Below are 142,381 nucleotides of genomic sequence, written 5' to 3'. Positions count from 1 at the left end.
ATTTCAGATACTTCTGTGCTCGAAAAAGATCCCCTTGATTACAATATTCGGTTTAAATAAGACAATCAGGCCTCACTAAACCACACTCAAGACAAATCACGCTCTGGGCTCCCTCTCTGTGACCAATAGGAAGACACACAGCAACGGATACTCATGTGAACAAGGACCGTTTTCATCCCTTTCTTCACGTTCCTCAGGATTGTCTCTCTCATCTGTAAAGATCAAACTTGCATGCTGAATGCTAGGTACTGTGATCCAAACTTAAGCCAAGTCAAGTAAAAAGCAGACAAATACACTTGAAACATCTGCAGGAAGAGGTAGTACAATTCATACCCAGCAAATCACCCAGTTCCCTATAGCTCATCCCTTACTAGAGGAAAGTAAGGCTCAGGAGCACATAACTAAAGATAATGGTTCTGACTTAAGTGCACCTCACCTCTCTGAACCATGAAGAATATTCCATCCACTGATCATCTTGTATTTTTCAGTCTCTTCATGCACCCCCCCCCCCCCCAAGAATGCACCCTCCTCCCAGCTCTCTTTTCTCTCTGACCTTTCCTGCCACCAGTCCTCTCCTCTGTTTAGCTCAAAGCCTTTCAAATCACCACCCACTCCTTCCTACCAAGCTACCATTTTGTCTGCATTAGCTACATGCTGGACCAACTTTGCATTTGAGCTGCAAAGCACCTCCAGGCGATAACAGCTTCCTGTTAGAGAAGGCTACCATCTCCCATCCTCTGGGCCACACAGACGCACTCTCTCCTTACCTTATGCGTTGCTGCAGGGACCCGTGATTCTCATCCCCATCTCGCCCCCATTTGGGTGTGAGCTACTTATAACTGACAAACCAAAAGATCTTCAATTTGTATTAAACTCTCATGCAGGCCTTGAAGCTAACAGGGAGCTCCTGAGCAGCAGCACAGCTTCAGGCATACTGCGCAACGCTGCCATGGTTGAGCCCAGTTAACAAATGCTCACCGGCACAGCTCCAACAGCAACACGTTGTCTGGGCTTAGGGAGGTCACACCACATTCACGCTAGTCACTGACTCAGGAGTAAACATGGGTGTCCCACCACTGCCAACGCTGTGCTCCCAAAAGCAACCAAATGCAGAGGAGCCCCATCAGGCAGAAATACGAGGCCCCATTTTACCAGCCAATGTCCCACCTCCAAACAACAAAACCACCTCTCAGCAAACCACGAAAACAACAGCAAATCGGCAGCTGCTGGGACCTCCTAAGGCCTCGCCACAAGTCCACCCTGCTGACACACCGGACCAGCTCGGACACCCCCAGCACAGGACCTTGGCGGCAGGCAGGGCTTAAAGTCCTTCCACCAATGTGGAAAAGCCTCAGGCAGTCAGTCCCTGCAGAGCCATGTGCCATCACCAGCACTGACAGCAGTGTAAAGCTGCAGCCTGCTAATCTTAACCTAACTCATTAGCAGAAACTGCACTGTCAGACGTTCCCTGAAATGCAGGGAACCAAATCTACACATGAATGGCTATTTAAATAGGGTTTCTGTATTCTGAAAGTGTTGAATAGGATATCTTACCTGACTTGTCTTTGTGCTTCTGAAAATGCCACATCAGCGCAACCAAGACAGTAATAATTACAACTCCTAGTGATAATATGAGAATATAGAACAGTACATGAACAGGATTTCTTCTGAATGTCTCCTTTTGCTCTACAAGGAAAATTCAGTTGTAGAAAACACTTATTGTACCTTCATCCTGCTGTACTACGTTAGCTTTATTGATCTTATTTTTTGTAACATCCTGTCAGTACCTTATTGTCAGAAAGCTGGCTTCTAACATTAAAGGTTACCTTCTTTATTTCCTCTAAGGATTTTACAACCAAAGGGCCTCTTTTCACAAAGCATATACGGGAGCCTGTAACCCATGACATTGGGACAGACCTCAGCCAACAGCCTGCCTCACTGGCTGTTCTTTCTGCCTCACACCACCAACTGAGAAATCTGTAAGATGTGATAAGAATAGCTAGTGAGATATATTCACACACTAGGCATTTTAGTATCACTGCGTGATACTCAGGTGTACTTGTAAGTCTCTCTGTATCACTCTGGTTGGGTTTCTGTATCACAGAAAAATCCAAACAGTACATGAGCCTTGTGTTCCAGGGAAGCACATGCAGCACTGAAGCAGCACTCATGCCGTTTCATTGGGAAGCCAAGATGTCACTGCCCAGAGCTGTGCTGGCCCATGAACACATGAGTCTGTTGGCATTAAATTAAATTTTTTACAATAATCGTTTTTCTCTCTCAAATGTGTCCCCTGCCCAGTAAAAAAGCTCATTTTCACCCAAACAAAAAAGTTCTATCAATGTAACTACACTAATTATACCTCTTACACTGTGAAATGTACAAAGTTAGAATTAGGCAGCATTTAATTAAAAGTTTCCCAGTTTCCCCACCATGGTAACCCTTGCAGATGTGTGTATTGGGTTTGCGTGGCAAGGTTTCCATAGCAGGGGGGGCTTCTGTGAGAAGCTGCTAGAAGCTTCTCCCATGTCCAATAGAGCCAATGCCAGCTGGCTCCAAGACGGACCTGCTGCTGGCCAAGGCCAAGCCAATCAGCGATAGTGGGAGTGCCTCTGGGATAACATATTTAAGAAGGGGAAACAACAAAAAAAAAAGACAATGGGACACAAACTGCAGCTGGAGTGAGGAGTGAGAATATGTGAGAGGAACAACTCTGCAGACACCAAGGTCAGTGAAGGAGGAGGGCAGGGGGTGCTCCAGGCACCGGAGCAGAGATTCCCCTGCAGCCCCTGGTGCAGCCCATGCTGGGGCAGCTGTGCCCCTGCACCCATGGAGGCCCACGGGGGAGCAGATACCCACCTGCAGCCTGGGGAGGGCCCCACGCCAGAGCAGGGGGATGTGCCTGAAGGGGGCTGTGACCCTGTGGGAAGCCCACACTGGAGCAGGCTCCTGGCAGGACCTGTGGCTCCATGGGGAGAGAGGAGCCCACGCTGGAGCAGGTTTGCTGGCAGCACCTGTGACCCTGTGGGGGACCCATGCTGGAGCAGTCTGCTCCTGAAGGGCTGCACCCCGTGGGAGGGACCCACGCTGGAGCAGTTCGTGAAGAACTGCAGCCTGTGGGAGGGACCCACGCTGGAGCAGTTCATGAAGAACTGTCTCCCGTGGGAGGGACCCCACGCTGGAGCAGGGGAAGAGTGTGAGGAGTCCTCCCCTGAGGAGGAAGGAGCAGCAGAGACAACAAGTGATGAACTGACTGCAACCCCCATTCCCTGTCCCCCTGCACCGCTCAGGAGGAGGAGGTAGAGAAAAAGTGAGAGTGAAGTTGAGCCCAGGAAGAAGGGAGGGGTGGGGGGAAGGTGTTTTAAGATTTGGTTTTAGTTCTCATTACCCTACACATGTTCTCACTCCTCTCTCCTACTCAGTTTTGATTGGTAATAAATTAAACTGATTTTCCCCAAGTCGAGTCTGTTTTGCCCATGACGGTAATTGCTGAGTGATCTCCCTGTCCTTATCTCAACCCACAAGCTTTTTCATTATATTTTCTTTCCCCTGCCCAGCTGAGAAGGGGAGTGATAGGGCAGCTTTGGTGAGCACTTGGCATCCAGCCAGGGTCAAACCACCGTAACATGAAAGTGGATCTTATCCCAATTTGGCGGATAGTCATAAACTCAAATTCACCAGAAAGTTCTTCTGATACATCTAAACCAGCAATCATCTGAACAAAGCATATGGCATTTACTGGCCAAAAAACCCTCACTTTTCTATCACAAGTCATATGATTTTCAAAATATATTGCAGTAACAAACTAGAAACAAAATCACACTTTCTTCCAGCCTAGGTCTTTGGCTAGAGCAGTCATACTGGGAAAATGACCAGCTTTACCCAACAAGGCTTACCCTAGCTAGTCTTTGTTTCCTCCATCTGTTAATTAACTAGTTGCTATTGCATTTGGGGCAGTCTCTCACACAATCCATCTGGGTTTGTGTATTGAATCTGCATTAAAAACAAACAAACAAACAAAAAATCTTTGCTTAACTGAGAGCCAGCATTTTTAAGTGATACTCACCAACTTTCACATTAGCGATGCCTTCATAATACAGTTCTCCCATCTCTGTCATGCACTTCTACAGAGTTATCTGCCACGGTCACGTTCCCGAATCCTGTCTAGTCTGAGACTGTCATTAGACACAATCTCAGACCTGTTATTCCTCATGGTACCAAAACCAAGAACCATTTGCCCAAGCAATTTCTGTGTTTTCTTTTTTCCAGACTACCTGGAAGAAGTGTTTCAGCTTTGTCTGTTAGATTCAAGAACACGGATCTACCAGTAAGTTCTGTGATTTCTTTAAATGTTTTCACCCTTGAGGGGAGAAAAACATATCTGCTCATTACTGGGATAGTTTACATTCCACAGAGAGTGACCACAAGCTTGTATCTCTTGTTAATTGGAAGTTAAAGGAAGATCCTTTGCTCTAGTTATTTGAAATAGTGGCCCGAAATCAATACAGAGACATTCACTATAAAAGTACTTTAATATCTTAACGTGTAATAAGATAGCTTTTTTCTATTTTAATAATGTTTCTTCCATTCCATGTGCTTACACAGATTTTCCTCACTACAAGGTGGGCCCGGGGGGGGGGGTAAGCTATAGGTTAATGGGACTCTACCCAGCCTGAAAACATTCATTGGTGCCATCTGCACAAGTCTTGTGTAAATTGAGGGCAGCCCCTTTCACACTTTGTATCTCCATTACATCTCTGCTCTTACCACGGCTCACGTACATACCTCAGGTATTGGTAAAATACCGCCCCCAGAATGTTGCAGCAGGAGCACAGAGCTTCAGGTGAGCTGCAAAACCTCTTGGGTAGGTGGGCACCACTTAGCTCACACGTCAGACCTCTGGGTCTGCATGGGTAAAGGGTCACTGGTACCACAGGAGCTATTACATGACACAGGAGTGACAAAGGTGGATTGAAGCCTGGGTTCTTGTTACAAAGGGCAATTTGAGTTGGATTTAAACATTAGGCAAACCATAGGAGTCTGAACCCTGGTAGGACCCTCTCCCAATTCTGAGTTTTAATGGGTTTTCCTATACTTCTGTTTTTCTCCATGCTGGCAAGTAAACCATAAGCATGGCCTGGCCCAAGGAGAAAATGAACCACTCCTGGCTCACCATCTTGTTGGAACTCAGAAGCTAGAAACTTTCTGAACACGGGCCCTGGAAAATGAAACCTGCCAGAGCAGCACAGACCATTTAAGTGTTGTTTTCAGGATTTGCCATACAAATGAGCGCATCTCCTTGCTCTGCCACCCCCAGCCAAACTACACTTCTAGACTTACGTCCTACAACACAACTACACTCAGAAAACGGAAGGGAAGAAATGTGGGAATGTTTCTCTGGGTATTTCATTCCTCTACAAAATACATCATGTGGGGAGAGACCCCAATGCAAACAGTGCAAGTGCACCTACAGAAAATACGTCATCACACATGCATAGCACATTCAGGCTTACTGTTCAGTTCCAGGTTTAAAGTTTCCTGATGCAAATGAACACCATCCTGATTAATACTTCTGCCACATACTCTTCCTCATCCCCCCACTGCACAGGGCAACGGCTCAAGCTGGCGTTGGGGAACACATGGGCTCTTTTGCAGTAGATCACAGGGCCATTTGCTGCCTGTCTTATCTTGGCCACTCACTGGTTGTCTTTCTTCCAGATGGCATGGATGTATCCAGCTGACTGCAGGCAGTTCAGGTCAAAAGTAACGCAGTCACCTACAAGCCTGCTGACAAGGCGCCGTGTTGAAAGAGAGCACATGTATATTTACTTAAGGGAAATACAGGACATCATATATATATATGTATATATTTGCTTTTTGAACTCTCTTACTACCTTGGAATCATTTCCCCACAGGCTTACAAGTTATCTACCAGGAACCTGCGTGCAGCCAGAGTTTGCATTTAAGAGGAAGGCAGGTAATAAATTAAGTGTCCCTGAACAATTCCCTGAGAACCATGAGAAGCTCCATTTCCTTGTCATGCTGAGGAAGCATTTTACTTGGATTTGATTTCAGAATGGAGAATCCTACTGGGACGTCACAAGACATATCAAGAATGTATTATGAATCGGCATCCATCATATATATTAATGCCTAGAGACACCTAAAATATTGTCTTTGACACTGTCCAAAACCCAAATAGTAACTTTTAACAGTTCCCCTACAAAACTGGATCCTGACACTTGCAATAGCTGCTCTGTCAGAAGTGGAAACAAACCCTATGCCTTCTGTCATAAGCTGAATTTGGCATGTCTGAGTTATAAAATTACTGTAGTCTCAAGGTCTGAATGAAAACAACTCCCATGCAAACGATAATTGCTTGCTACTAAAAAGCTAACCGCTTCTAGGCAAAGATTGTTTTGCCCTGACAAGCAAAGATTCTGCCTACATTGAAACCACCTACCGTAACACAGTTAGGTTGCCTAGCTATTTCAAAATGAGATAGGACACCTCTCAAACAGCCTAAACCACCTCCTGTTTGTCTGTGTACCCTTCCAATGGACAAGAAAAAAAATTCTCTCGTTCCTACCTCCAGGAAACAGAGAAGGGCATTAACTAAAAGGCACAAAAATCGAGTCACCTCAAACAGCAGTGTTATCAGAACACATTTTCTATTCCATGCTCTTGTATTGCTCCGGCTCGAGTCAGAGATGGCACGTTCAAGTCACTGAAGCACAAAAGCTGAAATTGCCTTCAACATTCAGGGCTATCGGGAGGGCAAGGCAGCCAGAGCGCTTTGCTGGGTACCGACAATATCAAGGGAGCAGTGTGAGGAGGAAACTCATTCTCAACCTCTACTCCTGGCTGGGAAATGCAGGAACTAGATTGAAAGGCATCAGGGAAGACAGGGGGCTACTGGAAAGAAAGAGCAAGTATTTATCTTTGTGGGCCCTCTGGCACCCCTGCAACCACAAGCAGAGGGTGGCGTTGACAGTGAGGAAAGCAAGAAGGCGAACAATGCATAACTGACTAATCTTCTGTGCCATGGTACCCCTGAAGAACTGCAATATCTCAAGGGCCAGGATGCTCAGAATAGGGAGGAGAGTCCTAATCAGCACTTTGCAGGTCCCTAAATCTTCACATTATTCCACTGTGGGTCAGACTTCATGAAGGCTAAGGCAGCTTTCAGTAACCCTTGCTGGACTGGGTGAACCTCAATAGCTATGTTAACACATTTCAAAATGAAGACCTAATTTTTCAAGCTGGTAAATTCAAGCACTGAATAAAGAGACAGAAAAAATAAGATTTGAAACAGCCTAAAATTAGCACCCGATAACTAAACAAGGAAGCTCAATATGAGCTCAGCACATTTAGGAGCTTAAATGATTGGGTTTAAAAGTCTAACTGTGACATGTTGTTTTTAGACTTGTAGCACAAGCATAGATGCTAATTGCAAGTGTAACAAACATTTAATCAAAAATATAACATGCAAGTGTTCTCATCTAGATTATCACATGAACTCAAAAACAAAGGCAGAAGCTGTCAACGGTGAATAAATACATCGTAACATAGCAAGTGCCTGATCCAGGCAGCCCAACACAGGAAGACAAAGACTTTAAAGGGAGAATTTACACCCCCCATGCACACGTAGCTGAAATTTTCTTTGCTAGAGACAATGCCGAGAGCTGCTGCACACCGTGGTCGTGTACCGTCCTGCATCCTCCTTCCTGACCACGTGGAGCCCCAACATGCCATTAGGAAAGACACAAATGCGCTGGCTGTGCCTGGCGTTGCCATGCGTCCAGCATTGCGAGGATGTATTCCCCTTGTGCCAGCTGATCCGAAAAGGCTGCTCCAATTGGGGATAGTCAAGGTGAAAAATAACATAGTCACACACTCTCCCATCTAGTGTCATCACATCCCTGTGAGCTGAAAACACAGCACACAGAAAAAAGTCATTACCAAACAGCTCAACATAATTACAGCCATCAGGCTGAAACTCTGGCAATGACACGGTTTTGAGAACATCACCTGGGAGCTGGCATTTAAGAGTGAAAATTGGGATTCACTTCCAAATCCAGCTACTGAAATGTATGATCTCAGACTAATCACTGAACCCTGTCTTGTCCAAGTGCCATAGCTTATGCGCTGATGGTTTTGTACTGGTCTTCCTCCTTAGCAGTTTCATAAAGCTTAAGTAAGAAATTTCTTTAAACTCCTGTAAGAGACTTTTGAGGAAATAAAGCCACAAATGGCATAACCTGATGCATGTTGAAAAGTACTCCTGACAGCTAACGAATCAGCCATTTTTATTCTAAATACGAAGACACAACTCTCACTCAATTATTAATATCTAATAAGCCAACTCTGTCAAATTATATTTGCTTTATTAGGATTACCTTGCTCGAGTTTATTACAGCACTCCTTCAAACACTAAATCTTTAAGAGGAAGCTGTAAGCTTAATTAATATTCTATTTTTAATTGCTTGGCTTTTTCATATTCTAAATATATTGACGTAATTCCATTAGCTGAGGTCTTTTATTTCCCAGCAGAATTAATTTCAAGCAGAAGCTACTTACAACAGCAAGTGCAGCTGTTAGCTTACAGCAGCAAGCTAAAACACTTTGGGAACATAATTTTGTTTCAGCCCAACACTCAAATGTTGTCCTGATCCTGCAGCTAATAAACCCACCAGCATAAACCTCTAAGAATACATCCAAACCAAACCAGATTTTCCATCCCAGTTTAGCATAAAAGCATGCTGCTACTAAGAAATTATTAAGAATGAAATAAATTTTCTTACCTTCAAGAATAACAAGGGCACACAATGCAGCCTGGAAGGTGAAAATAGGTAACATCTGAGAAGTGACCTTTTCTGTGCTATTACATATACACTTCTCTATGGGCTTGTTCAGCAGGAAACCTGTAAATCCTGCTACCTTAGATCCCTAGTGAATGACTTGGCTTGAAGCAAGAAGGTGTGGAGAATTTAAAGTATTCTTGCATGCTAATCATTTCCTTACCGAAGCTGAACAGAGAATTCTCAGATAGAATAGCTATTTTCTTAAAGGATAAAAAAAAAAAAAAAAAAAAAAAAGTCCTGTGGTTTCAATCACTGTCAGAACAGTACCAGTTATGACCTTGTGGGTAAGCATCCCTTTTCTCCATGCCACAAGTGTGACAGTGGAGGTTAGCACTATCAGATGACTTTTCACAGCAAAAAGAAGTCCAGGGAAAAGGTGTAGCTGTAGGTCAACAAAGGAAGACTTGTTGCTGGAGATGGACTTGTGTGTCTGCACAACTGCTCCTCTGGCCCTCTGCAAAAATACTCCAACACTGCAAAAGCTCTTATTTGTGTTTGGTAAGGTGCATAGCTTTGTCATCAAAAGTGTGAGGATGTCTGCAGCCAAGAACTGTATTAGTTACCTGCAGTATCAGAGCTTTCCCCAAGGAAACAAAATTTATGTAAAATAGCATAACACCATACAGCAACCCAAAGCAGTGTCACACATCCCACTCAGCTTCCAGTTTTGCCCGAGTGTGTACGTGACCAACCAAATGAAGCCACAGAAGACAGTGCAAAGCACTTCTTGATATGCCAAAGGAGCACATGTGAAGAAGCCAAACTCCTGCAAGTCTCTAGAGAAGTCTGTGGTTCCAACACATCTCTGCCAGCTAAGTGGTCACCTCAGAAAGTAAATTTATTTCTGGAGTTCACAGAATCTAATTTCCCAGCCTGACAGACAGCCCATAAACTAGGGTGAAGTTTCCCTTCGCAGTACATGCACCACACCAGGGCTGCAACTTGAACAGCAAACTATTGATTGAACCTGTCTTTGCTGTCTCATGGCTTTCCCCAAATCGCTGCCTCTACTTTAACAAGGAAAAGTTGCATGTAGGGCAGAGCACACACAGGATGAGCAACAAAATGGTCAGAACTTCTGGGGAGGAGAGCACGTTGCCTCTCTTTCTGCTTGTCAAGCAACACCCTGGACCCAAGCTCAGCAAGTACAGTGTCATAGAAGAGCCTAAAAATGAAAAAAATGTCAGCTGACTCACACTGACTATCCAAAATAACTGCTTGCTGTGGTTTACACTCATATAGAAATGAGAGTGACATCTCAAAGGCAACCATCTGAAAGACTTTAGCCTGACTAAAAATATATGCTGCCATACAATCAACAAGCCAAGTGCTTCTCATGTGCAAACTTTACCAGAGAGCCTCCATAACCTTCGTTGCTACCTTCACTGAATATGTGTTTGACCATGAAACACAACTTTGTGGGTCACCTTCACTGCCTTGTTTCAGCAAACACAGAGACTGGAAAACCACAGCACTCTGAAAACAACCTATGATCACATATTCAAAAGAAAAGGGAGGAAAAACTGCAAACTAGCCTCTTTCAATACAAAAGCATTCAAATTAACAGCAAGAAACAAGCACAAAAAGCCAGCAAATACAGTAAGCCTGAACCATGCACAGTCCTGCAGCAACTCAGAGATCTAAATGAATAGGGCAATTTAATAAAGCCAGATAAACAGCCAGATGTCTGTCTGTGCCATCAGCAGCAAACATCATTCAGCTTCAGAAGATCTCTGAAGGAGAGCAGCTACACCAATAATTAATATCTTTTGCCGTAACAAAGATGGACGGAGTGCTGCCTCAGATGCGCCCTCCCCAGTATCAATCCTTGCATGGTAGTCTACATCTAGACTAATTAGATGAGCTCCACAAGCACTGCAGGTCCCCAAAGGCATCCATGTGACCTACTGCAGATTTACTGGTGATGGCACAGGTCCTCTTCCTTCCTGCCACACTAAACTGGTGATGATCCTTGTTACATGGAAAAATGGCAGCACGTTTATTAGGTAGTCAGTAAGTGGCTGGGTCTTTACACAGCTCAAAACAGCAGCAAGACTTGCTGAATAGTGGTAGTCGGCGTTTTAGCTATAGCTTTATCCTGGGTTCAAAGTGGAAAGATGTTGACTTGCACCATTAGTCACACTGATCTTGTTAACATCAGTGTGCCCTTCATAATTCTCACGCTATGACGAAGACGTGTGTGTGTGCAGGTGTACACGTGCCTGTGTACATATTTATGTGCAACTCTATTTGAGCTTTTTGTTTTAAGCTTTGCCTTGCTTGTTTGACCCTCAGGCAGCCGTTGTAATCAGAGAAGGCTCACAAGAAAACCAGCTGAGTGACTCCAGCCTCCCTTTGATAGGCTTGCAATGCAAAACCTTCATGGAGTACTAGCCTCCAGTATTCTGATAATTACCTGAACTGTTTAAAAAGTCTCCTTTGTTAATCATTTCTTGTCAGCACCCACAGACCACTGAAGCCCAAATAATTTGCATATACCATTACCTTTGGGCAGATAAGGCACGTGCATGCAATTTCAGGTACGCAGTTTCACTTAGAACTTGTCAACTGATCGGTTCCAATTGAAATGAAGCTGCAGTGGGACCTGAGGCTGCTATCTTTTACTTTCACAATTACCTTGATGAGGCCGACAAAATACATATTTAAACAAATAACCACGTTAATATAGCTCAATTCCTGGATCAACCATCACCTAAAATGAAGTAATTCAACACCGGACTGCCTGAGGGAAGAAGTAGGGAAAGACTGCCCCCTTCAGTCCACAAACATCTTATTCCCCAGATACCCGAGAGCAAAATCCAGCTTTCTTAGCACACCTTGGGACATTTATCTAATTGAAAAAAAAAATTAACAAAGCAGAGTTAGTTAAAGCTGTACAAACAATGAGTTGCAGGTTTTCTCTGGTGAAAAACAAGCTTTCTGATCTAGATAATAAGCACTCCATTCGTGGTTCTCCTTCCAATTCTCCCACAATTGCACAAGACATTTCACTTCACCCGTTCTGGTTGGCTTCCCAATGCTGTTAACTGCCTGATGTCCCTCTGTACACAGGACTATCTTGCTACTTCCCAAAAAACTGCTAGAAAAATTAATGCATACCTGTCACTGCCTCTTGCCTAACTTCTGCTGCTCTGTATGCTCTTTTTGCATGTGTTTTCTAAATACCTAATCAACGCCCTGACACAGAACCTACATCCCCAGTGAAACCAATCTCCCAGTTCACTCTGCTTGACACAAACATAAAAGAATGAGAGTACTGACTCACAAGTCACCAAGTATAATGCTGAAATATATCTGGGTATCAAAAACACACTAGTAGACAACTGCAAGCTTCAGCAATGCCAGACTCAAAACACTATTGCAGGGCATGATCTAGGACTTTTGAGAGTGTTTCATCCATGACACTTAAGCAAGCCTTTTTCCTTCCCACAGACAGAAGTGTTGATTAAGTAAGCAAGACTGCATTATATTCTAAGCAGTCTGAAGCACCTCACCGTAAAACATGAGGAATAAACTACAGTGCTTTACTGCAGAACTTCCACATTTTAGAAGCACTTCCCCTATATATATTGAGTTCTTCCTCTAGACCACTAAGATTACATTTTCAGCTTAATTAAAACTGAGAAATCAGTAGGTAGTATTGTTTGCAGATAGTGAAAACTGAAGAGAGAGTAAGATGTTTACCAGAATATCACGTTCAGACATTTGCAAAAACACTATAAAAACAAGATCTGTAAAACTGTGATGTAAATAAGTTACATTCCTGAGCTAAGTGGATCAGAGAGCACCGCAGCTGCAACCACATGAATGCAAAGTTGCAGACACAACCTTTAGATGAAGTAGTCAGGCCACAGATAAGCTTGACTTGGAAGGGTCTTGCAGAGGAAGCATCGCTCCATACTCGCCTCCCTTACAGGCAGGCCTTTAGGTGGATCTTTAAGTGTGACTCGGTACAGCAGTCCTTCTTCAGCGACCATGGAAACAAGCCTCATTTCATAAAATCGTAGAATCGTTTAGGTTGGAAAAGGCCTTTAAGATCATCCAGTCCAACCATTAACCTACACTACCAAGTTGTTAATGGAAATGGGCAATGCAGGCCAGAAGGAAAGCTAGAGTTTGCAGCTTACATTTTGCCTTTCCCATCAGTGCCACACAGACACAAGAGATACTTTGCCATCTCCCTTGTCGCTCCTTGAAGCCTCACACACGCAGGAACCCAGACGCTCCCTACAGCCGCACTCCCTACAGCCACACTCCCTCGGCCAGCGGTCTCTTCCCAGGCCCTTTCCGAACCGCTTCTCCCCTGCTTCGCCCCCTTCCCTTCCAGACCTTTTCCGCCCTCCTCCACGCCGGCCCCTCCCGGGACACGGCCTCAACCCCGAGAGCCGCCCCCTGCCCCACCGCGCCTGAGGCGAGGGGTCCGCCATAGGGCCGACTCCCTTGCTCCCGGCAAGGCGCCCCGCGGCGGGTGCCATCGAGCCCCACCACCTCCCCACGCCGTCGCGGCGAGGCCGGAGAAGCCCCCAGGGGCGAGAGAGGGGCGGGGAGGGACGGGGCGGCCCCGGCCCGGGGGTGCCGAGCGAGGAGCCGCCCGACCGGCGCGGCGGAACGACCCCGAACTGCCGCGCCCCCACCGCGCATGCGCGCCCTCCTCCCCGCGCCTGCCGCCTGTTCGCGGCCTCGGCTTGGCGGCGCGGCTTTCCCGCGCGCTGGTGGATTCTGGGTAGTGTAGTCCAGCAATGGGTGGGTGGGGCGAGGAGCGGCGGCGGGCGCGGCGGCGGCAGGACTCCACTTCCCGTGGTGCGCAGCGGCCAGGCGCCGCCAGTCGTGCGAGCGGCGGGCGGCGAGTCGCGGCGGTTGGCAGTTGGCGGCACGCGGCGTGCCCGGGCCCCCGGCTGTTAATGGGGAAAAAAAACCCCAAACCCCAAAAGGCGGGCTCGGGCCCTTCCTTCTAAAGGGGAGCCAGGTAACCTCGCCCGAAATGCAGGGGCTGGCTCTGGGAGTGCCACCGGGGCTGCCTGAGAGCCAAGGGCTACGATTCGTCGTAGGAAATGGACACCTTGGGGTTCCTGTTTGTCAGAAATGTTCTTTCACGTGGCTAACCGCTTTTGAGAAGCCCTTTATAACAGCTCCGGGAACATTGTCGGTTGTTCCTAGATACTGGGTCATCAGCTACTGCTAACCCTTCAGTTACAGGTGCATTAAGGGAAGACCGAACACCAGAGCACAGCCGTTCAAGGGAGCCACAGCCGAAACAGGGACTCAGAATCACAGAAGTGTTTAGGTTGGAAAAGACCTTTAAGATCATCCAGTCCAACCATTCACCTAACATTACCAAGTCCACCACTAAACCAGTTAAGGGTAGAGTAGCAATTTCATGTTTCCTGGCTCAGTGCCTGGATTATTTATAATGAAAGTAAAAACTAGGAGTCATTAAGGTTGGAAAGGATCTCTAAGATCATCAGTCCAACCATCAACCCAACACCACCATGCCCACTAAACCATGTCCCAAAGTGCCCGCATCTACCCATTTTTTGAACACTTCCAGGGATGGTGACTCCACCACCTCTCTGGGCAGCCTGTTCCAATGCTTGACCACCCTTTCTGTGAAGAAATTTTTCCTAGTATCCAATCTAAACCTCCCCTGACACAGCTTGAGCCCATTTCCTCTTGCCCTATCACTAACTACTTGGGAGAAGAGACCAACACCCACCTCACTCCAACATCCTTTCAGGTAGTTGTAGAGAGCGATAAGGTCTCCCCTCAGCCTCCTCTTCTCCAGACTAAACAGGTCAAATGAGTCCTTGGGCACCATTCTGCTAGCACAGAGAAGCATCTACCTGCCACCATCTCATGAAAGGCAGTCTCCCATGGCATGAGGAAACAGGCTGCATAGGGAAATAAAAATATTTAGACTATTTAACTGGCAAACTATTTAAATCGTGTCTGTCTTCTAAAGACGTGATAAAATTCAGCATCAGTTGAAAGACTCCTCAATGCAGTTTCCCAGCTGCTCTTCAGTCTTTGGGGTTTCTCCAGTTCTTAGCACTCGCTTGGCTTTGTAAGAGCATAGCCAAAGCAATAAATCTAGGTAACGGGAAATAAAGCAATCAGCAACTGAGATAAAGGCAGTCACTCCTTTAACTGACAAGCTTTATTGGATATGTGCGTAAGTGCATAAAACATAACCTCCGTTAAGACGCTTGCACCAGTCCATTGGCCAGCTGTGTCGGGAGCCTTAGGAGCCCAGGAGTTGTCTCCAATGAATTCACACAGAGATTCACACAGGTGTGTTTGCTTGTTCTTCTAGTCCGCTCTTACATTTTTTTCCAGTTACTTGATGCTGGGAATGCCTCTGCTTACTCACTGGTTGATTTTCCTTCCCAGCTGTTACGCTCCTTTAATCTCTACAAGGGCTTTTTTCCTTATCTCTTTCTGTTTTACTTAGGGAGTCTTAAAAATCACACAGTGACAGCTACTCCCCATTTTGGGTGAGGGAAGAGTTCGTCACAGGTTCCTTACACTAACCTTCGTGTGTGTCCGTTACAGACTGCTGCTCTGCAAGAGCGTACCCAGGCAAACCATCAATGATTACTTTATGTTACAGGGGAGGTTAAACATCAAATGGAGTGAATCTCCTCAGCTACGTGTTACTTGCCAAAGTGGTGAATCAGGTGCACAGACTTAACTTTGATTTTGCATCTCATATGTAATTGGCCTAACACATTGAAGTTGATTTCTTCAAAAAGGGAGTGTGTATCATTTGTAAACAAAATAACACATTAAAAATAGCTGAACCATGGATGTGCACCCCTTTTTCTTTTTTTTTTTTTTTAATTTCTATTTGGAAAAATCTGTATTTTATCCAGTCTGGGTAAGCTTGGCTCAAACCTAGCAAGAAGTTTGGGGCAACAAAAGGGTTGCTATTCCTGGGCTGCCCTGATCATGTGTTTGTAATAGCTTTGATGGCCATTTTAGTCCCAGTCGGTCCTGGGTGTCCTTGAGTCTCCTAGCAGAAAGCTCTTCTTTCTGCATCCATTTTTAAGGCTGCTAGCAGATTTTATTCAATGCAAGATGATCAAAGCAGCAGTTACTACCAAGACACAATATGAATACCTTAAGCTGAATCCTCCTAGAGTACTGGCACATAGTCTGAAGAATGTATATCCCTGAAACACAGTGAAGTTGCCCTGAACAACTTAAAAATGGAACATGACGTGGTGATGCTGCTAAGCTGCTTGGCAGTTTGCTTGTTCGCTTGTTTTTTCCATAAGCACATGCCTAGATTGAGGCAGTTGCATTTTAGCATTGATACAGCAACTGCTTGCTTTCCAATTTTTCAACCAATCTGGTGTTAGTTTGCTTTCTGTCATTTTTTTCCCTGAAATGTAATGGAGACACGGAGATACTCAGAACCCAACCGGACATGGTCCTGGGCAGCCTGCTTGGCTGACCCTGCTTGAGCAGGGGGTTGGACTAGGCAATCTCCAGGGGTGCCTTCCGACCTCAACCACTCTGTGATTCTGTAATTCCCGTGGGGGGAGGAAGCTTTAATACTTCAAAGCGAAACCAAGGGATGTCATTATCTTCTTGGAAAGCGCTGCCCTTAACTTTCTGCAGTGTTAACAAGCAATCTTACTAGGCTATGGAAAACTGCCTGTGTTGATGGATCTGAAATACTTGGAATAATGTTTCCTGTCAAATGGGCTTGAAGAAGACTAAGACAGCAAACAGCTCTCATTGATTTCTCTTTTAGCAGCTCTGCAGAGTGTCAGTGCTCTGCATATGAGTGATTAATGTATCACTCCACACCAAAAGCTCTTTCGGTGCAGGTGAAAATGGTTGATCGATACGTAAGTGTAAGAAACAATCTTCAGTGGGCAGCCACAATCCTTCAAATGTCTTTAGTCCACTTCCCTCCTTCTATTCAGGTGGCAGTTCGCTGAGTGTAAATGAATTATTGTAAGGCTGTTGGGTAGGTATGGCATTCCTTTCGGCACTACAATACTGAGAGAAGGGTAAAGCTGAAGGTTAGCTAGAGCTTACTGGAAAATGGAAAAAACAGTTACAAGGCTTTTTCATTGCTTTTCTCCAATGAACTCTTCATTAGACATGGGGCTTTGGTCATTTCAACTATTTAAGCATTGTGGGCTTTTTAAAGACAAAATACTTTTAATACGTAAGCACAGGACCTTTTAAAACTGATATATCAGCTTTGTCAAAACAGAAGAAGGAAAGGGGACTTCCAAATCATTAGCCAGCTGAAGTTCAAAATCATCCAACAGTGAAATTGCTCTGAAGTAGTAAAAAATGGAGCCAAGGCTTGACATGGTGGCATTTCTGAACTAATACAGCTATTTTGAAATGCAAGAACTTTTCTGAGGGTATCTGTCTAGATTCAGGCAGTTGTATTTTAATAGTGATCTAGTAAATGCTGGATTACTATTTTTATCAACCTGGAGACACTTTGCTTCTTTCCCTTTTCCTTGAAATATGGTCACATTACCCAATTTGTGCACTTTATTGCTTTATGCATTTTTAAGACAGCCAAAATCCTTTTGGAAGGTTTCTCCCAACTTTTAACTATTGAATTGTCTGCAGGATACTACATGTATGTTAACCCGTAATTGCCCACATCGTGGCCACGGGATCACAGAAACGTTGATTGAAAGAGACCTCTGGAGTCCAACCTCCTGCTCAAAGCGGAACTATCACCAGCACGAGATCAGGTCAGCCATGGCTTTGTCTAGCCAAGTTTCAAAAACCTCCGAGGATGGATATCCAGCAACCAGGATTAGTTTCCGCTTTCATTCTTCTGCATACATTTGTACTTTGATTGTGAACATACTGATCTTCAACCCTCCATGCTTCTAAGCAAATGTGCTATATGCTATAAGCACAACAAGGATACAGCAGTGGGCCTGCCAGTTGCACTGTTTTGTAAATTGATGGGGCTATGTTTTCCCTTTCATTCTATTTCAGTATTCCCATCTTACTTTGTTGACGACCATTTCTCCATTTGTCCACAGCGAGTGAAATTACAGACTGCCAGTCTAATGAGCCCATATCAGTCATCACTTCTCCAACAGAAAAAGTCTTTAATGCAAATTGATGCTTAAACCTTAACAAACAAAGGCTCAGCATGACAAAACTGAACCCCGTTCATTTCTCTCTTATTGCAGTTCCCATGCAGTTTAGGGCACACGGTCACAAGGTCACTAATTTGAACCACTTGTGCCCTGCTAACGATAGCTTGAAGTGGAAGGGCATCGGGAGGTTTTTGGGAGTGTTGTTCACTCTGTTAGTAGGGAAGATTTCCAGATTCCTGGAAAACCACTGCTTTCTGTGCCCTTATCTGAGTCCTCATCTCATGGCCAGCCCATTTTGTACCACTGCTAAGCATGTACTATGTATTTGGGCGTTTTAGCTCCTAGAAAGGCTGGGTAATCTTCTATATTATCACCTTGGAGCAAACGGTGGCTTAAAAAAACCACCGCCCAAAAAGGCAGTGTATTTATCAGTTGGGATACAGGGGCCAAGGTGAAAAGCTGCTTGTTTTTTATGACCTCGTGGAGTGAAGCGCATCTGCTGTCTCCTGCCTGTGTCTGTGGCCACAGGCTGGCTTCCCCCCGTGTTCCAACCCACTCCTGGTCCCCCAGTAAGGTGGCAGGGAAACCCAAATGTCACCATGTCAAGAAAACAGCAAACATCCAGGTCACCATGTCAAGAAAAGCTGTGGCCTCACAGGTGGCTGGTCCCTGTCAGGCTTGAGGTGCAGCCCCCTGGAATCAGACTTCCGACCGCGCAAGGCCAAGGGAACGAACGCCCCCATGCATGAAAGCCAACAGCTGGGGTAGTGCTGGAGCCCTGTGCTACGGTGGGTGTACCAAAGCGGAACAGCCTGGTTTATACTGGTAAGCAGCGACATTGTGGGGACGGCTCTAAGCACAGAGCCCCGCTGGGAACTGCCCAGGGACAGGGCTGGCTGGCGTACCCCAAAGCACCCCAAAGCACCAGGCGGTTGTGCCCCAGTGCCTTGAGGGGGCTCTCCAGCCAGGGGGGTAAGTTCAGAACTGCAGAGGCCTAAGTTAACCCTCTCCTATGTCACCTACTGTGTAGGAAGAACTTTCATCAGTGAGGGAAGAACTCATTTATTCACCTGAGCTCTCAGGTTTCCTACCGCATTTCATACAAACATGTGGGGTCATCTACCTTCTTCCCTCCAGGTACGAGCTACATGGAGAAATTAAGGACAGCAGCCACCGCGCTGTAAAACCACGCGTACGTTTCTTTCCCCTGGGGAAACTCCAGGTGAGACGGTAATTTCGGAACAAAGTGACTTCCCACCTCCTCTCCCCCCCGGCACGGCACAGTGTCCTCACAAGGAGCTGCTGCGTGCCCCGTTTCCCCCCACAGACAAGTACTAGCACCCCACTTCAGCTCTTCCCCTCTGCCCTGAAGTTAAAGCTCGACAGCTGGGTGTCGAAGCACCTGGCCGCGCCGAGGGAAAGCGCTCCAGCGAGCACCCACCTCCGCGCAGGGGCCGGGAACCAGCAGTGCTGGGCTGCAGCCCGCCGAGAGGCACGGCGCTTACGGCTCCGGAGCCGCGATAAACGCCAACGACGCGGCCCCCCCGCCCGCCAGGCCCCGCCGAGCAGCCTCCCTGGCGCCCCCAGGGTCTCCGGCCGAGAGGCCCGGGGCGGCGCAGCCCCCCCGGCAAGGAGCGCAGGGAGCGGGGGCGGCTGTGGCTCCGGCCCCGGCTCCCGTCCCGGCGCGGCTGCGGGCCCGGCGCCGCCCGCTCCGCCCAGGAAGCGCCCTTTGCCCGCGGAGCAGGAAGCTGCTGCCGGCGCGCAGCGGAGCGGGAGCCCTGCAGGTAGGCACGGCAGGGCAGGGCAGGGCACGGCACGGCACGGCGGGGCAGGGCACGGCGGGGTCGGGCCGGGCCTCCGCTCCCGCACCCTCTGGGCCGGGGCCGCAGTGAGGGGCCGGCGGCGCCCGCGCCGGGTCTGTGCCGCCTCTCGGGGGAGGCCGGCGGCAGCGGGAGCCGGGCTTTAAACCCGTGTCCGAGCCTTTTGTCTGTCGGCAGCGTGGAGGAAGGAGAAGAAAAGATGCAGCTCGGAGGAGGGGAGGGCCAACCTGCCCCTTTTATAGACCCCGCTCTGCTGGAGTTGCCGCCTTGGTCTGCTTGCATGCCGCACCTGTAGCGCAGTCCCCTCCCCGTTCCGTTCCCTTCTCACCTGCCGCACGGCAAATGCCTGTCTTTCCCCAGTTCCCACCCAGCGCTTCTGATCGCTGTTGCAGACGGGCAGCTTTGCGCCCCTGCCCCTGCTCTGTGGGAAATCCTTGCTCCCAAAAGCTGCACGGTGCTTGCTCGCCCTGCAGACCTCCTCGCCTTTGGGTGCTCTGGCCATGCCCTCCCGTTCCGCCTCCCGTGTCTGTCTCACAGTGTCCCCCTCGGCATCCCGAGCTGGGCGGGAAGGCAGTCACTGACAAGTCGCTGTAGTTTATGAACACATCTGACGGTACAGGGAAGGAGGTTCTCATCACACCCAAGACAAGACCAGCATGTGCTGGGCAAGTTTGTGCAGCTGCATAATTAACTCTTTTTTGTGAGAAAAATGTCTTCACCTCTTGACTTTACTGCAAGCATTATCTATCCTGGATAATAACTGGGGAGAGGAAGATTTGAACACCTTCTATTGAATTGCAGGTTTGTGCTGTCGTGCCTGGCATGACCGTGCAGACAGCGCTTAGCCACTGACAGCACTTCAGGAGCAGACTGCAAGATCCTGAGCCGCACAAGAAACTGCAAGTATGGCGCTCTGCACTAGGATGAGTCCCATAACCTCCACAGCTTGGTACAGCCACAGGAGGAATACAGAGCTGAGTGGTCGGAAGAGAAAATAAGTAGCTGTTTGCAAATAGCTAAGGTAAAGAACATAAACTGTAGGACCCGGCTACAAAATCTATATATGCTATCACAATACTAAAGCCAAGGCCCCAGGAACAGTATGGTGTGTTTGCAAAGCCCCTCCTGCTGGAGATCTAAATTAGACAGCCTTTATATCTTGCTTTAGTAAAGCTGTGGATGTTGCCTAAAGTAACCCCACACACCCACAGACACAGACGTTTTTCCTTGTTTGGTTTCTACATTCAAGCAATAACCCAATACGCCCAAGGATATGCTTCTGCCAGTCACAGATGAAATCCCTGAAGGAATGTCCCCTCTGTTGATGAGGTCTGTCCCCTCCTTTCACAGAGACATGACTGTGATCGTGGGAAAGGAGGCAACTCTTTCCTTCCTCCAGACTAGCCTGTTAATTAAAAGCTATCTGCTTTCTGCTGAGCTGCCATAGCAAATCTGAGCATAGCAGCAGTGTGCCAGTGGCAACCCAAGCTAGGAAATTTTTGCAGAAGGGAACTCTTCCTTCTACCTTGTCTGCTTTCTTAGATGTTTCCCCGGGTTGTTATTGGACATTTGTCAGATGCTGATACCACCTCTGAAATGCTGAGGGATTTGCTCCTCCAAAGTTCCTGTTTGTTGACAGCTTTCAGAGAGAAACCCTGCTGTTTGTGGTTAGCTGCCTGGGGGAAAGGTCTATGTGCAGACAGGGTTTGGACTTCTCCTGTTCTAGAGTCAGGGTGGCCCATCTGGTACATATTGCAGCATGTAAATAGCTTGGTTGGCTTGTACTGCCAATCTTGCAGCAGAAATTCTCGGTAGTGGCAAAGTCCTGAGAGCTGTAGGGCTGCAGAAAGCAACCTCACCTTGTATATCGACTTGGAACTGCCAGAAATGATCCATCTGTAGGGATGGTCCACTTCAGCATTCAGCAAATATTTAAAGTAGGGACTCAGATTATTAACTTTTAAGGCTTTTTTTTTTTTTTTTTTTTTTGCTAAGGCTTCTTTTGTGCTCATCTGATTTTTTTTTCTTCATGGTTCTGCAGTTTAAGATTGCAGTCTTTCTCTTTTGCTTGCTTTCTGTCTGTCCAGCTTTGCTTTTCTTTCTGTCCTTTCTTTCTGTCCAGTTTTGCCACCTAGGATCAAAGACTTCAAGACTGGTAGTTTTATAATCACTGGAAACCAAGGTCTAAAACTGTTCCCTTCATCTTGAGTTGTCTCCTTGATTCTGACACTATCTAATCCCTGCTGTTACCCATTACCTGCCGTTAAATAGCTGTTGGTGGTGGATGAAGTGGTGCAGGACCAGACACTCATCAGTTTACAGTGTTTGCTTGCACCAGAGGCCGTCTGTCCAGTTAGTGAATTCCATCTGGAGCTTGAGTAGTTGTCCAGAGGTATTGGTTGTCCAGAGGGATCGGTAGCTTGAAGTAGAGTTCAGGGAGTATATTTTTGAAGTGATGCAAACTAGTATTAAGTAACTATAAAGATTAAAATGGGGGAAAAAAGTAATGTCTTAAATGCTTTAAAAATATTCCCATAAGTGATCTCAGCTTTAGCTGATATGCATGTCAGTCTCTGGTCCTAGATTCATCCACGTGGTATCCTTTCCCTGCCATCTTTGATTCTTACTTTTTAAAATAAAATGGGGTTTTTCTTACCATTGTATTTTCTCTGTTCTTCTGCAGCAACTGCTAATGCCTGCCCTCTTGATGCTAACTGCTGTTGCTTACTGTTTGGCTGCTTTTGGCCTTAACATAGTAAACACTGAAGGAAAAATTCTTGTCTTTGGTGCTGATGGCGTTTGTAAGAGCACCCTGCCTGACAGCTGCATTCATGGCAGTTGTTGGAGCTCAGTAGGGGTGCCAGGCAGGGAACTAACAGAATCCAGCTGGAGTTGACAAGACATTAAATTGCCTGTTTTGTTGGGTTTTGCTGCCTCAGCCTGGGAGTCTTGGAGGAGAAAGAAGAGATGAGGTAGCAAATAAGAAAATCGGGTTCTGGTGACCAAAGAGTCATTTTCCATTTGAAATAATCTTAGGAGAGTAATTAGTCTTGTGGCTGTCATTATTATTAAAGAAATGTAAATATGGCTGGGTTTTGTTATTTGCTTACACCTGTATCTATGATTGCTGTCAACCAGTTCTGAGTCAGGCACATCTGGTGTATGTCCTAAAGTATATCGCTTAGCAGAAGAGGGGCAACCTTGAATCTCTTTTAAGGAAAGAGAAAGTATCTGACACCAGATACCTCAGTAGTGCTCAGGATGTCCATAAATGTTTGCTCAGTTGATTCCATTCTTTTATGCAACCACTCCGCTTGTTCCCCATATTCAGCAGGGACAGCAGATTTTAAGACATATGACAAGCTTTCGCTGAATATTCAACTAGGATTACTTTTGTTTGCTTTTGGAAGAAGGATTCCTGATTGCTGAACCTGACGTAACTGCCCAGATGGACCAAGGAGAAGAACAAGATCACGAGGTCTTGGAGGAGACATACATGGGTGAGGAATCAGTTAGATAAGTTTATAAACACAGAGCAAACGAAATGCTCTTTGAGCTGCCTCAGTGTTGTTTAAGCCACTTCATTCCATGCAGCTCATACTGAGACCTGCTCTTTCCCCCTCGGGGCAGGCAGACAGCCTGGCTTTGTCAGCCTGCTGTTAAGACTGCGTATAAGACAGAATATTAAGATGATAAAATGTGAAGATTTCTTGGGGGCAAGGAGACACCTGTAACATTGCTCTTGGCTCTGCTGTTCGTGGCACGTCTGCTCTGGGTCACATGGTGACGCCATACAGCCTCTCCTGCAGCTCAGTTTCTATTTGCTCCCAGTCTTCCCTTCAGTGCTTCTCCTACATGGTGCAGACCAGGCTCCCTAGGAGAACAGCTTGCCCGTTCTCTGCTGTGCCACTTCCCAGCGAGAATCACAGTTAAGAGTCGTACTTGTTTTCCAGGTGGTGAGGTAGGTCCCCTCCCAGATCACCTTGCAAGCACAGATCAGCAGGACATGTTGGCAGCAGGGTCCAGAGGAGGAGAGGAACAGTTCGGGGACAGCCTTGGAAGTCAGCACGGTTCCCCAGAGGCACAGCAAGGGGACTGTGAGGAGGAAGAGGAGGCTAAGCTGCCTTGCTCTGCTATCAGCCTGGTGAAAGGACAGGAGAGAAGGGTGGCAGCAGCCTCACGGCGAGCCCCTCGCGCAGAGCGGCCCACCATCTGCTCCGAGTGCGGCAAGGGCTTCAGTCGGAGCATCCACCTCATCCAGCACCAGCGAATGCACACTGGGGAGCGCCCGTTCCTGTGCGGGGAGTGTGGCAAGGGCTTCAGCCAGAGCTCCCATCTCATCCAGCACCGGCGGGTCCACACGGGCCAGAAACCCTACACCTGTGCCGAGTGCGGGAAGAGCTTCAGCCAGAGCTCCAACCTCCTCAAGCACCAGCGCATCCACACCGGGCTCAAACCCTACGTGTGCAGCGAGTGCGGGAAGATCTTCAGCGACAGCTCCACCTGCATCAAGCACCAGCGTATGCACACGGGCGAGCGGCCCTACAAGTGCCCAGCTTGCGGGAAAAGCTTCAGCCAACACTCCCACCTCCTTCAGCACCAGCGAGCCCACGACGGCATCCGGCCTTACGCCTGCGGGCAGTGTGGCAAACGTTTTGGGCAGAGCTCTGACCTCATTAACCACGCTCGCACCCACACTGGTGAGAAGCCTTACAAATGCAGCCAGTGCGGCCGGGGCTTCAGTGGCAACTCCAACCTGATCAAGCACACCCGCATCCACACTGGGGAGCAGCCGTACCACTGCACCCAGTGTGGGGAAAGCTTTCGGTTCCAGCCCCAGCTGGTGCGCCACCAGAAGCACCATACGGAGTAGCTGGAGAGGAGAAGGCCGTCTGGACCGTAGGCGACTACCTGGTGTTGGGAAGACACAGCTGCTCCCTGGACACCTCATAACGGGGCGTGCGTTTTGGGGGAGGGAGCCCTCAGAGCCTGTCCCCTTTTCTGCTGGGTAAGTCTGTGAGCACCGCCCAGACACTCGAGCGAAGAGGGAGGCCGCTGCCAAACAAACTAGTGCGTGTTCACCACGGTGCAGTGGTTCTGAGCCCCTCTTTTGGGGATGGGGAAAAGAAAGGTGCTTACAGTATGGTACGTTCAAGGCCAGAGAGGAGAACATAGAGACGTTCCAAGGATCAGTGCCTTTTTCTGTTATTTCTAGTGGGGAGTGATTTTTATCCCGGTAAAGACCAGCTAAAATCTGTACCTGTTTTCTGTACAAGCTGCCTGGGTTTTGCCCTCGCGGTAAGGCTACAGCCTGGGATGATTGCTCCCCTTAGAATCCACATCTCCCACTCGCCGCTATTCTTGGGTTTAGGTGGTGTTGGCATCTATTTATTTTAAAACCCCACAACACTGTGCTGGGTGCCTCTGCGTACATGTTGGGGGCCCAGCTGATGCTCTGTTGGGGCCACATCTATGGAACGGTGTTTTTACTGGGTTGTATGGTTGTTAAATCGGCAGTTCCACAAATTACGCTGCTGTCTGACAGCTTAGTCCTCAGCAGCAATTAAGTAAATTAACATCCTAATAGGTGTTTCTCTCAGATTCTTGTTTAGGTGCTTTTGTGGGTGGCACTTTATGAATGTTTTTATAAGGCTTTTAAAAGTATTTAGCATTACTTTTTTAATTGTGATCTTCTAATTGTCAGTTGATGAACAGAAAAAAGATGACGTTTGAAAAATAAGATATGTCAAACCTTGATTTTATATTAAATGTTAAACGTTTTTTCTTGCATAAAACTTTTTAACTCAAACAATATGGTTTTGAGTTGTTAATGATTACGAAGAGGTAATTATGACACTGATTTCTAGAATTTCTGTGGTATTTTTTTGAGTGGTTTTGACATCTTTGATAATGACTTTCTAAGGAATATGGGGGAGGCAGGATTCTGAGAAAGCAGAAGGAACTGACCTCCGAAGAGTTCTTCTTCGCTTTGAGGAGGAGAATACTACTACTGGGAGTCTGTCCTTAAAAGGAATTCTTGCTCAGGCAACCACTTGGTATGGGGGAGGAGAGAACTGGCAGTAATAACAAAGATGTTAATATCTCTAGCGCGGAAGAACTCCCTGTAATGAACGTGGCAGCGTATACTGAAATGCCTGTTCCACCCACGGAGCCAAACAGGGGAAGAAATCACAGTGTGCTTTAGGCAAGAAAATGAAGTGATCAAATCTGTTGTGCTGTAGAATTTTTATTTTCAGCACTGCATATGGGCCTAATGCTAAGGTTGAGCTTTCACACGGAGATGAGCTCCCAAATGGGCGACATCACTAAGGGCAAAGAGAATGCCCAGCTTGAAGAGCACAGGGTCCCGAGGAAACAAGCAAGCTGTGAACAGAAGGAATGTGACTGGAATTACTGGCTGAGTAATGCAGATACATCCATACCTCCCTTAGCACCAATTGCTATCACAGAGGGCACAGCTTCATGCTCCATTGGCATAGAGCTGCTTTAAGTCATTTGGTCTCACTCTACTCCCACCTTTCCCCCTAGAGCCTGCATTAATACAGCTGTACTGATTAACTGTTCACAGGGCTGTGCCCTAAGTCAGATCTGTAAGATGGTCCACATTTTTTAAATGACAGACTTTGGAGAGTTCATTTTAAACTGCATTAGTCCAGTCTAGAGCACAGCCTCACAAGCAGTAGGGTACATAAGACTGAGAGCCTTGATGTCAGAGGAGAACAGACAGGCCAAAAAGAAAATAAATAACGTGGCCAGTATTGCTATTAGTTCTCGAGAAACACATCAGTTGTTTGTTACTTTTCTTCCTTTTTTTTTTTTTTTTAATGTTTCTAGAGAGGACTAGACCTGGAAAAGCCTGACACATTGCCTTTATTGTTTCTGCATCTCCCCAGTCCCACCAGGAAGACACATACCCCCATTGCCACAGTACGATGGAAACTACAGTTCATTTCTGCAGTGCCCTCGCCGCACATACTGTTACCCAAATATGTACTTATTCTGAATGGCAGTTCTTCCCCATAAACTGGCTGAAAACACGTCTCTTGCCTTGGAGCTGAAATATCAGCCCTATCGTGTTCGTCTGTGGAAGGAGCAAAGCAATGCAATGAACAGAATGGTTACATCTGCACAGTGAAAGGTGCCACGGCACAGAAGCCAAGTGGTATTAGCCCAGGTGAGCTCCTTCCAAAAATGCCAGGTTGCCAGCTAGCTAGACATGGCCAGGACCATGCGTTGGTTTTGGTGGGCCTGTGCCCTTGTGTCCTAGCCGTGTAGCTCCTGCAGGGTGCCCTAGGGGACAGCCTTGTTCAACTGGTGGTCCTTCAGGAGCACCGTGGGCCTTCCCAAACACTTAGTTACTGAATGTGGACTACTGCAAACAACTTGACTCCAGAATATAGTATAGAATATAGTACGCTAATACATGATGTAGAGCAGATGATCAGGGACTGGGTACCCAGGTTCACTCCCTGGGGCTATATTACACACTGGTATGGACATAACCTAAGGGTACTAATCAGCTGAGTAAGGTGATCAATATTCATGCAGCATTTCTGCATTGCCACTCGATGTGTTGAAGCACACCAGCGTGTTCCCCTCCATTTTGCTCCTGTGCCTGAATTTAGTGCTTATCTGAAGGCAGCTGTTTTCCTTTCCTCCTCCAAGCTGTCACTACCAGCTGCTTCACAAACACCAGCATCCTCCCTCATTAGCTTAAACAGTTTGTCCAATATTTTGACCATTTCTGGTTTTCCCATTAATCGGAACAAGTTTAATCATGAAATCAGTGTAATTGAGGTGCTCAAACAGGAACTCAGTTAAGCTTAGCTGCAAGGGCTGCTTCTTAATTGATCTGCCTGGAAGTAGAGTTGAGCTTTTCACAGAAGTGCGTGGATCTCCAGTCTCCCCAGCAATACTTGGGATGCTACCCGCACTCTTCCTTTCAAAGGTCTTTGAAGTACTACAAAACAGTGTTAATGCCCTTCAAACACATTTTGAAATGTGTTCTTTGCATGCTGTGCATGCTCGAGCGTTGAACTTTTAGACCTGTAGTTCGTTTGAAATCCTCTAAAAGCCCTTGTTGGGAGCTCTGTAACTCCAGGCTCATTGCTATGATGAGGGAAGTTGGGACACTTGGGAATTGTTGCAGCTACAATGCAGCATCTTTGCTTAATTAAGAAATGTGTCTCATCAGGATGACAGGCTGTCTGTGGAGACCTCTTGATTACAGAGCTCTGCCGCAGTAAGTGTCCTTTTACAACTATTTACAAGAACCAGCCTAAGTTGCATCTTACTGAAACTGGGAAGTGAAATTTTCCACTCAGGCACCATACTGGCCTGAACAGAAGGCAGCCTCAGATCTCTCTTCTCAGAAGTGAAAACAAAAATTACTACTAAATATATATTTCTATTAAAAAAAAAACCCAAACCCAACCAGAAACCAAACAAACCACAAACCACATTTCGCTCCCCCAGTGCTATTTAAAGCATACTTTAGGCTCCGAGTCTGCTACCCACGCATGTTCTGTCACTGTGGTCGTTAGGTGAAGGCCTGTTTGTGCACGGGACCGAGTGCTCTCCTCTTGATCTTGGCAGCTCAGTTCAGCAAAGACGCGGGTTCCGAGTTGCATCAGTCAGTTCTGGCTGCCGGGGCTGCACAGTGCAGTCTCTGTAAATCAGCTGCACTGGGATGCATGTGGACTCTGGTTTTGCTAATTTGAGTAGTTTTACTTTCTCAGAAATCCTGAGCACTTGACTGTGCTGATGGTTTCTGCTCAAGGTGCCAGGGCTCTGAGTTTTAAAGAAAAACGTTCCAGGTACCAGGCCCACACATCCCTTCTGCATGCACTTAGTAATAGTAGCCGAGTCCACGCATAAAGATTTGTAGGACCTGCATTTCAGGCAGGCATTCCTCAAACTTTGACTGTGCGGGCCTACTCTTCAAAGCCTAAGATTGCCAAAAACTTGAAAGAGAAATCCAGGAAGAGTTTGTATTTATTTAATGTGCGATGGACAAACTGGTCCATATAGGATTTCAGAGTGATAGGAAATAATAGTGACAGGTCCAGTCCTGACTGTTTGGAGATGCTTACTTATAGGATCGTAGAATCATAGAATCGTTTAGGTTGGGAAAGACCTTTAAGATCATCCAGTCCAACCATTAACCTACACTACAAAGTCCACCACTAAACCAATTAAGGGAAGAGTAATAATTAATTTCATGTTTCCTGGCTTGGTGGCTGGATTATTTTTTAATGAACGTAAAAGCTAGGAATCATTAAGGTTGGAAAGGATCTCTAAGATCATCAGTCCAACCGTCAACCCAACACCACCATGCCCACTAAACCATGTCCCAAATGCCACATCTACCCGTTTTTTGAACACCGCCAGGGATGCAGACTCCACCACCTCTCTGGGCAGACCGAAGGTAGCCTTCATTTCAGTAACATCACCCTTCTTGCAGAATCTTACTGATCTGGAGAGAGGGGTTCCAGTTCCCCTTGTTGGGGACGCTGACAGGGGCTGCTGTCAGCAGCAGGGCTGCTCCCCAAGGGGGCCTGTGGCCAGCAGCAGCAAGCCAGGCTGGGCTATGCCCTCCCAGTGGGGCACAGCCCCAGAGTGCCACTGCCCACTGCCTGGGCAGTCCCCTCTCTCGGCTGACTTGCTTCAACCGTACTCACCCCTACAGCCTCCAGTTGGGGAGGGATGCGGCTTGCACAGACCACAGGTGTCTTTTTGGTGACTGTGTGTAGATTTAGTGATGACAAAGAGACGCCGTGGTCCTTAGGCAGGACACGGCAATATATCTGTAAGAGGTAAAGCCTTTAGCTTTTCATGATAAAGTTTTGCCTGATCTCTACCTTACTGGAGGCTAAAGTCCCCGCCAAAACTTCCAGTTCCAAGGTGAGCAGGAGTGAGACCCGTAGAAAGGCACATTCTAGCTTTGCCAGGAAGCGGGGAACTTTTAAGAGACTAAATAAATTAATCATTTGGCAGGCTCTTGAGTGTAAAATGCATCCAGTTGGGGCTCAAACTCTCACTACCCTGGAGTACCTATTCAGAGACAAAGCCGCTGACTAAGCTGTTGCTCAAAGAGAAGATGTGATAACTGGGACATGAAAATCACCAGCACCTGCTCTAGAGGGGCTGATGGAAACAAGCTTGAAATATAACCAGAAAGGATTATATTTCTCCTCCCACCCCAGCGAGGACGAACTGAAAAGCCCTACACCTCCTGGAGTAAGCGGTCCTGTGCCACTTCAGGCAATTTTTTTCAGGCTCATTTCTCTATTTCAGAAATGGCCCTGAAGCACAAACCTGCACCTACAGCCAAGAGCTCCGGACCAACTGGGTCCGGACACAGAAGCACCTTACCTGTATGAGGGGTAACCAGAAGTTACGGTGGGAGCTGTAGGGGCACCTCTGGCCTCTACCTCGCTGGCATAAACATTTCCCAAGCCCAAGTGACTTTCCACCCAGCTGGGTGACCGCTCAGTATTCCTCTCGCCATGTCTTCCTCACCCCCATTTGTCCTCAAGGTATGGGCACCTTTCCTTCTTCCTGCACGTTTGGAGATTTCTCCGTTTGGGGGGTGTGGGGCGTCTTTGAGGGAAGGAGGAGGAACGAAGAGGCTCAAAGAAACACCGAGCACCTTCACAAATGCAAAAAAAAAAAAAAAAGAAAAAAAAAGGATTAATGACGATTTTCAGAGGCGAGTGTTAAAGATATTTAAGGCCGCACGCGGCCGTTGCCGCGCGGCCCAGGGCAGGCCGCCAGGGGGCGCCCCTCCAGAGGCGGCGCGGGCGGGAGGCGCTGCCCGCACCCCCCCACCCCCCCACCCCACCCCGAGGGGGGCGAAGGCCGAGCGGGGCGGCCCGGGAGGGCCCCTGGGCCTCTTTGGGCCAGGCAGGAGCCGAATCGACTCCCCCAGCTCCTCTCCCCAGCACAGAACGGGGTGTGGGGGGTGTGGGGGGGGTCGTTTCGGGCCACTCGGGGGGGGTGGGGGGCTTCCCCTCAGTGCGGCGCTCCAAGCTGAGGGGCCCGGCGGGTCCCCGAGGAGGGAGGTTGCTTATGTGGTGTTTTTGGCCCAGGGGCCACGGCTGTCGGCCTAGTAGGGTACGAATGCGAGGGTCGAGCCTGCGCTGCAGCGCTCGGCGTCTGGACCCGTATTTGCCAAGGGCACGAAGCTGGGGCGTTAAGCACAGGGGCGGAAAATTCGAGGGGAGCCGTGATGCAGCCCGCCATTTGGGAGAGGCATCCGGAGCGGGGCTGAGCTCGCTGGGGCTTGACCGGCATTGCCCTAGGAAACAGGTGGCCCTGGATTGCTTCCCCTTCCACAGGGAGCAAACTGAAGAGCCAAGGGATGACGCTCCGTGCAGAGGGAAACGCGGAGCTGGGAGCTGCGTGCGCCTCTCCCGCGCCTGACCGCTGCTAGCGCCTTGCGGGTGTGGATCTGAACGTGTAAATGCTGTGCAGAGCACATCTGCAAACGGCCTGAGAGCCTGCATCCATTACTGATAACGTGGAGACGGGATCTGAATGAAGCTCCTTGTTTCTGAGGGAGGAAAAGCGTCAATCCAGCGTACCGCAGACACAAGCACAAAGGGGTCAAACTGCCAAAAGGAAAGAATGTGTCTGTAGAAAAAAGATAAAGTTTCCCAACAACATCCACAGGGGAAAAGTTTCTTAGGTCTGCAAAACCAGGGGAGAGTTTCTCCTTTCTGTGAAGTAGTGTGGCTCCATGGGGTACTTCTGGGGATTTCTTGCACGCAAGGAGGCTGGGCAGAATGTGCCCGTGTATGTTATCCTGTGAGCTACGTATGAAACTGGAAAATGTTTGGTTTATCATCCATTAATGAAAAAAGAGTTGAAAACCGCTCGTGTAAACTGCTCATTTCTTAGCAGAAAATGGGCAAATTGTTTGCCTGCAGGATAATAAAAAGGCAGATTGGCGGTAGCTTTTCCTGCTTTTATTCTCCATGGTGACAACCGAAAAGCAACAACTTTGAAACTGCAAGCACGGCAAATGTATAATGCTTGGTAACTGGGGGCGAGGATGTGTCCCAAAAAGCTGTAGAAGTGTTGTACTTCATTATACAGAGAATTGTTATGTCCTTCTCCCTCCCCCACCCCTTTTGAAAATAAGCTCATTACAGGAGAGAAGGGCAATTTAAGTAAAATAACAATAGCCAAGTACAGCAAAGCCAGACACTCACTCACTGCATATTGGGGAGAAAATGGCTGTTGCAGGCAAGCAACAGCAGCAGGAAAAAAAAAAAAAAGCAGCTCATTGATAAACAGCAAGAGGACTATATGCCTGGGCTGGGCCGAAAAGCCAGCAGCAGCAGGCACCTAGCTCCCACCCCAGAGCCTCCAGCCTGTAGCTTGTACACACAGAACTAAAGGTGAGTCTGTTGGGATGCACGATGGGGATGGTGTTGGTGCTCTGCAGACTGGCTGGGACAGGGATGCTCAAGGGGCTCCTTTCACCTCTGAGTTTATTTTGGTGCTTGGGGCAGAGAGGGCATGTTGTTCTTGGAGCACTAGTACAGGTTTTGCAGAAAAAAATATATTTTTCTATATTAAGTGAGCAGGTGTGGTGGAGAGCCACCACCAGGCATTAGAGACTAAAACCTTGCCACTTCCTTGAACTGAATTTTGCTTTTAAAATGAGCCTGTCAACTATTAATTCATACTTTTAAACTCTAATGTAACTAATAGCATCTTGGAATGCCATTTGCTTTCTATGACTCATGAAATGCTGCTTCTCTCTGCCACTGCTCTCACCGAGGACAATGAAAACTGAATGCATTTGCTTTTGTTTGCACTTCAGGGTTCTGACTGCAGCTGCCCTGGGGTTGAAAACAATACTTACTCGTTTTGAAATTATGTTCAGCTTTAATTTTTAAAATGTTTCCAGTAACATCTCTGCTTGGGCTTCAGAGAATATCTGGAGGGCTCGGGGTTTTGTTTTGTGTATTCTGTAATTTTTGCTTTTATAGGGGGTAAAAATGTCTTTTTACAAAATGCCACTCACTCTACATCTAAATTGACTGGAACCCCTTGGCGCAATGCTGAAGGTTAACTGGAAACAGCCAAGGAAAGCAGAGAGGTCAGAGAGGGATTACAAGCATGACAAAAATGACAGGCAGAAAGGGAGAGAAGGTGAAGGTCTCTCCTGGCAAAGGCCACCATGCAGGCAGGGGTTAATGTCAAAAAGAAATTATAGAGGTCACAAGAGAATTCATATGGGAATCATGGCAGATTCTTTCCTTCAGTATTAGCTAACTTTATCCTTAAGATTTTGCTGTTTCTAATGCTGGTAATCCAGCTAGCATTTTTAAGATCATATCAAAATGATAGCCATCCTGTCACATTACGTAGTGGATCTCTGTTCTGATCTCCCAGGCAATGGAAAAGGGGCTTTAGGGGCCCCAAGTGATGAGGGTGGTTTCAACACCACAGCTGTTGTAGAAAGCGCGTATGGCCAGTATAGCCCAATGGAGATGCTGTACCACAGAGATTTCTGGGGTCACAGGCTCAGATCTGCAGCATCTGGCTCATGCCAAAGGTCTCTTTGCTCCTGGACCCAGTCAAGAAATGAGCTAAAGCCCCTTTAGCTTCTGTTTCCACATGTCCCCAACCCTGTACTTGGTGACACAGAACAGATCCTCACCCTGTGTGAAAGCTGCCTGGAGAAAACGGAAGATAGCTCCAAGCAGTTTCTCAGCAAAACAATCTCCACAACATTAAATTTATTTTCAGAATAGCCTGGGCATGATAAACACTGTGTTGTTGCGTTTATGTACCTGTAACAGTCTGTGGTTAGTTTTGACTTCTGAAATGTTTTGTGATTGCTCCTTCTCAGGGATCTGTATTTGTACAGCCCAGGGGCTGTCCTGCATCTCTTCGGAGCAGCTTTGGGAGGGACCTTGGGTCAAAAGAGACATAGTCCTCTTCGAGTATGTGGAGAGTGAGCAGTTGCTTTGCTCCAGAGAACCTGGAACTGTAGGAGTGAGCTGGCAACTCGACCAGAGAAAGCTCTTCTGCGCAATGTCAGGTCACCATTATCGGGGGAAGCTGGTCACACCCCAGTGGTTGCAGCTGTATGTGGTTAACTCTCCTGAAACCCCCTCAAAAAAATGCTCTCAGAATGCCCCATCTCTCCTCCCTGCAAGAGGCCAGTTCCCTCTTACAACGCCCGATACTTTCTTTGCTACTCCCTCCCGCAAATTCCTCTGGCCAGGTAACCTCTGTTTTAGGTCACTCTCTGGAGAGGATCGGCACGTAAAAGCGTCTTTGGTGACTGCAAAACCACTTTGTCTTATTTCTGTTCCAGGTGAACTGGTACTGCCCACCCAGAGGGGGCTTGTTGGAAAAGGTCAGGAAGGCAGTGCGACTGCCGATCCAGGGGCAGCAGGTACCCAGAGTCACAAGCCAGAATGAAACCCGCAGTTCAGCGAGCTGCAGAGGGACCCAGGCAGCACCGCAGGAGCTGGGACCTCTCGGGGAAACTCAGCACACGCAGCTGCCAACGCTGGCTGCAGGCAAGGCGAGGTGGGCCTGGGGCACGCTGCTGATGGCCATCGCTGGCCCGGCAACAGCAACAATGGCTAGGATGCTGACGATTCCAGTCCCCTATATTAAATGCCAGCACAAAGACCTGAATAATTCTGGCTGCCTGTCTCAGGTGATATATGTTGGAGTTTCTCAAAATTTCTAAGTATTCAAAGTGCTAGTTTTGTTAATTTTCCATTTCAGTGGAAATGGAGTGATCTGAGGATATTCACAGTGAAGCCATACCCTGGAATTTTTACAGTGTACTTTAAGGAACAATGGGATTGTTGAGAAGTCATTACCATTGGTATTTATTTTCTTGCTCCATTATGTCAGAACTTTTTTCAGTAGCCCAGATCACACTTTTGTCAGCACAGCCAAATTTACCACTGATGCTTGATCCTGCTGTTGCTCTAAGGGCTCTTTATTTTTTTTTTTTTCAGGATTCACTCATCATCTCAGTTGTCTTCTTAGCAAGTCACTGTTGTGATGCTTCATTTTAAGGCCATGAAACCATCCTTGTCCTTGACATGACCCAGACATCCATACCCTGCATGAAAAGGGTTTTAATTTCATGCCAGCAATAAAAACTGGTCACTGGAAAATTTATCATTTGAGACCCCATAATAATCAGGCTCATTATTTTCCAGGGCCAGCATTCTGCAGGTGCTCTGAGAGATGGCGCGTACACAAACCATTACTTCTTTTCTGAAAGAAGAGGCTCCTCTCGGCCTCCCCTCTGACCCCCTGCTCCTCCCTGTTGCAAGAGTCACGGGTCATTAGGGATATGTAGCTGTCAAGATGGAAGCCCTACTCAACGTCACCCCTCGCTTATTGATTTGGTCCATTTGGTGCTGCTGCAGACACATTTCTAATGGGAAAAATAAAGACAGCCAGTGGACAGACACAGTCAGCAATGGAAAATTCCTTCAGGTTTGTATAGGCAGATAAGAAATCTAAAATTTTAGAGCAAAGGCAGAGCCAACTGATGGGTGCTGTCCAGATCTGACTTCAGGGAATTAAGACCTTGCAACTACTTATTTATAAGCTAGATACGTAAATGGCAACTTCCTACGCATAGTTTACAAATGCTTTAAAGTACCTGCATCAAGCAAACACAACTGATTCAAATAAATGAGGGGAAGGCTTGTATTTTTAATACACACAACTCAATCCTGAGGGCTTGACCAAATAAACTATAGTCACTGAGATAAAGGACAGACATAACTGAAATGAGGACATTGTGATGCTCTGGCTTTCAGTATGATTTAAGAGAGATAGGTATTCAGAGACTGTTAAATCATTGTGTTGGCCCCTTTCTGACGTAGTCATTGTTGCAGATGCACTTTCAAATTTCTATGTAAAATGTTTCCCGGGTCTGCTGGATGTCTCATGGAAAAGACAGCAGTCAAAACTCCCTTGAAATTCATGGCATAGGGGTTCCTAAGTTTTTCAGACTAACAAAACATCAACATTTCTTGCTGCTAGTATCATTGTATGTCAGGGATGAAATGTTTAATTTAAAATAACATGTAGTGTAGCTCTGTAGACTTCTCAAGACCGTGGAGACCTCAGATGGCAACCACCTGCCTACCTCTTGTGGACTGTGCTGTGATTTTCCTAGGAACATACATTAAATATGAGACAAGATGAAAATATTTAAAATTTAGTCTCTCCAGCCATAATACAAAGTAGATGTAGTTGGTATGTAGCTGGCAAATGTAGTTGCTAAGCCACTCTCCCTATCTGAAAAGTCATGGCAGTCAGGCGAAGTCCCCAGTGATGGGAAAAAGGGAAACATCACACCCATTTTTAAAAAAAGGTAAAAAGGAGGACCCTGGAACTACTAACCAGTCAGCCTCACCTCTGTGCCCAGAAAGATCATGGAACAGATCCTCCTGGAAGCCATGATGTCAAGGCATATGGATAGGTGATTAGAGACAGCCAGCATAGCTTCACAAAGGGCCCGACTGTCTGGAGGCCTTCCACGATGGAGTGACTGCGTTGGTGGATAAGGGGAAGAGCAACTGATGCCATCTACCTTGACTTCTGTAAGGTCTCTGACATGGTACCACACAACATCCTTGTCTCTCAATTGGAGAGAGATGGATTTGATGGATGGACTATTTGACGGCTAAGAAAATGGCTGGATGGCCACATCCAGAGAGTTGCAGTCAATGGCTCAATGTCCAAATGGAGATGAGTAACAAGTGGTGTCCCTCAGGGGTCCATACTGGGACTGATCCTGTTCAATCTTTAATGACAGACAGTGGGATCGAGTGCACCCTCAGCAAGTTTGCAGATGACACCAAGCTGAGTGGTACAGCTGATTCACTAGCGGGAAGGAATGCCATCCAGAGGGACCCTGACAGGCTTGAGGAGTGGGCCCATGTGAACCTCATGAGGTTCAACAAGGCCAAGTGCAAGGTCCTGCACGTGGGTTGGGGCAATCCCTGATATCAGTACAGGCTGGGGGATGAAGGGATGGAGAGCAGCCCTGCGGAGAAGGAGTAGGGGTACTGGTGGATGAAAAGCTGGACGTGAGCTGGCAACGTGCACTCGCAGCCCAGAAAGCCAACCGAATCCTGGGCTGCATCAAAAGCAGCGTGGCCAGCAGGTCGAGGGAGGTGATTCTGCCCCCCTACTCTGCTCTGGTGAGACCCCATCTGGAGTACCACGTCCAGCTCTGGGGCCCTCAGCACAAGACATGTACCCACTGTTGAAGCGGGTCCCGAGGGCCACCAAAATGGTCAGAGGGCTGGAACACCTCTCCTATGAAGAACGGCTGAGAGAGTTGGGGTTGTTCAGCCTAGAGAACAGGCAGCTCCGGGGAGACCTTATTGCAGCCTTTCAACACTTAAAGGGGGCTTACAAGAAAGATGGAGACTTTTTACCAGGAGAACAGGAACAGGTTGCCCAGAGAAGTTGCGGATGTCCCATCGTTGGAAGTGTTCAAGGTCAGGCTGGATGGGGCTTTGAGCAACCTGATCTAGTGGAAGATGTCCCTGCCCACGGCAGGGGGTTGGAACTAGGTGGTCTTTAAAGGTGTCTTCCCACCCAAACCATTCTGTGCCTCCATAGTTGTATGCCCCTGCAGGCTAATCCTTCTCTGGCCAAGAAGACCAGGACTGGGATTTCCAAACCTACATTAATTGCTAGAGGAGCACGGGAGGAGAAGCAAGCCATCCTTTCATCAATTCACCTTCTAGCATGAAAACTGCACTGTCATCAAATCTATGGAGATTATCCTTCCTCTCCCCTGACCATTCCTGGTAAACAAATATGGCAAAGGAATAATACAGAAATGAGTCTGTCATTTTTACGGAGAACTGCAGTGCTGTTAATAAATCTCATGTTCAAAACAGTATTGCCAGAGTGAGCACCTGAGGCCAGACAGCTCCCCAGATTTCCAGAGCAACAACAGAGATCGCATTTCAGGGGCTGACAATGTCCGTAACATGACAGGGTGCTAAGTTGCTTCTAGGCATAATAGGGATCAAGATGCTGGGCCTTAAAATGTTCCCATCATCTTCCTTCACAATATGATTTTAGCAGCTAAAAATTAAAGAAATGACTGCATTATACCCCATAAAAACCAGAATGTCAGGCTTCCAGATGGTGTGAAGCACTTCTAAATTCAGCTGTTCCTCAGACAACAGCCACTAAAACCGTATCACAACTGAAGTGAATGAAATGGTTGTAAGTGAAAAAGGAGACTTTCAAAGCTTGTGTTCATCCACAGTGTTAATTCATTGCTGTTACTGCTCTCTTCAATCTCTGGGAAGAATGACCAGAAAGGAGTAACACCAGTAGCACAGAATGAATGCCCTCTCACTGAGACTTTCCTCTTTTTGCTTCTTTAAAACAAAAAGGCCACTCACTAGGCAGAGATGTCTGGTGGTGCTGGAAGCAGAGCGCCAGCAAGGCTAGAGCACTGCTTATGATATGGTGGAGCTGGTATCTTAGCTTGAAGCTCTACAGGGTCACAGGTCAGCTGCAAGAAAATGCAACTGTATCAAAACAAATCACAGTTGGGGATGGGGGGGAAAAAAACACATCATGCTTTCATCACAATAAAAGCTACTTTGATCCACTTTCAAAACAATACATCAATCTCACCTGCAACTCTCATCACACAATGAACAGAACTAAATATATTGAACAAACCAGCCCATAATTGTCTCTCTCTCTCCCTCTGTTCAGCCCTTGCCAAAGTAACACCTCATCAGTCCTTTTCTATAGAGTCTGAAAGGATGTAGTTTTTCTTTCACGATTTGTGACCCGCTCAGCTGGAGGCAGTCTGCAGCTGTAAGAACAAGGTCTCCTCCCAGCACGGGGATGATACAGAAAAGGCGCTAAGTGTAAGTATGGAGACAATATTTAATCCAAACAGAGAACTGAAGAGACAGAGAGAGCAAGAGGTAGGCACACAGGCCTCTCTCTGCACATCAGACAGGGCAAGAAGCACAAAGGCAGTCTTGCTTGCAGTTCAGGGCTGCAGGGACGGTAGAGATGTGGCTGCCTTCCAGCGTAGAATGGAGGGCACTGGAAAGCAGGGTGCCAAAGAGAGCCCTGGCCTCATTTTCCTGGCAGACTCCCAGAGCCTCTGAGACCGAGTGCTGTTCATGTCTCTTATGAAAGCCTCTGGTCCCCTGATGAAACAAACAATGGAAACAAAGAGTCCATGGCTTGTGGCTGCGAAGGTTCACAGAGGCCTGTCTTGCTTGTTGCTCTGTATGTTTTCCACTGCAGCGACCTCACGCTATCCAGCCCGTCAACACGACATGTCCACAACAACTTCAAACCACGAGGGACATCCTCGTCGGGAAATCATTCTGAGAGGAAAGAGAGAAGAGAAATGTCAACAGGAAAGCACTCATGGAATGGACAAAGAGGCAGATGTAGCTTTGACAGAGACACAACCAACAGCCAACAGCCTTGTCTGCTCACACCCCTGTCCTCTCTCACACGTGCCACTTAAGCTCAGGCCTAACAGCCAAGCTGCTCTAGTGACAAGGTCTCCCCCATGGAACAGGCTTCAGCCAGCTCCCCTTCCCCGACAGCCATGAACTCATCAGTCCTCACTAGACTGTGGCAGGATGTTTTGCACTTGCTGGTATCCTGCATGAGGAATGCCTTTGGCATGCATTGGCCATACACGTGCTCATGGGCACGCACCCACACGGGTCTGTCATCTCACCCCTTTCAGAAAGACCTGAGGTCTCTTTACACCATGCCTTGCTACTAGCCCTGTCCCAGTCCAGAAGAACAGAACCTCTCAACCCTTCCTTAACAAGGGTCGAGGGCAAAGCAATGCCCTGTAATTTCTATAAGCCCTGGGTAAGTTCCCTTCCCTACAATGATCCTCCTAAACCCTAGATAAATTCCCACTTCCTTGGATCACCAGGCACCACAGATGCCAAAAACATCCCTTACCTCCCCAGTCCCAGGCACATCTGTCTCTCCCCTCCGTCGTGGAGTCCTGTGTAGGAGCTATTTCCCCTTCTGGCCTCCGGCACCCCCAGTGACTGCCCTCTTCCCACAGTGACTACCCTTACCTGGGCTTCCCCACACTCAGACTCCAGGCTCTACCCTCCTGGAGAGCCCCACTGCCCCTAAACTCTGGTTAGTAACCCCTGCCTGGTGGCTCCCCGCTCAGCCTATTTGGATCAGGAACACCAGACGTGGCCTCACTGTTTTCTTGGGGTCCTTTTTCCTCTTCTTGTCAGAGGCGTTGAGGTAGGCCTGCTCCCTGGCCCTGTACGACGGGCCTCGGCTCAGCTCCCTCTCGCTGTACGGGGGCAGGGTGTCCTCCCCTTCCTCCTGCTGAGGTGGTGGTGGTGGCTGCTGCGGCTGCTGCTGCGACTTCTCGGCTTTGTAGGTAGAGGGTGGTGACCAGGCATAGTATGTTCCCCCTCCTCTCTGGCTGGCCTGCGAGCTCAGCTTCGAGGGGGTTTCACTGTGGTCACTGCTCTCATCGTAGCTCCGGGATTTCCTCTCCAAGACACTGCTGAGGTAGGAGTGATCGTATTTCTGGCTCCCTCCGGGCGTCCGGCTCACCAGCCTGGGCAGGTGCTTCTCCTCATGGGCCCGTCTCCGGGGTGGGCTGTACGACCAGCCCCGATCCGAGTCCGTCAGCGGCTCTCGGTTCCCTCTGCTACGCTTGGTGTAGTACTCCTCCATGGAGCTATCCTGGTGGGGCAGCCCTCCACCTCGGCCGCCGTGCGACTCTGACCGCTCGAAACGCCGAGTTTCCTGGCTGTCTGCCCGCCGGGTCCGCTGGCTGTAGGACTCCGCAAAGGCTGCCAGCTCATCCATAGAGACGGCTGGCACTCCCACAGAGAAACTCTTACGGGACAACATCTCGGACTTGGATCTCTGCTGGCTGGAGGAGGGAAGAGGTAGTGTTAGAAAGCAGGATTCAGCTGCGCTCATCCCCTCAGCTGCCTTCACAGACAACGGAGAGAAACAGGCACTCCTGGGGCATGAATCATCTGACCTCTTTTCATCGTCTTCTGTAGGAAGAGATGCATTACATCCTCGAAATCCCTGCTTCTCTCTGCTGACTGTAAAGGCAGCTTAGTGCAGATAGCCCAGACTCTACATGTCTAACATTACCCAAGATTAATCCCAGAGTGCACCTTCTTTGTCCCCCAGTAGGCAGGGCTGGACTTGCTTCTCCTTGGCCCTAAAGCTTGTAGGTGTATATCCTGCTGGGAAAACCCAAGAACCTGGCTACAGAAGCTCACAGCAGGGCAACTGTGAAGCAGGTTTAAAGAGAGTGAGCTGGCACAATAGCCCAGTACTGAGGGAAGGAAATCCCTGCCATTGCTTTCGAGAGACTGGGCTGCTGGTACGCGAGGGAAGGATGCGATCTCTCTCTTCTAGGCACCAGAGTGCCAGTCCTTTAGGCCTGGAGTACAGGTCTTGCTGCACCAAAGCACCAGGGTGTGACTTCTAATAAAGCATACCAGCACTGGGAAGTGCTGGAGGGATCAGGTACAAACCTCAAGAGAGCACTTTGGGAAGGGTGGCTTGGTTTCCTATTGATCTCACTTTTACATCCCACCTGGAATGGGGCTGGTACCTAGCTTTGCCCAGCAGGGTAGTCTTCAGCAGGCTTGTGGGAATCAGATTCGTTCTGACCTCGTCGAATGACATAGCCAGTTTTCATGTTTCTCTCGAACCCCTCTGTCCTGCTAAGCAGAACCAGAACAGCAGGAAAGGGAGAAGAGCTACCAGTCTGTCTGTCCCTTCTGCTTTCTTTACTGCTTTGCCAGATATAGCTGCCTCCCAACATGGCACTCCTCACCTGTGCCGGAAACTGTCCCGCTCATCTCTGTAATCAGAGACAGCCTGTGATCTTGATGTGCTGCCCCCGCCCATCACTCCTGCCCAGTATTCAGCATCGCCATCCAGGTCCCCTGCAGGAGGCAGAGGTTTCCTTCGCACCTGGCGGTAGGGCTGCCGGAAGTTCAAGTCGTCTTCATGCAACGAGCTGAGTTCAGAGATGGTGTTGTTATCTGCAGGGGAGGTTGCAGAAAAGAAATGAGGCAGGCAGCACCTGATAGCATGTGTGAGAGGGGAGGAGAGGACAGGAAGGCTGTGGTGAGCCCAGGTGCAGCTTTTTCAGAAAAAAATCAAAATGGAATTCAAGGCCCTTCTCCAAACCCTTGACTGATCCTGCCCAAGACTCTTGGGGCTCAGTTTGGACATAGAGCTGCTGTTATACCTACAGGTCTTCTGAACACCGGCACCCAGGCAGGATATTCTAAGGATATCGCAAACAGCATCAGATGCCTGTGTTCCAGATAACTGAGTTCAGCCTTCATGCAGAAATACCCCCCTCAGCCCTGGTTCAGTAACAGGTGAGCCCTCCGCCCTCGCAAGGTGGGCACTGAGCTTGGTGGAACATCATCACAGCAGTTGTGCCACCTCCCCCTTTCATGGTGTGAGACAGGCTGGCTCTGGATTTGGCCTGACTTGCCCAGCTAAAACAAAAACAACCCCCTCAAAAAAGGATTAAGAAAAAAGTAAGAGACTGTCTGAATCACTGTCAGTCTCTACCCTGTCAAGCACATTGACATCTGGAGGCCTGACATACCAATCTGGAGAGGTCTTTTTATAGTAAATCCTGTGGGTGGAGAAGACAGTGTGCTCAGCAATGACTGTTTTAGAAGTATATATAATTTGTTAGTTATGCCTAATCTGTACAGCGCTTTGATGTAGTGTCATTCCCTAAAGCCCTTATCTTCATTGATTTGCAGGATCTCATGCATCTGTTTTAAATGATCCTCTACCAGTGCCCAATGTGGGTTAGCTCTGTGCGAGCCAGATGCTGCCTGGATGAACTGAGCCCCCAGCCTGCTGCTGTCCTCTACACAGAACAGCTAGAGGCCAAAGAGCAGCACTGCAAGCCCTCCTCATGCACACACCTTGTCCTGCTACTGCACCTGTGCCTCCTAATGTGGAAAGATCCTCACTTGGGTTTGTATTCTGATACCCTGTAAGTGCAGCCTCAGCCTTTACTTAGGGAAATAAAGCTTGCAAGAGGCTATCGAAAACAGTGAGGAGTTCCACACAGAAGCTCAGTTCCGAGTTTGCATCATGTCCCTATTCACCACCCTCCTCCCCTTTACCTGCAGTTGTCTGACTGCCAAGCTGTCAGTACTGATGCATGCACCACCTTTGACCTTATGTTGACCAAAATCTGATAATCTCCTGGTTTCCTGAATCTTTCTTGTAGTCCCTGCTCCTTCTGCAGGGCAACAGCCACTCCAAACTACCTTTCTGCATCCTTCAAACCACACTGTGGTCATTGCAGCCCACAAAACACACTTTCAGTAAAATCACCCCTCTCCTATTCTGCCATGCTGGCAATTTGCAGGCACCACACTGTAAGACATATAGAAATTGTGAAGACAATATCCCAGCTATTATCACACCACAGGCTGTGGGGACTTGGCTTTTCAGATGTTGATGATCCAAAAGTTCAATTATCCAAGTGGACAATTTTCATGAACATCTGAGTATCCCTCACCTTGTTTGCTCTAATAAAGGATGATTAGGTAAGCAGCAGATCTTTCAAATCAGAACATACCTGTAGATGCCTAAAATCTACACTTATCTACCCCAAGTACCATATCCTGGACATCATATCCTAGAGGCTGGCTCTAAGGCAAAGCCAGTGAACTTTTAACTATGAATTTGCCATTTTTTCAGGTCGGTGGAAAAAAAAATCAAACCATGCTTGTTCCTCACATCGTTCTCGCATCCTCCTAGCTGGGTCAAACTGAGCCAGTTCTTTCTCAACATAGTACAGCACCTTCATGGAGTCCCTTTCCTTGTCAGTCTGGATCCTGTACCCTTTGCGCACTGCTAGGGAGAAAAGAAAAGCATTAGAGGAAAACACATTTAAGTTCAAGGAGATTTTCTGACAATATTGCTTCTATAGCTGAGTTCACATCTGCAGGCAGGTAGGCTGCATCTTCCAAAACAGATTCAGTCCCTGCTTCAGAAGAAATTTGTCTGTAATGTGGGATGCAAAGTTGTGAGCAGCTGCATCATTTATAAACTTTGCAGTAACAGCAAAAATGGTTTGGAAATGCCCCATCTGTACAACCAAATGCATCAAGTGCTGTCATTGCCACTGAGTGATTCCACCTCCCACAGAGGATGGCAGAGAGAAAAGTACCACTCATTTCCCCTTCCTCAGCACTACAGAAAGGATTCATCATGATATGGGAGAAGCAGTCCCAGAAGATCAGGCTTCCTCTATGCCGCAGGGCCTGTAAGCTCCCAGTCTACAGGGGAAGCAGGTGGCTGAGCATTTGGGAGCTGTCACTCTGCAGGACCACTCCACCCTCCCATCCCTATGAATTCTGCTCACACAGGTTGAAGAGCATGTGGTAGGAGAAGCTCCAGAGAATACAGAAAGAAACACAGAAAGTCCCACAAAGCACATTGCACTGCTTTGAGATTTATACTGAATCCAATGATGGGGCCAATCAGTTCACTGGGTAACTGTGAAACTGCTTGCTCTGGCATTCTTTACGCGCTTTATTTTACAGAAAAGGTGTGTCTCACATGTACACTAAGTGCTTGACTCCATTTGCAGGGAAAGTCTGGACAGCTTTTTTTGTTTTTCCACATTCCTGTGTGTAGAAAAGAAGCCCCTACATGCCTGTAGCCACAGCAGCTCTAACGCTGGCAGGCTGGCTCCATGCACGCTTTACCTGCTAACCCTATGAACAGCCCAACTACTTCAAGGCAGGTCTATAGTCAGCAAGCAGAGAACTCTACCTATCGGGACTTTGAAGAAAATAAGGCTTTTATAGCAGATTATTTAACAAAGGTCTCAGCCTGGGGCTATTTCAAGATTGACAGAAACACAGGTCTCAGTACAAAAGAGGACTACAACCCTCAAATTCAGCCTCATTAGAGAACTGTCATGAAGACAATTCACCTAGCACTGCAAAATGGAACCTGCCTGCCTTGCATGGGGCTAAATATGTTCCCTCATGTGAATATTGCAGTTTTGCATGAGTGCTCCTCTTGTGGCACGATTTAAATACCTGGACAGTGGTTTTGAGCCAACCTGTTCTTTCTGTTTTATTCCACACCCCGATACATCAAGCTACTAACATATGGGTTTGGTAGTACATTGCATAGTATGCACTGTGTGGGCTGAACAAGGACTTGGCAGAGGTATTCTCAGGCACCTTCTGTCCTAAACTGCTGTGCATGTGTTTGTGCACTATTAAATAACCATGCTCTGCTTCAGAAATGGCTGTTCCATAGAAATGGGTAGAACGATTCCTGTAATAATCCCACAAATTGCTTGAGGAGGAAAGTGCTTTACTGTGGGTTTTGACTGTGCACATGTAAGGTAAGTAACTACATCTTGAAATATTACCTGTGTATCTGTACTTGGGAAAGGTATTAGAAGTTAAAATATAATATGGATGTATCAGGGTCCTGCTTTCAATGTGTCTCCAGATAGCGTAGCTGACAGCAGTCTGGAGTTTCGCTGTGTTTTATTATCCCCACGAATGTGTGCACAATGACTGCAAATGCACACAATGATTTACAGAACACAAGGAACGCTGTCTCTGCCTGCCAAAATGGAAGACCATCACGTCTCCTGAAGTGAGGCTGCTGCTATGAAGAGGAGCTGGATTGACTGGCCTCAGAAGCAAAGACTCCTGCTGCACTGCCCGAGCAACAGCAAGGCAAGCTCTCCACTTCACCTCACCATCGTGGCTTACCTCTGTCTGGTAGCTTGCCAGGAAAGAGGCCTCTCGCTATTCTTTCTTCTGATGTGCCTACCAGGAGCTCAGCTAAGCTGCCACCTCATTTACACTGGCCAGCAAATGACCATCAGCTGGAAATGACTTTGACCTACTAACAACCTTTGGGGAACTTGAACAGGCAGCTTCCAGAATCTGTCTCCCCAGAGCCACTACTTGCGCTGAGGCTGTGCCAAGTATCTATTTAGGCAACATCTATAGCTCCTGGAACTGATGGGGAATTAACTAGGCTTCATGCTAGCTTCATGCTTGACTTGCTATTGGAGCCGTGTATCAAAAGGCAAATGAATTTCTTGGGTTAATTCTGTAAGCATCTAGAAATTAACTTTGGATTTAAATCTGCAAAAATGACCGTGAACGGCTCATAAAAAGTATTTTCCATTATAGATGAAGCATATTTTGTCTCTACGTTTATTTATTAAATACTTCTCGCAATGATATTGAATGTTCAACTTATTAAATCTCTTTATTATTCCTTCGTGTGAGAACCAAAGATATTATTGTTTCCTCCTCACACCCTTCTTCATCTGTAAATTGCCATAACCCTTTAATAAGGTCTGGCTATTTTTAGGCCCATCTTAATTATAAGGGAAAAAAAGACGCAGAGGTGTTAAGCACTTGTCCAGAACCATCCACTGAAGTCAAAGGGAATGGAACATTCTTCCCTGTTAGACTATATTTTCTTCTCCTGAACAGTTCATAAATTTCTAATGTTTGTGTTTAACTAGACACTTTTTTTATTCTTCTGTGGGTGGAACCAAGTCAGCCAAAACTGTAAGCCGTTTCCCTCCCCAGAAAGGACAGCACTAATATTTTTTTCAGACAAGTGTAGTTAGGAAGTAAATGATGTCTCATCCTTATACACTTTCCATATTAAAGGTCTGGAGTCCAGCTCTCAGACCAAAAGCTTCCCTGTGTGCATGGTTTAAGGAATCTGTGCAAAAGTCTTCAGGAAACCACTGCCTTTAAAATAGAGCATACATTCTAACTTATGTGCTGCCGACAGTCTTCTAAGTAAGAGAGCTGAAAGGTTTGGTCTTTTTTTTTCCCCTGTTCAGCCCTAAGTTTAGGATGGAGTTCCTAGGCTTCACTGGAGCTTTGTCACACAGATTTTATGTAACCCTTGACGAATTTTCTAAATATCCTCATGCCTGAGTTTGCTCACTAGATCACCTCACAGGGGTCGTTTATAAGCACAGAAACTATCTAGGGCAAAGGCTGTCCTTTTTAGCCTGGCAGCCAGGATTACAGAATTCTCCAGTCTCTGTACCCCAGCACTTCTGATCCCATTTTTTTAAATAAACTTGACAGAAAGGTTGAAGTCTCAAAGATACCAAGTTTCAGATTAGACCTACGCGGGCTGCATGGAGGACTCGGAGACCATAATTAGTGCGCCTTCTGAGAAAAGGCCTTTATTATAAACTCAACCATTATTTGTTTTGTTTAGCTTGTTGTCTGGCCAACCAGCAAATAAGTAGCTTGGAACAGCCACATAATGTTGTCTCTTCTACAGCCTGTAATTAGGGGATATTCTGGCATTATGGAGGACCTTAAGAGAAAAGGAACAGGATGCAGGGTATCACCCTTCCTTAGCTCCAGAGTTCAAGGAACACCTTGAACAACAGGTGCATGATCCAGGCTAAGGGTTTGTCCATATTACTGCAAAAAATATTAATTAAAAATAAAAAAAAGCTTAAGAACCTCTGTTGTCTTGCCACAATTGTTAAAACTCTGTAATAATGGTTTTGTTTGCAATACGTAGTACTTCCTGTCAAGTCCTGAGTTGAGGGATTAAGTCCAGGCAGCTGATTTGGATTACGTAATAAATGCATCTTTCTGCGTAATGAACATGGGATGCTAAAAGCCGTTCCATTTGGTTACCAAACACATCTACAGTTTTTCATTCTGCATTTGTGCTCTGCTAGTAATGTACAGCAGAGACAAGACTGGGGCTGTGATCTGACTCTTAAAAAATCCCTGGAGTTCCCACGGCCAACACCATGCTCTACATGGAGTGACATTTTTCACAGGAGAAAAAAATTAAGCACTGTGCTGTCATTCATCATTTTCTGACAAAGGTTTCTGAATTGGATACATTCTGCTTTGGATCACTGATTGATTTATTTCCTATTTCAAAATGCTCCATTCCAGAGCTCTGTTTTGATTTCAGTGGGAAAAAAAAGCATGATTGTTGAAGGAAAATACTTTTTGTAGCTCCAGAAAGGTTAATACACTGACCGGGGCAGTGAAAGGATGTGTAGGGTTGTTCCAAAAGCTTAATTATTTGATTACGCTACTTGGTCTTGTCTTTTCCAAAGTGTCCTATCAACACATTGTCACGAGCAAATTTAACAATTGATAATTAGGCTGGTGCTTTGAAATCCAACATGTGGCTGGATCAATGGCAAACATACTCTGTCAGTATGGTGACTCTACATGGTGAGAGTCACTTCTGCTGCAGCATCTTTGAATTTAGACAGCCACTCTGATCCTGAAATGCTAGCATGTGGCTAAATAGCTACCCTCTTTTTCCTTCCTTTGCAGTGGGAGAAGTGACCCTCACCAAGATAGAGTCATCATACTGATACTCTGTGTCTGACATTGATCCACAACTCCTTTCTAGTTAGAAACCTTTTATCACTCACATTTCACAAATTCAAAAGCTGAACAAAAAAGTGACCTACTGACTTCTGTAAGGTAGGGGAGCGGGTCCAGCCCCAAATGCTCTTGGGCAGAAATGCTGAGGGAGCATGTCCCCATGCCCAAAATGATGCTATGGGGACAGTAAAACACGCTGCAGCAAAAACTGCTGCCAGAGGGCAAGCAGTGCCCTACAGAGGGTAGGAAGAACAGTTTAGCAAGAGAGAGCAGCTTCCAAGGCATCAGCTCTAAGGGGAAAACAGCCACTGCTCCTCTGCTCCTCTAAAATCATCTTCATCCTTTTGTCCTCCGCAAGTAAATGTTTGCAGCAGTAATGAGAGGGGTCCCAGGCATGAACTTGGCCTCCCATTCCCTACTGACCTAGTTAGACATCCACAAATTGACCCTGTGCTGATGGCATTAGAAAAGTTGGACCATGTGGCCCTAAGGGATGCAAATTCCATTGTCAGAGCCAGGATTAAAATGCAGTTTTTCTGTGTTTCCTCTGTTCATACCACTCTATCAGTGACAATCATTCTTCCCTTTCCCAGCCCAGCTCCCAGTAAGAGGACTGAATGTTGTGCCTGGCACTGCAAATTACCATTTTGGCTTCCTCCGCTGGAGTCACTTGCGGCTAAGGGAGGGGGGTGCGACTTATCCATCAGCACAGCAGGAGATGGGACACCAGCTACAGGAACACTGGGTATGTAGTATGGACCTGGCATGGAAGAGACTGCAGGAGGGTACCCAGCTTTTGCTGCTTTGCCTGCTACATACACTGAAAAAGAAAAAGAATAGCAGTCACCATCACAGCAGCCTCCCACGGACCCACACGGCACGTGGCCGAAACCTGCATATCACCAACATTGGTGACAACCCAGCAGGAGACAACTGGACAAATGAAATGACGAGGACCAATCTGAATTTCTCTAAGCCTCAAAGGGCACTGAGGGGAGTTTTAAAAATGCACACAGCAGGTCAGACAAGCACTGCAAGATGCCCAGCAATTGAAAGACATTCAGGGTGTAACAGCCGGCATTACCGCTGCCATGACTTAGTGGCAGTTCAGCTTTGAAAACAACTGATGACTCAAGCAGCAGGGATGAGGCTCATGAAACTTGACAGATCTGCCTGTGCCTGACCAGGAACCTCGCTGGGTTGCAAGGATTTTGCACTCTTGTAGAGGGCAGCTGCTTTGTATTGCCAGGAAGAAACCTCCCAGGATGCTCTTAGCTCTGACCTGCAACATTCACTGACACGACAATAACTTCGGAAGGGGAGCATGACACTTTGGAGAAGCAGGCGCAGCTGCCAAGGCAGGGAGGGCTCAGGGAATTACATTTGTAATTAACTTTGAGCGTTCAACCATTGAGCAATAGGTCAGATGCTTCACTCCCTAAGAACTAGTTCTTTAGCCAAGCAAAATGCTCAGGGCAAAGGAAGCAATATTAGCAGATCCTCCTCCTGTTCTGCCAGGGAGCAGAAGTAGTGCAGGAGAAGATTTGCACCAGGCTTGGACAGGGTCACTCACACGCCCGGGGACAGCAGCAGGACTCAGGACAGCAGGGGCAGCGGACGTAACAGCAGCAGCTGTGTGGGCAGCACTGGCACCAGCAGATCCCCACCAGGAGGAAGAACAGGAATGCCCCCAGGATCACCAGGCCCACAAAGACCCACTCTGGAAAACAAGGGGAGAAAGAGAGATACTTACAGGATTGCACGTTGCTGTGGAAGGGAACGTCAGCAACATCCTCCCGGGGAGAGCACAGGGGCAAAACAGATAGGTGAATAACAGAAGTGGACTTCCTGCTGGTCTAGGACAACGTCCCCCTCTGTGCCCAAGCACAAATAGCACATGACAGTGAGAAATGGAGCTACAGAAATGTGGTCCCTTCCTGAGACGTCTCTGGCTGGCTGAGAGGTGAGCAGCACGGAGGCAGGAGCTCTGGTTCCCCAGCACAGAAACCCTTCACCCCATGGCAGACCTGTACGAATGCCGCAGGACGTACTCCATTAGCATTTGGATCTCATCAAAGACTCATTCATCCCGGCCATGTTCATGCCCTGCTTGTGTGTTTGTTCCCTACCCACATTCTAGTTTTAATGGGACAAACGATGGTGAAAAGCATGCTATAAATAGCCCAGTAAATGAGCCAGGCCTGCCCCTTCGCAACTAGGCCCACGCATGCAATTATTCTTTTGAATGTGCCGAACGAACATCCTATTCAGGCGCTGCAGCCAGCCAGGAAACCTAACAATCACTTTCCCTCTCCCCCCACCGCCCCTCCACTGAAGCCTCAGATGATGTCTGCCAGGCCCCAAAAGGGAACGGCTGAAAAACACCCTACAAGTGAAAGCACAGAAGAGCTGGTCCACAAAAAACGGGATGGGGTTTGAATGGGAAGGGGAGCAAGAAATGGTTTTTCAAACTTTGCTGCTGGGAAATCTGCAGCGGCAGCAGCCGTGGTGGGAGCAGGTGCCCAGCCGGTGCCGGGGCAGCTCCCAGCTCTGCATCTGGCCACCCCACACTTTGCAGGGGATTGCGTGCACAGGGCTGCGCCTACCACCACATGGCAATTCCCCGGATTAAGGGAATGGCCAGTGAACACATCTGGACCGAGAAATTTCAAGACTTTGAATGTATAGGAGGCCTGGACTTGGGTTTATGTCAGAAAGATGCACCGATCTACCTAGAAGTCAGACCACTGGTCAGGGAAAATCTATGGAGAAAGACTCCAGGTGTACCTAACTTGGAAAGATGGTAAGAAAGCAAAGAAAGAAGTGGTGGGGCTGCTTTGCAGAGAAAAAAAAAAAAGCAGCAGACCACTGTTTCCAAACAGAAAGGGGTCTCCTGGTACGTTATTACTAAAGATGATTTTAAGATGATTAAGACGGTATTATTTAAGATGTATTGATACAAGGATATCACACTGGAAAAATAGTGCACCTCTCACCTGTGTCGCTAAGCTGAAAATTCAAGGAAAAATGTTCAGCTTGGAACAATCAAAATAGAAGTTTTTCCTAATTTTTAATAAAATGCAAAACCAAGAAGTGTCATTTTTGATTCATCCACAGCATTCTGTTTGAACAGAAGTAAAATTCTTTGCTTTGTTGGAGTTTTCCTTAACTTTTCTACAAACAATTCCCTTTTTTAATGCCATTTTTAATCTAGAAGCTACAATTTCCTTTAAAAAACGTCAGTGAAAGATCTGGCATTTACAAATCAAAACACTTCATTTCAGAAGTGCAAGTGAAATGTTTTATATTTTTTGAATACTTTATTTCTTTTTTGGCTGAAACAGATGAATTTAATTTAAATTTGCAGACAATTTTGGTCCTTGTGGAGTAATTTTTTTTGGTGAAGTTACTATATGCTGAGAAAAATTCAGTTAATGAATAAGGAAATGGCTGGAGGGAAGCATTCATGAATGGAAAAGTAAGAGCTGAGAGGAGATTACTGATACAGTTCCTCAAGTGCTGGTTCTAGGAATCATCTTATTTAATAATTTCAGGAATGACCTTTACACAGAAAATAATGTGTTAATGTATCTTGAGGGTAAGAGGTAGGGAAGCATTGTCACTAAAGATGAAGACTGGCATATGTTATAGTAAGGGCCAGTTGTCCTTGGGCCTACAATCAGAAACATGAAATGTAGCAATATACTGAATTTCAAGGTATGCAGCCATACTTTCAGGGTCACACGTTCAAGGATTAAGAACAATTGCTGTTCTGAACAGGACTTCATTAGCTGAAAACAACTGAAAAACAAGAGAAATGATCCAGTATACTATTCCATCACAGGACAACTGTAACCGCTTATGCAATACCGCCACAAAAATGGCAAATGTAACCCCATACCCAGTAGAGGAGGAATTTCCAGTAGTGTCAAGGAAATATTAATGCCATCATACAAGGCCTCCATGTAACTTCATATGAAGTTACTGATGTTATACAGCTCTGGTCATTTTTGTACAAGAAAAGATGAATTCAGGTTGGAGCAGATGCAAAGAGGGATTTGAAGGGATGAAGGGACTCGATGGCCTGCCTTGCAGCAGGGGAGCTGAAGTTCGCTGTCTTAGTCTATTAAAAAGAAGACCGAGAGCAAACATTGCTGCTGCCTGTAAATATGCTAGGATGATGAATGCTAGGAGGAAAAGCAGGTATTATAGTTAAAGGTCTTCTATAAATGGGCATAAACAGGCTATGAGTAATGTAGATGGAAGCTATACAACATATATCAAAGAAAGCGATCCAATGGGAGAGACAAAGGCCAAACCCAGACCACTCTTAAGCTTGCTAAGCTTATGGAAAGGATGAAATTACACGGCACTCACGATAGCAAGCAAGATAGCGAGCCAGACTATTCTTTCCAGTCCTGTACTTCCTACTCTATGCCAACCCGAGCAGGGCAACAGGTCAGTGGCTTTTTCTTTTGCCATGTTCTCATCTTGTTCTCTACGACCATCATTGATACAGAGAAGGAGGTGAAATAGTATCGCATGACAGAAGTGGCCAGCCACAGCTATGCAATGAAGCTCAGGTGTCAGATCTCCAGAGCTATTAGTGAACAGTTCACAACCACTCCATAAAGGATAAAAGCCTGGTAGAAGAAAAAAACAAACAGCAAGTTCATTGTAAGTGCATCTGTGGTCTCTCTGAGAAGGTTCTAGGAGTATAAAGGGAGGTCAGGTTAATATGTACATTGCACATTGCTAGATACTCACTCAGCACCAGGAGTGGATGTTTGAAACCAGTGTCCCAGCCACAGGGACCTATGAATCCCAAAGGATTTTACTTTACAGGAAGTTAGACCATTTGCTTCTCTGATGAGGTTAAGAAAACAGCAACAGAGCCTGCTGGCGCCTCCTTTATGCACAAAACTGGGATTCAACCACTTTTACCCGCAATTCCCTAATCCTTGCTTCAGTACAACTGTTGCCTTCTGTCACAGCCCTTCCAGAGACAACTGTGTAACCCTGAGATTCAAATGACTATCAAGCTGAAATGCTATGTGTCCTTGCTGTCTGGAAACTACTGTTTTGTGCTTGCAGGAGCACCTGCTTTTGTTTATTCGGGTAACAGGCAATGCTAACAGCTGAAATGTGGTTTGCTGCTGCCTTTTACACTTTCTTATACCCATGCAGTGAGGGTACCAGAAAGCTACCTGACCAACACACAAGAATTTTATACCCATCCAATAAAATTGTAAATAGTGTGGGGGAAAAAAAGTATTAGGCAACAGAGAATCAACTTTTGTCTATGCTGAAAAGACCAAACCCTCTCCTGCCATGCTGAACTTCCAGGGAGCTTTGGGTTACACTGGAGGTGGAGGAGTGTCTGGGATTTTGGGGTTTTTTGGTTGTTGTTGGTTTTGGTTTCTAAGAATGCATTTTTAGTGGCATACAGGGAATGAATCACATTCTGTTCTTGTCTTTGTCTGCCTTCGCTCCGTTTGCATCTCTGGGACAAACTTGAAAATAGCTTCACACGTTTATGCAGAGTTGCATTTTTGCACAAATGTGTGAAAGAAACACTCCTTGGGCACTGTCAGGGGATGATCAGATGACTTAAGGGCTAAATGTTCTCACAGCTTTTCCTTTCAAGGACAATCTGTTGCACAGTCTCTGCTTCCTCTGCAAGGAGTGCCAGAACTGGTGGCTCTCATTAGTTTGGCTAGCAAGGGGTTTAGGATGGGCAAAGAGCTTTCATGTCTGGTCCAACCACCTGGTGTTACCTAGATAATGCCCTGGCCATGCAGCACAAGAGGGGCTGTGCCACTGATGGGTTGCTAACCAGTGCTCTATTTCTAGCACCTCCTGTGCTACCATCTGCGGTGATGGCTATAACGGTACCCGCAGGATAAGGTCTGGGGAGCGGAAGTTAATACTGCAGAAGAGCAGCTGACGTACAAACCCATATGGGCACACAAGGCTGCCGAGGTCTCGCAGGCTGGAGCGGCGTTACCTTTGTGCTAGCAGGGGGAGAGCAGAGAGCTTGATATAGAACCTCCCCTGAGCAGCGCTGGCATTTCTGCTCTCACACTGATCCTGGCATGACATCAACTATCTTTGTATGTTGGCTACCAGCATGGCCATTCCTTTCCCAAGTCCCAGCACCAGCTCTCTCAGATCTCAACCCAACCCACTTTCCCAGTAAGCGATAGGTTTTTCCCTTTTTATCCCCAGATAAAACACACGCAAGAGTGAAACGTACACCACATAAAGATGCTGTAGGATAAACAGACAAGATGACAGAGGACTGGGTGAGCGAAGGGTGAAATGACTGAATACCTGGCATAATCTCCACAGCAAAACTGGGCAAGAGATCAGCAAGCAGCCCTGTCCTGCCTAGAAAAGACAGAAGGAGGAGAACAAGGAAAGAGGTTACTGCAAGAAAAACACATTCCCCAGCCCTGTCTTAGTCTCCAGTCCCCTTCCTCATCAGCCCACTTGCACTCTGTTAAGTGAATTCCTATCAACCACAGATGTCATCCTGCTCGATGCCTGGTGTCTGCCTCTGCACTTCTGCCATTTCTGTGTCCTTGCATTTTATCTTTATCAGCAGAGCTGGGGAGAGAGAATCTGGAACAGAGCTTCTCCTATCTAGGCACAAAATGACAAGAAGAGGGAGGTCCCCTTACCGTGGTTACATGGTAACATCTTTCTGGCGTTATGCCCTACACATGCAAAAAGCTCCTGGAAATGCACAACAGCCCTCCAACAGGATTTAGTTTACTTTAAAAATGTACTGATGTAGTTTGGACGGATGTGAAACATCTTTAACCCAAGGCCCTTGACAAGTCAGCCACATGCATCCAACACCTGTGGGTGGTGCTCTCCATGTGGGGCTCTGCAACTGCGGAGACAGCTCCAGGAAAGGAGTCTTGAAGTGAGTATGTGCTACATTTCAAGATGCACGAGCAGCTTGGTGAGATATAAGGCCAACTTTCAAGTGAGGCAAACCAACCAGGGAAGGATTCATGCAGAAATTTGTGGAATCACTTTGCAAAATGAAAAGGGAAGAAAAAAACCAAGTCAACTTCTCATTTATAACTGAATACAAACAAAATCCAAGCCTAAAGGCAGCTTGGTGCCTACTTGTTTTGGTACTGAATGTCTTGAATATTTCTAATACACAACAAACATCCTGCACGGTGTTCAGCTATAATTTACACACACATGTGCATTGGCAGAACAGCCCTATGTGCAGCTGTGCTGCGTACTCTTTTATGTAGCACCAGGATCACACTAGTTTTTTTAAAGACATGCATAACGTAGGAGAGAGCTGCACTCTGAAGAGAGGCATACATTGTGGATGTAACATAACAGAAGCAGCTAAGGGTAAGCCAGTGCAAAAGTGGTAGAAAGCTACCTTTAACCTCCCCACATGCCCTTCATATCCTGAACTAAGCAGCACTCAGACACAATGACGAACTGGATCCCAAGTTCCTTGGCCTCCAGTCTGTCCTTGAAGCATGTTATAATCAAATTCCCACTGTCCGTTTTTTCTCAGTGCTTCAGCAGAGGTTCTGTAGAGATCAAAAATCCACAAGGATGCCTGCTGGAGCCATAATAAACATACTCTGAATGCAGGCAGTGCTTTGCAACCAATCGCAACTCATCAAAGCTGTCTAGTACTCACAGTAATGCCTAACAACGAGGTGCTCCTGAAGCCTTAGCAAAAGACACAATGCTGATCCTTCAGACAATTTACTGCTTTGAAGGAGGACTCTTGCCATCAGTCTACTGCAACATTTTCATCTACATATACAAACAGTTTAATTAAATTCTTTGCAGTCCATTTTCTGGAAGGATCGAGTGTCCAAACTGCTCACAGCTAGCTTGTTACGGGAAAGTGCTCACATATGCTTTCTGCTCACGAGATACAGGCACGTATACAACATACACGTGGCTTAAGTCTTGGGTGCCACAAGTGGGCTCCAAACACATGCAACAAATGTGTGCCTTGTGTCACAGTATGCTAGATTTACATTACATTCCACGTGCATATTAAATATATTCCTTATTTTCCCAGCATGCACAAAACCATATGCAATTCTCGCATAGGCCTCTGTGTGTGTGTGTGTGTGTGTGTCTGCGAACAACGTACATGTGAACTACATGCATGCAGAGCATATGGGCAGACATGGGCATGCAGCTTGCCTCCCATGTGTTGTTATCTCCACATAGGCTCACATGCAGCCCTAGTCTGAGAGCAGATGCCAACGGACAAATAGCTGGAGGTATACAGGTAATTTAGGGCTGGAATTTGTGGTCCCAGAGCTAAGCCAGTGACACCTATAAGGAGCAGAAGCTCCATCTCACGAGTCCAAATAGACGCCTGCTTTATTTTGAATCTACCTGAAGAGCCTCGATCCCTGCTAGTGCTGGGTCTTACAGTGCCTCCTGATCCCCAGGAAGAACCACATGTTCAAGGAGGAAGCATCATCCCTCAAAAATAACAGTGCTTGAGAACTTGGTAAACTTGTTACAAAGACAGCCAAAGTAGTTCCTCTGTGCTACATATGAGCAGCCAAGTGTTCCCCTGCTTGTGCACCCTCCCTCAGCGCTGCTGAGTATCTGCTTGGGGAGTTCGATCCCCCTGCCTTGCTAGTGGGGCTCGCACAGCCCTGGGGGCCCCAGAGCCACCAGTGGGGGATGCACAAAGCCCGCGAGGGCCCAAGACAGCAGTGAACTCCACCACAGCTCAGCCTCAACTCTGCTGCCTTGCTAGCCCAGCCGACAGCCAGCGAGCACAAAGCCCGCCTCTGGACTGCTGTGCCCCCACAACAGCTTTCAACGCGCCCCAGCTCTCCCCCTTCCCAGTCCTGGGCCGAATTAATTCACTGATAACCCTTCCCCCCACCGTGCACTCCCCCCTCAGCGGGTGAAGCCAACAGGCCGGGGCTGCCGCCACGGCTGCCCCGCGGTTGCCAGGGTGACGGGAGGCTCCCGCCGCTGCCCCTCGCTGAAGCCGAATCCGAAGCCTTCCCTCCCGCCACCGCCAGCAACAAGTGGAGCAAAGGCAGCCGGCGGGCGCAGGGACAGGGCGGCTCTGGGGCGGCAAGGGCTGCCGCTGACTCTCTCTCGCCTGCCCCGTGCAAGCCTGGCCCGGGCATGGGCGCATCCCAAAGCCAGGCAGTAGCTGGCAGAGGGGAGACCGGGACAGCACGGTGCCCAAAGCCGGGGCAGAGAGGACAGGGTGTCAGTGAGAAAGGCCTGCCTTTGGACCTGCAGCTGAATCACAGAATCGTTTAGGTTGGAAAAGACCTTTAAGATCATCAAGTCCAACCATTAACCTAACATTACCAAGTCCACCACTAAACCAATTAAGGGGAGAGTAGCAATTTCATGTTTCCTGGCTTGGTGGCTGGATCATTTTTTAATGAAAGTAAAAACTAGGAATCATTAAGGTTGGAAAGGATCTCTAAGATCATCAGTCCAATCATCAGCCCAACACCACCATGCCCACTAAACCATGTCCCAAAGTGCCACATCTACCCATTTTTTGAACACTTCCAGGGATGGGGACTCCACCACCTCTCTGGGCAGCCTGTTCCAATGTTTCACTACCCTTTCAGTTGAAGAAATTTTTCCTAGTATCCAATCTAAACCTCCCCTGATGCAACTTGAGGCCATTTCCTCTCGTCCTATCACTAACCACATGGGAGAAGAGACCAACACCCACCTCACTACAACCTCCTTCCAGGAGGAGGCCATGGGTGATTGTGGCCACCAAACTCCTGGCTCTCCATGCCCAGGCTGCTCCTTCTGTGGGCATTAAGCTCACCACACTTCTCTCTTCTTTTGTTTTTTTTTTTTTTAAGGAAACTTGAAGGTGGAGGGCTGGGGCTACAAAGCAGTTCATGGGGAGAAAACAATGTAGTAAAACGTCTGGCTAAGAGACCATCTGGCTGCACCACCTCTGCACGGCGGCTCTGCCCGCCCGAGGAAGAGAACCGCAAGCACTCTGAGACGTGGCCGGGCACGGCTGCCAAGACGCAGCTCTGCACCCCTGCGAGGGCTACATGTCCTCTGTGCAAGCTCTCAGCATCGAGCCCCAGCAGATGGAGGGAAGAGGGAATAGATGATGGCCCCGTTTACCAGGGTCGTCCCGGGCGGCTCTGTTGCAGCTAGGAGCTCGTCCTTGTTCCAGCACATATCTGGGACACGCTCCTGTCTCTATTCCCACCGTGCTGCTGCAGGGCTTTACCCGCCCACAGCAGCCTCTCACCAGGCACACCCCACACCCCAGGCCCCAGCCAGCCCCAAAGTGCAAGGGAGCCTGCGAGCCCCCAGTCTGCACCAGCGGAACGCAGCTGGAGAGGGCGGGGAAGAGGAATGGGAGAGGGAAAAGCTGAGGGGATACAGAGCAGGTCCAGAAGGTGCAGAGATACAGAAGAGGTGTGCGAGGACAGGAGTTAATAGGCAGGAGGAGGGCAGGTGACAGAGCGGGAGAGCAAACAGCAGCAGATCTGGGAGGACCTAGAGTCAAGCAGACTATTAGCAGAGAGTCTGCAGAGAAGAGACACAAAAATAATTAGGGTAAGTGGTGCAGCTGAAAAGAAACGATGACATGAATAAAGTAGGTGCAGGTGCAGTCAGGAACATGGCAATTGGGTAAATAAGGGAACATGGTAAATACTGGCAATTGCATAAATGTGATAAATATTGTGTAAACACAGGAAAAACTGTTGAATTGGTTTCCCTGGTGGGGGCTGCCTCTGCAGCCCTACCTGCAGCAGGACCACAGGAGGCAGCAGCTAGAAAGGGAAATATTACTTCCTCAGTGACGGAAAAATTTGCCAAGCCATGCCATAGCAAGAGGCCCCTGGCACAGGACACTGCCCTGAGAGGAGGCTGGAAAGGACAGGAGAGGAAGTGTGGCCCTTTTAAATCAGATACTCTTCCAAGGAAGCTGCTGTGAGATTTATTGGGAGAGTATGGCTCTGCAATGAGTTTCTCTGTGCTCCCTCTGCTCGGAGTAAACTTTATCCTTTATTCCTGTCCTTCTCTTCAATTGGAGGGAGAAACAGCAGCAGCCCTTCTTGGAGATCAAAGTTTTAGCAGGCAACAAAGACCTCCAAGGAGGCTGTTGCCACGGCTACCTTAGTAACAGAGGTCTTTTAATCACGCCAGTCTCCTTTGTGAGCAGCGTGTGGCTGTCACAGGCAAATAAGGAGGAAAAGAGGGGTAAAAAACCTTGGCAACAAGTAGCACTTCTAAATGGCGTGAAATAAAGAACTAGGAGTAGCCCGGGCTAGGACAAGGGGGACTGGACCCAGATTACAAAGGTGGCAGCACAGTGGTCTGTGGCAGGGCAGCAGCACCTAATGTGGACAGGATGAGCACTTTGGGGGTGGGAGGACACCAGCAGCCTCCCTGGAATCAACGCCTTTCCTGGATTTTTAAGTGGAGGGCTCCCATGCCGATCGCTTCCTTCGCCTGCTGGCACTACCCGCTTTCGGTCACAAAGGCGCAGCTCAAGGTCGGAGAGCCTTGCTGTGAAGTTGCTCAGAGACACCTCCCCGGGTGAGATCTGGCCCTCTCATCCCCAACACATGGCCAACAGCACTGACATCTCTGCCAACCGCTGTGACCAAGTACTGGCTCAGATGCTACTGGCAGCTTTTCAGCGAAACAGAGCAAAATCCTAAAACCATCCTCTTGTAAGGGAAAATTCTGCCAAGAACTTTTCTGTCTCCGAAACCACATCAACTTTATAATATAGTCTCTCCTGGCACACAGGAGACTCCAAACCTGGCTATATTTATACCAGCTATTGAGTCACTTTGCTGAGTAAGAACTGTCTTATTAGCATTGCACACCATACACACGTCCCAGTAGAGATTTATCCTCTCTGAAAGCCAATGCATGTCTCTATTAGTACATTAATTACTGTGCAATGTGCTGTGTATATGTATCTACATTCTTTCCTACCTACAGGTGTTAGACTTGATAAACTTTGGTTTTAGCCTATAGCAGTATTGGCTGGTAATACAAACTGCCAAAGATGTCAGCTTACCAATGTTAAGTGCCAGCTGAATTTGGAAAATAACAAAAAACTCAAGTGCTAATTGTTGTTATTTAAAGCATAACAATGGCAGAAGCTGAAGCTTCTTAAAGTTTAATTATAAAATAATATTTCACTAATATATCATTTATGTAGTATTAGCTGCCGAATTGGATGGAAAAAAAGCAGGCAATAGCTGTCTAGCAAAGCACATGTATAACTAACCAAAGTATCAAACCAACATCTGGGATTAGTGGATCACTTTCCTGCCTCTTCTAGGAACTTGACACATCCTTGGGAATGAAGCCACTGTTTTGTGAAGCATGCCTAAGCTATGTAAAATCTCATAATGCAAACATTGCCGAGCTTGCAGAGACCAGGGTAGCCAGCTGTGCCTAGCTATACCTACAGCCATTGCTCTATAGCTGTACCAGCTTCGGAAGGGAGCAGTATAGCTGCTTTCACACGACCCTGCACCTGATTAGTAAATTCCAGCTCTTGGAAAGGCTTACTGGGTTATATGCAATCTCATGCAATTAAGCTAGACTGCTTCCTGATGGTGAGCTGGGTCACATGAAGTTAGGATGGGGTATCCGCTGACACTGCCCTGTGTTTCTGATTCAAAGGTTACTCCAGGCACCCTGCATCCACTGCACTGGTACACTTGAGGTTCCCTTCACCAAAGGCTGCAATGAATCACTTTACTGAAGCCCACTGACATTCTCATGTAAAAATCAGTGCACAGGTGCGACCAATAACGATTTGATTAATAGCACTGCCTGTGTTTCAAGAAGCAGGACACCCAGCCGCTAGCTACTAAGACAGAAACGTAGACTTTCTTAAATTTAGGCTTCAGCCTTTTTGATTCAATCACATTAGTTCTAAAAAATAACAATGTATGAAGTTGTAAATGGATTCACTAGCCCAGCTGTAATGTCAGCAAAGGGTTCTACATTTCTAGTAAAACACGAGTGCAAAGAGCACCACTTGACTCCAGTAGTGGAATTGCTAAGCTCTGTTCTAGTCTACTGCCACAGCAGAAAGCAGAGTTCTACAGTTTCTAGCATGCTAGACCTCCTTTGGAGATTCCAAACACCACCAAAAAATAGTACTTTTCAATTCTTTCCTTACTCTACACTGGTTCACTACCAGTCAATCTCCTTCTGCATTTCCAGGGCACAGAGGTTACTATCCCTCTTCCCTTGCCTGCACTGATTCCATTAGAGAGGGTTAAATCCCATGACTACGCAAAACGTACTGAATGGTCTTTTCAGCAAACCACATAAGCACGTGCTTAACATCAGGTATGCTTTATAAATCCTATCAGCTTTGTTGAGCACAAATGGATATAAATAAATGCTTATATGCTTTTCTGAAATAGGCCTGAAATGAAGACAGCCCATGGGATTCTCTGATGCTACCTAGAGTTCTCCAGCCTCTTTGTGTGTCAACATGACACATCCAGGTGACAAAACTCAACATGCAATCCCATCATGACCCAGGCTGACCACTACTTAGACTTCACTAGAAGTCTCTGTGATTGCTTCCCTAAGAAAAAAGGAATGCTCTAATTTGCTCAGGTTTTGGATTTTGCTCCAAGTTGTGATAAAGCAGCTTTTGACCAATTTTTAATGGTGCAATTCACTGTATAAAAGCAGGATCCTCCAATTTTAGCTCAGCAAATTTCCATTAATTTATTGATGCTATTAGGTATCTACCATTCTTGCCTCTCAGACCCTTCAAGGTTTCTACATGGTATTAAACTGCTCTGTCCAGCAATATCTTTCTCTAACTTAAACACACCTTTCACTTTGGCATTAATATGAAACCACTAGAAGGGATACTTTCCTATTTCCTTTTCCGTTCTGATTTTTCTGTCTTCCCCCACTGATAACCTGAGTGGGTAGAACCTCTGCTCTATTCGAAATGCTAATCTATGCTTAAGTCATGCAGCATCCCCAAAATAAGCAATGTAAATTGTATTTGAAAGACCACTGTCAGCAGGGAACACACAGTAATGTGCTGTGGGAATCATAGCGTCTCTCACTACCCCTCCGCTGCTCCAACCGCTCTAACAGGGAATCTGGGTGCCTCCCAAAGAGCACCAAACAGCAAAACAGCAAAGAAAACCCTTTTACCACCTGTCCCCTAGGACTGCGGAATCGCTCCAATCTACAACTGTACTCTCCGTCTCCCTGGCAAGTCACTACACCTAGCAGAGCAGTGGGATGGAATTAAAAACTGTCCCAGAAGATGCCAGAATATTAAGAAATGGTATTTTCACCACTGGCTGCCTCCTTCTTTAGCCATCAACGAGGAGAGGTAAAGGAAAGGGGAAAAAAAAACATACCAGCAAAAGCAGAAGGAAAATAACAAGGTGGGAAGGGGACAGAAGGAAGGAAGGAAAATGGGTAGGTAACCTGGAATCGCTCCAAAAGCTGGAATGTTGCCTCCGTACACACTACCCTGGAAAAGAAATACACACAAGCTGTGCCAAACAGCATGAGGCAGAACAAAGTATGCCCACGACAAGTATGCTTTCATGCTGCTGCCAAACTTAGCAGAGTGCTGCACAAAGTGCAAGGTCAGACCCACAGGCTGTAGTGAACAGGAAAGCAGATGCGGTCAAGGTAACACAGCCTAAGCTACGTGTTTCCTCCCAACATAACCACAATGAACTGGGGCTGGGGACTCCACCAAGCCAGCCTCAGAGGTGGGGATTTCTTTTGTTTTCCCCCCACATAGTCTTCTGTACACACTGAAAAACAGATTCTTCCTGTTACCATGGCACTGTTTCATCACTGGTGTCTGAGCACAGTTGTAGACACAGATAAGACACCAAATCCTGGACAGGAAGGTGAAGAAGGGACAAAATTCAGCAGTCCATCACCACGCAGCCACAGTCAGCTCCTCTGGAGAGGCTACGTAACAGCTACAACCGCCATCTGGCAGAGATAACCTCACCTGAACTAACACAGGTCAGTCTTGGGCCTGTTATTAACTAGCATATGATACACAGTCACACTATGATTTAGACAGGGGTATGACACTGTTTTCTGGAGGCAACCAGTCTCCAATTGTCCATTCCTTGACTGACATCTGAAGGAGTGAGGGGAGGTGATGGCACTGTTAATAGTCCCTCACCCAAGCCATTCAATCTGGTTTACTTTGTGATGACAACTACAGCTCCAAATATAAGTGCCAATTAAACTCTGACCTTAGCCGTGAGAGCACGGGCACTTGACAGACATGTTCTATCATATGCCTCTACATATCACCTACACACCACAGACCCAAGCTTTTTAACATTTCCTTCATAGGATGTACAGAATCTATACACCCAAGAACCATGCAAGTATGCTGACCAGACAAACACTGCTGTCAGCCGGTCTTAAGGTCTTAATTCATTCTACGCTTGTGGGGCAGTCTAGGCATGAAGTACTACAGCTGGCTCAAGGCAGTGTCAACAAATGCCCCTGAAAGGCCCATTCCACTCTGCTTTTCTCCCCTAGCTGGGATGGTTGCATTTTTTACCTTCTCAGTGGGCTGGATTGTGGAAGCCATTGCTGAAAGCTAACCCTGCAAATTGGAAAGAAACTGATCCTGCTCACTGCACTGCTCAAGGGAGCTTAAAAGAAACAGAGCCAAGGGTCCATACCACAGAGAGGACAGGTCCTTTTAGTTGCAGCAACAGCTTAGACCTGATTAGGGTGACTGTGAAACTGCACCTCTAACTGGGGAAGTATAATTAGTCAGAAAGAAAAATCTCTGAAATTGACACACTCAAGCAGAAAAACACAGTGCTTCTTGACATCCTCACAGGTCAGAAGAGTGGGACGAAGGGAACGTTAAAAGACTACAAAAAGCATATGATTTGATGTCTTCTGGGTGTCTATTTTTAAAAGACTCTGCCTCAAGTGTTCACTTTGCTGCAAGTTTATTGTTTTATGCCTTAAAAACAAGGGTTCTGACTTTCCACAGCCCTGCACTTTCTGTAGTCTTTTACACCTGTGTAACGTGTGAGCAGTGTGGGTGTAAACATTACTATTCTGGTTTGGTAGCATTTGCCACCCACTTTGCCTAGGTGTGAATGACTGCACAAGGTGCAAGGCAATGGTGAAGGTACTGCGGGGACTCTTTTACACAGATCTTACACCCATAGTAATATGGTGCACAGATATGTAGAGAGAGCAGAAGGAAAGATACATCAGCTATCTGCTGAAAAAGCAATCTGGCAAGAGGGCTTACCAAGCACAAGCAGCTCAACCGATTCTTCATTCTTGCCCTCCACATCATCTGGTGTGATGATAAGGCAGTAATAGAGCCCACTGTCTCCCCACATCAACTTCCCAATCTGAAGGTCTGCATCTGAAAGGCAAAAAAGAAAAGTCAGGCTTTCCCTCCAACACCTATAGGAAGAGTGAAGTGATGAAAGCACTGGGTCTGTCTCCACGTCCCAACCCATTTCATTTCCTTATTAAGAAGAGGGATTAACCTTACCCAGAATTTCACAGTATTCAGGAAAAAACAACAGGCTCAGGACTCTGTAGCTGTAAGTGGGAAGACAGGTAATGCTGCAGAGGCAGCTCACTCTGCAAGTGCCGAGAGCAGGAGTAACTAATGTCACTCTCTGTCCTTCCTATCGCCTAAGGCCTGGGATCCCAAGATTATTCATGCTATGCAAAAAGGGTTTAGACGGTGTCTCCTCTACAGCACTTCAGTCACCCGCCGAAGAGGTTACACAGAGACAAAGGAAAACACTCCCCCTTGCTAAGGCTGATCACATACTCTCCACACTAAGGAGCCTCCACTTCTGGCTAGGTGGTCTCCCAAGTCAAGCAGAAGCCTTGCACTTTTGAGGGACAAGGTTTCTCATGCAGCCTTCCAGACCAAATGTTTAAGGACCCTGCTACCCCCCATCTCCACCCAACTTGACTTCACCCCATGGAAATCTCTTCCTTTCACACTGCCCAAGGCTGTGTGCATTCAGGTTCACGACAGGGTAAGTTGGTGAAGTCCAGAGTTGAGCAAACATGAGGTATAGGATAACTTTGGTGTTTTGAAACTGGGAAAAAGTCAGTGGAGTTTGCAAGGAAGAAAAACCTAACCCACAGAGACTGAACTCATACCTCTCTTGCTGGCACCCCTTTTTTAAGGAAAATCTATATACCGAGCAATATGCAGAAGCCAGGAACAGAAACCTTCCACTTCATCAAAGGGAGAAGAATGCTGTGTCAGGGTTGGGGACCTACATGGAGTCGGATGAAGGGAAGCACCAAAGGAAACGACCTTTAGGCCTAGCGTTGGTTGGCTGAATCCTAAATGTCTGACATACAGCAGGTCCCTTCCAGCAGCCTTTTCTAAGGGAGTTAACTGAACAATTACTGCCAGCCTCCAGTATCCCAAATTGCTAAGGGTCCATTCCAACCCCCACCAAGCATCCCTGGGGTAGGATAGTTACCATGGACAATGCTGACATCTCTTTCCTTATAGAAGTCCCCTATAGTGACGGCAGATCCTTGTTTGGAGGCCACGACACGAACTGTCCTCCTGCTGTCCACACAGTCCAGGTAGGGATCCCAGTCCAGGTTCCTCTTGCTCATTGTTTGTAAACCAGAAGTTGCCATACCCAAAGCTTCTCCCATCCGGTCCTGGCAGTAAGATTTAAACCTCCACTGTACCACAGCTGGTTGGGTGGAAGAAGTAGAGAAATGGCAGCGAAGCAGAGCAGGCTGAAACAACATGGCCACCTTCTTCTTCTCGGGTACAGTGACCTGCAACCCTTCCACCTCAGCTAAAAAACAAAAACATGAGTGTCATATGCCTCGGCATGGCTTGAAGAGGGAGCTGCATTTTACTGCATTTTATCATAGCATCATTCTCCCCACATACATAAAATTAAAACCTCCATCTGTTTCAGGTGCTAGGGTGCAATACTCCTCAATGTATGTAAGCAGGGATCTTGGCAGCAGAAGTTTGCTTTTTTCATAGCCTACAGCCACAAGGGAAAATACACCACGATGGGGCTGAAGGCTCAAATGTAGTATTGTTACACTCTCTAGAGACCCTAACACGGTAGCATGAAAATTCACAGCTTATATGGCAGGTTCACAGATAAGGAAGAGATATTTTAGGGACAATCATACTCCACTTCTACAGCAGGTCAGCCAAGGGGCCAGATCCTGAGTTCATAACAATCCCAATGCAGAATAAATCACCCCCCTCCCAATTTTGGTGGCATCACACCTCCTCTTTGAAAGTCAGGCAGCACAGAGTGCCTGGCCCAGCCTGTTGTGCACTGGTGCCCAGTTAGTGCTGCTTGCTCTGCCAAACTCTAGAGATGCATGAAGAAGTGGATCCAAATCGCACAGCTCCTGCCAGGGCTGGCATGTAGCACTGAGGAAAATTGCTCCATGTGGGAGGATCGGAGAAAAATGGCCCAAACACTCAAGTTTTTCACATTCCTAGGGAGGAGATGGATCTCAACACATAATGTTTATCTACCAGCTGACAGAAGAGCTGCAGCCCAGAGCTGATGTATTAAGGCCTCAGAGAAGACGCATGGGAGTGCTGCCACATCCTCATGTAGCTTAGGGACAAGCCGAGAGTCAGTGAGCAATGCCGGCAGAGTGTCCTCAGGAGAGTGAGGCACTCCATCTACCCACAGGAGAATGGCCAAAACCTCCCACACACGCCCTTCACTGCTTCCCTCCTCCTTGCACTGCAGGCAGCAACGACTGGAGAGCACTTACGCAACACTGGAAACGCACGCTGACACTTTCCCAAGCAGGGATGTGCCAGCCTCTCGAGGCACAGAAACAGCCCAGGAGCAAGGCAGGGAGCATCTAAGAAAGAGGATGTTTGTAACCAGGGTCACTCTCTGCATCTGAGTGGCAGCAGGGCTTGATGGTGGCGGTTCATATGAGAAAAGGGAACCAGTTTCAGCATGGAAAACGCTGATGAAGGCAGCTCCCAAAACCCAGTTGCCACACACCCCAATGCCCACAGCAGTGCACAGTGAAAAACAGAACAAGACACAAGGAAACATTCAAGAAAACAAAGCAGAAGAAGATGTTTACACAACATTAGGAAGGACTGATTGACTTAGGGGAAGCTTAAGGAGGAATGAAAGACTGATGACAAAGAAAGGCTTCCTGATGTCAGGAAGCAGTGGGAGAGAAGGGCAAATGCCAAGAAAGAAAACAGAGTAAGGATAAAGTATCAGGTATAGGAAGCAGAAGGAAAAGCAGGACGACAATCACGGAAACAGGAAGCATACATTCAGCTGGAAGAAGCTGAAGAAGGTGTCTCAGCCTAGGTTGAAATAATTTCAAAGGGCTGGAGCCAGGCTGCAGGAGATTAAGAAACGATGTAGAGATGGAGGAAATGGAGTCAGCAAAAATAAACCACCCACTCCACAAACTAGAGATGAAAAGGAGATGGAAGCTGGCAAAAGAAAGTGAAATGACAGGAGATATCTTTAGGATGGGGGAAAAAAAAGGCACAGACTAAAGCACTGGAGCTCAAAGCAGACAGAGAGCAATAAATGCATCAACAGTATGACAACAGCAGGCATGAAGGGACAAGGTGAAGTTGGAGACAGCTGCAGATCTGAAAAGCAAAAACAGGCAAAGATCTCATGATCAGGAGCCAGAATGAAAAGAAAGTGGAGAGGTTGGACCAACACTGAATATTCATCTCAACAAGTTATCAATGTCCAAACTATAAATCACAACGAAGTCTATAAACACCAGTCAGGATAAAAACACAGTATGGACAGAACCTAGAGGAAAGCATATTTCAGAGAGGCAAGATAGTCACTGATACTAACAAAGAGTTACCGATCTAGGCAGGATTTGACCCTGGGGACTACTATGTGGAGGCTTGCAGCGCACAGGGTGCTATGGCATTTGCACAGGAATGCTATACCATGCATATAATGAATGCATGACATTATGCACATCGTACTTGTGCCATGTGGAAGTTGCACAGATGTCATTAGTTTTGCCAGAAGTGCCTGGACCCAAATCCAAACACCGAAGCGTGGGTGTTCTCCAGAGTACCACGAAACACAGCTGAGGTCCCAACAAGATGCTCCCACAGGAGAGGCAGGGGCGTGAGGCAGCTCCTCCACTTTCCCAAGGCACAGGCAGAGACATAACTCAAGAAGCAGCAGCTGGGATGCTTCTGCCAGGCCTCCTGTTCCCGGGGACAAGAGGGGCCATGTGGCACTAAGAGAACGTCACCACTTGCTTCTTAAGGTGAACCAAGTGGTGATGTTGTCTTATTCTCTCCTCTCCAGAGACCCGTGCTTCCCGGGTTGCATCGAATGCAAGAGACATGACGAACACCTTGAAAAATGAATGGGTGCAGGTCAGACCCATATCTGGCAACTCTGTGCCTGACCCCATGCAGTCTGTGGCCAAAGCCAGCATGTGACACGGGCCGGTCAAGTGACTCATCACGTTACTTCAGCTTCAGGGATAAAACAGTGACACAGTGAATATTTAAATCTTTCCCTTGTGAACCAAGCACGCTGCTTAGTAAACACAGTGCTTTCAGCTAACCATGCACCGTACCCCTCCTTCCCTGTTAATGAGATTAATGAGTTTGGCAAGCCAGGGACTGCTTTAATAAATGATTAGCTGAGCTTTAGCAAATTCTCATCTGACTAACTTTCCTCAACCCACCCCCATGTGAATGTCTTTATCAAGAAAAGAAAATAAAAGCAGCTTTTGGGAAAACACAGGAATTCTTTTTTCTACCCAAAAGCATCTGGGAGATGTGCAGTAAAAGATCTGGCATCTTATATATCCTATCCCAAGCTCTTTATTAACTTTTAAAGTATTCTTTTCAGATCCTTTCCAGAAATAGCATTGAAGAGCAACACAGTGCCTCAGACTGAGATACTGGAGCAGTGGAAACTCTAGATCTATTTAAGTCAAATTATATATAATTATATATGGCTGAACTGGGAAATTATACACCTGTTATTTCCTCTGCCAAAAAAAAAAAAAAGATGAGAATAGATTCATGTAATACGTCACTGCTGTAAGAGCGTCCATCAAAAAGGCCAACAGGATGTTCGACTGCCTGAAGACAAGATGGTGGCTTTACACCTATCAGTTATGTCCACACACGGGAATTAGAGAGGTCTGCTTAGGACTTCCTCAACTTCAAGAAGGAACTGTTGACCTCAAAAATCTCCAAGAGACTAGCCAAGATAAGAAAAGCCCCAGGTGTATCACAGGACAGAACTCTGGGCTGTTTATACAGCAGAGCAAAAAAGAGTGAAAGATGTGAAAAACGATGACAAGCTTAGTGACAGCACTGTGGTAACTCTTTGCCTACTTTAATACAAGTAGGACTAAAAAGAAACTGAATTGTGCTCTTTTATGTTTTGACTGACACAGACAGAGCAAGATTAGCCCTTATTTCAAAATCGTCATGGAAATGTAATTCGTGCACTCCAGAGAAGCAACCTGTTCATTGTGAATTTCACAAAGTTTGAACTTTCACAAGAAAAATCTAGTTTGTGGTAGTCTCATGACTACATGACAATTTTGCTTTCCTTCTTTCTTGTTCCAAATCCCCAGAAAAAGGTCTGCAAATATTAATCAAGTGCATCTTAAAAACATAGATATCCTTACTCTCAGAAAATAAAAAAGAATCCAGGGATTTGTGCATCTGTGCATGTGTATATATACACTCTCAGAGAAAGAGCTTAAAAATAATCACACTCCAGAAATATAATTGTATGGGTTTTGTCTGTTTTTCATTGGCAATGTGCATTTACCTCCTTTCTCTGACTCTTTTCCTGAACTATCCTCAGATCATGCATTCAAACTATGCAATCAACATTACACACAAGCTATCACTAATACATTTTAGTGGTGATTAAAGAAAATTCGAGGAAGTGATTATAGAGGGGGATATTTGTAAGGGCGCATTTGAGCCTTGTGAGCCTGATCTTCGTAAGCGCCTTCCAGGAGTAAAAGAGAGAAGGCAATCAAGAGGTGGTAACTTAGGCTCTTGTTTTTCAGTTGCCCTCCAGAGAAGCCTATGCCTCCCTGAGGCTACATGAATCTCAGGAAGACTTAGCTTCACTACACAGCCTTAAGTTAGCCTTTATGAATAGAATCATAGAATGGTTTGGGTTGGAAGGGGCCTTAAAGATCATCTAATTAGAATAAAGTTGATCTGAAGCACTAATCCTTGTAAATAGTGGCAAAGCCAAATACTGTAGTTCAGAGTGACAGGTCTCAGACCGCATCCTTGTAGCACATAGATCTGAGTCCAAAAGAAGGCAGCACACGTTATTCTTCAGGTCAGCACGGGTCTCCCTATCTGTGCATGCATCACAACTCTTTCTTTGCAGTTACTTGGCTCACGCTACCGCTTGCCTGAGGCAGTACAGCTGATGCTATGAAACTACAAAAATTTCATCCCCCGATTTTATGCACCTTTATTGATAGCAGTGGCAGTTGTGCACACAGGAGAAGGGAAGTCCTTGGGTCCTGAACCAGGCACCTCAGCAAAACTACTCCTAGACTACACCTAAGGGCTTTGGTAGAAAAGCGTATGTTCATTGGTAACAGATAGTGCTCCTGGGGTAGTTTATAGCACTTCCCCAAACAAAATTAACTGTTGGGCAAAAGGATGCTATACCTTTCTTTTTTGTGCCTTGGCTACTACGCATCAATTAAAAGTGTTCTTTCCCCCACTGCTGAATACAGGCACACCATCCACACTTTTAAATATGGATCAAGCCTGAATCAGGAAGTGCAAGATCTGGGCTTTGAGAATGAAAAGTCAGAGATGATAAACAGATGTGTAAACAGGTGAATGGAGAGCCAGCGGGATCACTGACATTGTGTTGTACAGATTCTTGCCTACACATGCTGGACTAAATCCAATCCATGCAATTAATCAGCAAAAGCCGTCACCATCAGATTGTGTTGAGTGGCTTATGGGAAATGAATTGGATGTCTTGGTCTGGTTCCTATCAGACTTGTGTTCTTAGCTCCGTGGCCATTAATTGTCAACTTTTTTAGCCAGCAAGAAACCAATGCCTAAATAGGTCAGCTGCAGCTGAGGTGAAAGCATGGTCCTGCTTTTTATAGCTCCATAGCAAAACTGAGAATTTCACCTCCCTAACTGCTTAACCTGGAAAGGGGCAAAACCAAAGCAGTCATAGAAAAGCATGGCCTTGCATGCCCAACACTCACAGCACAGAAGCTCAACGGAAAAACACTCCATGTAGGACACAGCCCAGACACTGCAAACTGACTGCAGCAGACATCAGGCTATTCCCTGCTCTTCCCCATTCTCTGTGACGCTGTCCCCCAGGCACCCCATGCTCCTGACTTCTCTAGGGAAGTACACAGGGAAGCCCTGAAATGGCAAGGACTGCGTAAGGGCTTTCACAAGAGCTCAGGACATTTCATGGGCTTTTCTAGGTATCAGTCTCTCTTCACCAGCTTCCCTGTGCTCATTGCACTCTCTTACAACCTGCCCCTTTCACATATTCACGAAAGTGACCCTGGATGTTTTCAGGTGAATTATCTCAGCTTTGGCCACCAGATCAAATCCAACCTGTCTTATTACTATCTGAAAGCTGTTACAATTGTCAGATGGCTCCTCATTTACAGTCTTGGTTCAGCATCCCAGAAATCATTCCCAGAACTATCACTCAGCAATTTGTCACCACTAGAAGCCTGAGAACAAAGGAAAAGAAATGGGAAGAGTGTCTCCAAGCCATATAACACCAAGCCGTAACACCTGTTCTCGGGATGGCATTGGGATTTCCACTGGTGCCAGTCCCACTCGGGGTGATCTCACAGGAAAAAAAAGTAAGAAAAATGTGAGATTTCTTCCCAGTTACACTACGCTTATGCAGTGTGCAGCCAGTCAAGGCAAGTCAGACAAATACTTTAAATCAAGGCAGATAAAACAGTCCATCCATTTCCCAGCCTTCCCAAGAAGGCTGCTCAGTTGGCCAGGAAACAGCAAAGCACAACTGTGCTCCAGCATGCCCCCTCTGCCTGCTCTCCTAAACTGTGGCTGGGAAAGCAGAGGTAGTAAATCTACCCGCCTTTGTACTATACCATTGCACTGCAGTGGCTCTTCTGCATAGGGAGAGCAAATGGGTACCAAATGCTAACTTAGTGGTGAAAAATTACCTAAAAGGGAGAGAAGATCACATTTTAATGAGAACAGTCTTCTAACTGTAATCTTCCCAAGCTTACCCTGAGTCATGAAGCGGAAAAAATTTTGCTCTGCTTATTCTGTAGGTAAAACTGGAGTTCAGTCTCCAGTGCAACACTTCTCTCTAGTTTTGAATGCACTGGGAGTTACAGCATCAATAAGAGTAATGGTAAACACGAGGGAAGGATTCATTCCAGAATCAAGCTGCACTTGGTAGTTTACAAGAACGAGCTTTACATGGGGGCTTAAGGATACTTGACAAATTGTACCTTCTTTTTCTAGAATGAGAACACCACAGTCCCACACATATCCTAACCCGTGTCACTTCACAGGAAGGAACAAAGGATGACCTGCTCTTCATCCTTTTGCTGTTGTTATTAAAACACTAGCTTTAGGCACGTGGGAGAGCAGGGCAAGGAGAAGAGATGCCAAACCAAATCCACTGTACCTCACGCAGGATTTCTCGAAATTGCAGTAAGAAGTCACAATGCATAAAACCAAACAGAAGATAAATGCAAGAGCCAAAAATTAAAGACAAACAAAGGACAGAGAGGAATTATTGCTGGGAGGAAAGGAACTGCGAGTGCTGATTAGAAATTTCTCAGCCCACCTCGAGGAGGGAGGAGGGGAGAGGAGGGGGAGAGCCTCTCTCTCTTTCTTGCTCCCTTTTGTCTCCCTGCTTCCTCCGCATCTTGCACTCTGTCTCCTACCCTGGCCCCTCCACCTCCCAACCCCCACTTCTCCTTCCCAGAGCGGAGTGTACCACTGGCTGGATTAGGGCTCCTTACCTTGATGCAGACCTTTCATTCCTTTGCACAGCCACTGGGGAGAGGAAAATCTTGAATCCATGTTTGCTAGCCTCTCTCCCTTTTCTGTGCACACACATACACGCTCACACTCACACACACACACCTTTGCTTATTTGCTTTCTCTCAGCCATGAAAAAGGACAGCAGCGCCTGCTCCATCGCTGGGCGGCAGCGGCCAGGAGGCTGGAGGGGAGCAAGCCAACACCGGCTGCCTCCATCTCTCAGCACACGGCTACGGCTAACCTGTTGCCTGCCGGAAGCCTTTGCCTGCCGGCGGTCGACAGCACCAGCGGCAGGCAGTCCTGTCTCAAAAGCCCAGGACTAGAGGAGACTGGAAGGACTTCCTACTGCAGCGGTACCTCTCTCTCCGCATAGACCTTGCACGCTCTGAACGGCGGTCACTGCCAGTAATCATGAACTACCTTTAATGGAGGGAGAAAGGTGTCAACAGCCCAGCCTTTTAGCTTGATGGAAACGTCCTGATCTAGCCAGACTTGTCCTGATAATGAAGCTCTTTATTTAAAGAGGGAGGAATGTAATGTCATGTTTATCTACACCCTGTACTCCTTTACCCTGGATGCTATTTATCAGCACACTACTATGGCTAGTAGGAAAGGAGTGGTAGTTGTGGGTGCGCTGGCACTCCAGACCAACTCGGTGAAGCAGGATAAGTTCAGAAGCAGCCAAATGGCAGGGAGAGAGGCAAGGAGGGAGGATGAGCTGGAAGCTGCCGAAGCCCCAGATGAGGCCGTGAAACCCTGGAAGGGATCAGTAGGCAGGCACCGGTGTTGCAAGATGACTCAGAGTGAAAAAGCAAGGAAAGGGGTGGGTGGGTGGTGGGAGAGAGGTGTTATGACTAAAAGCCGAATTTACTGCTTGTGAATCCTAAATCTGAATAGGAAGAGGGAAGAGCCTGAGGTCTTTTTTGTGGGATACACTGGTGGTGGTGCAAAATATATGCCACTTAATCCAAGCGTGTCTGTTTCTTCTTTCAGCCTGTAACCAGCCTGCCTGGCTAAGTCAGCCTGCCGCAGCTTTTCCTAAAGCCTCCTGCTCCTGCCTGTGCCTGGCTGCTGCACCGGCTCAGAGGAGGCATATCCTGCCCCTGACCTGGCAGGGCTGCCTCTTTCTCCCCGATTCCCGCCCGCCTTGCCGCTCTCATTCCGCCGTAATCCCTACCCTCTCCCCTCCTTGCTGTCCAGCTCTCAGACCCAGCCCCCTTTCAGCTTGGTCCCCCTGCCCTCTCCCCACCGCAGAGCCCTCTCTGCTCTCCTCTCCGGCTCCCCTCCCCCTCGCCTGGGGAGGGCTCGCCCGACCTCTCCGGGAGCCGGCCGGGCCGGAGGAGGTTGCCGAGCCGCGCTGGGGGAGGCAGTCCCGTCCCACGCTCACAAAGGCCGGCTCACAGCTGCACCATCACCGGCAAGGCCGGATCCTGCCCCCCCGGAAGCCGGGGCAGAGACAGGGCAGCCCCCTCCTCTCACGCCTCTGTTAGACGGCGTGTGCGGCCAGGACACCGGGAAAGGAGAAGTTCCTGCGATTGTCCCCGGCCCGGCGTGGGCGGGCAGGGGGAGCCGAGGGTTGTCGCCATCCCCCGGGCACCGCGACCAAGGACACTCCGGTCCCCCCCGCGCTCCCGCGGCCGGCTCCCACCTTCCCCGCCACAAGCGCTGCTCCTCTCCCCGCTCCGCGGTAAACAGGGGCCCAAGCGCCCCCCGCGGACAGAAGCGCCGGGGGCCCCCCGGACCTGCCCTCATGGCCGGGCCCGGGCAGGCGGGAGCCGCCGGCTGCCTCCCCCCATCCCCTGCGGGACCAGCCCTCTCCGCGAAGTCTCCGCAAACTGCGCGGCGGGGCGCCCCCCGAACAGCCCCCCCGCCCCCCGCAGCTGCCTCCGCGCCCGCCGGGCCGTTTCCCCGAACCTCCCGTTTTCGCCCTCGAGAAAGAGAAGACGTAGAGCCCGCCGGGCACGGCACAGGCACGTCGGGGCCGCCCCGGCCCGCAGCCCGCGGCCCTACCTGCGAGCCACAGGAGGACGATCCAGCCCAGGACGTGCCCATCCATCTTCCCGCTGGCCCGGGCGGCGCGGGCGGGCGGGCGGCGGCAGGCGCGGGGCGGGGGCGCCGCGGGGCGGGCGCGAGCATGCCGCGGGGCGGCGGGAGAGGCCCGGGGGCGGCCCCGCCCGGCGCGCCCGCAGCCCGCTCCGGCAGCCGCCTCCCGCAGCGCCGCCTCCCGCAGCGCCGGCCGGCCTGGCGGCGAGCGGCCGATGCCTCCGCTCCGCTCCGCGCCGCGCCGCTCCTCCCCTGCCGCCGGCTCCCGCGGCGGCAGGCGGGGCTGGGGCGGGGGGCGCCGCCGCCGGGAGGCAAGCGGGCGATGGCGCGGGGGGGGGACGCGGCTTCCCGAAACTGCTTCCCTCCCTCCCTCCCTCCGGCAAAGGCGCGTTTCGGTTGCCGGGGGCTCGCCGCCGGGGCTCTTCTCAGCCTGCGGGCACCCCCGCGCCCTCCCCTGCCGCTCCTTCGGCCGCCCAGCCCGGAGCGACGCGCAGCCCCCGCCGGGCGCGCAGCCGCCTCTGCCGCGGCCCCGTCCCGGCTCACAACTTGGCTAGTAAGCACTCGAAGCCGTCCGCTCCCATCATCCATCCTCCCCGAATTAACCGAATGTGTGTATACCTTGGGAACTGAATGTAGACCGTTCCAGTTCCGAATTTCCCTGGGGGGTTCCGCTTCCAGCGTGGGCACTGCGACTAATTACTGTGCTTTTAGATGAAGAGGGGATACACTTTCAGATGAGGAGGAGGGTGTTCTGGCTGGTAGTGATGGACAGCCGGGTTGGGGGGTGTTAAGTTTTCATGCCAACATGATACTGGAAGGGGATGGAAGTTTTTTGGGAGGAAGGGGACAGCCAACTAGAAATCCAGCTGAGGACGATCACTTTTAAAAAGATGGATGTCCCTCTGAAATTAAACGGTCCTGGCCGCAGCAGACCCACATGTATACATATGTACTGTACTTAAAACTTCTAAACTTCCCGAGAAAGCCAAATAAGTGAGTGGAATTGTTCACAGGCCTCGAGCTGGCTAAATAGCAGCATGCTTTCTTCGGTGGCTCAGCACCAAAGCACCTTCCAGCGTGGCACTCACCATTCACAGCATCCAGCACAGCTTCCCTTTGCGACTTGTTCGCCTTCGGGCGTTTTTCTTTCAGGGGCTTGGCTCGTGTTCATAACCAAAGTTCGCATTCTGCAGACATCAGTGATCCACATGGGAGATGGGAGTAGTCTTCAACTTCTTCTCTCATCTGGAATCTGCCAAAGAACATAAACGATTCTGATTTTCCAACACAAAGTTTGGCCCCAGAAGGGAGCGGCGCTAGGTGTGTCCCCCTGCTAAAGGCAGGGTGCACAGGGATGCCTGCAGTGAAACTGTACAAGCCATTTGCGTGCTAGCAGGTATTTTCCAATTGCCTGTAGATTCCTCACAATTTTGCCTTTCAGACTGAACTTCTCTACAGGCAAGATAAGCTTTTTTCAAAAGCATGAATAAAAATAGATCAATAATTTCTGAGTAAGAAAGCAAACCAGCATGTTTGCTATGATAAAAGATCTGTTGAAACATTTTGGTTGTTTTTGAACAGTTGTAGTTCCTCTGTTAATATAGTTAAAGTGGAATTAAGCAAGGAGACAACCCCTAGGCAGCCAGTCTGGTTTTAAGTGTTTTATTCGGAGCTATTCAATGTTATTTAAAAATACATTTCTCATAGAAGTTTATTTTTATTCAACATTGCTTTTAAAAAAAAAAATGCACACCCACCCCAGTGTCCCGATGTTCCTCTGACCTGATGCATTATGAATTTAACTGTTCTGCAGTACTAGCTAAAAGCCATTATTAAGAACTAAGACCCTGTTATGCTAAGTAATGTACACACGCAACAGCGCACAGCGCTCTTCTTCAGCAAGTGGTGATCTGACACCCCCCTGCCTTTGTGCATACTTGCAGGTGGAAGGCAAAATAAAAACCCTCGTTAGGGCCACAACTTCAGCCTCAAGAAACAGATGTAGTTCCAGAAAACTCAGATGGACCTATAATACTTTGCATCAGCTGAGGGCCTGCCTCACCGTTGTTACATATCTATAGGATATAATCCATGAAGGTTGTATGGGCTGAATTAAGAGTCCTAAAAAAACCACAAAGCTATTTTTTCCCTCCCTCCCTTAATCATTTTACCAGATAGCCCTCAAAATTTCAAGTGAAACCCTGCTGCCTTGCATTTCCGTAACTTAATTGGCCAGGAGTCTGATCCAGAGTTTCCTGAGACAATGTTGATGTTGATATTATCTTCTAAGTTTAACACTGGGAGCAGTACAATCCCTTATGCGTCACTATTGTTAGCTATTCCTAGTTTTTTCGGGGTTTTTTTAATCTACTCCAGCTTTTGCAAACAAATTTGGCATACGTCAGTTTTGCTAAACTTTTGACTCACAACAAAGGAAGGAAAGATTTTCAATACAAGGAAGCACCATTGTTTTGCATGTAACGTTGGATTTATAGCTGCTTTGAAATTTTCATACACTCAAACTCACCGTATGGTTCTTTTTCACTTAATGTGAGCTGTCATTTGTATATATGCATGTATGATGGATGCCCGAGCCCTGAATAGATGTTCCAGATCTCTGCAGACCTTTGATCTGAGTATTGCAACATCTGAGCAGGCTTAATAGTTAGTGTTGGGATGTTGTCTTCCATTTTAGCCAGTTCTTGGAGACAGAAAGCTGCGTGACTCCAGTTAGCCCTATTTCACCTTCAAACAGCGGGTAAATTCTTATGCAATTAGCCAGATCGCTTCAAGCCACCGCCCAGCAGGGATTCTCTATCCCCTGAAAAACAGCATACTGGTAGACTTCAAACTTCATCTCCCTCAGTCACTTGACAACCTTGATACCAGATGACCAAATTCCCCATGCCCGTCCTGCATAATTTAGCCCCAGACTGAATTGGAAGAATACCATGCTGCAACACCGTGTGATAGAAGTGATACTGCAACTCTGTTTGGAGCAGTTCTCTAAGCAATGGGATCATGAACAAATTCAGGTGAACAACAGGGAAACAAACTCACTTTTTACTCATGCTGTAGCTGGCTGTTTTCTTTTCAACTACTTCATTCCTCCCTCCCTGCTTTCACCTTCCAGTACCGGTCTTTTGTGGTCATTTCCTCTGCTGATAAGCAGAGTCAGCTTTTTAATGAGTTACCAGTGTCTGGAATGATTTACACCAGCACCTCACTCAGAATGACCTGTCTCAGCAACATCCCTGAAAACCCACTATGCTGCATGATAATACTTCTTTTCATGCGTACTTTTGCACATCCATTCAGTCCCCTGGATTTCCCTTGTAGAAATTTCCATAGAAACAGTGATTTCAACAGCTTTCTGGGATGTCATACTAGATTCAGCCATTAGACACTGTTCTCTTGATTTAGTACTGAGACCAGCACATTACAGAAGCTATTAGGTGACACATCATCAAATCATAGTGTTTAGTGAGTCTCTTCAGAATAGCTACTAACTAAAACTTTTCCTTGTTTGCTTTGTTACACTGGAATCTCTTATTAATCGTTGATAGCTTCACAGCAAGCCATTGCTGAAATATATGCCACAATATATGTTGGTTTTTTTCTGAGCTGTGTGGCTACATTTGATAGCAACAATAATACAGAGCTTTTACTTCCCATTAGCGTCAGGAGTGGGTGATACAGATATATAAACTGCTTTTGTTCTTAACCATGATGTTTGTACCAACAAATGTTTAGAATATTTAATGGAGAAATTTGACTTTCTCATTCCAATGAACCTTGAGTTCTGCAATATAAGTTCAGCATCAGAAAAAACCCAAGAGAACAGCACTTTTCTGTAGTATTCGCTCCTCTGCATAAATTTCTCGTGCTGCTCCTGATTCTTTTTTAGACACAAAAGTCATAGTGTACCTTTGCTACACTTTCAGAGGGAACCTGAAATTTTCATTTAAGTAAAACGCTAAGTGTATATCAGCAATAACGTTTTGTGAAGTTATGATCTAGGTACACAATCATAAGTAAATCATCCCAGCTCACAATCTTTTATGTGTCACTGTATGCAAAAATACACAGAAAAGGAATGAGACAAACTGTGCTTTCATATCTACAGATAATCAAGGAGATAACCGTTGTTAAACCCTCTACAGTTTTGGCTGTAGAGAAACTGTGGGCAGCACAAATACTTTCAGGGAGCTGGAGTTCACAAACCAGACTTTTCATAGAATCATAGAATTGTTTAGGTTGGAAAAGACCTTTAAGATCATCCAGTCCAACCATTAACCTAACATCATCAAGTACACCACTAACCCAATTAAGGGTAGAGTAGCAATTTAGTGTTTCCTGGCTTGGTGGCTGGATTATTTTGTGATTGTCTAATCCAGCTTTCTTAATAAAATAGGCCACATCACTTTGCCACACCACATCCTGTTTGAACTACAGCATATCTGTTAGAAAAAGAATCACAGAATACTTTGGGTTGGAAGGGACCTCACCCTGCCCCTAATTTCATCTAACTTCACCTTACAGTACTGCCAAGCTAGATGGAAGGTCCTTCTTAAGGCATTTCTGAACAGAGGTAACGACAGACTATGACCAAAGCACCCTTTAGCATTCTCTTTGGAAGCTCCACAGACTGTTATTTTGCTACATTCTTGAGCTAACACCAGTTCTGGAGGGAGCATCCCAGGCACAGCTGCTAAAAGCATGAAAGCAGAAGTACTACAGCATCGTCACTCCTGCCTAATATTGGTTTGTTTATCCTCCCAGGGATCATGCTGTTAGTCCTTTTGACAGAGCATCACGTGGGGAGCTCCTCTTTGGTGGATATCCCACTCTATCACCTACGTTATTAACTATTTCTTCAATCTTTGTATCATTTGCAAGTATCTGTGATGACTGTATGTTTCCTTCAAAGGTACCAATGAATATTTAGTAGTATGCAGCCAAGAAATGACTTAAGAAAGATCTTGCTGAAAATGTGCAATTACAATTCCTCATTTAAAATTACATTTGGAGGCACCCTAAGCTAATGTTTTAACTGGGGACCGGATGGTCTCTGTATCATTGCATTTCCTTGATTTAGCGTCGTGTGGTCAAGTCATATGCCCCATGTGTCTGAATGCATTACCTTTAGTAACCACACTTAATATCTTTTTGATGCAATTACAAACCAGTGTGACATAATCTATTTTCTGCAAACCCATGTTGACTGGCATTAATTACACTACTTTTCTTCAATTCATTATTGAAGCAACTCCTGTATCAGTGATTCTATTCTTTTGCCTGGGATCCCTGTCAGTCTGACAGGTCTGTAATTACCCAGGTCATCCTACTTAGGGCCAGATCCAAAACAAGGCTTTGGAAAGTTTTTGGTAACTAACATTTAGAACTGCAATCTAAAAACCCCTCATTCAGCAGCACACATGTACTGTCAAAGCTGACTACACACTTAAAATTTTCCTTCTCTGCATTTCCAGATAGTCCTGAGCACATAGATGTCTAACAAGCACCCAAGCTAAGGCTTACATACGTCTGGGTTATTGCAGCCAGGTCCCTGTTTTCCACCTGAAAACCTAGTCTTATCAGATAGTAAGGATTTCTGGTATTTGTCCAGGATACTGGAACAATGTGGTGGCTTCGCTGGAGCCACAGCATTAAAAATATTTGAAATTTATGGCATAGAGGGGATGCAGCTGTACCATGGGCAGCTTGTTGCCACGTACCTCATAACATGTTTAGTGGTTCTGGGACGTGCTGGTCAGTAGGGTTACAGCACTTGCGTAGCAAGTCCCATGCACCCTACAACCCCGTAACTTGTTGCACTGCTACTCCCAGCACAAACGCTGATATTTCTGAAGAGCAGACAGAAGCATAGCACCTTTCACTTCAGTTCCCCCAAAAACCTGGAAGAAAGATGCTGCTATCACCTGTGAGGCCTGATCCAGGACATTCACAATAGGTCTAACACTCAGCAAAGCCCTGCACAGTGGCAGACAAGGGAATGAGGATACGGCTTACCTTTTGTAAAAAGGCCTCCTGACTCCTAGGTGTTCAAAGTCACATCCTTAATCATACAGCTGAGATGAAAGGCACCCTCTGCTCCTTTTGCAGTTGTGGCACTGTTCAGAAAGAAACCCAAGATTCATTAGGTCAAAAGCAGTGAGACCAAGAGAAAGCTGATGGCTATAGCTTACTGGTTAAATCATTTGCCTAGGGAAGGGAAAGCCTGCAGGTTCTGATCCCTGAAATGCTCATGCATTACATATGAAACGATAATAATTACTGGACTGGAAAGGCAAAGTTCCCACTTTGTATCACTCTCCAGGGAAATTGTAGGTTTAAAACCTCCATAACCAGGCTGAGAAAGACATCAGCTGTGAGATTATGTGACAAAAGCTCGTCCACACACCCACAAAAGAGTGTAGAGACAATGGCATGGGGGTAGCCCAAATAATACCCTGCCCTGGCTCCTCCCACACCCATCACTAGAGCCATCAGCCCATCAAAGGTACCTAGGTAGCTTGGAGTTAAGTGTTGGCATATCAAGTCATTTAATTGAATTAACTGCTTTAAAAAAAAAAAAAGAAAAAAAGTAATATATAAATACTAGCACAACACTTGCTTTTATCTGCTGGAATGGCCCCAGTGCTACAAAAATTATTTACAAATCAGTACAAATGGTCCAGAGAACTCCTTTGCCAGCTAAGTTAAACAGTGGCCAATCAAAGAGTTACAACAGTTCCTTCAGAGAACACTGGGCTCTCCCCAGTGCCCTGGAGAAGAATACTGATGGCATGGCACTCTGAAGATGATCTGCTCCCTGTTTTTTCTCTGCCCCCCACCCCACGTAGGAAAATCCGTTCTCTCTCCACTGCTTATGAATTTTATTTTCCAGCCACACCTCTAGCCCTAGGAGAGCTATTACTGGAGCCTTGTGTTTTTCAAACAGTTGATGCACACATTATCTGAATTTCTTTAAAAGGAAGGGCTGCTAAAGGGTGGGTCCCAAAGCGGCACACGAGAGCAAAGAACATGGTGTGAAGGAAAGTAAAACAAATGTGCACAGATGCACTCCTAGCAATAACTCTTAGGGTAATATAACAGTAAATACTTGCCTTTCTGCCTGAAAAACTAGACTCTATGCAGAAGTTTGTATTTACAAGATACAAGTTATTTCTTGCAGTCTCTCCTCAGAGATTTAGCATTAATGTATCAGGAACTATACCAGAATATAAATGATCTTCCACAACAGTGGAAGTGACTTTAAAAACGCTCACCTGTTCTCATTGAGTTTACATCACGATTTTTTAAGTTTTTAATAATGTGACTGATGACTCCTGTATGTTTAACAGCAAATTCTCTAAGTGGTTCACAAACATAAAACAAACTGTTTCACTGGATTTGAGCAAGACAGAATAGCCTCCAGAAGACTAAACGGCGCCAGCATTTTTTAACCCTCAGAGAAACCAGCCACCAGTGAGATGCAAGAGCAATCTGATCTGACCTTACCTGCCAGCAGCTCCAGCAGTGACAAACATTTCAGCCAAAGATTTAAGCCTAAACAACAGCTACTTCCTTTGGAGTGAAACAGACTTACATTACCTACCCAGAAGATGAAAAAAGCAGTTTGAGGGGAAGAGGCAGAGTTTTCCAGTGATTTGGTAACACATGGAGGTGTTTTATCACCATTTTTATCCTCATGTCTAGGTTTATAGTAAAGTAAAGAGGACTCTGGGATAGAGGATTGAAAAGAATCTTCCAAGTCAGGGCTACACTGTTCATTTTTATCAAGATTGTCTGGGTAGCTCCACTGAAGACGGCTGCGTGAGAAGCAGTGTGCTAGCTCTTGTTCCGCTGCGCTACACAGGCTCTGCAGGAACTGCAACCGCATGCTGAAGGAGATCCCCCAAAAGATAAGGGGAACAGTGAGGAACGCGGGAGACATCACATGCCTGAGACAAGCAAAACCTGGCCAGAATTTAATCAGGACCTATGCCAACACTGCCACTTCAGTAACCCTGTCTCAGGTCAAACATAGGGTCCTCTGTTGCAGGCAACCAGATTTCACAATTCCTTCTGTAAACTGATTGAACTTTGTTTTAAAGCCAGTTGTGGTTATTGCCCTGCTAATTTCCTTTTTGTTATTATGGCCAGTGAATGTAATTTGGTTTTTGATAGAGGTCAATAGAAAGCTTAAGGGGGGAAGCAACGCGTGCTGCCCATCAAGATGATGCAGATCAGATTATTTCCAGCCTTTATCTCATCTGAACTGTGACTCACTATGCAAACTTTCAGTGAAGGAAGTGTCAATTATGTCAATGGGATAGATGAAAGGAGGAAAAAAAACCCAACAGAAAACAATCCAAAATCACAGAAAGGGAGTCTGGACAGCAGCCTCAGTTTTGTGTAACATGAGCTCCCAAATTATTTTTAATAAGCAAGTTTGCCTTGCCAAGCACACGCCTGCCCTCTCACCACCTCCACTTTTCTACCACGTATCCCAACACCAAACCCAGGCCTCTTAACTGAAGTTGGTCTTCACCTCTTCCCTCATTCCTTCCTGCATCTCCTGGGACCCTACCCCCGTTATCTGTCACCCCCTGTTCTCACCTAGGACCCCAGGTCCTGGTAGTGCTTTGAGCACTACTGGAAATGCCAGAGTAGGCACATCACCACACTCATCTTGTCTCACAAAGTACCGGCTCCTCGTGAGCTTGCTGTCAGGGAGCAGCAGGAGCCAGGCTGCTTCAGGTAAGAGAGGAAAGCTGGGAGCTGAGCGGGGACATGCCAGCTGCAGGGCAGGCACCTTGCCAGCCAGTGCCCAGCCCTACACCGAGATCATAGAATCATAGATTCGTTTAGGTTGGAAAAGACCTTTAAGATCATCAAGTCCAACCATTAACCTAACACTACCAAGTCCACCACTAAACCAATTAAGGGAAGAGTAATAATTTCATGTTTCCTGGCTCAGTGCCTGGATTATTTTTTAATTAAAGTAAAACTAGGAATCATTAAGGTTGGAAAGGACCTCTAAGATCATCAGTCCAACCATCAACCCAACACTACCATGCCCACTAAACCATGTCCCAAAGTGCCACATCTACCCATTTTTTGAACACTTCCAGGGATGGTGACTCCACCACCTCTCTGGGCAGCCTGTTCCAATGCTTAACTACCCTTTCTGTGAAGAAATTTTTTCCTAATACCCAATCTAAACCTCCCCTGATGCAGCTTAAGCCATTTCCTCTCGTCCTATCACTAACCACATGGGAGAAGAGACCAACACCCACCTCACTACAACCTCCTTTCAGGTAGTTGTAGAGAGCGATAAGGTCTCCCCTCAGCCTCCTCTTCTCCAGGCTAAACAACCCCAGTTCCCTCAGCCGCTCCTCATAAGGCCTGTGCTCCAGACCCTTCACCAGCTTCATTGCCCTTCTCTGGACACACTCCAGCACCTCAATGTCTTTCTTGTACTGAGGGGCCCAAAACTGGACACAGTATTCCAGGAGCAGCCTCACCAGTGCTGAGTACAGGGGCACAATCACCTCCCTGCTCCTGCTGGCCACACTATTCCTGATACAAGCCAGGATGCTGTTGGCCTTCTTGGCCACCTGGGCACACTGCTGGCTCATGTTCAGCTGGCTCTCAGCCAGCACCCCCAGGTCCTTTTCAGGCAGGCAGCTTTCCAGCCACTCTTCCCCAAGCCTGTAGCGTTGCATGGGGTTGTTGTGCCCGAAGTGCAGGACCCGGCATTTGGCCTTGTTAAAGCTCATACAGCTGGCCTCGGCCCATTGATCCAGCCTGTCCAGGTCCCTCTGCAGGGCCATCCTACCCTCGAGCAGATGCAGCAGGACACCTGTTTGGGCCTAAATGAAGTACTGCAACCAGTAATAACAGGCTCTGAGTATTTTCAGAGGTCCCACATACCAGTAGATGTATTTTGGCTATGGAATTCCAATTGGTCTCTTCTTCTATTCCTTTGTTTGTTTAGGCATATGAACGTATCTATTTGCATAAATGAACGTAGTGACTCTTTGTAAGGATTTTGCTAAATTTAGCATAGAACATTATTCAGAGTGAGAGGAGGTAGAGGAGTATGACCCTTTTATTTTGAGGAAAAATCAGTATATTGCCATTTTGTGAGGGTGGGGAGCCTGCATTTTGAACAACAACGAGAGCTTGGTGCAAGCTATCACTCCCACTGGGTATATGTCCTCAGCACAAGGACATGGACCTGTTGGAGCAGGTTGAGAGGAAGGCCACAAAAATGATCCGAGGGCTGGAGCACCTCCCCTATGAGGCCAGGCTGAGAGTTGGGGGTGTTCAGCCTGGAGAAGGCTGCAAGGAGACCTTACTGTGGCCTTTCAGTACTTAAAGGGGGCCTACAGGAAGGATGGGAGCAATCTTTTTAGCAAGGCCTGTTGTGACAGGACAAGGAATAATGGATTTAAACTAAAGAGGAATAGATTTAGACTAGACATAAGAAAGACATTTTTTTACAATGAGGGTGGTGAGGCACTGGAACAGGTTGCCCGGAGAGGTAGTAGAGGCCCCATCCCTGGCAACATTCCAGGTCAGGTTGGGTGGGGCTCTGGGCGCCCTGATCTGGTTAAAGCTGTCCCTGCTCACTGCAGGGGGGTTGGGCTGGATGACCTCTAAAGGTCCCTTCCAGCCCAAAGCATTCGATGATTCGATGATTCCTTACCCTTCAGCACCCAAAGAACGTTAAAAACAAACAAACAAACAAACAAACAAACCGACCACAAAACCGCCAAACAACCCTGCCACGCCCTCCTCAAGGCCCATCCCGAGGTGCGGGCCGAGGCCCGAGGCGCGGAGGCAGCAAGGCCGGCCCAGCCCGCGGCTGGCAGCGGCGGCCGTTAGGCCTAACGGCTGCCCTCCCCTTGCCGCCAAAAGGCGAGGGCGGGCGCCTGCCCGCCCCACCCCGCCGGCCGCTCCTCAGCGAACCCCGCCCGGCGCGGCGGGCCGCCAGCCAGCCCCGGGGCTGCCCCGGCAGCGGGTCCTGCACCGCGCCGACCCGACCCGGCGCGGCGGGGGCAGCCCGAGCCCTCGCCCGTCGGGCGGCTCCGAGGCCGAGCCCGCCATGGCGCACCGCAAGGGCTCCTTCAGCCCCTACTGCTTCTTCGTGCGCGACCAGCTGCCCGAGCTGCAGCGGCGCGGGCTGCCCGTGACCCGCGTGGTGGACGCCGTCCCCTACTGCTCCCAGGCCTGGGCGGTGAGGAGAGGGGCCCTCTCCCCCTCCGCCGCCCCTCCGGCGGGGCGGGGGGGAACGGCCTCGGGTTAAGGCAGCCTGGCGGCGGGGAGGGTAGGGGGAAGGCCCGCGGCGCGGTCCCGCTCCAGCCCCAGTGTGGCGGGGCCGTGGGTTTTGTAGTAGCTCACTTGCCTCTCGCTGGTGGGGAGCCAGCACCCACCAGGTGGATCTGTGTGGTGCCTCTGCGCAGGGTCCGTGGGGGGCAAAATGTCAGCGTGGCTTTTCTTGGAGGGTAAACTAGCCGGCGGTGCAGCTGCTCTGTGTTTAGCGGTTTAAGTGGGCGTCTGAAGTGGCCTCGGCTGGCTCTAGCTAAGGAGCGCAAGCTACGCCATCCTCCCCTTAGCTGTGGGAGGGCAGCTCTGGCTTGTGTGAGATGGCTAGTGGCATCCCCGGCTAGCAAGAGTGGTTTCAGAAGACCTTTTCTTTGTGCTGGGGCAGTGCAAGTTTGCCCACCTGAGTGCTACATGTTTTGAATCAAAGCTTGTGGCTTCGTTGGGGAGAAAGCTACTGGAGATGTTTGAGTTGACGTAAGCAGTTGGCAGTTCTTGCCAAGCATTCATAATATCCTTTGGAAATGCACAGTTAATTTCTTACACGGAGTTAGTTGGTTTGTGGGACTACTAGAAGGAAGCAGTAAAAACCTTTTTCTAACAATTTGCTCTCCTTCAAGTTGCTGACTAAGGAAGAAAAGATGGCATATACAGAGAAGGCTCGTAAGTGGAATGAAAAGAAACACTCTCAGAAGACAGTGAAAGAGGTAAATGCCGAGAAAGGAACACCCTCTAATGTAGCTAAGAGGGGCAGTTAAGTGGTGTTGGGGTTTGGTCAGCTAAGACACTATCGAAGATCACCTGCTCTCCATAGCCTCCAACCTCTGGAGGTTATCGCTGCTGTAGTAGTCTATACTGTTACAAAAGTTATGCAGAAAATTGTTCCGGTTTGAATTGAAGGTGAGGATGCTCTATACCATTTTAAACCAGCACAGCTTGTTCCTTTGGGCTCATTTACCAAGTAAAATGTAGTTCTCCGACAACTTAGTTTTACGTTTAACGATATTTTGCAGTGACTGACTTACAATGGCTTTTTTATTTATAGTACTGTAAATTGGTATGACTTCTGGTCATAGGTTCATGTTGCTTTTGCTTTGTGGATGTCCTTAATTTAGGTGGTTCTTGTCTGACAGCCTGAAACCACATCTTGCATGCAGCTGATCTGGCATTCTCGAGTGGCTGTGTAGTGGACCAGGTCAATGAAATGTTGCAACCTACTCACAAACAGAGTAATTATACCTTGCCATTAGTTTTAGATTGGTTTGATTATGGAGAGAATAGTGATGCTATGGTGGAGGACAAAATCCCACAATGTAGAAGTAAGCAGTTATGTTAAGCTGAATGTGGTTGTGGTCAGAAATAGTGATAAACAAATCCCTTCTACTTGTTACTGTCTTGAAAAGGTGTGTTGTCCCCCTCCCCCCCTTCTTTTTTTTCCCTTCTCTCTGTCTCTCTCCCTTTCTCAGCAGTTCCCTGAAGCGTAGTTTGCTTTGGAGTTTGAATTATGTGAGGTGTCAGAAAGCTTATTGTATTCCAGTCTTGGTTGGCAGTGTAAATACTTGTGTGTCAAAGCAAAGAGCCTGACTGAGTAAATGGGTAATACTGCATTTACTTCTTCATCCCGTATTACTGGATGCTGACTATGAACTACAAATTATTGGTGAGGGTAAATTTTAGGACTTTAAAATGCTTACATGATTCTAGAGAGAATGACAGGATGATAGTAGTTTGGAGTAACTAGTAAATCTGGATTAGTTAATTTAGTCAACCTAGACTAGTAGGGAGATGTTAGGCAATATTTTCTCATTTTGGGGGCCTGCCTGTATGGGAAGGAGCTATTTAAAATGTGATCATTGTTGTGTTATTTAGCAGGCTAGGGCTATGTAATTAATGAAGCTCCATTTTCGCATATAATGGAGTACATGAAATGACAGCTAAGTCATGAATGGAGGCTTCTGTCTTTCCTTCCACAAGTGGTAGCATTTTAGAAAGCTGTAATCAGGGAAAGGAGTAACTGTTTTACCAGAATAAAGAACATAATCCTTATTGCCTGTCAGTGGAAATAGGGAAGTGTGTATCTATGAGATTATGTGTGACTTCAGTTTATTAATCGTACGCCTGTACACAGACAACCAGTTATTTTGTGTAGTGAAAGGTCCTGGTCATCTGTCCTGGTTTCAGCTGGAATAGAGTTAATTTTCTTCCTAGCAGCTGGCATAGTGCTGTGTTTTGGATTTAGTAGGAGAAGAATGTTGATAACACACTGATGGTTTAGTTGTTGCTAAGTACTGCTTATGCTAGGCAAGGACTTTTCAGCTTCCCATGCTCTGCCAGGTACACAAGAAACTGGGAGGGGGCACAGCCAGAATAGTTGACCCAAACTGACCAAAGGGCTATTCCATACCATATGACGTCATGCTCAGTATATAAACTGGGGGGTGGGGGTGGGGTGTTGGCCGGGGATCAGCAATCGCTGCTCCGGAGCTGTCTGGGTATCAGTCGGCGGGTGGTGAGCAATTGCTTTGTGCATCACTTGCTTTGTATATTATTATTATTATATTGTTATTATTATCATTACTATTTTACTTTATTTCAATTATTAAAGTGTTCTTATCTCAACCCAGGAGTGTTTCTCACTCTTACTCCTCCGATTCTCTCCCCCATCCCATTGGGGTAGGGGGAGTGAGCGAGTGGCTGTGTGGTGCTTAGTTGCTGGCTGGGGCTAAACCACAACATCATCTTTTGGAGATGACCTAAGCTTACTTGGATGGGACCAATTCCTCATTTTATTTTAAGTAGTTCAAACTGATAATCAACAACCTTTGGCTAAGATGGTTATCTGGAATGTGTACCTGCATGTGGAAGTTACTCCCAGTTTGGGTCTTGAATGATTGAATTCTGTAAGCCTGTCAGGTTTTTCTTCCTGTCCTCTTAAAAGCTTATTGTTCATGCCTGGATTTGCAGTGCTTAATGGGCATGCATGCCCCTCTTACTTGCTCTATGCCAGAGCAACCTGATGGCTTCCTTGAGGCTTTATCAACTTCCCATGAATTCCATTCCTAGTCAAAGGCAACTAATGCATGTGCCAAATTTTTTCATAAAGTTTATGGAAGAAGTTTTGAAATTCCAGTTTGAAAAGCTCCTCGCCTGTGACAAGTGGTTGCACCTAACAAAATCATATTTTTTAAAAGTTTTTTTTTAAATTACATTTTGTAAATTTAGCTGTAGTTCTTTCCAGTTGTAGTGAGTTCTCTTTTTTTTTTCTGTTAGAACAGAAATCTTGCCTTCCAGGTCTGCAAGTACACAGGCACTTGTGTATAAACTGCAGACTTGTTCCACCTAACCATAACTGTTAGTGGACATCATGTATTCCTCTAATAGAAGAAGGTGAAGGACCTCACTGGGGCTTAGTAGACTCTTTTGATATTTTTTTTAACTTTCTCATCTTTTCCAGACATGTAATCTGGCTCATCCGGTTCCTGCTTCTCTGTCCACAAAGATGCCCAGTGTTACTTCTCTTCCAGATGCCTCTGCTATGTCTTGGAAGAATGATCAGGGTATAGTAATCTTAAAGCCGTTGATCCCGGTAGATAAAAGCTTGCCCTTTATAGATATTCTCAATGGTAGCTATACAAAAGCTGTTTATATTTCGCTAATAGCCATCTGTGTCAACTGTTTCTTTGTTTTAAACTAATGGTCTAATGCTGTAAAAAGGTCTTTTGTAGTATAGGGGAAAGACAGTGCAATTTAGCTTGATGGGAGTGTAGCCACTAATAGTTTCTTCACAGTTATTTCAAGTTTTTTTTAAGAAAAAGGTAATTCTTCAACTCCTACGTTTATGATTTACAAGGCCTAATCCAAGTTCAGCATAAAAGAATATTTGTACCAATTTTAAAGGGTGAAGAGCTGTTAGATAGCAAAGTTCAAAATTTGTATAGTAGAGCTGTTAAATAAAATGATGACCTGGTCTCTTTGGGAGGATAAAAGAGAGGACATGTACTTTGTCAGTGCTTTTATAACATCCTGGCTTAGTTCCCTATTGAAAGAACTCTTGAAAACTAAACATTTCTTATCCGTACCCCCTCTTCAAATGGATGTTTTGATTAGAATTGAGTAATGGACACATCTGTAATCTTTTTCCCCATGAATATTGCATTATTCTGAAAAATGACAAATGGTAGTACTTGCAAGATAAGTCAAGCGGCCAGTTAATATAAGCTGTGTCTGCTCTGTGGTTAAGTTTCAGCTCAAGCCTTTTACCTAATAAGTCTCTTGAACTATTTTCATGTTGTCATGGTTATGGAGGGGCAGGAAAGAGTAGCTCTATAAAAAGTGTAATACCTGTTAGCGTCCTCCCTGCCAGAGGTCATGCTCCCCTGTCATTGTGATGCAAATTTGATCAGGTTGATCACGGTGGCTTGAGCTAATACAATTCATCTTTAAACTGAACGAGAAGGATAATGATAAGGGATAACTGAGATGCATTTTACGATGCTGCTCCTTAATATTTCTCAGTAAAAGTCCTGTATGGTTCCCTGTAGCTATATCCATCTTCTCATAAGGAAAGCAGTTCAATCTCAGATAGGCGAGGTATCTTTCCTATGACCCTGCAGCTTGTAGAGTTTAAGACCCATAAGAGAGCACCATCATTCAAGCTTAGGACAAGTGGTGTTAAATGCCATAAAGTCTGGCATACAGCATAATTTCTGTGTAAGAACAGTTACACGTCTCTATTATTTAGTAGAACAAGTAGGGTTTTTTAATGAGGGGCAAAACTTAAGGGTAAGGATTAAAAAGGTACCTTAAATTCAGTGAGAACATTATGTGACATTCATTAAGAGAAGCATTAAGGTGTATTGTGAAATTTTTTTCATAGTTGGATACTTTTAAAATTAGTAAACAATAAATTTATTTCTTAACATTTGCCTTGGGTACTCTTGCTGCCTTCTTTGGGAGCTCATTTAGTGGAGGAGAAGCAATCCTTTTAATTAGCAGACGTCTCATCTCCTCTTACCCCAGAAGAATATTACCAGCTCATTTAACTTGTGTAAGTTACTGAATTGAGCTTGTGAGGCTGCTTCGCAGTTACTGATTTTTTTTCTAACCTTATTTTCCTAAAGGGTGAAGAGACCTATCATAAAAAGGAATAGTAGTTCCTGTTGGATTCCAGGCCTCTTAACATTCTTGTGGGTTTGGGGTTTGTTTTTTGTTGGTCTTTTTTTTTTTTTTTTTTAAATTGCTTTTATTTTGGGTTTTTTTTTTTTTTTTCCCTGATCTCTGCACACAGTAGCATCTATGGCAGGTGTACCAGGACTACTGATATGCCTGACTCTTGCATAGGTATACCCTGTCATCTCAGATACAGAGAAAGGTCTATGTGTTTTACTTTACTCTTTACTTTACTTTACGTTACCCTACTTTACTCGCTCATATGATAAAGCACACTGAAGCTTCACTGGATGAAGTGAGGCCAGGATGGCTTGCTGTAACCTCTGGTGGCTCTTCTGAAAATGTGGTTGGTTTGGTGGTTTTTTTTTTTTTCTTTCAGCTGCTGTTGCAGACATCTTCTACTTCCTGAACATTTACAGCCATGGCAAGCTGCCGTCCCACTGTGAACAGCGCTTTCTTCCTTGCGAGATTGGGTGTGTCAGGTACTCCCTACAGGATGGCATAATGGCTGATTTCCATCACTTCATAGATCCAGGTGAGTTCCAAGGAAGGGAGGCAAGAAGTAGTTCATCTTGCTTTGGGGTGAGAGCGAGGCTTTCTAGTGTCACGTACTGCTGCCCACATTAGATTTCTGGTACTAAGACAGGCTTATTTCTTTGACTATAAGTGGTTGGACTTCTTAAAATATCGGAGCAGTGCTGATTGTTTCTGAAGAGATGGACTTAAGTGTCAGAACTGCATGAAGCTTCAAAGAAGGTAGAATAAATCCAGGAGCACCTTCAGATGTTTGTGTTATATTTCTTGCCAGTCAATGTTTGTCTTGATTGGACCTAATCACACACACTATAAAATATACTTATTTTTTTAAAATGCATATAACTGAAAATAACTTTTTCAAATATAGTGGTAGCACTTGTGCAAAGTCATAGAGAAGATGAAGCTGTTCCTTTCTGTACGTGAAACTGTGTTGTATAGTTGAGAGTTAAGGATCTGTCACTGTGGATGTTGAATGATGATTGTTCCTTTTTCTCTCATCTCCCCTGCTCTTCTGCAGAAGTACCACCTCGTGGTTTTCGGTACCACTGCCAGGCTGCTAGTGAGTATCAGTGGAGAGAAAGAATGGTATGCAAAGGTGTACAGTTTTAGACTCAGCTTATCTGATCTGTATCCAAATGTTTTATAAGTCTACAATTTCTCCTTCTGGGAACTTGTCAACTTTGAAAGAGAAAGGAGTGACAGAGCAGCTTGTCGCAGTCACCTTTTATATGTTTCTCATACCCACAAATGGCAGAGCACTTCACCCAAAGTGGTTTTGTCAATGGCAGAGTTATTTGTATTCTGTCTTCCTTTTTTAATTCAATAATAACTGCAGTATGTTATTCTTAAATGGGACAGCTTTGTATGGCTTTAAATGCTTTCAAGCCCATCTAAGCGGAGTGTCCTTCCCTTGATAGTCCTTGTGTATATCTTCAGCATGAGGTGCTAATTCGTAATGTGGATACTAGTTTGTATTTAAAAGTTGTGTTTTGCAGCTTTACATATATCAACAAAGTTAAAGTATTTATACCCTTGTTGTGTCTGGCTTGGCCTGCCTTGTTTCCCTTATGACTCTTAAGCAGTGTTTATAGATTCCAGTTTGTTTTTATTAGGACACTTCCTCCCCTTGTGTGCAGAGGGAACAAGCTTGGCCCATGTTTTCCTGTGTCAAATACTTAAATAATGGCCTTTTAAAGGGGTAAGCGTGTGTGTGGTTGCTCAGAGCCCAGACCCACCAGTCTTCTGCTGGAAGGCAAGGTTTTGATAGCTTAATTACAGACACTGCCTGTAGAGAAGAGGAAATGTGTGTGTTTGTGTGTATATGTATATAAAAAGATACAAAGGAGGGGGGAACTTATCATTTAAGGAAACAGGACTTCTCATAACTTGGGGTTTTTTTCCTGCCCCCTCATCCCCCCATTAGGTGATGCCACTCATAAGATCCCTGTATCTGGATTTCATCTTTCACGTACTTGTTACGCAGTTGTCTTACAAGAACTTCTTGAGTTTGCCCAGCCAGCCAGCGGTGTTCGGCCTCACTTTTACTGCAGGGTATGGTCAAGGTCAAAGTAAGATGCTCTAAATCAAAACCTCTAATTTCACTTCTGTTGGATGACTAAGGAGTTACTTCGCTCTAAAACCTAATCAGTGTGCAAATGAGTGGGAAAAGACACTCTTTTCCAAAGTTTCCCAGTTCCATGCAGGAAGAAATGGCCCCTAAAAGCTAACCTTTTTATAAAGCAGAGACCTAATTTTCTGCCTTCTTATTTTCAGTGTGCGCTTCTGTCTCTAGTCTACTGAGGAACATTTCACTTTGTCTTTAACATTGTTTTGACTTAGGTTGAGGGCTTTTTAAGATCGACTTAAATTGATTGTGCTGAATAATAGTCATACAGTCCTGCTTTTCTAAGGGATGTTTTTACGTTTTTATGACTCTTTCCCCATGAGAATACTGTACATCTTAATTTTTGCTGAAGTTTCATTAGCCAATGAGCAAAACAAAATGTTAGGATTCAGAGGCATTTAAGCTTCATGACAGCTATATTACATTTTGATTCCATTCAAGCTTAAGTTAATCCTTAAAAAGGTTGGGGAGGGTCAAGATCTTGGGCTCCATCCATAAATACAGGGCTCTGAAGAAGTATGCATGAAAAAAATCTCAGAGCACTTAATGGAGGTATCTGTAGTATGGGTTAACCTTTAAACTGTCCCCAAACATGAGTCCAAAATTTCTCTTGGGGTTTGGTTGGAAAGCCTCCGTGGCATTTGGTTCCTCTTCAAGATCATTTTCAGGAAGAGTGTACATTCAGTCCCACAAAACATTGAATTTTGTTTTGGAGGTGACTTTTTCAGACATAGTCAGAAGTCTTGCAGATGTCAGAATTATATACTGTACTTCTTCAATGTGACTGAAATTTTCTTTCCTCTAGTCTAATGACAGATTCAGAGTTAACTGGTGTCTCAATCGAATGGCTAGCGTAACAGGTGAGAAGGCATTCCCCCCTCTGTGCCCCCCCCCTGCCCTTGGCAAGAAAGAAGGGTTATGTAATCATGGATGGCTGTATTTGTCTCAAAATATTTGGGTCTCAAAGGTTTCATAAAAGTTGGTACTGATAGCTAGAACTACTTTGCGTGCTTCTCCCTCTTCTTCCCCGTCAGTGACAGTAAAACAGCAGCATGATCAGCTAACCAACTAATGAGCACATCCGTAGAGTAACATACACTGTTTCTTGCTCAGCCAGTTAAAGGAGCACTAGAGGCAGTGAGATTACTGTGAAGGTGAGCATATGCTAACACATGGGAAGACTAACAGCTTCTGAAGAGAGATGGCCTACAAGTAGGATACATGATTACTGAGGTGGAGAAAATTAAGGGACTATAGGGCAACCCACTTTGCTAGGACACCAGGTTTTATTAAAACTGCTGATGGAATAACTTGTTAAGCTTTACAAGAGCTTTGATGCTCTGGTGAGAGGCTGGGCAATGAACAGGGACTGACTGAGAAGTGAGCTGAGCAGAATATTCACTCTTTTGTTCTCCTGACCTGGATTTTCTCTGAGTTGTAGGTATTGAGAGCCATCCAGAGCTGCTTGCTGTAGAAGACCTGGTAATAGAACTGTACCGGAAGAAATACCAAAAGGAGCCATCCAAGACTTGGGTGTGTAGAGAACTGGATGTCTTCCTGTGGGATTTCTCCAGTAATACCAGGTATGTTGGGTTCTTCTTTGTGGAAACCTTTATTAGCCTGATGTGTCTTGGTGCCCTACATACAGCTTGTATGCTGCTAGGCTAGAATGTTCTGCAAGCCTTCTCATCAGAAATGCTTCTTGTCACATCATGAGTACAACTGGAAATATAAAAATACTTTCCCAAAAGAAGTGTAAAGATAGATGGCTTTTTGATGCTGAGTCTGAGGCCTAATTTAAAGGAGGGGGTGAAAAATGGGAATAAAATATATTGTGGTATTTAACTGGAAATCATAGAAGTGAGAAAATTCAGACTGTCTTAGAAGTGCAATTTGTATGGGACCTAGCTGTTGCTATACATCAAATGCCTCATGCTGCCACTGTGATGAAAGACAAGGTATGTTTGCCAGTAAATCAAGTTCTCAAGCATAAGTGTTAAGCTAGATCCTATCTTTTTTCTTCTGGAATGAATGCTCTTTATTACGCATCTGAAGTCCTATGTACTTTGTAGGATTTTTCACTTTTGTGTTGCCCCCCGTGTGTCTTGAATAGTAAAGCTTTTCCTGCTTCCAGGTTCTTCCATGTTTGTACAAAGAAGTGGTATGTAGCTTGTGGTGTTGCAGTGGAATATTTAGTGATGACACAGTTAACTTAGAAATATACTTTAACTTTTCCTCTGCTACTGTTTTAAGTAAGAACCAATAATTTGATCTTAAATTGTAGTAGATGTTTTTTAAAAAAACGATTATTCTTGGAAGTCTGCTTATAGTATGGATTTAAAGATCCATTTGGGATAATCAGGGTCACTTTTAATAGTCAGGCAGTTTTCCATTTCCATGAGTATCTTTGCACTAGAGGGAGACCTTAACAAGAATGGAAAAAAGCGCTTTAAAACACACATTTGGAGAGGAAAGCGGGGATACTTGCGCTAAGAGGAACTATTTCACATTAATGGGAAACTTCAGATTGTTACCTTTACATTCCATTTGTCTCTTAGGATTCTCTTTTCTCCCTTCCCCCGCACCTCAGCATGAGGCAGGTTGCCTGTTAAGCATGCCTTTTAATGCTGCATAAACCACTTAGAGCTTAGTTATTGCGCGCTGGCCCTCTGTGAAATTTTAAAGGTACTATATGGTCACTGAGACAAAAAGATAACATCTTTAATATTTGTTCCTGTTCCTTCTGACCAGACCAACTGTTCATGTTGATTAACGATGTAGATGCTTCTGAAATAAGGCTGAATTTCATTTCATGTAGGTGCAAGTGGCATGAAGAGAATGATATACTCTGCTGTGCTTTGGCGTCCTGTAAGAAAATTGCGTGAGTATTGCTATGGAGTTATCTCCAGTATCTTTTTTTGATATTTTTTGAGGGTTTTTTTTTTATATCTTTTATTTTGTTATAGATGCACATTTTTCCCTCTGGCTTCTCTGACTGCCTGAAGCACTGTAGTTCTAGAGCCTGAGTTTTATTTATTCCCTCCACCCCCAAGATTTTGTTCTCTTTGTAACTTTCACTGCTGTTTGTATGGCTTAGCAGTATGCTGTAAGTCTTAGTGCTTAGATGTAATGTAATTTCTGTGATGGTAATGTCCATCACTCTGTAGTCATCCTTTCACTAACTCCACTTACTATTGGAGAGTTGAGAGAAGTGTTAATTACATTAGAATTCACTGTTTTTCTTCAGAGGGTTAGTATACCTGTATTTGGTGAGGAATTCTCAGTATCTTCTAGTATATCTCTACTTTGTGAACTTTTTATACTGCCTTGCATATAATGTAGATGCATAAGGTTTTGTAATCATTTTGGAGTGGGGAAAGGGAAAGTAAATAGTTGGGAAACAAGGAAACGCCATTTAAGATCTCAGTCAGTAGTAGTAGGACTTTGAGAGAGGTAATAGTGAATAGTCTTTCATTTAAAAAACTCTTGGAATGTACTGCTATGCCTTGCAAAAAAAATGTTGCTTTTCACACTTGCAAGTGGCTGCATTTGATAGTGTGGGGAAGCAGTTGTTTTAATTTCATGTGTAGTTGTAGAATAGGCTGGTGGTCTTGGAAGGATGCAGGGTAACTATTTAGCTGCTGCAATAATGTCCTTCTGCCCTCTGTTATCTGCTCTGTGCATCTCAGTCTGTGGTTGCTTTTGTTTGCCAGTTGAACTAAAAATGCTGTGCTTCTGTACATAAGCATTACAGCCCTCTTAGCCAAACTTTTCTTGTTTTCTTTTTTTCTCGGTCAAGTTATTGCATCAGTAAATCTTTAGCTAATGTGTATGGAGTCTCACTGACAGCAGCTCACCTGCCTCTTCAAGACTTTGATTATGGTGAAAGCACAAGTACCAAGATGGTGATACTGGATGCTGGACGTTTTCAGGTCAGATTCTTTAAACTGGTATCCTGTTTTATTTCTAGTTAACTCAAACTTGCCAATTTCAGGTTAGCTGTTTTCTCTTTGGATGCTGTCTTTTGTGACACATATTAGGCAGACTGAGGAAAGAAAGTAATCACTAGCTGGGTCATTTCTTATGACTTTTGACCACAGTTTGTAGGTTTCATGGATAGTTGTGTATACTGCATTTTAGAAGACACATATATTATCTTGAATGTTTATTTCTTCATACAGAAAATGAAGGCTGAGGGTTCTGGATGTGACAGACATTTTGCTTCTCCAAGTCAGGATCAGGAGTCTGTGCCTTCTAATTGTGAGTTTGAAACTTTCACATTTGTAAGGGGAAAGAGGTATTTAAACTTAATTCAGTTGCTGCTTTTTCAAATTTCTGGGCTTAGATGTTGCATGTCAGTGGTATAAAGCTTAAACAACTTTGCATGAGCTGCACTTATTCATGCATATGGATTTCACTGAATTTCTGAAGATGTAAACATAAAGAGCTGGCCTTTTGTTACTGGACACAACCTTACAGTCAAAAAGGTCTCTCAAAATAGACTTTTTCTTATAAATGTTGCTCTCTGATTTATACCCCCTTATTTTTCTGCTGCATGAAGTCTGTTCTCATATGCTTAGGTGCTTTGAGGCAGGGCAATCTTTAAAATACTCTCTTTGTTCTTAAGGCATTATATTTGCAGACTCAGCTGGTACTTGTTGCAAGTATTCTGTTATAACTCAGTTTATAAAGACTGCTCATTTAAAGTCATCTTTTTGAAGATGAAATTTTTTTAATAGAAGGCACATGAGCTCAGTTCATCTGGGTTGTTCATGGCTAATCTTCAGAGGAACAGAATCAAGTTTGCAAGACAAATAACTGTAAGAGTTCTGAGTTTGCAGCTTATTTTCTTGCATATAAAATGCACACTGAATTAAACTCCGAAACTGTTCCAATTATAAATCATGAGATCTTATGGTCTTGGTATTTGTAGAGGACACAACCCCTGTCTCGTGACTTTTTGTATTAGAACTGTTGAATAGGTTCAGCTCCATAGCATATGAAGAGCAATTCCATTAATTTATGCAAGCTTTAAAGGCTGATTTGATTTACAAGCTGTATTTAATTTAACAGGTGATTCTCCATGTGGTGTGAAGACTTCCCTTTATGGAACAAGTACCATGCGAGGAAGAGGAATTACTCGATTGCTGAAAAATGGATCTGATCTATCCAAGTCTTTCAGTAATTGAAAATCTTTTTTTACATCCAGGACAGCTGTAAATTCTGATTTTTTTTTTTGTTTCCCTAAGATAACCAGCAGTTTCTGCAGACTGCAGTTTTTCATCTTATGTGCAACCCTTGACAGTTCAAGTTCTTGTTAGAATGATAAAACTATTCACTGGATTTAAAGATGATGAAAATCTTGTCTGTTATCTACAGGAAGACTTATTTTGAAGGGACCTGACAGTTGCTTCCTTTCTTTAAAAATACATGCCATGCTAATTCTGTTTCTTAATGGATGGAGTGCAAATTCAAGATCGATGAGTCAAAATCACTGGATTAGAAGAATTCTTTAGTGGCCAATGTGACTTTAAACAAGTGCTTTATTTCTTCTTTAATAACCTCCTTCCCTTTGCTGCATGTGGAAGATAGAATTTCAGTGTGTAACAGTCTCTCCCCAAAAAATTATGTCAGCGGGGGAGCATTGGAGGTATGAAGGGCTGTACTAGGGGAATTAAAGGTGTAGCAGTCTTGAAGGTTTGCTCATAATCTGTCAATTGCAGCCATGAAGAATTTGAGTGGTCATTCAAGGCAAAAAAGCAGACTTTCTATGTCTTGGAAGAAACGTGGTTGCAAATTTATCCATCTATTAATGTTCTTTTAGAGGCACAGACTATATACATCAGGAACAAGTACAACATAGATATTGTTTTTTCCTTTGCATCAGTTTTCTGTTTAAAAAATGCATGTCTTTCAAACTTACAGACTGAACAGGAGTGTGTGTTGGTTTTTTTTTTTTTAAAAGAATATCGAATTCTTACTGATACATTAATCTGCAGATACAATTTCACAAGTTTAGTCAGGCTGGGAAGTTACCAGTCATAATTATTTGAGGGTACATAGAAACTGGGAGACTGTCAGACATATCACTGGGAAGTTAGATGTTCCATTTTATGGACGTACAAGTCTTGGACTAGTCCCTAAAAAGTTGGCTGAGCCTCATCCGTAGTCCATGTGTCTTTAAGCAATTGATTCTCAGAAATGAGAGCTTATTTTTTTGAGTTGTTTCTACATTTTGTTCCAGCAGAGGTCCAGTTGTGAAATACTATTTCCATAGCAACTAACTGTGAGAAGATATTTATTTCATTCCTTGTAGGAACTGAAACTTAAAATTAGGTATTTTGTTATTTTGGATAATAGGAAAAAAATCCCACCCAGACTAACCAAACAAAACCCAAAATCCAACCAAAATAAGAGGTCAACACACTTACGAATAAACTCAAGCATACTGATCTGTATGTCGAAAAAGACCAATTGCTGTTTTAGTTGGAAACCTGTTACAGTTGCTGTATGGCCAGTTGAGGCCCTTCTTCCAGTATTGCAGGAGCACTGAACCGTTTTGATACCTCTTACCTAACAGTTTGCTTATATCACTGAATTTTCTTGAATTATTCTGTATTTCCTTCCTTTGAGGCTGTTGCTCTACCTGCTAAATTTCGCCGGATAAGGGGCAACAAACCTCTAAGATTGAGATTTACCAATGAAGCAACTGGGAATGTTGTAACAGAGTTAAGAGCATCTATTTAGTAGTGGTAAAGGCTTCTCTCCATTGGAATAGAGTTGTTAGAGTTTTAAGTTTCTTAACTGACAGCCATTGCTGTGTTGGCACTTGAAAACACGTGGAACTGTAATCTTTGAATTATTTTTGGAGGTCAGTGTTGCAATAAAAGTTTCATGTTTCAGTTCTTATGAAGAAGATAATTCATTATTATTAAAATATTTCTTCAGTATCAGTGTAAGTACACAAACCTAAGAGCATTTGTTACTATGCTTAAGGTATTACATACCTTCAAGACTGAGATAAAGAATCTGAGCAGAAATGACGAAATACAGAGTTAGGGTTTCATGGCATGTCTATACCTTATCACCTGTAACTTAAAATAGTACCTAAGCTGTAGCAGACCTAGTTACATGCTGTAGAGAGTGGGCTGTCAACTATGGTAGTAACTGTCTTACTGTAATAACCAACAACCTGTGGTGTATTTTGTAGTGAAAACTGTAAGATCTCTGTAATGAGAATGAGTACAGTAACTTGATGTAGCCCATTCTATACTATTATTCTGCACATATTGAGGGGGATCCTTAGCAGCTATTGGAGGACGATAGAAAATTCTTTCACTTTGGAGCTCTGCTTCCCTGGCTGTTTTGCCATTTGAAACTTTGTTTGATTTCTTGAAAAAATAAATTCTGCTTAATAAACAGAGTACAGTAATGCTTCGCTCCTTTAATGAAAAATTAAAAGTAAAGATGAGGGAACGATGGTGACTTACAAACTTAGCACGCTTCGTAAGTGCAAGGAATAATACTGGTAAGGCACAAACCGTGGGTCAAAATCGGAACAAAATTCTCCCCACTTGCATGACAAAATTCTCAAGGGGAATTAAAACCAAGGAAAGGCAGAATGGCTCTTGAGCAGAGTTTGAGCAATGCAGCCTGTGAGCTTTAATCATGTACTTTCCACATGGTAAAAAGTAACTAACTTTTTATATATATATATACTCTCTGCATATGGGTGTATAGGTACCATACAAATTGAGCTGTTTAAAGAGTTGTTTTTGTAAAGGAGACATGTAACAGATTCTATCAGACATGACTTTCTGTCCTCCTATTAGTGTAGCTTACTCAGTCCTGTGACAGGAACAGGTAAAAGTCATTCTGGCTGTGCATATGCATTAGAAAGTTGATCGGTATTTTTGTTCTTGTTGTACGAGTAACTAACTAGCTGAATTGTGTGTCACTACTCTCTACTATAAAGGTTTTGTGCTAGGAGAACAGTTGTTTGAGGGTCATGAAAACACAATGGACTGTGGTGACGACTTTGCTGATCTAGTCTATGACATCAGTATATTAACCTGTAATCACATATTTCTTCTGTTACGTTCTATTCAAAGAGTATATAACTGATACTGAAAAATAAAGCATGTTCATGTAGAGTTAGCACAAGTTACTGCTTCTGTGTAGTAGAAGCTATGAATTTGACTGTTACTTGTGCACTTGGCGGCTTGTCTACCTTCTCCTTTCAATAAACTGTAGAAACGAGGTATGCAGGAGAAGTTCCTATTGACCGCTGTCTCTGCTCCAGCTGAGAATATTCCTATCAGTACCTTATATTCTAATGTAGCAGAAATGTTCTCTTAAATATCTACATATGTACTGTAGATACAGTAATACCTGGTTTTGATGTCTTTAATTTAATTTGAAATTTGTTTTGGAAGGTCGATCTTACCAGTAAAGATCGAGGTGAAGAAGGCATTCAGTCCCTCGACCAGAAGGGTCTCCTTGTCCTTTATGACCAGGTCCCCACTCTCATTCAGATGCACCCACAGAAGTCCTCCTTTGTTGCCCTTCCTGTGCTTCACCAGATTTAGCTTTGGGTGGGCTTTGGCTCTCCTAACCCCCTAGCTGCATACTCACACAGCATCTCTCTGTTTCTCCCAGATCACTCATCCCTGCTTCTGCCTCCTGTGTCTTTCCTTTTTATGTCTGAGTTTTGTCAGGAGCTCTTTGGTCAACCTCTGCTTGTTTTCCTGTTTATCTTGGAAGAGGTGATACTTGAAAAATCAACAAGCTTGCCTGGACCTCTCTTCTCTTCAGGACCATATGCCATGACATTCTTCCAAGCAGATCTCTGAACAGGCCAAAGATTGCTCTCCTGAGGTCCAGGGTTATGATCCTGCTTTTTGCTTTTTTTCCTTCCTCTTAGGATCCCAAACTCCACTATCTCATGGTTACTGAAGCTAAGTTTGCCCCCGCAGCCTTCACATCCCTGACCAGTTCTTTCTTGTTTGTAAGTATGAGGTCCAGCAGAGAGCGCCTCCTCTCCTTGACTCCTCAATCACTTGTATCAGGAATGGCAGGCTTCTTCCAGTTGTCTGAAGAAGGCTTCATGTACTTCTTGATAAGGCTGTCTACAGCAGACACCCGCTAGAATGTCACCCATGTTGGTCAGCCCTCTATTCCTGACCTGTGAGCTCCTGACTGGCTCATTGTCCATCCCCAGGCAGAGCTCTGTGCCTTCCAGCTGCTCTCTCACATGAAGAGCAAGTCTCCCTCATCACCTCCCAAGTGGGAGGAAAACAAGCTGGACAGTAAGCGATGTGCGGGAAGGGGAGCCTGGTAATCTTGTTATTCCTGAGGCCCATAGACTCAACACTTGTGCCAGTTTCAGGATCTGCATTATAACTAGCTGAGTTATCAGAAAGTTTTGCTGTGTCTAAAGTAAGATTAATCTTTATTACATCTTTAGCAACATGTCAGTGTCGTGGTTTAATCACACAGCCATTCATTCACTCCCCCCCAGTGGGACGGGGGAGAGAATTGGAAAAAAGGTAAGACTCATGGGTTGAGATAAAGATAGTTTAATAGGTAAATCAAAAGCCGTGCACGCAAGCAAATCAAAACAAGGAATTCATTCACTACTTCCCATCGGCAGGCAGGTGTTCAGCCATCTCCAGGAAACCAGGGCTTCATCACACGTCATGGTTACTTGGGAAGACAAACACCATCACTCCGAATGTCCCCCTGTCACGAATGCATTCGTGACACCCCCCCTTCCTTCTTCTGCCCCCATCTTTATATGCTGAGCATGACATCATATGGTGTGGAATATCCCTTTGGTCAGTTGGGGTCAGCTGTCCCAGCTGTGTCTCCTCCTTCTACTGGGACTCTGTGCAAGCACTGCTCAGCAATAATGAAAATGTCTCTGTGTTATCAACACTGTTTCCAGCACAAATCCAAAACATGGCCCCATACCAGCTACTATGAAGGAAATTAACTCTACCCCAGCCAAACCCAGCGCATTCTCCACCCCTTATTCCATACCATTTATGTCATGCTCAGGTCTCACACTATCCAATACATCCTCATTAACCACCTCTTCACATTCTTTGTTACAATACACAGATACCATTCCCATAGGTTATGGACCATGCCTGTAAAGTGTCTGTAAAATGTCCAAAAAATGTCCACTGAGTTCATTTAGTCCATGACGTTGGGCTCCATCTGTTATGGTGGTCACTCAGGACAGGAGAGGTGGTTTGTTGCGTGGAGTTACTGGGCACCAAAGCCAGCTCAGGTCGGGTCACTGCTGCACTCGCATTGCTTCTTGTAAGGCTCGTCCTCCACTGGTTCGGGTGGTTCCTGCCATAGTAATTCCCGTAACATGCAACTCAAGATCATGGGTTACAACAATTTGAAGGTACATCCCTTACAATCTCCACCCCTGGTCCCTTTGCACCACATTACAGGGTTTAACATTGCAATGAACTCCTCCCCTTGCTCCTAGCCTGGCTAGCAACAAGGGGTTCTTGCTGTAGTAATGCCCACAACATGCAACTCAAACCCCGGGTTACAACAATTTGAAAGTATTTCCACTACAGTTTCCACCCCTGGTCCCTTTGGACCAGACCATTGGGTTTAACGTAGCAATGAACTCCTCCCCTTGCCCCTGCTCTGGCTTGGACTTATCCACAGACTGCAGCCCCTCAGGGGAGTACCTGCTCCGAGTGGAGCCGTATCTGTGAGCCACGGTCTCTCCAGGGGTATACCTGCTGTGGCATAGACTTAGCCACAGCCACAGTGGCTTCGAGGTCCACCTGCTCCAGCGTGGCCTTCTCCATGGGCCACAATGCCTTCAGAGATAGACCTGCTCCAATGTGGCCTGACCCATGGCTGCAGTCCCTCCAGGGGTGTACCTGCTCTGTCATGGGCTTATCCGTGGTCACACGCTTTGAGGTGCTGCAGCATGACCTCATGCACAGCCACTGATGCTTCAAGGTGTACCTGCTGCGCATGGACTTACCCACAGCCACAGATGCTTTGAGGTGTACCTTCTCCAACGTGGACTTATCCTTGGGCCACAGTCCCTTCAGAGGTACATCTGCTGCAGCATGGACATAACCACGGCCACAGACGTTTCAAGATGTACCTGCTCTGGCGTGTGTGGGCTTATCCATGGCCCCAGACGCTTCGGGGCGTCCTGCTCCCACGTGGACTTATCCACAGGTCACAGTCCCCTCGGCTCGAGTTCACACTGGAGTTCCAGCCTGTCCAGTACAGCAACACAGGAACAGCAGCGATGCCCTGGCCACCTGCCAGTCCGGGCACATGGCCACTGCTGTCATCAAAGTGTTCCCAGGCACAGCAGAGTAAGATGATCAGCAGCACAGCAGTACAGCAAGCAGCAAAAGCAAAAAGCAGCCACTAATGAGCACTAGACTAATACACAGTAAGGCAAGCAAGCTCCATGGCAAGCACAGGAGCCCACCAATTAAAAGATAAACAGCAAGAACAGCTATAAATTCGATCTAGCACATTCCAATCAAACCTGTTGTTATCGCAAACCCTTTGAGCCCCGCATTGGGTGCCAAAAAGGACTGCTGTGGCAAGCAGCTAAACACCACACAGCCATTCGCTCACTCCCCCCCTGGTGGGATGGGGGAGAGGATCAGAAAAAAGGTAAAACTCGTGGGCTGAGATAAAGACAGTTTAATAGGGAGAGCAAAAGCTGCTCATGCAAGCAAAGCAAAACAAGGAATTCATTCACTGCTTCCCATCAGCAGGCAGGTGTGCAGCCATCTCCAGGAAAGCAGGGCTCCATCGTGCATCGCAGTGACTTGGGAAGATAAAACGCCATCACACTGAACATCTCCCCTTCCTCCTTCTACCCCCAGCTTTATATACGGAGCATGACATCATATGGTGTGGAATATCCCTTCGGTCAGTTGGGGTCGGCTGTCCTGGCTGTGTCCCCTCCCAACTTCTTGTGCACCCCCAGCCTGCTCTCTGGTGGGGTGAGAAGCAGAAAAGGCCTTGGTGCTGTGCAAGCACTGCTCAGCAATAATGAAAACATCCCTGTGTTATCAGCACTGTTTCCAGCACAAATCCAAAGCGTAGCCCCATACAAGCTTCTGTGAAGAAAATTAACTCTACCCCAGCCAAAACCAGCACAGTCAGTCCTCAAAATCTTAAAAGATAGAAGGAAAGCAGTAATTTGGTGGGGGTTTTCTGGGTGGAGGGTCTGTCAAATATTAGGTGTTGGATTTTGCTGTTGGAGTGCATGTCAGACTGGAGGAAGCAGTGCTGTGATCCTTTATCAAATGGCACAGTTGATATTCGTTCCTCTGGGTGTGTTCTTTGTCAGGTACCTAGGGTGAGGTCCTTGCTGAGTCATACCCAAATAGAGAACTTGCTTCCATTTCAGGGACTCAGGGTCTTGAGCCATCACAGTCAGATGGCGTTATGCTGAAGGTCAGATTCTTCCGAATAAAAATTTGTGTTGGGTGAATGAAAACCATCTCTGGATTTCCTTGCAAAATAGTTGTAGTTTTCTGTTCCTGGTATCTTTTAAAAAACCTGCATAATGAATACAGAGGGACTGTGCTTTTTGACCTGTTAGTTGAATTAAAAAGTGCTAATCCTTTCCCCTAGCAAGAATTTCAAATTTTCCCCAAAAGTTAAGTGACTCAAGTATGTGTCTGAAACTGAGTTTTTAATTTCGGGTTGATAGATAGAGGTATATGCAGCTGACTGCAAAGGCTTTTAACGCCTTTCCATTTGGCAGAGTAAATGTACTGTAGCGGGGCAGGGGAATAACAAGTTTGTTATCTAGTTTCTCCCCTCTTGATGTCTTCTGCAGGATTATCGTCCCCCACTTTCACCCTAGAATGAGCTGCCAGTTAATTTTTATTGCAATGATTCAGTAAAATGAAGAAATTGGCAAACACTTTTATTAGTCTAACCCTGTATTATTTCTATTCCCTCACTTTCCCTTGGTTCTGTCTTAGAAGCTCCCACAAGCTTCTCTAATTACCATTTTCAAATAATTCCCCTCACTCCCTAGTGAACAGGTGAAAGGCAGGAGAGAGGAGTTCCAAATTCCCTTATGTTGGGCTATAATAAATTTAGTACTAGTTCCAACGCATCCAGAATTAATCTTGACGGTTTGCTCATCGTACTGTGAACTTCTTCAGATAGAAGACTTGCCTCGGTGTCTTTCCTGGAACAGATCATACAAATAAATAGAAAAGTAGTGCTGTTACTCTAGCAACAAGAATTGTGAGATAATTAACTCTTGTCTGTCTGATTGGTTCTGAATTGTGCACTGTACTGAATCTTGTAATAAGCAGTGGCAGTGCCAGATTTTGTGTCCGTGTAATACTGGAAATGCTTCTCAAAATCCTGAGAAGAGTGAGGAAGGCAGTGAGAGCAGACCTTGGGGGTTATGCGGGAAATGGGTAGGGGCGGAATCCCTGGGGGGCAGCTCTGAAGAATAAAGGCATTCATTAAGGTTGGCAGTTCATTAAGAACTGCATCTTCCAAATGCAAGAACAGTCCAAGAATGCAGGTAGATCTATCAGGAGACTGTCTTGTCTTTACAGGGAATTCATGGCTGCACCCTAGTCCTAGTACAGTATATGGGAGGTAGAAGCAGGTACAAAGGAAGAATCCACAAACCCTGGCCAGGCATGTAGGGATGGTATTTGGAAAGCCAAAGCTCATCTGGAGTTGATGCTTGAAAGGGATCAAGGTCAACAAGAAAGAGCTTTTATGACTTTGTTAGCAGTGAAAGACCGAACAAGGAAAAAGCGGTCCTGTTGCTGAATGGTGTGAGTGACTTTCTTTGTTTCAGTCTTTACTAATAACGTCTCTCAGATCCCTGTACTCGGGAAGGGTTCAGGGAGGAGAACACCAGCAGCAGATGAATATTGATTCTAGGATTGGCTGGGAGCTCTTGACCCATACAAGCCCGTAGGGCCAGATGGGCTGCATTTGAGGGTGCTGAGAAAGCTGCCTGATATCTTTGCAAGGCTGTTCTCTTACCTTTGAAAGGTCACAGAGAGCATGGAAAGTCCACCACCTCAGAAGGCAAATATTGCACCCATCTGTCAAAGGGATGATCTAGGAAACCATAGACTGCTCAGCTGCTCTGGACTCCTTGGAAAAAACATGGAGTGAGTCCTCTGGGAACATGTTTTTGGGTACGTGAAGGAGAAGAGGGGGACTGGGAACAGTCCCCTTGCCAAGGCTAAATCACGCCTGACCAGCCCGAATGCTTTCCATGATAGGCTTGTGAATAAAGGGGGAGCAGTAGTTGTCATTTACCTTGACTTTAACAAGGCTTTCAATATGGTCTCTCACAGTATGCTTGTATCCAAGTTGGGATGTTACAGTCTAGATGGGTGGACAACCAGACGGGTAAAAACCCGGTCATACTCTATGTGGAGGCCAGTAACAAGTTGGGGTACTGGAGGAGTCTGTTGTATGGCCTGTTTAGTGTCTTTAGCAGTGACCTGGAGGAGGTGATGGAGTTCACTCTTGCCTGCAGAAAACACCAAATTGGAGAGAGCAGGTGATGTGCTCGAGGGCAGGACTGCCATACAGAGGGACCTGAACAGGCTGAAGGGGTGGGCTAATAGGAGCCTTATGAAATACAGCAAAGTCCTGCACCTAGGAAGGAAGAACCCCTTACAACAGTACAGCCAGGAGTGGCAGGAGAGCAACTCTGCTGAGAAGAAAGCCCAAAACCAAGAAGGGAACAAAAAAAAAGGGGGGAATTTGGAACATGAAATAGGAGTAAGGGTATTGATGAGAATACTTGCCTTGCAGGGTGTATCAGAGGACTGGGAATCCTGACTCCTCTTTATCTCCATGCTTCTCCTGCATTGTGGTGATCTGTGTCTCCAGTCAGGTCACTTAATTTTGTCTCATCACTCTGTCACTCATAATGATAGCGATTTGCTTCCAATGTTCAGTAGACCTTTGAGTTCCTTGGATGAAAAGGGCCTAGATAGGAATAACTCTTAAAAACTAAGTGACTGATATTAGGAACAAATAATGAACATTTTTTTCCCCAGTAAGCCATATAGTATATTGCCTTCAGAATGTTATAAGCAAGTAAAAATGTTAATGTGAATGGAAACAATTAAAGTGAAGGAGCAGTGTACTGGGGAGATGTTCCTCCCCTTTAAACACGAGAGGGAAATGTGGTATAGTCCTGGTTAATATAATTGCTTTGAGCAGTGCAGGGTGAGCCAATTTTTCAAACTGTGTGCGAGATTTCTGTCCTGCCTACTTTTCATTGGGTTGCTGAAGAAGTGGACTTCTTTACTTCCTTCATATGCTTCATTATAGAGTAAATGGCCTGTTGCAGGTTGCTGAGGTAGGGTCAGAAGGAAAACCAGGTAATTTTTAAATATCCTCTTGGTATGTTTGCCAAAACAAATCTAAGTAATGACATATCAAAATCTTAATGTGGTTGTTATTCCACATGGGTTAACAGACCTCAGCAGTCCTGCAGATGGGAAAATGGTTTGGTGAGGGCTTAAATCCTTGTGTTCTCGTTCTTCCTGTTCATATACAGGTAAAGCTTATATGTGCATATTCTTCCATGTGAAAGTTGAACATAACTAAACAGTAATTTAATATAGGCTATGTAAAGGGTAAAGTAGGAATTTACTTTTCTGCCTCCTGCCTGCCTTTTGAGGGAAGTGAGTATTAAAGTTGGGTATACATACATTAATTCTTTGGAATTAATTAAGTATTGCTAGCTTTCCCCATCTTCCCCACAAATACATTGGTGCTTTTTTAATTTTGTTTAAAGTTGTGGGTATACTACAGGCTCTTGGAGTTATTCATGCTTCAAAAGACATATAAGACACACAAGTAATTAATTCAGTCACAGGAAAACCTTGGGGTAAGCTAGGAATTTGAATATGTGTATTTCTGGCTGACTGAGTTTAACAAATTGGTTGAAGAAAAACACATGTAGCATTCTGATAAATACACAACTTCCAAAACATTAGTCTTATTAAAAAAAAAAAAAAGAAAAAAAATTATAAGCAGCAGTGAAATATCCCTGCCATTTCTCTATGTGCTATCACTTAGTTTATTTCCCAGTGTAGAACTTAGCTTAGCATTGCAGAAGGTAAGCAGTTCTGCTTTAACGGTTGTCAAGTTTGACTTTCTTGCTTTTTCCCTGCTAGTTCTTATGGAACCCACTTACAGAGCATTGAATTCATGTTTTCGGGGGTCATTATGTAATCTCTTCTGCATTTTGTGGCTGGTTTCTTCAGATAACTCAATGCAGATTTGCTAATCTACATTTTTCTTTATGGTTAAAACGACCAATGTGCAAATGTTACTTCAAGACTTCAGCTGACAAGCAGCAATTAAGCTTCGCATATCCTGAGAGCAAAGAGTATGGGATAGGTAACACAGTGTTAAAATGGTTTAGAGGCTAGAGCCAGTTTCTGGCCATAAATACTTCTGATATTTGTCAAGTCCTTTTGCTGGTCTTTCCAGTTAAGATCCTTGATGAGAATCCACACTATTATCTCTCAGCAGAAGCCCTCTTCAGCCCCAGGGTATAGGAGTTTGTGAGGGAACGCCGGAGTGCTGACTAATGTCTGTAACGTTTATAAAAGAAATAGCTTTTCTTTCACAGTAAAGACTTGTTACAATGCTAATTAGATAATTTATACTATACTTGCTTGTTACAAAAGAGAATAAAATACATTATCAGCTCTGTTTCTGAGCTATGCACCTCAGTTTTTATCTGCTTTCAGCTTCTGTGTGCAAAATTCTTTTAAGTCATCTATTTTTGCAGTGTTTTGTCATGCATCTAAACTAAGCACGGGAAGAGGTCCTCCAAATGTCTTGCTGAGTTGCATTTCAGATTGTTCACTGCCAGAGAGATCTGGGGTTGTATGTACTTTGTAAAGAGCTCTGGTTGTTGGTCTTTGCAGTTGTTATTAGTACAAATGAATAATTATATTTGAAGTACCATGCAAAACAAAAGCAGCCAGAAAGCAAGCCAGAATAACAGTTCTGGTAGTCTGATTTGCATGGTTCAAAATCTAGAAAATGCTGCCCACGTGTGGGAGGATTGCTGGTTCTTCTTTAAAGTTGTATTTTAGATTGTTGTTACACATTTAGAAGAAACTACTTGGGGGTAAAGGGTATGTGGGAGGCATTGCAGTGAGTTTCTGAAACTCCTGAAGTCAAAGATGCAATAGCAAGCTTTGAAAGGATAAATTGTAGTGTAAGTAATTTATTGAATAGTTTTTTTTTTTTAAAAAAAAAAAACAAAACACTCCAAACCCCCAGCTTTTAATTAGCTTTAATACCATATCAACAGCCTTTTGGACAAAGACAGACAGTCCATTCTCTTCCAAAGGTAAGGTACTAGTGATGGGCGTTCTCTCCACATTTCCACACATTTTGCACATACAGCACTTCTGATTAAATTGTTACAATTTTGAATAAAAATGTACTTTTCCTCCCTCCCCCCCCTTTTTTCTTTTTTTGTTCTTCTTTTTATTAAAGATGTACTTGCCATGTACATGCTCTCACACTGTCATTTTTTCAGAAGCAGCAGCAGAAGCGATGAACTATTTCTGACTTGCTCATGAAACAGTCAGGAGGAAAGGATAATGTAATGAAAATTAGTATTTAGGAATTCTCTGAGCTGGAACTCATAAGTTCAGAAAGCTGACAGTATATAGGCTACTAGATTGTTTCTAGATCTTATCAGCTGCCAATTACAAATCCATCTAACTTCTTACCTTATCCATTCCATTAGCATGCATTGTTGTTCCAAACAGGAGACTTTCATTGGTCATCTGTGAATTTTTTCCATATTTTTATTTATATGTGCATGTATAATATATACAAAGAGCACATTTAATAAGAGGTCCTTAAAAATCAGCTTGCTTCAGTCTGCATAAAATAATTTCTGTACTGGACAATGCTGTAAGCTGTGACATTTGCATAACGCCATAAAGAAGACCACCCTTCCTTGATGACTTGCAGTTGGTGACCTTGAAACCTTCTGTGGATCTGGGGACACAGCAGCAACTCTGTTCTCCAAATAGACCTGACTGGCTTCTTTTTTCAGAAAGTGGGAAGTCTAGAAGACTGGTTATTTTTGGATCACTGGGTGAAACAGTGCTTCACATGCATATTTCTCCTATAGTCATTGTATGTTAAGTACTTCTTTCCAGGGAGACAAGGATATGCTCTCCCAGAACCTGAAGACAGAGCCATTAGCTTTCATTTCATTATTCAAAAAAACCTTCTTGCAGTAAGAAAGAGGGATTGATTTTTTTTTTTTCCTACAGTGGTGTCTGTGCCTCAGCAAATCCTGAAGATGGCATTGGCCTCCTGCTTCTTTCTTCATTCATCTTCAACATCATCCCCTGCTCTCTGATTCCTTGTAGGCGTCTCCTTGGAGGGTTCATCTCTATCTTCTCGCTCCCTAAAACATTGTTCAGAAGTAGAGATGTTAAATAAAACCAGCTAGAATTTTTACTGAAGAGGTTTTGTGTTAGAATGGTTTTAGACTGCTCTAAGCTGTCCTGGAAGTGTACTAAACTGAACTGCATCAATTAAGTCTTGCTGGTGATGCAAGAGGTGCGTGAACTACTTTTTTTTTTTCATAGCATGTATGTAGAGAAAGGGTGACGGGTGTATCTTTTCTTATCCCACTTTACTTCCAATGGTCTGTTTCCATCATGAGAATAAACAAAAGGTTTCTATCTTGGAGTGATAATTCTGAACACAGGGCCTCATGGTGATTTAGGCTAGCAAGGACAGAAACAGCTATAGGGACTCAAGAGAAATGAGAAACAGGCTGGGCTTTGCTTGTCAAGTAGCTGTGCATGCTTGACTGACTTGGGCTTGCTAATTCAGTTCCAAGGTTTGAATGGTTTTGTTCTACCCCAGACCACAAAGGTATCTGGTAATACTGGGTATATTCCATGAGAAGAGTGGGAGCCACTAGGGTAGAACTGAAAGGAGAAAGCAGTGCACACTTTCCTTGATTTCTTTTTTCTCCTGTGCTTTCCACTCCATATGTTGATGCTGGAGGGAGAACGTGAACCCTTCATATGTTTCATTCACTTTTCTAGAGAAAGGTACTTACGTCATCTCATAGTCCTTGTCCTTGTCCGCCCGACAGCAGCAGCAATAGGCTAAAATACCAATAACTATAATTGCAGCAACAGCTCCACCAATGATGCCAGCGTAAAGAGCTATGTTCATGGATGCTATACAGGAAGAAAAGAATTACCCCTTTGCAGTGAGAATGGTATCAGATGCAATCAGCACAATCACTAGACTTCAAATCCCACCACGAGATACCAGATCTCACTACCAGATCCAGACTGAGTGGAAGCCACATTTATTTGACTACAACAACTGGAATTAATTCTGTACTGGGTAGCTGATAAGTCTGCGGGAGCAATTAGTTACATAGTGATAGGGAGGAGCCCCGGATCTGAACAACTGCTGTAATTTGTCGATACCGTTTAGTTTCAGACTTTGGGGGCTCAAGCCTATCTCACTCTACACATTTTTTTGTCACCTGTGAACTAGGGTCTGGAGAACAAATCTTATGAGGAACTGGGGTTGTTTAGCCTGGAGAAGAGGAGGCTGAGGGGAGCCCTTATCGCTCTCTACAACTACCTGAAAGGAGGTTGTAGCGAGGTGGGTGTTGGTCTCTTCTCCCAAGTAACTAGCGATAGGACAAGAGGCAATGGCCTCAAGCTGCGCCAGGGGAGATTTAGATTGGATATTAGGAAAAATTTCTTCACAGAAAGGGTGGTCAGGCATTGGAACAGGCTGCCCAGAGAGGTGGTAGAGTCACCATCCCTGGAGGTGTTCAAAAAACAGGTAGATGTGGCACTTTGGGACATGGTTTAGTGGGCATGGTAGTGTTGGGTTGATGGTTGGACTGATGATCTTAGAGGTCTTTTCCAACCTTAATGATTCAATTCTATTCTATTCTAACCCTATGAGTTAGTGAGTGCTCTATGAGCATGTAAACTAATGCAGAAAATCTGTCTTAAAGGTAAAAAAAAAGTGTGCTATTTGTTTGAAAGAAAGCAAATTCTGTACTTCTGTCTGCATTGCCTCCATTAATCCTTTGCCACTTAGCTAGGGTACTTTCTCTGATACTGCTCTTCTAGTAAGCAACCCCGTGTCTTACGCGGCACAACGCTGACTGTCATGTTGCAAAATTCCTTTCCCACAACGTTTGTTGAAGTGCAGATATAAAAGCCAGAGGTATCCGCTGAGATGTTCTTCAGAGTTATTTGTTCCCCTGTTGCAAAACACAAATCCAGTCCAAAAAAGAAAATAATTAAAGCAGGAAAGGATGTGGGGACAGCAGCCCTTCAATTCTAGCCCAGGGTAATGGGAGTGATGAGAGGTTATTAAAGCTGATGGATTGCTCCGTCTTGCTCAGGAGCTGCCATGCTAGTCCCTAGGTTTTAGCGTGATTTGTGGGAGGACAAACGGAAGTGTGCTGTTTTGATTACAGGGAACATGTGGCATTTAAACATTCCTTTTAGAAAGAAAATTGTAGGTGGAGGGTAAAGAAGTATGTGTGCTTAGTGAGACCTTTTTTTGCATTGGATTTTGCTGAGAAATGTAAGACCACCCAAACCGGCACCTGTTATAAACCAACAAAAAGCTCTTCAATCCTCCAGCTCTTAGGATTTCAGATCTGAATTGTTTAGCGGTGGGGGAAATAGCTTTCTAGTCCTGGAGAGGCCATGCAGGCTGTGAAAATAAATGAAGGAAATGAAATGCAGTGACATGGCATTGCTTATGACACGATGTTTTCTGTCCAACCCAGCAGAGCTCAGGTCGATATATTAAAGCTTAGCTCTGTCTGCTCAAGCAGTCAGTTTTTGTTTGCTACGTCTCCAGCTGACATTTGTATGTGTAGTCCGTGCTTTTTGTTTATGATCTATTGACAAAGGTCCAGATTCCTGCTCTAAAAGCCAAAGACTCCGAATACTTTTCGGTGACTTTCCTGGTTTATTTTCGCTGTGATCTCAGTTCTTTCCAGCCCACTCCTGGGATTCTGTTTAGTCTCTGCTGGCGCCTAGCGCCAGATAGTAAGAGAGCATGCTTTTTTTTTTTTTTTTTTTTTTGTAAAGTCTCTACATTCTGTCCGTGCTTACTTCTTTTCTTTTTTTTTTTTGTAAAGTCTCTACATACTGTCCGTGCTTACTTCACTTTTTTTTTTTGTAAAGTCTCTACATACTGTCCGTGCTTACTTCACTTTTTTTTTTTTTTTGTAAAGTCTCTACATTCTGTCCGTGCTTACTTCTTTTCTTTTTTTTTTTTGTAAAGTCTCTACATACTGTCCGTGCTTACTTCACTTTTTTTTTTTTTTGTAAAGTCTCTACATTCTGTCCGTGCTTACTTCTTTTCTTTTTTTTTTTTGTAAAGTCTCTACATACTGTCCGTGCTTACTTCACTTTTTTTTTTTTTTTTTTTTTTCCCCCCCCTCGGTGCGATGTTTATAGCTCTCAGAGTTGCAGTCTGTTACCGGCCTGTAAATCCTCCTATATTAAATCAAAAGTACTTGACTGATGAGTCAAACTGGGAAAAACGCGGGTCAGATACGATCAGTTTTGGAGGGGCTCCTGAGGGGATTCTGCACACGCCGCAGCACTGGGACTCGCTTAGCACAGGCAGACATTGCTCGTCGCGACAGCAGGGCGCCCAGCCCGCTCGGGGGCAGCCGGGGACAGCCGGCACGCTGCTCGGGCACCGGGGCTGCGGCGAGAAGCGGGACGGTGCGGAAGCGGCTCAGAAGGGAGCCCTGCCCCGGGACGGCCGGGGCGGCGGCGGGTGGCGGGCGGGCAATGCCGGGGCGGCCGGGGCTGTGCGCGGCGCGTTGGCACCACTCAGCGGCCGCTCAAATGAGCGGGCTTTGCGTCCCCGGTGACGCTGCGTCTTTGGCACGGCTTACGCAAGAACCGGCGAGCGAGGGTTGAGTATCCTACCGAGCCTGATCGTGTTTAATTTACCTCCTTAGCGATGCTACAGTAACCAAAAAGGGTAGGTGCAGATACTCAGTCTTTCCGGAGCTGCACATACCGGGAAGACACGAAGTTGTTTAAAGGAATTAATCTGAGTCCTCTGTCACTACTACACTTCAAAGACTATTAAACCCTCATTTCTGTGTGAATAGTTCTACGAAAGGTCCTGTCATGGACATTCAGTTCCTTCCCCCCCCCCCCCCCCCCCGATTCTGACTTAAAATGAAAGCAAATAAAATATCGGAGCCTGTGTGACAGTCCCAAAGAACTAGAAGCCTCTTTTATGCTCAAAGCAGGAACGGTGTAACTCTTTCCGATACCACCTTCCTCTAGGTGAGGAGTCATCTCTGGAAGGAAAGTAGCTTCCAGAGCCAACTTTTGTTTGCCTTCACCACAGAAAGTGACCTGGTCATTGTCAAGCGAGTCGGGATATAAAGACACACCAGTTAGAAACCTCGATGTTATTCCTCATATTATGCCCCCCTTATGCCCAACAACTGAGAAGTAATTATTTCTGCCCGCTTCCGGAGTGAGCCAGCTTTCTGGCAAGGTGAGAGCTGAAGTGAAAATCTTACTCACCGTTGTTACTTCAGGTAACAGTCCTTTTCCCCCTGCTAACTTACTCGTGAGTGTGTCTTGTATCAAAAGAACAACTTTTCAAAATCCTGGCCAGACAACTTCCTAGAAAAAGCCTTAAGTGTGGTTTTTGTATTTGCATTTCAAAATATTTCCAACCCTAATCTACAGAGAGCTCAAAGGCTTGATGTCTTTGAATTTCCCATACCTTCTGTTGTTTGTAGTACACGGGGCTCATTTCGTACATTGAAGCTTTGCCAGGTATATCTGGGCTTTGGGGAGCCCTCATGAGACATGCAGGTGAGATTGATTGTCTGTCCATATTCTGCTGTCCCCAGAATCTTGCATTCTGGCTTGGACGGTGCAACTGAAGGAAGAAAAAAGGAAGGAATTTTATTAGTAGTTTTTTGTTTCAACCCATCTCCTGCACCTGTCATTTTTATTCTTGCTAAACAGAGGCTGGTCTTGCACCTACCACCTTCTTCTCAAAGCAGCTGGAGTGAACTTGTCTGTAATTTGTTTCTCCCTTCTTGGCACTAGTCAGCCAAGAAGGAATTGTAAGATGCTTTTTGGGATGTGTCTAATAGTGTTGGATAACTCTTCCTTTGATAACTGGAGTATGACAAGCCATGGGGGGAATGAGGAATGCCCTGTAATGACGCATGGGTTATTAGGAAAGCGAACTATACAACTCTACAAACTATTTTCTACAGTCGGGTATCTAAGGGAATTGGGCGCGCTAAGCCTTCCAACCTGCTTCCATAGTAGTAGGAAAAGACCAAAGATGGAGTTGTGGATGACGACTTCCTGGAAAGTTTTTCTCTGTTAGAAAATTCGTTGTATAAACCAACATGGACAGTAGAGGAAGAACAATGTTTTATCTAATGGATCTGGTGTTGTCTCCATCATGCTTACCAAGGACTAAAAGAGCCAAGGTTGCAGAATGCCTGGGGGGGTCATTCCGTAGACGAACGTTGCATGCATATGTCCCGTTGTCTTCCATGGTCACTGAATTGATGGTGATACTGATGTCCCCTTTGTTTACATCACCACTAAACTGTATACGGTTTTCATAGCCCTTGCCATACTGTACAAGCCCATCAAAATACCTAGTGACAACATCATCCTGATAAAGAGGGAGGGAAAACAATCAATCTTAGTTTCTTCTGTGTGAGTCTACAACCTAACTCAATGGATTAGCCCACTCTTAAAAGAAGTGCAGCTTGGAAAAGAGGGCTGTAAGCTGCCCCAGTTTGGCAAAAAGCCAAGAAAAACAGAAAATCAAAAGGGCCTGGGTTTTTGTCTGGAATCCCCTTCTCCCATCTTATCTGAAGTCAGAGACAGCTGATTTCTTTTGCTGGGGCTTACTGACCTTTCCTCTCCATGACAGGACACCGTGAGACTTGTCTGAGATCCATATGTCAATCAAATTCCCCTATGATTACACAAACTCCCTTGGTTTCGTCCAGCAAGGATCTTCAGGGAAGAAACCCTTGGCAGGTACTGCAAGGAGATCTCCAAAGGCTGCTTCCTCTCTCACTAATTCCCAAGAAGTCAAGAACTTTAGAGGTCTCTTTACCTTCAAACACTCCATGTGAATGTAGGAGACCTCAAGAATCTCTCCACGTACTATTATCACCAACTTAAAAGTTTTTATGTAGTATCAACGATATGTATAAATACATATGTATAATATATATACTTAAAATATACATATATTTTTATAAAGTATCTGAGTATTTCACATATGTTAATGGATGTAAACCCACAGTACATACAGTGATGTATCCTCAGTACGCAGATGCAAGACCAAGAGAGACAAAAGAGAAGGATGGGGGCTTGCCTAGCATCATGCAACAGATTTGGGATAAATTGCATCTAGAATCAGAGCTTCTGTTTGAATAGTTCTGAGATTAAAGAAAGCCTTGAAGGAATCTTTTTCTTCCAACACACATTCCCACCCACAGTCCTGCTTCCACCTCTCCTCCCACCCCCCTCTCGGATGCCCTATCATATGTTTCTTTATGCAACTTGATTTACCGTGCTATTGGTTTTCGTCCAGACAACAATGTCTCCTGGGGTAATAGAAGCTGTAGTTTTAAAATGACAGCGGAGAGTAATATTGTTCCCTCGTGCCACCTGTATTTCCTTGGCAGGTGCTTCCACAGTGAGGGCATGAGCAGTCGCCAGAACTAGGAAGAGAATAAATTCTGCAGTCAGCAAAATTAACAACAACTGGATTCCGTGTTTTGTCTCTTTGGCTTTCTTACATGCCACAATAACCCCACATCCCCTCTGTCATCCATGACATTCCCCTCTGATCAAGAGGTGATGTGTGTTGTGGTTGACTGACTACAGGAAGCTGCTGCACAGGATGGCTAAGAGCTAAACTCTGCTTTCTGTTCCTTGCTTCCCTCTTCTTTACCTGGACATACATTGCCATGGAATTTATAAAGATGTATTTTTTTTTCTGAGCCCTCTTTCAGTATGACTGACATCCTTTGACAGTTCTAAATGTATAGAGGGAGACAGATAAACAGATAATACAAGTGCATCAGCAGTCTTAAGGATTCAGGCTAAACTAACAAATTGATATTGTCAAATTTCAGGGATCAGGAAAACTGTCAAATAACTTGCCTCAATCCAAGTCCATAGAGAAGTGACATTTTGTGCTAGGGAATCAAAACCTGTTTATGCAATGCCCTGAAAAGAGAAAAACCTAGAAAAGCAAAAAGAGCTTGAAAGAAACAAGAGAAGAATAGCTATTCTTTTTTAAAAAATGAGTAGGGTAGTAGTCACCTTTCTCCAAGAACTGCAGCTCCTGCCTATGTAGCACAGGAATGGCTGAGAGTTGAATAAAACAGAAATCCTTCTGTGCCCTGGTGAAGTATGCAGGACACAGGGTCGGTGTTTCTTGTATGCTGTATTGCATTTGACTTGATGCTTAATTCATCATACCCGAGCATTAGCTAGTGGCAGGTCTTAGCTATTCTCAGAATTAGGCTGGAGGTTTACCACTGCCTTGCCATAGATGACTTTCATGCCTGTGGGAACCCATGTTTAAAAACACCTGCTTTCTCCTTACAGTTTGCGTAGTTGTTTGTTGGTTTTTGGTTTTTTTTAATGGCACCAAACTGAATCATTTGAAAAAAATCTAAGTCTGAAACCAGTTAAAGAGAATGCAGAGAGGCAAGAAAGGGAGTGCTGCTCAGAGGCACTCCCATGGCAAAGAGGAACATGGTCCAGTAAGGCGGAAAGTGGAGGAGGGCAGAGATGTATGCCCTCCCTGAGAGGAGCACGCTGTGTGTGGTGGTGAAGGTTTGCTTCTGAAAGAACCAGGCTGACTCAGTGTTCCCCAGAGAGGATTTGACTGAAAAGTTGCCATCTAGCAAGCTTTGGGTCCTCTTTCTGCCATATCTCTGTTCAGAATAGATCCATAAGAAAATGTAATGTGTGAGGGAAAGAACAAAGGACAGCTAGATTGCACCTTGAGTTGCAAACGGATTGTGAATACATGCTTTTTTAGTCAGGAAAAGACCACAGCCGCATGCGTATTAGGTAAGCCAATGGCGAGTTGAGCGCTACCAGATCCTTAACTAAAACAGCAGAGAATGATAGTGTCCCTTAGAAAATAACAGTGTAGGGACCCAAAAGGTTTTGTTGTCACTGTGCTAGGAACCTGCTGGTAGCAATTCAGGTACTTGCACAGGGTAACATGGGACAGTTGGCACGGGGATCTGCTCCCCTTCAGGAGAGGCAAAAGCCTCTGTAACAGCTTCCTGGATCCAGTCTCCATAGCAAATGGTCCTTCATGTCTCTTCTCAGAAATGGCCTACGCTTACAGAACTGCTGCATCTTCCCTCTCCTGTGAGTAGTTCGACGGGAATTTTCACAGCAGCCAAACCTTTCCCTCCCCCTCACCCCTCTTTCCTTGCTGCCAGGCAGGGATGCCCTCCCTTCCACAGCTGTCTTCAGAAGCAGCTTCAGACGTTTTCAGCAGGAGTACAAAGACTGCCTTCTGCGCTTTTTAGCGTCCTGGTAAGGAGAGGCGGCCAAGTGACCAGGGCAGGATGCTTCTAGCCAAAGTTCACACCTTTCTGTGTTCTCTCCCCCATAACCGAGTTGTTCTGTGGTCTTGCACAGTTCATTAGCTAAGCATGCATTTTAGTCTCTTCCTATGTACCATGATGGTAGTGGTTTCTGTTGTCTCAGGGATAAATTCATTTACAGTTACTGACAGCTAGGAGAAGGAAACCAGCAGGGCAGAGTATTTCTAGCATGGTTTTATTGCAGCCACTCCCAGGTCTTTCCCTGCTCTGGAGCACCCAGTGCAAAGGCCATGTTTGCATAGCCCCAGGGCTCTTTCTCTGTTTTTCATCATGCCCTCTGTATGAGAGACACCTATGAAAGCTTTCTCATTGCCTGTCGTGACTGGATAGAGACGCTTTCCTGCAGTTAGGTGAAAAGCACCACCATCTGTACTAGGAGATGGAGCAAAACTCACTTCCTGATCCTTCTGTCACTCAGAAACTGGTTCCACCAGGCTGGGGTTCACTGACAGGTGATTAACTCAACCCTGAAGCAGAGGAGAGACTGCCCAACCCTAAGGCTTCCCCTCAAAAGTGCTTTTCCTTTTTCCAACTGGACAACTCAAATCCTACAATAAACGAGATCTTTGCTTGGTTTTTTCCAAACATATCTTCGGTGCAGTCAGGGAACAGCTGAACCAAACACTGTGTACAGGAGGCACAGCCCGTAACAAGCAAGACTGCTTATTAATCTGTTGCTGTTACCCTAATGCCCAACTTCTGATGCTCTCCTGTTTTTCACCCACGACATCTCTTCCTGGCTCCCACTCCTCCCTTTCTAGGGCTCCCTCCTGCTCTCGGGGAAGCTGCACGGTTTCATTCTGGGACACCATTTATTCACACCAGTTTCCTCCTTCCCCCTTCTCACCACATTTCAATTCCTCACAAAGTCACCAATAGCCAGCTAGCCACAGTCAGCATGTCTAAAAATTGGGGTTTATTCTTCAGGGGTTGGGGTTTTTTTTCTGAGAGAAAACAGAATCTATTCAAAGTACGGGCGAAGGGACGAGAGGGCCAACTCTGAAAGAACAGAAAAGGAGAGGGCAAATAGCCTATATAGTACTAGAGGGATGGCATCACCTAGGTTTAAGCCTTAGAATTGCTTTTTTGTGTGTTATTAATTAGTATGTCTGTAACATTTTAAGACATTGACAAAGGTTTTATCTCGCTCTGTTAAACACTTGTACAAAGGAAGGAGAAAATCAAAGTGATGTGCCTACTTTCACATTCCTTACTGAGTAAGCGTTAATCAAAACCAAATGAAGGGCAATTAATAGAGCTGGAAACAATTAGAGGAATATTTTGTTTGCTGAAAAAATTGAGATTCTGATCAAGCAAAACTATTATTGCTGATTTGTCTTGGTAGATTTGGCTAGTGAGAAAAGTGGAAATGTGTTACTTTACTTTTACAAGACAATGCTCTGACTTCTAATTCCTCAATACTTTACCTCAGCATATAGCTGAAATTTAATTCCAAAGTGGGAGAGGGGAAAGTCTTAAATGTGAAATTTGCATTAAAAGTAAATATTTTGTTTGATTCAGAATGATCATTAGGGGCTGCTTCTTCAGCAAGTACACAGTACCAGTTATTCACACAACTGCAGTGAAAAGCTGTACAGCAGAAGAAGTCGGCCTGTGCCGAGATCCTGATGCAGTTCATTCAGGACAGCTCTTGTATCCCAATACTGCACTGCCATGTGCTGTGCAGTTTCTTCACTCTGGTGCAGTGCAGGAATCTACTATACCTTCTCCAATTATTTTTTACAGGCCAGTATTTTAACACTGAATTATTACCATTTGAATCCTGCCCAAACAGACAAGAAGACGTTCACCCAACATACATATTTCTGCTCTGAGAAGTTTCCCATCTATAATTTGGATAGCGTGAAAGGTGAGAGTAATGAAAAAGGAGAATGAATACCAATGGCATTGCACAATTTACATAATGATCATCAAATCATGACCCAAGACACATTAGTTGCATATGGAGAACATCCACTTTGTCTAATTACATTAAATTGTGTGAATTTCCTTCTTGTGGGTCTTATTGTTGAAGTGAGGTTTTCAGGATTTTTGGTGAAAAATCCAAGTGATTTACATGTGCGTAGCTTTATTTGAAGTCTGGAAGAAGGTGCAGGAGAATTGATATGAGAAGATGAGACAGGTCAAAAAGCAGTGGAACTGAGCCTGCAGGCTCTGCAAGGCAGGATGAGAAAGGGCAAATCTGTGATGAAGGCCAAGGGCGAGCTGGCTGATTCGTATGAGTTAGTAGGGATCGTTGTGCATCCCCTTGATGTGAATAATATATAGAGATCACAAGTTGTACCGGAGTACATGTAAACAGTAGGATTTAAACTTACAGAGACATACGCTACGTGCAGATTTTTGTATGAAAGAATAAAACCCAAGGACTTTTTCACTTCCAGTTGAGGAAGTTCCTTCTTCAGAGAGAAACACTGTATTTAACCGAAGCCATTAAAACTATTTTTTAAAATATTTTCCAGCCTCATGAAGAATAGCATTCTTTTCCTGTTCCTCACACTGTCTTGTGGCTTTAGGAGATGCCTGTGAGTCTGGACATTCACCACAGAGATGGTAAACACACCTGCCTGATCATAAACATGAAGAACTTCTACTAAACAAAAAGGAAACACACAAAGTCCATCAGAACACTTGGACTTTGTAGTACTGTTTCCTTCTACCCAGCCCTTGAGGACATAACCAAATTAGTACTCACTTGCACTGAAAATAAACAGCCAAAGTCTTTTCATTGCCGTCCTCCTCATCTCTCCTTTGTTTCACCTCAAGGTGCTCTTCCTGGGAATCTCTAGGTGGCTGGGTAAGTAATTGGCTTTAGCTGAAGGGCTGCTTTGCAGTGGCATCACAGGTTCACTTCCTCAGTCTCTTTTAAAGACCTTCTTCTCCAATCGGCCACTCCCCTCCCAGGCAGAATGACAAGGCAGATCACCAGTAGGCTTTGACATCGCTCGCTGCTCTCTGCCTAGGGGCAGAGAGGGGACTTGTGAACTCCTTCCCCAGTTGTGAACTTTCTTCCCCAATTAAACTGTACATAAAGCAATAGGCAAACTGAAGGGTGCGGTGACTGGGAGTGTACAATACAATTGAAGTTATGCATGTGATGACATGTAAATAGGGGAGGGTAAGCCTCATTCACCTTAAAATATTTATTAAAGGAACCTAGGGCCAGAGTTAAAAAGGTGTTGAAGTGTTTCACAATGCAGGCAGCTGCCCACATCCAGACTTTAAGGAACTGAGGTGCTTAACTCCACTTACTTTAAATACCTGTAAGAATACATAATTTATGAGAATTTGATGACTAACAGGTTATCTAAATGTAAGTGAGATGTATCCCAGCCAGGTTCTTATGCTCTTATGCCTACTGTTCAACTGTCCCAGTGTGTGGCTTGCACAACAGCTGTATGTACCAAAGGTACTTTCTACCCTTCCACTGAAAGAGGCTGTTAGACAAACCCATCAATGGCTTGTAGCATGCTAGTTACGTATCTGTTGAGACATGCGCAGTGAAAGTCCAGCCACTGCTCACGTATTCTGGATGGGCACTTGGAAAGCTCAAATAACTGCTACTATAATTGACTGAAGAATAAAAGGAGGACTGATGGCAGCTCAGGCAAATATCTGACATTACATTTAATTGAGCGCAGCTGGCTAGGATGTCTTTTAAACTCTTCACTGCCAATAGGCAGCAAGGGATATCTCCATCTGGGATAGTCATCTATGCTCGATTTCTAGCCATTTGAGAGACAAAGTCACTTTTAGGGTGTGAGCGATCATTTTAGGCATCTTAGATACGGACTTCATGTATTCAGACATCATTTTCAGATGAAATGAATCATACTCACAATGCAGTGATAATACTGATGAACTCTGTTTTGATTATTGAAGGAGGCCACCTCAAAAGTGGGTGTCTACACTGGTGATACCTGTGTTTAGTCCAGTAAAGTGGATCTGGATCTTGATCTTGTGCTGACCCCATACTTGCACGGTAAGCCTGCCAAAAGCCACACTGAAGACTGCCTTTTTGTCTATACAGCAGTTGTTCAAAACACCTCCAAGACAATGAAACTTATGAGTGACTGGAAATCCAATCCCTCTGATAGAAAGGACAATCTATACTTCTGTACTTGATATATAACCTCAGTTCTCTTCAAACAAACTGCTAGCACAAAGCAAATTAAAGCACATCAGAGTACAGAAACTGTATTCTTTGGCAATCTTCCAAATGAGGACAGCAAGTAGAAAAATCCATCCTGCTGTATTCATCTTATCTTTGATAGGCTGCAGGCATTAGGAGATGGCAAGGACCCTGCAAAGAGACAGAGCCTTTTTCCACAATCAGCTTGCTAACCTCTAAATGCTAATTACAAATGACTTCAGATGTAAACAAAAGTGGAGCAAGGTCAGTAGTCTCCTTTCTCCTCTTTGGAGCCCACAAGGATGAGGTTCCCCACAAGGATGAAGTTCCCCACAAGGATGAGGTTCTTAAATTTTTGCCTTCTTTAAAGACTTTAAGATCTTTGTGACTTTATCCCACAGCCTCCAGGGAGAGACATGTAGGATCTTTATTCTAGCTTCCACACTTTTGATTTTGCTCCCATTTAATATTTTAACTGAATGTGATGAACAGAGATAGTGACAGAAATGCCATCACTGTACACCATCTGCCCATACTTCCTCTGTTAATTCTTAGTTCTCCACATAATAGCTTTGAGTATTCACTGAAATAACTTGGTTACAGCCCCTGACAGACACTGTACCGACTTGGTGAGCTTGCCATTACCCTCTTCACAGAAAGAAGACTTTCACTGTCATTTATTCAACTTCTCCCCAATAATTTCAAAACCCGCTTGACTGATTTCAGCTAAATTTGACAGATTAATAGTAATCTTAAAGATAGGAAGTTCCTTTCAGTCTCATAAAAATCAGCAATCCCAATCACTTGGGATAAGAGAGAAATCTAAATTAATGGTACCTTGTAGGCATTAATCATTGTCTTCCGTTCCAAGAATCTCTGGTTGCACAACTGATGCACCTAACCATGGTCTGTCTCATCTCTCATGCAGCCAGGCAGATAGGGAAATACAATACAGTGAGAAGTCACAGGGAGCAAGAGCTATTGACTCCGTGAGGGATGTTTATTGTGCTGGGGCATCTGGACCGCAGCACACACGTCCGTTGGAAGCCAGGCTTGTTAATCCCACTGCTTGTGGAAGTACATGGGGTTTAGTCTGTTTTCTTAACTTCAGCAACTGGCTAGTAAAAACCCACAATAGAGAGAACTCACAGAGTTAAGCTGAAAACATTGCCTATAACAATAGTTCCTCAAATACCCAAAGCAGGTCTGAGTTTAGTAACCTTACTGTCTAAAAGATGGTATGTAGATTAAGCACTGCATGTTAACCCTGAAACAAATTCACTATTTTCACATAAATTTGTTACTTAACTGTAAAAGTAACAAGGTGCATCCTCTCCAAGCTTATTGGTATGTATCTTGTTCCACTGCGCTGGGGAGGAGGGACAGGCACTGGATCTCACGGTCCATAACTTGGACAGGCTGCCTTAACTGGTGTCCATGTGGAAATACTGGTATGGAAATGATTCACTGTGGGAACAGTTTTACCCTGCCTCTATCAGCCACTCAGTTGCATTACAAGAAAATACGTTGGCACTGAGATTGATAATGTTCTGTTGTTTTGGAGACTTAGCGAAATAAGACTGGTTTCCTAGGTATCATAGACAGCATATGCTTCAACACCTAATACTTACATAAATCCGATATTAAGACACTTGTTTAGATGCACTTTATTTATTGCTTTTGTTAGTTATTTAGGCCTGGATTGGCAAGGGTATTTAGGCGCTTATATCCTGTTACTTTTCCCTGACAGTTCTTGTTGGGGGCTTCAGGAGTTGTTGACAAATGTGGGAGGCAAACGCGCAGTTTACTTATGAGAAGTTCATAGAGCTGCCCAAACAGAAGGACTGGGACAGCTGGCAATTTTGAGATATTTTAATTTTGTTTCTGGGTTGACTTTCTTTCCCTGTCTAGTGTGAGCTGCCAAAACTCACAGGCATTGGCACCAGAGCTAAAAGAACTGCCATAGGTACCAGCAACACTGCCAAAGCTTTACCATGGCCCTACTTAGGCTAATGCAAGTCTATGTCTTAGCATAGGCTCATGCACATCAACTTCTTCATGATTCATTCATGGGCAATGCAAACCCTTAAAGTCTTATTCTTGCTAATAGCTGCAGCTCTGGGGAATCTTTTTGCTGATATATAGGATTTTTAGGGGATATTATTAGCATATTTAAATGAAACTGCCATTGACATGAAAAGCTTTAATACAAAACTAGGGTGGCTTCATTGTCTTGCCAAAAATACATACTCTGATAAGGCTCACCTATAAAAGCCAATGAGGATTAATGCATAGGTAGCGTAGTGCTAACACTACAAATGATAGTAACTGCTGTTAAGACAGAGAAAGAGGACCCTTCCATCAAGATCCCATCTTTCCCACCTAAGAGGACAGCACCTGGCCATGTTCAGTTCAGGTTCATCTATGAATGGATCTATTAATCACCAATGACAGATGCCCAACCACTTACAGCTTACTTTTTGCAATGTTTGCATGTGCATACATTTGTTAGCAAAGATTTCTAGCATCCTTGCCTCTGTTCTGCATGGTCGTCTTGATCCCATAAAGTAACAACTTGTAATAAGCAGTGAGGAAGAGCTGCCAGGCTGCCTGCTGTCTGTGTATTCTTCACAAATCTGCAATGTACACGATCCTATCTGCATCTCCACATGTGAACAGTTGCGGTGGACATGGCAGGGCTTTCAGGTCTAGTCATCATCCCCTGTTGCAGCTGTATCCTAAAGATTCACAAACAGGATTTTCAGAAGCAGCTCAGTGACTTAAAAGCATCAGTTTTTATTTGGTCTCAATGGTATGTGTGCTCCCACAACATTTAGGTCCTTTGAAAACTCTGTTCTCCAATAATAAGGGAGTCCATAGGCAAATGTGTTTAGATCACTTCCTGCCTCAATTAGCAGTAATTAACAAGAGCACATGTGGCACTGCATTGCAGAAGCAGCTAAAAATTGCATTGTCTGGAGGAGGCAGCTGTAGGGTCAACAGAATTCATCCTCTTCTGGTATATAAAACCGTTAGGATGTCTTCAAACCTGTAATCAGTAATCCATTTCTCCCCTTGATATGACACTCGAGATTCAATATACCACTTTCTCTTGTTCCTGCTTGCTCACCCCAGTAACTGTATTAACACAAGTCTAGGCTGTAAGCACACAAAGACTTGAGTGCCTGTTTCATGGCTCTTCCCTGCCATGATGTAGCATCTCTGCAGATGTGGCCTCATCCCCATGTGGGGATGCTTGTTATCTGTGGTATGAGATAGGTCAGTTCTCTTTTCTACTTCCTTTCTTGCTGGCTTGTTTGCAAAAGGAATCGGCAGTGGGATGTCATTGCATGACTCAGAACTGGAGCCCTAGTATAGGTAAATAGCACTTAGGTTTCATCTGTTTCTGCCTTGGACCAGCCTGGCCCGTGAGGTTTGCTGGGGAATCAACAGATGGGAACTGGAGGTTTCCTCTTTGAAAAGGCATTGGAGAAGACATAGTGTACTTCAGTCCTAGCTCTTCCAAGAACAAAAATCAGCTAATCATAGAACCACAGAATCGTTTGGGTCAGAAGGGACTTTGGACATCTAGTCCAACCTCCTTGCCATGAGCAGAGACACCTTCCACTAGACCAGGTTGCTCAAAACCCCAACCAACCTGACCTTGAACGCTTCAATGATGGGACATCCACAACTTCTCTGGGCAACACGTTCCAGTATCTCACCACCTCCATTGTAAAGAATTTCTTCCTTATATCTAATCTCAATCTACCCTCTTAGTTTAAAACCATTGCCCCTTGCCCTGTCACTACAGGCCCTGGTAAAAAGTCTCTCTCTGTCTTTCTTTTAAGCCCCCTTTAAGTACTGAAAGGCTACAGTTGAACCTGCTCTTCTCCAAGCTGAACAACCCCAACTCTCTCAGCCTTTCTTCATAGGAGAGGTGCTCCAGCCCTCTGATCATCTTGGTGGCCCTCCTCTGGACCCACTCCAACAGGTCCATATCTTGTGCTGAGATGTCCAGAGCTGGACACAGTACTCCAGGAGGGGTCTCACCAGAGTGGGGTAGAGGGGGAGGGGGAGAATCACCTCCCTTGACCTGCTGACCACACTTCTTCTGATGCAGCCTAGTATATAATTGGCTTTCTGGGCTGCGAGCACACATTGCCAGCTCATGTCCAATCTTTCATCTACCAGTATCCCCAAGTCCTTCTTGGCAGACTGCTCTCAATCCATTCATCCCCCAGCCTGTACTGATATCGGGGATTGCCCCAACCCACGTGCAGGACCTTGCACTTGGCCTTGTTGAACCTCATGAGGTTCACATGGGCCCACTCCTCAAGCCTGTCAGGGTCCCTCTGGATGGCATCCCTTCCCTCCAGTGAATCAACTGCACCACTCAGCTTGGTGTCATCCACAAACTTGCTGAGGGTGCACTCAGTCCCACTGTCTATGTCATTAATGAAGATATTGAACAGTATCAGTCCCAGTACAAACCCCTGAGGGACACCACTTGTTACTGATCTCCATTTGGACACTGAGCCATTGACTGTAACTGGATGCGACCATCCAGCCAATTCCTTATCCATCAAATTGTCCATCCATCCAATCCATCTCTCTGCAATTTAGAGGTAAGAATCATAGAATCATAGAATCATTTAGGTTGGAAAAGACCTTTAAGATCATCCAGTCCAACCATTAACCTAACATTACCAAGTCCATCACTAAACCAATTAAGGGTAGAGTAGCAATTTTATGTTTCCTGGCTTGGTGGCTGGATTATTTATAATGAAAGTAAAAACTAGGATGTTGTGGGGGGCCATATCAAAGACCTTACAGAAGTCTAGGTAGTTGACAGGTAGCTTGCTTCTAGTAAGCTTGGAGTGGCTCATCCCACACTGTGCTTCCCAAGGACATCAGAGGTCATACCAACATTTCGGGTTGTGCCTGGTGGGGTCCCAGTTGCCTGGAGGCTCCCTGAAGGTGGAGGTCCAGCCTCACTGGTTCTGAGCATTTCTCCAGGCTCCTCCTGCAACTGGAAAATGTCAGAGGATCCAGCCCACAGAGGGGAAGGAGTTAAATGCTTGACCAGCTGCCGTCTATGAGGCACTGAATTCTTTCCCTGTGCAATCCAGCAGCCAGTGTCAGGACAACGCTATATTTAGAAAGCTGATAAAGGTTTGGTGCCGACAGTTGTCCTGCCCCTTGATGAAGAAGCCGCAGAGAGCGCGAGAGGGGGCAGCTGATTTCTCTCCCCCCAGTACCATTCCCTGCCAGGTTTCCTGCCCTCTTCACTGGACTCCTTTGCCGTGCCTCCGGCAGGGACCCCCAGCAGAGTCGTCCAGGCACAGGGGGTAAGTGCCCTTTCCTTGCTCCCCTGCCTCCCTGCTCGCTGCCCTGTGAGCGGCAGCCGCTCCTCAGCCCTGTCGGTGGCACATGGCTGCGGTCCTCCCGCCTGAGGCCGGCTGCTGGGGCCCTTCGGAGCCACCCCCGGCTGCCGTGGCATGGCGAGGCAGGAGTCACTCTGGCCGGACCCGGGGAAGGGGCGGCGGCGGCATTCTCATGCTCCTAACCGAGCTATGGCCCCCTTGCTCTCCCGCGCCCAGGGCAGGCACGGCAGCCTCCCCACAAAGGCTTACAAGGACAAAGTCCTGAGGCTTAAAGCGCCTTCGGCCTTGAGCTTTAGGAGCGTTTCATTTTGGGGAGGTGAGGTCTCATGTTTCTTGCCCCCAATGCTCCTTCCAGCCACCATGCACGGGCTGAGCCGGCCAGGGTGGGGATAGAATTTCTGCCCTGCCACCCCTTCCTTCCTGGCCTTCCTGCATGCTTACTCACAGGCAAGAAGGGCATCGGCACTCGCTGGGCACCAGCCAGGGAGCTGCGCGAGGCCTCGGGAATGGCAGGCAGCCTGGCAGGGGAGCCAGCGCGGCTGCCTTGCAGCAAGGGCTGCTCGCAGAGTTGTGGGAGCACGATGTGGGAGCCCCTTCTGCAGTACCCCCCCTGCCACAGCCACCCCACGGCTGGGGCATGGCCTCCTGCGCAGACCCTCCGTAACGGCCCTCCCTCCTGCTCTGCTCCCCTTGTAGCTGCTCCTCTCACAGCTGCTATGGCCAGTGGTAAAGATTCGGACAGTGAGCAGGCGGTGCCCGATGTGGAGGACGGGGGAGCAGACGTGAAGGCCGTGCAGGCCCAGTATCTCCGCAGCCCCTCGCCCAGCCGGTGAGTACACTTGCTGCAGGCGCCGCCACGGCCTCCCGGTAGCACGTGGTAGATCAGCTTGCCTTCCCTCTTCTCCCACCGCCTCCTCTCCACACAGGCACTCGGATCAAGGGCAGAGCCCAGGGCTTCCCTCCCCTCCTGCAGGCGGGGGTTAGTGTGCCAGCGGGGAGAGAGACTGGAGAGGCAGGACTGATGCGCTAATTAATCCGTCCCGCTGAGACTGTACGCGCACACGGCGGGGGTAAATTGCAGAAAGCGGTACTATGGGGTGGTATCGTTGCTCTTCCTTATCTCATCACGTCCACCCCCACGCTGAAACTTCTGATCCAGATTTCAACTCTTCCCAGATTCAGCCCTGTCTGTCTGTCCATTATAAGGACCTGTGGATTTTTTTAATGTTGATATTAGCCTTTCCCAGCCCCAGAAAAACTGAGGGTCTTCGGATTTGGGTTTGGTTCAGAGCCATCTTTAGCTACGGGCTTCAGGCACTGAACAGGAGGCTGTCACAGTGCAAGCAGAAATTGAGTTACCTCAAGCAAAACAAGCATGATTAGATGTGTTTTCTCCTAATACAAGGAAAAATACATCTCTTTGTACTCTTTTTCTAAAGCAAAATGCTCTGCAGGGCTTTCTGTACACTTTGAGATGCTTTAGCTGAAGGCAGGGAGTAGGGATCGAGTTTGAAAAGAAGCTGTCCCAGTGGTCCTCAACAAGTAGGAGGTTATGAAATGTTTCCCATTAACTGTGGGGCACTGCAGAAAAATGAAGATAGAGTGCTTATTTCATTTAACTATATGCGTTTAAAAATTGTTTAGGAAGTTCACTGAGCTCACATAAAGTAAAATTATGTACTGAACTTGGTAAATCACTCTCCGACTGTTCATCAGTCACTTGAACAGAAACACCTCTCTAGTTTAGTCCCTTCCCTTCCTTTCCCTTTCCCTTTCCCTTTCCCTTTCCCTTTCCCTTTCCCTTTCCCTTTCCCTTTCCCTTTCCCTTTCCCTTTCCCTTTCCCTTTCCCTTTCCCTTCCCCTTCCCCTTCCCCTTCCCCTTCCCCTTCCCCTTCCCCTTCCCCTTCCCCTTCCCCTTCCCCTTTCCCCTTTCCCTTCCCCTTCCCCTTCCCCTTCCCCTTTCCCTTTCCCTTTCCCTTTCCCTTTCCCTTTCCCTTTCCCTTTCCCTTTCCCTTTCCCTTTCCCTTTCCCTTTCCCTTTCCCTTTCCTTCCTCCCCCCCCCTATTTTTTTTCTTGCTGTCAATGCCGAGAGTAATGATGAAAATGGCAAGGTCCTTCCCAACCAGAATGAGGCCCTTGAAGCACCCAGGCTTGGGCAGTTCTGCACCCGTGTGTTTCATGGATGCTTGGGGCAGCTACAGGTAAAATGTGTTGAGGCTGTGGTGACACATTATTACCAACTGTTATCTTTTTATTGAGGTTGGAGGCAACCTTTACAGCAAAAGGAATTGAAGGCAGGGCATAGCTGCAAATTTGTGTCAGCTCCTGTAAATGAGACTGAGACTCCCCTTGCTCATCTCATAAACTCCTTTGAAGAGCTAGAAAAGGAATACTTTCAGTCATGGTTGACAAGTGCTGGAACCCAACTAAATGACCTAGACAAGCCCATTAAGCGATGACTGTGCCCTCCATTTTGATTCTGAAGAATGAAAGCAGTTTAGCTCTCCAGACACTTTGCTGCACCCTGACTGCACATTAATCACCCTCCCTCTCCTGCTTTAATTAAACAAAAACAGTGTGTTGCAAGTACTGCAAGCCTGCATTGCCAGATAGCTTCTGTGATGGCAGCAAACTTGATCTAATGATCTGAACCATCCCTTTGGAAGGAAATGTAGCAGGGATGCATCAGGGAAAAAGCTCTGTGAAGTATTTTGTAAGATGGTCTAAATAGGAAGAAAAGATTTACTTGGACTGTACAGGTGGACCCAGATGGAAATACATTTGTTTTCAAGATTGTGGCCCTTTTTTGCTTAACAAAACCTTATGTAAATCACCCTGTGTGTCAATGAACTCTTTTCAAAGGTGTTTGTGGGTTTCATAGTTGTTTGTGACCTACAGTTAGACAACACTATGTGAGTGGAGAGACTGAGCACAGATTCACACTATGAAGTGACCAATGTACTGAGTACTGAGGGAGAGATTCACAGGCTTCAACCTTAATGCTTGCATTGCAGCTTGTGATAACTCAAAGGATGCTTGTAGGCAATTAACTAACAGAAACAAACAAACAAACAAATGGTTTTCTAGCATAATCTGTTTTGAATTGTTCAATAAATTCTAGTTAGGACAATGTTTAGGTCTGTCTGTCTGTCTAAGTGAGAGCTACTTGTGAGACTATTCCCTGTGATCCCCTCCCAGTCTCAAACCAGACACTGATCTTCTCTACCCAAAAACTGCTCCACCAGTTCATTCTCTTGCACTCCCAGCCCACTGCAGCTCCTCCCCATGGGACCTGTCTGCATCCTGCGAACACGGGGTACCAAGGCATATTTGAAGCCTGTAGTGCCACACTGGAGAGCAGGGTGGGGGTGAAGGGTGGGAGAAGAGCTGGGGCTTCCCTTCTACCCTCAAAGGATCCTCATTGCTCCAGTTCCCTGCTGCTGTCTTCTGGAATGGGTGAAAAGGGCTAAAGTCCTGAAGATGGGATCCCAGTGGAGGGCATTTGCCTAATAGGCAGTGTGGTTGGTTGGCAGGTATTCAGTGATATCGGACACTGATACAGAGAGCATCTTGATGGAGCCAATTCATCTGTCATCTGCTGTGGCTGCCAAACAAATAATCAATGAAGGTAAGAGAAGGAAGGGTAAAAGAACTATGTAAGTAATAGAGACTTGAGTTGCACTTGTTCTGCCTTTCTCATCCAGAGATCTTAAAATGATAAAAAGGCCTTTATGAGAAACCCCCACCTGAGGCGGAGGCAAAAACCACAAATAAATAACAATGTACAGAAAGGTTTGGTGACTTCCTTTGAAGCTGTGCACTGAATCTGTGGCAGAATCATGTACCACAGTGGTGAATACAGTTTGATTGCTGGTCGCTTGCTGCAACAAACAGAATAGAATAGAATAGAATAGAATAGAATAGAATAGAATAGAACAGAACAGAACAGAATATTTCAGTTGGAAGGGTCCTACAACGATCGTCTAGTCCAACTGTCTGACCAATTCAGGGCTGACCAAAAATTAAAGCAAATTATTAAAGGCATTGTCCAAATGCCTCTTAAACACTGCTAGGCTTGGGGCATCAACAAGCTCTCTAAGAAGCCTGTTCCAGTGTTTGACCACCCCCTCGGTAAAGAAATGCTTCCTAATGTCCAGTCTAAACCTCCCCGGGCACAGCTTTGAACGATTCCCACATGTCCTGTCACTGGATCCCAGGGAGAAGACCTCAGCATCTCCCTTTCCACTTGACCTCCTCAGGGAGCTGTAGAGAACACCTGCATTCTTCTGGGGCTAGAATGAGTGTGCCCTTAACTCCCAGGCCTTTGGCCAGTGTGGGTCTCCGGACTGAGAGGACAGTGCAATATGCTCTTCCCACTACTAACTACCTTGAGGCTGCTAGATAAGCATGTACATGCACACATTGCAGACAGGACGGTGTGATGTTACTGGGAAAAAAAGCAAACCACAAGGCTTGTCCCAGGAACAAAGAATGACAGGTCATATATTTGCTTTGGTTTTACATGTTTTTAGTTACAATGTCAGTTTATTCCAGAACTGAAGACAAAGGACACCAAGGTAGATTCAGCGTGTCCCAGGATGTTAGAGTCTGCACGGCAGTTGATGGTGGAAGACCTGTACAACCGAGTCAAGGAAAAGATTGATGACACCAGCTTGTTTAACACGCCGTGTGTGATGGACTTGCAGAGGGCACTTGTGAAGGACAGGCTGGAGACCCCTAGGGATGCTGTGGATGAAGTCTGGCCTAATGTCTTCATAGCAGAAAAGTGAGTGTCAGCTTTTGTCATCAAGTTGCACGAGATTCCCAGTGAAGGGTCAGATGGAACCATTGAAGGCATAACATGTACTACATGCATCTAATACCTTTCATCCCTAGAGAGCCCCAAAGTGTTTTTCAGAATATGCTCACAAAGATCTCTGTGTACTGAAAAGTAAATACTTCTGGAATAGAATCAGCAGCTTTCCTATGCTATTTTGATGCTTTGACAGTTTAGGAGAGGAAAAGGCAAATGAGCCCAAATTACGCTGTTCTGATTGGAATTTGGCCCTGAAATTGGGACTAAGGTCTTTGTTATGTAAAAGAGAGTTAAAAAAGAAATGCCATAGCAAATACTGAGTGGAAATGGTTAGTTCTGTACCATGGCTCAGCTGTCTGAGACACCTGTGCAAATGACCAGAACAGAATTAGAAGGGGATATAGTGCAAAGCATCAATTACGGAGTGATAAAAATTGAGAAATAAATAAACAGCCTGAACCTAGGATAGCAGGATTAGTTTAAAATCAAGCTGGAGTAGAATTTGAGCATGCAGCTCTACTGGTGAGTGCAGGTTTCTCATTTTCTTTTCCTGGTGAGTATTGGAAAGAAATACCTGTAGAACTCTCAAAGGACATTAAGGTCTGAGTGGAGCCACGCGCTGGATGAGTAACACAGACTGGGAGCTCTGTAGCGCTTGTAGCAGACAGCTTCTTTCCTACCTGAAATAGGAGCACAGATATCTAACATCTTTCTTCCTTTTCTGAAGAAGTGTTGCGGTGAACAAAAGCCGTTTGAAGAGACTGGGGATCACGCATGTCTTGAATGCAGCTCATGGTACAGGTGTATACACAGGACCAGGTTTCTACAATGGTCTGAATATCCAATACCTGGGCATTGAAGTGGATGATTTTCCAGATATGGATATCTCCAAACACTTCCGCCCAGCTGCAGAGTTCCTTGACGAAGCACTGCTGACTTACAGGGGTAAGAGGAGCAGATTACAGTGGTTTCAGAATGCTTGGGAATTAATGGGTGGAAGTGTTACTCTCATAAACAGCCAAAGCCACATTTGTAATTGGGTAGAAGGCAGATACTTTTTTCTTTGCACCCAGTTATGGTGAACACTTCTTGCCCATTTCTGCCACGCCTCATTCAAAACAGGAGGGGGCAAACTAGTGAGAGGAGGCAGCCCAGCAGCCCCTGCTGCAAGCCCCATGTCTTCGGACTCAAACTGGCTGCGAGCCCCCTCCTTCAGCTGCTTTGAAAGTACCCTACTATTGTGAAGAGGTGAAGCCTGGCTCCAATCAATAGATTTGTTTTATATTGATATTATATAATACTATATATATAGATATACTCCTGTACACTGTGAGTTTCAGTTTTGCCAGGATGCTTACTACAGAAGAACAGGCTGATTTACTATAACAATCCAAACAGTTGGGTTGAACCCATGGATGTCTACACCCAGGCTGCTGTATAATTTGCTGGTCTCCAGTTCCATGGCAATTGTTACTCTGTGGACCTCCAGTGCATACTGGTCATTTTGTTGCAGCTTCTGTGGACAGCTAGAAATATCTTTATGGATTCAATATGGAAATGAACACCACAACCAGTGATATCACTGTTATTCTTCATATATGTGTCCAATGCATTTAATTTTTGTAGAGACACAACAGGCTACCTCCTAGTAGAAGTGACAGCAAGAAAAGTGAGAAGTTTTGTTAGTACACAGGAAGAGTTGAGCAATTTTAATAGCTCACCACCAACAACACGAGGAGGGACACTCTACCCGTCTATGTTCTTCCTCATTGGTACCCTTGGCACAGTAGAAATGCTTACTGCTGCTGGCATTCATCGACCCTTCAACTCACGAACCTTGCAAAAACAAGAGCGCAGCAGGGAAGAGAAGGTTTCCCATTGGGTTGGTGAGCTGAACTGGCTCATAAAGGGCCTGGTGAGTACCAGAGCCAACACAGGAAAGGATCAGAGACAGAGGAGCCTTGAAAGAAAGCAGAGGTGAGCTGTTAGACAGGCTTTACTGGCTGTTAAAACACTTGGAGGGCAACTGAGACTTTCAATACTAAGAAAGGTGTAAAAGACATTTCGGGATTGTAGGAACAGATACATTAGGTAAACACTGACGGTAACAGATCAGCAGTCGGAAAGGTGGTGTTTAAACTGGTTTCATTAAGTTTCAGTGCAAACAGTTTGATTAAACTGGAGTTTATCACACATTTAGAAACAGTAATTTCAGATATTTGCAAGCTAGCCAAGCCTCATTTACACTCTCTTCATATTTAGAAGCTTTTCTTTACAGCTTCTTCTGCAATTCGCTATAAAAGTAACTTCAAAAAACAATTCTGTGCCAAAGCTTAGTTTTCTGCAAGAGGTGGTTTCTGTGTAAATACCATGAAATAAAGCAGATCCTCAGCTTTAATTCTAGCTCTTGCAGTCACTGTTTACAGAACAGTGGGTCCCAGTAGTTTGGAGCAGCTGTATCAGTTTGTCAGAGTCAAAATCTTCTGCTGGTTGCTTGGTTGTCCTGTTCTGAGACATACTATGACTCTGGCCTCCAGCCAGTCTACATGTAACCATTTGAGTGTACCTTGCAAAACAGCAGATCTGGATTCTGGCAAAAATATAATTAAATTAATATAAAATTGTATTTAAGTCCTATAATGTGCCTTATTAAAAAATTAAGTTATTTGCTTATCCTTCCAATACCTTCCTGGAGGCTAATGCTAGTATCTCCCTTTTTACATACGGTGAAACTGAAGCATGGAAAGCTTAAATGTCTTGCCCTAAGTCAGCCAGCAAGTCAAGAATACTGTATCGCTTGTCTTTCTAATACCTATTATAAGCTTTTTGGTTATTTGGGGAAGTGAAGTGTACATGTGAAAATACAAATATTATTTAGATTGTTTTAAAATGTGCCTGCCACAGCTTTTGAAACTAATGTGCTTTTTATTCATATGTGTCTAGATTTTTATTAACATAAAGCTAACAAATATTTAGTATTGATTTCAGTCACTGAAACATAATCTGTCTAATTTTTAACACTATTAAGAGAATGCTTTTGTGCTACATATCAGAGCAACCTCTTTGTTATTGGAATTACTAATTACTCTTATATTCAATATCTGTAGGCAAAATCCTTGTCAGCAGTGAAATGGGAATCAGTCGCTCAGCTGTACTGGTGGCTGCTTACCTGATGATCTACCACCACATGACCATTCTGGAGGCTCTGATGACTCTGAGAAAGAAGCGTGCCATTTACCCCAATGATGGCTTTCTGAAACAGCTAAGGGACCTCAACGAGCAATTGTTGGAGGAACGAGAGTCAGAGCACAGTGGAGATGAAGAAGGCACTCCTAGTCAAAGTCCTGATGTCCATGCAGGGACTTCTTCCCGGCTGTCTAGAGTTGGGGACTCAGAAAGCATCATGGGAGCCAAAGCCCACTCCATCACAGTAGAAGAAGAGGACACCAGCAGCCTGCTGGGTAGTCTTATGAGCTCTTCATCAGTAGGAAAAACCAGCTGGGTTTCTAAACACTCCACCCTCATCAGTGAGGAGGAAGAGGAACAGTTGTACGAGGAATGGAGGAAAAAACAAGGCCTGCCTGCAAAGGAACCAGGAGTTAACCATGGAAGAAGAACATCTCCAAAGCTTCTGGATCAGGAAGGGGAACAATCTGAGGAGGATGTGGAACAGAGGATCCATGACTGGCAGCGCAGAAATGAGAAATACCAAACTGAGGGTCCACCCAGGGAGGAGGATGGAGATTCCAGCATGGGAGGAAGACCTTACCCCTCAGGTGAATTCAGCGATGTTGAGAGTGTGAGCAGCTTTGAGATCCGAACCCTAAAACAACAGCTGGAAGCCAGTAGCTTCAGCAGAATGAGGAGGAGCCGCACAGGCTCTATGTCTTCAGAAAGCACTTGGGACATGTGGAACCAGAGGCTTCTGGAGATTGAGAAGGAAGCTGCTCACAGGTATTGTTCTAAGAATAAAAATTGTGGGGAGAGACAATCCCCAGAAACAGGAAGAAAGGAGAGGGATGTGGATGAGGAGAGCGTGTTTTCAGACAGTAGCTCCTTTTACAATTTCTGCCAAAAGAACAAAGACAAGTTGACTCCTCTAGAAAGGTGGAAGGTCAAGAGGATCCAGTTTGGTTTTCACAAGAAGGATGTAGAACCATCATCATCTGCACCATCTCCAGCAGAAGATGGCAGCCAGGCAGGTGGGGAGGAGACAGAAGGGAAGAGTTTGTCAGATATTAACCTGACTGCTTACCAGGCTTGGAAAATGAAGCGGCAGAAGAAGGTGGGCAGTGAAAGCAAGGAGGAATTTGTGGAGTTTGCCAAAAGTGAGGATTCTGCTTCAGCTAAAAAGAAGCAGAGACGTGTAGAGCTCCTTGAACGTTCAAAGAAAATTTTAGAAGAAAGCCAGTCCATGTGCAGCTGGGAGACAGACAGTATGATGAGTGGGAGCATCCCACTGTCAGCTTTCTGGCCCTCAGCACCTTCTGCAAGTGGTGCCGAGGATGCAGCTTCTGCACTGAGCATGCAGACAAATAATTCATCTTTATCACAGACCAGGAGCAGCACAGGGGCAATGCAGCCTCAAATGCCAAGCATACCCCTTCCCAATCTCTCGGTTGGCCCAGGTGACACAATATCCATGGCAAGCATTCAGAACTGGATCGCTAACGTGGTCAGTGAAACCATTGCTCAAAAGCAAAATGAGATCATGATGCTGTCCCGTCCATCGTCTGCAATGGCCTCCAGCGTAATGTCAGGAGACCTTGGCAGGCGTATAGATGATGATAAGGTTTCTCTTCTCAGTGCTCGGAGTGCCTCATCTCTTGCTACCTCTCAGCTTCGCCAGCAGGACATGCACAGGGCTGAGTCTCAGTCTGTCCTGTCTTGCAATGCCTCAGAGAGCGCAAGGACTGAAGGGAATAGTTCAAACATGATGACAACACAGACAAGCAAGCCACTGTACAGCCTCTTTGCTGATGAAGTTGACCTAAAGAAACTCAGGAGGAAGGAGAAGGAGATGCAAATGGAAATGAGAGAGAAAATGTCAGATTATCAAATTGAAAAGGTGATCAGAGACAATAAACGCAGCACTTTATTTAAAAAAAAGAAGACCAAAGGAGAGGAAAATGAAACAGAAGATGACAAAGAGAGTACAACAAACAGCCTCAGGCGCCCCTTGCAAGCAGATCTTGACAGAACTGATACAGTCTTTGATCTGTCCAGTCAACCTGCAAACACAGATGCACTGAAGTCAGAGATAGAGACTGATATTACCAAGTGGCTCAGTGGCCTGAAAGCAGAAAGAGAACCACCGTCATACTATGACCAAAGTGAGAAGGCCAGAGAGAAATATAGCAGATCATCCAAAATTAGAGAGATGGATTCTGAATCATCCAGTTACAGATTCTCCAGATCCCAAAGAGAAGAGCTAGACAGCTGTTCTTCTTACGAGTCAAAAGGTGATTCACTGAGAACCATGTCAAGATTTTCCTCTGCTTCTGCAAAAGAGGACAAACAGATGTATACATTCACAAGGTCAAGGGTCAGTGAGGCAACAAGTTCCAGAGAAAAGACCCCAGAGCTGCATGTTTTCAGCCGAACACCTGAACCATCCTTTGACTCTGAATCCCCTGAACCATTTACACAGAGTCGAGCTAGATCTCATCATGTGGAGGCATGTGAAGAGGAGGCCAGGTCAGACACATCAGAATTTGGAGCTAAGAGAAAGTTCACCCAGAGCTTTTCAAAGTCTGAAGAGGATGGAAAGAAGGAGGCAAAAGTGGAACAAAGTGAAGAAAGATTTGCATCTAGACAGTTCTCTCAGTACAGGCGAAGCGTGCGTAAAGAAGAGGAAGAAGAGATGGATGATGATGCCATTATTGCTGCTTGGAGAAGCCGACTAGAAGAAACTACAGCAAAGCTCCGGCGGCGAAGGGAAGAGTGACCAAGATCAGATTATAGGAATACAAGCAGAGCCACAGAGTCCCTGAATCACTCATCATTATATTTCTGATAATCCTTTGTGGTTTGTAGGGCATTTCCTGCAGATAGTTCTCTTCTTAATCAAAAGCGATAAAGGGAAGAGGTCAAGTTTTGGAAGTGTTTGTGGTTTGTCAGAAAGAAGATGCTAGTATTAAATGATCAATGTAGGTAGAAACACAATGTTAGAAGCCATTAGGAGCCAGACGACGTTTCAGCAGCAAAAGCATGTAATGGTGGCACCTCAATTCAAAAGACCAATCACATCCCATTTTGGTTATTTCAATTTCCTAGTCTCATTAAAGACTGGACATTTTTTTTATAGGATCTTTTTGATCATAAATGGAAGAAGCCAACAGCCTTTTCTAGGAACTTGAAGAATGTTCCTCTCTTAATCAGTTTTACTTTATACCACTGAGAAGATATTGCCAGGTAGGCTCCATTTTCTGCACCAGTCTTATGAATGTCTACAGAAATAAGACAGTTCAGGGGAATACATGTACTGCTTTACTTCACTAAGTAGCTGAAGCTAAGTGAAATACTAGAAGAAAGAAGATGCCTCCTTCTTTTTAGAAGGTCAATGCAGTAATGAATGTATTCCTGTGGTACCATTGTTTTCTATTAGCTGGAGTCATCTTTGCTCCAGTATGGATGGTTCCTGCTAATAACTTTGGGTCAACAAAGGAAAAATGCAGTAATATTAACAGCCATCTAAAAATTATGTTCTGATGTAGTTAAAGAGATGGAGTTGGAGTTAGTGTTAGGTTAGGGTGGGTTTCTGAAGTACTGACTTCAGTTTTATGTATGCAGCTCAGCTAAGTCTGTGCTTTTATGTCTGTAGTCAGATTGTTGTGTATTAATTTTCAACACAATTGCCTTAAAAGAAAAGAGTGATACACAAACTGACCTCATAATAAAATGATGTATAACTAAAGCGTTGGTGCATCATGCACCTAAGGACAAACTGTATGTCTGTTGAATGTGGTATTTGGAAGCTCGTTTTTGGGAGATGGTAGGTTTAGTTGGCGTGTTACTGTTAACGTGTTGTTTGTATCATGAGCTACAGTGCCCACTTTCCAGAGTGAGTGGAAGCACAGTCTCCATGTTAACTGAATACACTGAGTTAAGAGCCTCAGGTCTTTCCATGCCCCGCAGAGCCTCGTGAGCTTGTGTGACACAACCTGCCAGCCCTGACACAGCATCACTTGTGTGGCTCGTATGACACTGTGTCTTTGATGCATCA

General features: G+C 45.6%; 5 protein-coding genes across 5 annotated transcripts; 3 read left to right on the top strand and 2 right to left on the bottom strand.

The window, feature by feature from the left end:
- The first annotated feature begins 23,242 nt into the window (after positions 1 to 23,242).
- On the top strand, positions 23,243 to 24,667 carry LOC104026440 (uncharacterized). Its single transcript, XM_009487453.2, has 2 exons — positions 23,243 to 23,294; positions 23,748 to 24,667. The coding sequence occupies exons 1-2, from the start codon at positions 23,243 to 23,245 to the stop codon at positions 24,665 to 24,667; spliced, it is 972 nt and encodes a 323-aa protein (XP_009485728.2).
- A 14,503-nt stretch (positions 24,668 to 39,170) lies between these two features.
- On the bottom strand, positions 39,171 to 75,406 carry ILDR2 (immunoglobulin like domain containing receptor 2). Its single transcript, XM_075723022.1, has 10 exons — positions 75,361 to 75,406; positions 65,795 to 66,127; positions 64,582 to 64,701; positions 54,612 to 54,668; positions 49,852 to 49,998; positions 48,922 to 49,098; positions 43,633 to 43,749; positions 41,684 to 41,894; positions 40,066 to 40,756; positions 39,171 to 39,206 (listed from the first exon to the last, which is right to left on the bottom strand). The coding sequence occupies exons 1-10, from the start codon at positions 75,404 to 75,406 to the stop codon at positions 39,171 to 39,173; spliced, it is 1,935 nt and encodes a 644-aa protein (XP_075579137.1).
- Positions 75,407 to 86,512: 11,106 nt separating this feature from the next.
- Positions 86,513 to 99,249, top strand: MAEL (maelstrom spermatogenic transposon silencer). The gene is made up of 12 exons (XM_075727597.1): positions 86,513 to 86,644; positions 87,351 to 87,437; positions 90,185 to 90,287; positions 92,279 to 92,434; positions 92,954 to 92,995; positions 93,860 to 93,987; positions 94,866 to 94,920; positions 95,502 to 95,643; positions 96,879 to 96,941; positions 97,860 to 97,992; positions 98,242 to 98,320; positions 99,134 to 99,249. Exons 1-12 carry the CDS (start codon positions 86,513 to 86,515, stop codon positions 99,247 to 99,249), a joined length of 1,236 nt encoding a protein of 411 aa, XP_075583712.1.
- A 13,204-nt stretch (positions 99,250 to 112,453) lies between these two features.
- On the bottom strand, positions 112,454 to 123,565 carry GPA33 (glycoprotein A33). Its single transcript, XM_075727782.1, has 7 exons — positions 123,517 to 123,565; positions 118,732 to 118,883; positions 117,607 to 117,817; positions 116,900 to 117,058; positions 114,267 to 114,380; positions 113,202 to 113,325; positions 112,454 to 112,535 (listed from the first exon to the last, which is right to left on the bottom strand). Exons 1-7 carry the CDS (start codon positions 123,563 to 123,565, stop codon positions 112,454 to 112,456), a joined length of 891 nt encoding a protein of 296 aa, XP_075583897.1.
- A 7,491-nt stretch (positions 123,566 to 131,056) lies between these two features.
- On the top strand, positions 131,057 to 141,103 carry STYXL2 (serine/threonine/tyrosine interacting like 2). Its single transcript, XM_009483118.2, has 5 exons — positions 131,057 to 131,169; positions 133,874 to 133,968; positions 134,895 to 135,126; positions 135,884 to 136,101; positions 138,264 to 141,103. The coding sequence occupies exons 1-5, from the start codon at positions 131,057 to 131,059 to the stop codon at positions 141,101 to 141,103; spliced, it is 3,498 nt and encodes a 1,165-aa protein (XP_009481393.2).
- The last annotated feature ends 1,278 nt before the right edge of the window (positions 141,104 to 142,381 follow it).

The sequence above is a fragment of the Pelecanus crispus genome, chromosome 1, assembly GCF_030463565.1.
Source record: "Pelecanus crispus isolate bPelCri1 chromosome 1, bPelCri1.pri, whole genome shotgun sequence".
Classification (NCBI taxonomy): domain Eukaryota; kingdom Metazoa; phylum Chordata; class Aves; order Pelecaniformes; family Pelecanidae; genus Pelecanus; species Pelecanus crispus.
Note: the sequence above shows the minus strand (reverse complement) of the source record. Positions and strands in the feature narration are given on the sequence as shown.

What these genes read in the sequence shown, in the direction of transcription:
- ILDR2 (XM_075723022.1), bottom strand. Translation starts at nt 75,406, where the DNA reads ATGGATGGGCACGTCCTGGGCTGGATCGTCCTCCTGTGGCTCGCAG. An exon ending in CAGCGGAGGAAGCCAAAATG is followed by an intron (nt 43,750 to 48,921) that starts GTAATTTGCAGT and finishes TTTTCTCCCTAG; the next exon opens with CAGTGCGCAAAGGGTACAGG. An exon ending in CGGGACAGTTTCCGGCACAG is followed by an intron (nt 40,757 to 41,683) that starts GTGAGGAGTGCC and finishes TCCCTCCTCCAG; the next exon opens with CCAGCAGAGATCCAAGTCCG.
- GPA33 (XM_075727782.1), bottom strand. Translation starts at nt 123,565, where the DNA reads ATGAGGAGGACGGCAATGAAAAGACTTTGGCTGTTTATTTTCAGTGCA. An exon ending in GACAGTCAGCGTTGTGCCGC is followed by an intron (nt 113,326 to 114,266) that starts GTAAGACACGGG and finishes CTTCCTGTATAG; the next exon opens with CATCCATGAACATAGCTCTT. An exon ending in GACAAGGACTATGAGATGAC is followed by an intron (nt 112,536 to 113,201) that starts GTAAGTACCTTT and finishes ACAATGTTTTAG; the next exon opens with GGAGCGAGAAGATAGAGATG.
- MAEL (XM_075727597.1), top strand. Translation starts at nt 86,513, where the DNA reads ATGGCGCACCGCAAGGGCTCCTTCAGCCCCTACTGCTTCTTCGTGCGC. An exon ending in GGCCTCACTTTTACTGCAGG is followed by an intron (nt 93,988 to 94,865) that starts GTATGGTCAAGG and finishes TCTTTCCTCTAG; the next exon opens with TCTAATGACAGATTCAGAGT. An exon ending in GCGTCCTGTAAGAAAATTGC is followed by an intron (nt 96,942 to 97,859) that starts GTGAGTATTGCT and finishes TTCTCGGTCAAG; the next exon opens with TTATTGCATCAGTAAATCTT.
- STYXL2 (XM_009483118.2), top strand. Translation starts at nt 131,057, where the DNA reads ATGGCCAGTGGTAAAGATTCGGACAGTGAGCAGGCGGTGCCCGATGTG. An exon ending in AATGTCTTCATAGCAGAAAA is followed by an intron (nt 135,127 to 135,883) that starts GTGAGTGTCAGC and finishes CCTTTTCTGAAG; the next exon opens with AAGTGTTGCGGTGAACAAAA. An exon ending in AGCACTGCTGACTTACAGGG is followed by an intron (nt 136,102 to 138,263) that starts GTAAGAGGAGCA and finishes CAATATCTGTAG; the next exon opens with GCAAAATCCTTGTCAGCAGT.
- LOC104026440 (XM_009487453.2), top strand. Translation starts at nt 23,243, where the DNA reads ATGGACCAAGGAGAAGAACAAGATCACGAGGTCTTGGAGGAGACATAC. An exon ending in CTTGGAGGAGACATACATGG is followed by an intron (nt 23,295 to 23,747) that starts GTGAGGAATCAG and finishes CTTGTTTTCCAG; the next exon opens with GTGGTGAGGTAGGTCCCCTC.